The sequence below is a fragment of the Vulpes vulpes genome, chromosome 14 (genome assembly GCF_048418805.1).
Source record: "Vulpes vulpes isolate BD-2025 chromosome 14, VulVul3, whole genome shotgun sequence".
Classification (NCBI taxonomy): Eukaryota; Metazoa; Chordata; class Mammalia; order Carnivora; family Canidae; genus Vulpes; species Vulpes vulpes.
The window spans coordinates 9,403,864-9,548,042 of NC_132793.1; the positions used below are offsets into that span (position 1 = coordinate 9,403,864).

The window sequence follows — 144,179 nt, forward strand, 5'->3', positions numbered from 1 at the left end:
GTTCTCCCAAAACGCACCCAAAAGATTGGAGGTGAGCTGACCCCGCAGGAGACGGCAGGCAGCCAGCACCCAGGGGCTAGTAGGCGGCCCTGGGAACAGACCCCGGTCTCCAGGCTCTGCCAACAGCCACATTTAACAGCTCTAATTGTCTCTCGTGTTTCCCAGGCCCTTAGGAAAATCATGGGGAACGCTGCACCCTATAATTTCTAGTAAGAAATTTTGCAATATGACCATATTACAGTAGAGAGGCGTTTGGGAGCTAAACCTCAACCTGCCAGAGTCCCCAAGGATCTCCGCAAAGCCCACAATATCCACCGTGGTTTTCACCAAACCCATTTACCAAATGCTGTGAAAATATATATATGTGATACATCATTTGTGTAAAAGTTATAAACTAAGTATAGTTACAAAAAAAAAATAGAGATTCAGTTCATCTCTTTATACCATCTGAGATGAAGACAGAGAACACTACCAAAAATGTTAAGCCTAAATTGGGAAGGACTCTCTAAGGATGTATATTTAAGACAACATTTGAAAAATGAAAAGAAGGACACATGCTTTCTATTTTTAGCTGCAGATATTCTGGCAAACAAACAAAATTAGAAGATGGTACAATGCTTATCATGACAGGAAAATCTGCCCCCTTCCCCCAAGAAAACCCACAAAGTTTTCATGAACAGAAAGTTCTGGTATTATGGCCATTAACACCTCCTAGCCACTGGTTTGAAATGTAAAACATAGTGTGGAATTTCCCTAAAACTTACTGACCACCAAGTTACAGATTCTGACAAAAAGGAAACTCCCAAATAATACAATTCAGAAGGAAAAATAAATAAATATCATTCCAGAGATTGAACCTCAGCTCTGACAATATACTTAATATTTTCTGCACACTTCCTCAAAATTAATAATTATATATATTTGAAAGGAAGCAGACAAATTACTATTTTAACATAATTAATTTGACATTTATTCATTGTTGTAAAATTATTATTGTCACATAGTCATACTTTAATGTGCACATGTCAATAAGGCAGGCCAAGGATGAGGATTTTAAATAGTTTCAAGAAGGAAGACAATTAATTTTTATGATTGTTGCATAAACATTGCATTAAGTGTCAAAGTAACACATTGGAGGAATTCAAATGGCTTCATAAAATTGAAAAGAAGGAAAGTCATAATTACACATATCAGAGAATGATTGACTATTCTTTTGAAAGAATTCTTTTGCTGAAGATTAGCAAACACTGATTTTTGCCAGAATGTTCCAAAATATGCACCATAGGCGGGACAGGAGATAAATATGATTCAACTCTAATAGTTTTGTGTTTATTTAAATGTGTCTTAGAAATAAATATTACTAGTGTACCAAGCCTGAGATGCCACAATATTATTGCTCACGATGAACTTTTGTGTTAGAAGAAGTTTATATGGGAGCACCTGGGTGGCTCTGTCGGTTGAGGGTTGGACTCTTGATTTTGGCTCAGGTCTTGATCTCAGGGTCATGAGTTCATGTCCTGCATTGGGCTCCACGCTATACATGCTTACATACATACATAAAGCTGACATGAATGAGACTATAACTAACTCACGGGAGAGGGATTACACGGACTATAGCAGACGACATCAGTGTACCGTCGTACCCTTGGGGATCCCGCTGACCTGACACAGAATCCAAGACACTCTGACGCCCGACAGTCAAGCACTTGGGTTCTTTGTCCACTTGAAGCTTCTGATGCCAGTTTTGTCTGGGATCAAGTAGAGCCAGAAAGGCCATAACCAACCGATGACCTTAACTCATGAGGGCAAGGGTATAAACCAGCTCTGCCCAGTAGAAATGACATGCCACCAATCTGTGTCATTTGAAGTTTTCTAGTAGCTACGTTTTTACCAAAGCAAAAATAAGCACGTGAAATCATTTTGATTATACATATTTACTTAACCTGCTACAGTCAAAAGATACCATCTCGATATGTCATCAATATTAAAAATCACTAATGACGTCTTTCATATTCTTTCTTTTTTTTTTTTTTTTTTTGTACTGAGTTTTCAAAACCTGGTGTATATTTCACACCTGTGGAATATTTCAGTTTGGACTAGCCCCATGTCAAGGGCTCGGTGGCCACATTTGGCTGGGGGCTCCCGTCTTAATCACAGCAGTTCTAGACAGCTGCCATGGACTGAATGTTCTTATCCCCACTCAAAACTTATATGTTGAATTCCTAATTCCAAGACATCCGGGTGGCTCAGTGGTTGAGCATCTGCCTTTGGCTCAGGGCATGATCCCAGGTCCGGGGATTGAGTCCCTCATTGGGGGAGCCTGCTTCTCCCTCTGCCTGTGTCTCTGCCTCTGTGTGTCTCTCATGAATAAATAAATAAAATATTTTTTAAAAGCTGGGGGGATCCCTGAGTGGCTCTCTGATGAGCGAGGAGCCAGGAATCGGGCTGGCTCCGGGTAGGGATGCTGTGGTCAGTGACCGGGTGGGAAGCCGGGAGCTGTGGCCGACTCACTCGGTCACCTTATGGTCCTCACCTTCCCTCTCCTCCACTCATCACCTCCTACCATAGAGACTGGGAAAGCTCATACTTCCCCCACCTGCCGTCCAGCTATGAGGGGCCATGTGACCCAGGCAATAAGATGTAAGGAGGGGTCAGCTGAGAACTGTCCCAGAGAGGGCACCCCACCCGGAATAAGGGCAGAGAGGCTCCATTAGGACATTCCTCTCCTTCCCCTTAGTCACCTCTCTGCTTCTCTCCCATCTGGGGATGCAGGCCTACCAGCAAGTGCAGGGGGGACCTATGGCCCCTGGAAAGAGAGTGACATGACATGATGGGATGAGCACTGGGTGTTATACTCTATGTTGGCAAATTGAATTTAAATAAAATATTAAAAGAAAAAAAGAGTGACATGATTAACCTACAGACAAAAGCCACATGCTGAGTGAGCTGGAGCAGGACAGGTACAGCCTGGTCTCTGGGGACACCTGAAGCAGCAGATCCCTGAAACAGGCTACCTGTACCCAGACTTCTTTGTAATCAGCCTCAGAGAGCTTGGGGCTGCCGCCCACCAGTACTCACGTTCCCTGCTCCCTGTAGCAGGTGTGAGCCAAGGGGATACACGGCTCTGAATCATTTCTGGGGGACTGACTCGTATCCTCCGCGCTCCTCCCTCCCAGCCCTGAGCCTCCCTCTAAATAAATCTTGAAAAAATGTCTACAAACAGTCTATTTGAAGGGACTTTACAGCATAACTGAACCAGAAGTTCCTCTCTAATGTACATGAAAGGCAGAAACAAGCCCATTTACATTCAGGACACTTTCTGCTTCCTAAGCCAGTAGTTCACAAACTTAGAATGTCTCCCATGGCACTCACCTGGGGAGGCTGGTGAAAATACCTGTTCTGGGGTCCCATCCTCATATATTCAGAGTTAATGGTCTCTGCCCAGAAATCTGCCTTTTTTTTTTTTTTTACCAAGTCATGGCCCTGAGATGGCATGAGGCAGGCGTTCTGCAGCCCTGCGGAGGCAGGTGTGTTCTAAGCGTGGCCCGAGGAGAGAAACACAGAAAACCCTAGTCCAGCAACTGCCTAGAGAGGAGAAACATGCCAGGAGGGAGTGCGGGGCTTGGCGATGTTGTTTGAGAAAGATACACTCCACCAAGAGTAGTCAGCAGCTAGAAGTGGTTTATTGGCCGAAAGAATGAGCAAGGTTCATTATAATCAGTGCTTCTGGCTACGTCCCTATAATTGCAACGGACAGAAGATTCCTAAACTATAAACCGGTGGCTCTCAACCACAATCACAGGGGCGATATGGTCCCCAGGCAACATTTGACAGTATCTGCAGATACTTCTGGTTGTCCCGAGTGGGCAGGTCCTATTGGCATCTAGTGGGTGAATGCCAGGGATTCGGCTAAAGCTCCTACAGCACACAGGGCAGCCCCAGTGACAAAGACTTATCCAGGGCCAGATGTCAGTAGTGCGGTGGCCGACGAGCTATGTTCATTTCCTGTGGCTACTGTAACAGAGCCCCACAAACTGGGTGGCTTAAAACAACAAAAATGTATTGCCTCACGCTCCAGTGGCCTGAAGTCCAAAATCAAGGTGGCAGTAGGGCCATGTTCTCTCTGAAGTCTGTAGGGGGGAATCTGTCGCATGTCCTTTTCTTGGCTGCTGGTGCAGCTGGCAGTCCTTGGCTTTCCTTGGCTTGTAGCTCCATCTCTCCAGTCTCTGCCTCTGTCCTCACACGGCATTCTCCTGTGTGTCTGCCTGTCTGTCTGTCTGTGTCTCTTCCCTTCTGATGAGGATGCCAGTCCTGTTGGATGAAGGGCCCACCATCCTCCCGCAGGATCTCACCCTCACTTACCTCCCCCAAGACCCTGTTTCCAAATAAGGCTATATTCACAAATACCAGGGGTGAAGTCGTCAACATATTGGGGAGGAGGGTGTTCAATTCAACCCACAACCAAAGTCAAGGTCTAAATTAAGTTATTCATGTGTCTTTTAAGTAGTTCCCGGGTTGGAGGCCATTAAGAAAACAAAACAAAACAAAACAAGGGATAAATATGTAGGACTTAGGCCCAAAATGAGCCACTGTGAGACCAGCCTGCATCTTCTCAGTCAATTCTGCTCGCTTTTTTCTTCTTCATTCTAGGCCTGGTCAGCCAAGTGCACAGACCAAAGCCAACCTTTTGTTTTGTTTTGTTTTTTGGGGTTGTTTTTTTTTTTTTTTTTTTTTTTTTTTTTGCTTTTTTAGCTTGAGCCAAATATGCTAGGACACAGGACTAAAGAGTAATGACACTTTGAAGTGCTGAGTAAGTTTTTTTGGGGAAAAAAAAAATGTCACATATGTGCCAGCAAAAAAAAAAATGAAGAGAACAGCGAAAGCTCTGGTAAAAATCAAAGAGGAAGTCAGTTGTGATGTTTCAACCATGAAGTCATCTTTGCGATGTGAGCAAAAAGATTAAAGTCACTTACTATCACCGCACACCTTCCTTCTACCTTTGACACCCCCTGGACGTGGCCTTGTTAACACCGACTTTCTGTCCTAGGACGAGACAGGAGGTTTCGGGAACCTTTCATGTCCCGCGGGCAGACATTCCTGCTGACCCAACAGGATCTTCGTTTCTCACACTTTTAGTTCAATTTCTGCTACATGAATCAGTCTGGGGACTTTGCATGCATTTCAAAAACCACATAAGTGATCCTGATACAATAAAAGGCAACGTTAGTGTCGGCTGCAGGCTTCCTTTTGAGTTATTTATGAAGTTAGAGAGGGATTCAGGAGCTTCCCCACACCAACATTTTCGTCTTTGGGGTTCCAAAGGGCCCTCTGTGCACCGCAGCCGAGGGAGGTGGGACAGTGGCCTCTTGCTGCTCTCCCAAATTGCCACTAACCTAGTGGCTAGAAACACTCCAGACTCATTACCTTATAGCCCAGGTGCCCAGAAGTCCAAACTCAAGTCTCACTGGGCTACATTCTAGGTGTTAGCAGGGCTGGCTCCTTTTGGGGTTGTTAGAACCCATTCAAAGGGGAATCCAAAATGCTGATGTAGTCACAGATCAGGAATATTGAAATGACTGTGCAAATCGAATTGTAGTTGTTTCCTACAGTTGCTACAACAAATTACCACGAAGTGAGTGGCTTAAAAAACTAAGCGGCTTCTTATCTTACAGTTCTGGAGGCCCGAAGTCTGAAAACCAAGGTGTTGGCAGGGCTGGTTCCTTCTGGAGGCTCTAGGGGAGAATCCATTTCCTGCCTATTCCAGCTTCTAGAGGTTGCCACCCACATCCCCTGGCTCGTGGCTCCTTCCTCCATCTTCAAAGCCAGCAGCGTGTGTCTCCAAATCTCCTTCTTTGACTTCTTCCCTTGACGCACCTTCTGTGACTCTGGCCCTCCTGCCCCTCTTCGTGAGGACACTTGTCATTGCCTTGGGCTCACCCACACAACCCAGGATCATCTCCCCAGTTCAAGATCCTTCATTTCATCACATCTGCAAAGTGCCTTTTGATGTGTAAGGTCTCTGGACAGGGAGCTTCAGGCACAGGAACTGAACTGAAAACAGAAAGGGCAAGGGGAGGGTTACAAACCAATGCCTGAAACCTCCGACCTTCCTTTCCTGCTGTCCCTGCCACCGCCTCCTGCCACCTTTCAAGACCACAGGCAAGAAGGCTGATCTCCTCCTGGCAGCTGAGTGGCAAGTATTCTCGGGGAAATCTGCCAGGTGTAGGAAAAAGAAACCTGCAGGCCTGGGCAATGGGACAGCCCCACCAGGTCACCCTGCACTGATGCTCTGAGGCTTGACAAGCAGCCCATCCCACCCCCTGCCCTCAGAGCTGCCAATCAGCGCTTCAGTGTCTCCTTCTAGAATGAGATTGGATAGCCAAAGAGCATTAGACCTTCGAGGAAACCCAAAAGACAGAGGCAAAAACAACTAAGCAGCGAAGCATCAGGCCACTTGGAGGAAACCACATGATGCAGGAGGAAGAAAGCCCCTCCCCCAAAATATCCCCCAACATAGAGAAAGAAGAGAAAATACTGCACCCACAAAACAAGAAGCAGGTGCCTTTTTTTTTTAATCAGATAACAAGAAAAAAGTTCTGGGAAATCAAAAACGTGAGAGCAGGAATGGAAAACTGCATAGAAAGCCTGAAAGATACAGTAGAGGAAACATCCCAGAAGGTAGAGCAAAAAGACCAAGTCACAAAACCAGAGAGAAATGATACATAATGACAGGACCAGGGCAGGAGCTCCCGTTCCAAACGCCGGGGGTTCTAGCAAGATGACAGAGAAAAGGGGAAGAAAAAAGAAAAAAAACTCAATGGAGGGTGCCACAACTCATGGCAGAGGATAGTAGTTATTAGATGATGGGGTTCCTCTCTGTACCCCGTGCAGGGGGCAGAAACTGGACCCACCGGTAAACATTGTCACCAAACTCCAGTTACTAAGGGACAAGAAAATGCAGCTAAAAGAGTGAAAAATCAAGTTTTCTTCTAAAAGCATAATGATCTGGGATGCCTGGGTGGCTTAGTTGGCTCAGTTGGTTGAGCATCTGCCTTCGGCTCAGGTCATGGTCCCGGGGTCCTGGGATCAGAGGGGAGCCTGCTTTTCCCTCTTCCTCTGCCCATCCCCTTGCTTGTTCTCTCTCTCTCTCTCTCTCTCTCTCTCTCTCTCTCAAGGAAATATATTAATTAATAAATTAATTAATAAATAAACAGATAAATAAAAGCACAATGATTAGAATGGCATCAGATGTAGGTCATCTGGGAGATGGGAAAGACAGACAGAAACAATGGAACAAACACTTCAAATTTCCCAGGAGCCATTCCAGTTGATCCTCATTATTCCCAGATTCAGTATTTGGAATTTACCTACTGGCTCAAATTTATTTTAACACCGAAATCAATGCTCGAGATGTTTTCCTGGCCATGCAGGGACATGTGCAGAGGGGCAAGGGGGACACCACCTTCCCCGCTAAGGTTCAACCATGGTGACTTCCTGCCTCCTCACGTCAGTTGAGCCAGTGTCTTCTTCCAGTCTATTTGGTGTCACATTTTACACATTTTGTGTGCCTGTGATTTTTGTTTGTGATTTCAAAACTATTTAAAATGGCCCCAAGCAGAGGCACCTGGCAGGCTCAGTGGGTGGAGCATGTGACTCTTGATCTCAGGGTCGTGAGTTCAAGCCCCATGTTGGGTATAGAGAATACTTAATTAAAACAATGGTAATAATAGTAATAAAATGGCCCCAAGCAGTGATGAGGTGCTGGCTCTTACTCCTGTGCACAGGAAGGCTGGGATGTGCTGAGAAAATATTAGTATGTTAGATCAGGTTTGTTCAGGCATAAGTAACAGTGCCATTGGCAGAGTTCAGTGCTAATGAATCGACAATATAATATTAAATAAAGGTGTCATTAAACAGAAACACACATAAGGTTATGCATTGAAGGACTGATGAAAATACCATGACCAGAGGCTCAAAGGGACCCAACCCCGTATTTCACCTAGGAACGCTCTTCCCTGATTCAGTGGTCATGGTAACCATAAAACATGACTACAGCAAATAATAAGAATTAGCTGTAATTTTAACAAAGAATGTGTTTTTTTTTAAGATTTATTTCAGAGAGAGAAAGGGGGGGCTGGGCAGAGGGAGAGGAAGACAAGCAAACTTCCACCGAGTGGGGAGTCCAAAGCAGGGTTCAATCTCAAGACCCCAAGATCATGACCTGAGCCGAAATCTAGGGTCAGATGCTTAACTGACAGAGCTGCCCAGGTGCCCCTAGAATGGGTCTTTTTACACAGTACAATATAATGAGATCTTATTTCCTTACAGTGTATAGTTCTATGAATTTTAACACATGTATAGGTTTGGGTGACCACCACCACAATCAGGATGCAGAACACTTCCAGCACCCTAAAGTATACCCTCATGTTGCCCCCCGTGTTCTCAAACTCTCCCCTCTCCTTTTATCTTTGTTTAAAGATTTTATGTATTGATTCATGAGAGACACACAGAGAGAGTCAGAGACACAGGCAGAGGGAGAAGCAGGCTCCCCACAAGGAGTCAGATGCAAGATTTAATCCCAGGACCCCGGGATCATGCCCTGAGCCATGATGCTCAACCACTGAGCCACCCAGTTGCCCCATCCCCTCTCCTTTTAAACTCTGGCAAGCACTGACCCATTCCCCATCACTATCATTTAGTCTTTTCCAGAATGCCACATAAATGGGATCGCAGCATGTAACATTTTGACACGGGCTTCTCTCACTCAACCCAACATCTTGGGGACCCATGTAAGTTTTTACACCTATCAGCAGTTTATTTCTTTCTTATTGCTGAGTCATATTCTATCCAGCCTGGAATTTCCAATGCAAATCATCAACGAAGTAGGAGGATGTAAGTGTTACATCTTAAAAGGTACCTCCCTTGTACTTTGTCACAGGAACCTAGCACACCAAAAAAGAGGGTAACCCAAGAAGGTGGAGATGAAAGACATAAGCGAACAAGATGGTCTGCCGTGAGGAAGAGGCACAGGAAATCCTGGGAGGATGAGGATGAAGGAGACACCATCTCCAGACAATTGGTGCTCAGCTGCTCCTACCCAGATGGGAGAATTTTCTTCAAAAGATGAAATCCACAGAAATGGCACGTGTGTGAATACTTTGAGAAGAGATTTGCACAATGGGTAGGGATTAATTCAGATGAGTTAATACCCCAAAAAGTAAGCAGACAAACAGAAAAGGACATTTTTTAGGAACCCTAATGAAAACAAAAAGTTGTGCAGAACAGGAAGTAATCAGAATATACTATGGCTCAGCTGCAACTAGTATTTACACAATGTAAACATTGAATATTTGTCTGAACATAATTACACTGCAATTCCTTTGGGGCCTGGGAAATAATGGTGGGGAGATCACTCTTCTTCATAACCAGCCTTGCAGACCGATTTTACTCTTTAAATTGCATGCCTGTAAAACACAGATAAAAATTAAAACTAAATTTTAAAACTTCACATGAAGAAATCTGTTTTTTTCTAAATCAGGGTCAAGAGAAAGAGAAAGACAGCCATTTCTGATCATGTCAGCCTTGAGCGAGAGTCATAAACTCCCTTATTTGTTGAAAGCCAATTCAAATTTGGATTTCTCTCATCTAGCAACCAGAAGGAAACCAACTACCAAAGCTGTGGAGCCTCCACAGCAGAAAGCATCATGAGTTTTCATTTAGGACCTCCCTTGGACAGCCCTGATGGAGCCCAACATGCTGAAGGTGGCGGAGAAGGTTCTCCAGTAGCTGGACCTCCACTGCAGCACTCCAGGACTCGCTGCTGCAGGCAGTGGCCAAGGCACCAGGGAGCTCCTGAAGGACTTTGTGTTCCAGATGCCCTAGGAACATGTTGCCCAAGTTGGTTGGTGGGGTGGAGGGTGGTCTGGCCAGAACAATAGTTGGTCCATTTCCAGGTAGTGGTCTCGATCTCTTATCCTTTTTATAACTTCTTTACTGCTCTGCTCTCCCAGTGGTTCCTATTTGGTGAATTTAGTCTAGCTGCCGGGGATCGCTCAAGCCATGCCTGTGAGGTCTGCAAGTGGGAGCTTCACCACTATTGGGAAACATGACATTTCATCTGTGTGTCTGATTGGTCTGGAAAGCCATTTGCATGATCACAAGAAATGCCAATGTTTATCAATGACAGGAAAGAAGATGTTTGCTATTAGAGGCTTTAAAAAAAATATATTAGGGGGCGCCTGGATGGGTCCGCTGGTTAAGCATCTGCAGACCTTCAGCTCCAGTCATGATCTCGGGGTCCTGGGATCAAGCCCTACATTGGGCTCCCTGCTCAGCAGAGCCTGTTTCTTCCTCTCCCTCTGTGATCTCACTTGCTCTCTTTCAAATGAATAAATAAAATCTCTAAAAATTAAATTAAATTTTAAAAATTTAAATGTATTAGTATTGAAAATTTCTGAAAGGTTGTTTTAAAAAATAGTTTTGGGGCAGCCCTGGTGGCGCAGCGGTTTAGCACCGCCTGCAGCCCGGGGTGTGATCCTGGAGGCCCGGGATCAAGTCCCATGTCGGGTTCCCTGCATGGAGCCTGCTTCTCCCTCTGCCTGTGTCTCTGCCTCTCTCTCTCTCTCTCAGTGTCTCTATGAATAAATAAATAAATATTTTTTTGAAAATAGTTTTGTACTTTTATGTATCCTCTTTGTGCTAACAGAGCTTTTCAGGGATAGTACCTGTCAAATATGTGATGTGACAAGATCATCATTAAAAATATTTGAATAGGGGTTGCATATACCCACTTGAATCATAAAGTCTGACACCCAGGGATGCCTTGATGGCTCAGCGATTGAACGTCTCCCTTCAGCTCAGGGCATGATCCTGGAGTCCTGGGATCGAGTCCCACATCAGGCTCCCTGCAGGGAAGCCTCTCGCTCTGCCTGTGTCTCTGTCTCTGTGTGTCTCTCATGAATAAATAAATAAAATCTTTTTAAAAATTAAAAGGAAAAGTCTGACACACAAAAGTCATGTCTGTAGAAAAAATTCAAGTTTCTCGTATAAAAATCTGACACCTGGGGTGCATAGGTGACTCAGTAAGTTAACCACCTACCTTCAGCTCAGGTCATGATCCTGGGGTCCTGGGATCAAGCCCTGTGTTAGGCTCCCTCTGGGATCAAGCCCCATGTTACGCTCTCTATTCAGTGGGGAGTCTGCTTCTCCTTCTCCCTCTCCCTCCATTCATGCTCTCTCTCAAATAAATTAAATCTTTAAAAACAATACTAAATAAAAATCTGACACTTTACAAGAACTCCTATACAATTATGACATTTATTTACTTCCAAAAACTTACTGTTTTTTACATTTTGAGGAAATAACATAAAGAAATATGATTCATTTTCAGGGGTCCCTGGGTGTCTCAGTTGGTTAAGTGTCTGCCTTTGGCTCAGGTCATGATCCCAGGGTCCTGAGATCGAGTCCCACATTGGGCTCCCCGTAGGGAGTCTGCTTCTCTCTCTGCCTATGTCTCTGCTTCTCTGTGTGTCTCTCATGAATAAATAAACAAAATCTTAAAAAAAAAAAAAAAGAAAAGTTGGAAAGAACTGGGTGAAATCAGGACATTTATTATTATATTTAATGAAAAGTCAGAAGGTAGGCACTATCAAAGTAGCTTCAATGGCTCAGTAAGATCAGCAAGAAGCCAGGTTCCTTTTATTTTTGTTCTTAGCATCCCAGCTTCCACACCCAAGCTCACCAGGTGAGGGCCACAAGGTGGCTACTATAGCTCTGGAAACCAGGTCCACTCCTATACGGTGGGAAACAGAATTTCAAATAGGAAACAGAACAGATTATACAGGAAACAGAAGCTTGGAGGAGCTGCAGATAAGTCGTGTGGTAGGAGATACTGGCTGTGTCTGGGTCACACCTTTGTGTGATGGGTCACACCTTTGTGACCACTGGGATTGGGGGCTGTGATTGATGTTACATGGAGTAGGGGGAAGCTTTGCCAAAAGGAAGACTTGGAAAGAAGTCATCCAGTTACGAGAAGTTAGAAAGAGATACCAGGTCGACTCCAAAACAAAACCACCAAAGTCCACTAGAATTAGCTGAATAATAATAAGCTGAAGTAAAGCCTGGGGTCATAGATCTGCTTGGCGATGTATGATCTGAGCCAAAGGATAGAACCTTCTGTGGCAGACAGCTGTCTGTCCATCAAAATTTGCTGCACCTCCAGCCTAGAGTTGTAGTTTACAAGGGGGTTCCCCATCCGGGGTCTACACTTCCCAGGCTGGCCCCCTTGCAACCACTGGGTGACTAGGCTCTGCTGATGGTACATAAGCAGGAAGTAGACATGCATCTTTTAGACTAAAGGATTTTAGGACATGATTGGACCTTCTCCACATGCAGCTGTGGGGGACGACAGAGTCACAAGGTGGAAGGGGTCCAGGCCCTTGAAGGAGACCTTCCATCTCAGACTTGAGAATGAGCAGCCAGTTTCCAGGACTTCAAACCTTTGTATTTGGGGGATTATTGATTTCAGGAGCAAAGGTGGCCCTAACTGAAATGCTTTCCAGGACATTTTAATAAAAATGCGGATTATCAATACAATTGTGATATGACTACCTTTTGAACTGGCCATGAATGTGGATGGGTTAAGAACATTTAAGAGTAATCCACATTTTAAGATTTTTTGCAACTCAGAAAGAGTACAATGCTATCTTTGGTGGGATCTGGGTAAAGGGCACATGAGAACTCTCTGTACTACTTTTGCAACTTCATGTGGGTCAAACTATATCCAAATAAAAGGGTATAAAAAGATATTCATAAAAGGTTAAAAGAATTTTTTTTCAAACATCCGCCAGTAGCTATGGATTCCCACAAGAAGGGAAGGGTCTCAGCTAAAATGGGAACTAGATTTCAGCTAAAATGAGAACTAGATCAGTAGTATTCAAAGCATAGTGTTACGAAGAGTGTTCCAACAGCTCAGCAAATATCTGATTTGCATTTCATCTTTAATATAGAATTAACACCATTGGAAAATACACACCCCAAAGTGTTACATGCTAACTTTTAACACACTGAAGACTTTCAGATTCCCTCTCTGACATTCAAACTTTGGAACAGAGTGTCTCCTTTACCATCTATGCATTATCCTTGAGCCTCCTCTGAGTCCATGATTCTGTAGATTGTAACCACATCGTTTTGGTTTCTTGGAGATGGGCATTAAAAGTTTGCTTTAGTTTGCCTAAATTTAGGCCTGTGTTACAATTAGAGAAATGCAAATTAAGTCTACAACTTAGCATTTTTTTTACCCATCAGACTGACAAAGATCAGAAATGTGATAATACCGTGGGAGTGAGTGTGAAACCGGTGCTCTAACAAGTTGCCGACGGGGGCTCTAAGGGGCACGACCCTGTTGGAATGCATCAAAACTTTAAATGCCCTTTGACCTAGCAATTCTATTTTAGGAAATTATTCTACAAACATACTCTTTTCTGTCAGATATAAAAAACAGACATAGATATTTGTTGCCGATTGTTCATAGTAACAAAAAACTGGAAACAAACTAAATGTCTGTTAACAGGAATTAGGTACATTTTAGTATATGCTTGTGTACAATGGAAAACAACTCTTCCTGAAGAAAGGAGGCTAGACCACCCTTAGTCAGTATTTTCCAAGATACATCGTTAGGCAAAAAAAAAAAAAAAAAAGGCGGGTATAGAATGTTATATGCATTGTAGTGTAATTTGGACAAAAGAAATGGATGAGTATACATATACTTTTTTTTACATACGTAGGAAACTTCTGAAGAACACCCAAGAAACTGGTAATGGCAGTTGTTTCCTAAAAAGGAAACTGGGGGATCCCAGGGAGGTTGAAGGATACCCACCTTTCCCCCGTAAACCCTTTTATACCGTTGGAGTATTTTCATGTTTGTGCATTAACTATATAAAAGAGTGGGGGAAAAGCAAGGCCTGTATCTGCTTGCTCCTATGAAATTATCTAAGTCAATATAACTACTAAAACACAGGTGTGCCACCCTCGGTTAGGTGCCAGGCAACACTCAAAGCCAACTCTCATCAAAATAATTGGTTGTGTAATCACCACTTACTGCACAACGGGTTGAGTCTTGATCATATCCTATTACAGAGGGGGTTTTGCACTTATTTTAGCTTTCAAGTTTCTCTTTGTTGACTTTTATGTTTACATAAGGATTGCAGGTCGTTGCTGAATATTGTTAGTGAATCAATTTTGGAATACATTTTTCCCTGGGCCCCTTCAAAGATTCTGGATCAGCTTTCCCCGATGGAAGTCAGGAGGGGCTCGCTAGAGTCACCCAAGGTGTCTCCATGCTGCGTGCCGGGACCCCATGCCCTGAGACTGCTCCATCTGGGAGGTACCTGAGCATGTGTGTCCCCAGCAAGTTCCCATGGAGAGGCGGGGGGGGGGGGGGGGGGGCGGTGGCTCTCCAGTTAAGAATCACAGCAGCATCCAAAAAAGTGAGAATTAAATTGTAAGCCCCACAAACCTTATTACAGCTTTGTCAGTTAGCGCCTAATCAGCAAAAGAGAAGCAATTCTGAGGATTTAAGTGTAAACTTAATGCAGGGAATTTGATACACACAGCATAATAGAGCTGAAAAGCCAAATGGGAGTGGTTAGGCAACCAAGAGATTAATAACAGCTGGAAGGCACCACCCCTCCTCCCCAGGGATGAGTCTGGGAACAAAGGGAGAAGGGGGGTCTGCAGAGACAAGGGATTAGTGTCACCTGGCAGAGATGAGACCACAGTGGTCCAGTCTGGCTGGGATCTGGGGCCACAGAGCAGACCCAGTCACAGCCACCAAGACAGAGAGGGGAAGCAACACTCTGGCTTTTCCCTTCCACCCATTAACCAAACCCGGCTGGAAACCAAAAACCCCCCAAAACCTAGAAAACCCAGATGGAGGTCAGCTGCCCTAACAAGGAGAGCTGAGCGAGGAGACAGGGAACGGATCAGAGAACAACAGACTCGGGGTCGGGGGCCCCCTACTTTGGTTAAATGTATAGTGGAAACCTTGCACCACAATTTTCTGTATAATTTTGACAAACTTTGAGTGGAGAAGTGGTTGATAGGAGTGCCTTTGAATTTGCACACCAGTTACGATACAATTTCAGTGGAAGGTATAATTTTTCTAGATTTGGTCATCATATCACACTTTTGTCTGTATGTTTAACTAAAAAGGGAAAAATCCTTTCTTGTAACAGCCAAAGGTTTGCTTTGAGTGATCTTCCAAAGGAGCTTTGATACTATCTATCCATCCATTACTTTTTATATACCAATCTCTAATAACTGCTGGTATACAGTAAAGAAGAAAATAAACAAATGTTCCTGCCCTGAGAACTTACTTTTAAAAAAAATTATTTATTTATTCATGAGAGAGAGGGAGAGAAGCAGGCTCCATGCAGCAAGCCGATGTGGGACTCGATGCCAGGACTCCAGGATCATGCCCTGGGTTGAAGGCCGGGGTTAAATGGCTCAGCCACCTGGGAATCCTGAGAACTTACTTTTAGTGGACTATGCATGATTGCTATAGGAAACTACATTTGTTAAAATGTTTGCTATGGAAGGAGTACCTTGGTGGCTCAGTGGGTTAAGCACCTAACTCCTGATTTTTGGTTCAAGTCTTAATCTCAGGGTCATGACCTTGAGCCCCATGTTGGGTCCCATCCTGGGCATGGAGCCTACTTTAAAAAAAAAAAAAAAAAAAAAAAAAGTTTACTATTGAAAAAAATTGGTTACTTGAAATTAGGAACTATCTTGTGGAGATTAGGGCATTTTGCTCACAAAACTTATGACAATCGAGTGATTATGACCTTATTATCCTTGTTATGATTAATATCATCAGAATTTAAAAATGTGTATTCTCTTAATAATTTAAGGACGTATCTGAAAATCTCCTCCCAGAAATTATTTAAGTAAGAAAATATTTCTGATATATTGATTTTGAAACACTATGCAAATCTCTGTTCTTCTACAGTTTATGCTACCTGCCCTCAAAGATTCTTACCTGAGATCATCCTTCATTGGCCTTCTGACTGGAGGAGGAAATTTATTAAACCTTTCTGAGCATCAGTTTCTACATCTATAAAATAGTGATAATAGTGCCTACCCCTCTTGTTCTGAGGATTAAATGGCAAAGTACACATAGGGTAGCTAGGCAATTCCTTGGCAGATATTTTTAGTCAAAAGAAACATTTAAACTGTAGGAAGGGACAAATCTCCTTTTCTATCAGAAACATACTGGAAATTTTGGATAAGCTCAAATACACGTGGCATAAGGCAATGATCTAGGGAACTGAAACTCAATCTTGATACCAAGAAGCAACAGGGAGGAGTGGGTACTGGGGTCAACTGGAGAGGCTGGTCTTCACCCAAACAAGAAGCTTCTCAGATGCAGGCAAGTGCTACCATACACATACAGATAATCTAGGCCCAGATTTGCCAGATCTTTCCACTTGAGGGGTAAGGGACACTTTAAATCCCAATTTTTATGAGACATTTACCATCTTTTAAGCATTGGCAACAGATTTAAATTTATTCTAGAGTCTAGATTTCCAACATGTAGCCAGATTATATCGATAACCTACAGGAAGTTTGCCTTTGGTAAATTGTATTTTATCTATTAATTGAGAAGTAGTCAAAACCTTTAGAACAGAAGCAACCATGAACATTCTAGTCAGGCAAAGGCTTTCTAAGATATGTAATTCTTACCGAGAAGTCCAGCTGGTGAAAATGATGTGAGCTGGCGAAAATGATGTGAAAAGAAGTGGGGAGGAAAAGCTCTTCCAAATGGTGTTGAAACAAGTTATCCTAGCAGCTCTGTTCAGGATAATGGGTTCGTATAGACCAATAAAAAAGCTACCGAGTATGCTAACTTATGACATCTAAAAAATAATTAGCAACACTCAGTAGCATATCAAATAAATTATGACGCAATCCTATCATAAAATATTACGCAACCATTAAAACTAACAGTGAGAAGGAGAAGCTTGCAAACACCAAGAGCATCACAATCACCCAGGGAGCTTGTCAGCTATACTGCCGTCCAGGCTTCATACCAGTGCACTAAAGCAGAGTCTCCACACATGGAGTTGCAGCATCTGCACATTTCACAACCTCCCAGGGGAGTCTAATGCACCAACTGAACTGGGAAAATTCTTCAGAATCAAAGCCAGTTATGAAACACTGTACATTGTATTGTGTTTGATTTGGATTTGATTCCTCCACATATGAAAGAGACACACACCCCTGGCACATGAACATGCACACAAGTAACAGTAGCTGAAACAAATTTAAAATGCATTTCTCAGGTAAATGAAGCCCAGAAGTAGGCAGTCCAGTTGACAGTTCCACAAAGAAGTTGGGGGCCTGAGCTACTTCCATCCCACCACCCAACCATATGTAGAGTATAACTTCATTCTCATAGTTCAAAATGGCAGCTAAAGCTCCACCCATCACATCTTTGTAAGCAAGGAAGGGAGGGGTAAAAAGAAGGATCAAATGGCTATGTCAACGCGATTTCCCAGAAGTTACATCACAACATGTCATTTACATAATGAGAATGTAGTGGTCTAGCCATGTCTAGCAACAAAGGCAGCTGGAAAAAAAGTCTTCTTCCAGGAGGCCATGCACTCAGTTGCAAATCAGAAATTCTGCTACTAACAGAATTTGAGACAACCAATGTTGGGTACACAAACAGCAATCTCTACTGGAAGTATAATATTAATATGGTGAATCATACTGATTTGAACCACATGAAATTAACATTTTTAAGTTAAAATAGGTAAATAGCAGCAGCTCATATGATTCTATCATATTTTTGTGGAAAAATCTGAAGTGATATATAGTATATATGTGACTACTGTTTATCTCTGGATGGTGGGATCTCAGGTAGCCAGGTATTAATTCTGTTATTTTCAAAAATAATGATCATAATATGTACCCAAAAAGGGAGATTGAAAAAAAAACATGTAAATTAAAATCATTTTTATAAAATATATTAATATAACTGTGTTTATATATATATGTGTTTACATATATATATGTATATATATATACACACAGGCATACACAGACATACATAGACACAAAGAAAAAAGAGTTTTGTTATATTTATCAATCAAAATATTATTTCTGGTGGTGCCTGGCTGGCTCAGTCATTAGAGCATATAATTCTTGATCTTGGAGTTCTAAGTTCAAGTCTCACATTGGGGGTAGAGTTTACTTTTTTTAAAATGTTATTTTTGGGTAGTGGATTATACATGGATCTTATATTCTTCCTTATGTTTTCTGTATTTTTTTTCCAAATTTCTAACAGTGAACTTGCCATGCTTGTACAATAGGAAAAACAAATATAGAAAGAAAGAAAAAACACACTGTAGTGATGGGTACATACAAGAGAAGGTATGGGACATAGTAGCAAATGTTTAAAATTGAGCTGATGGGGCACCTGGGTGGCTCAGTGGTTGAGGGTCTGCCTTTGGCTCAGGTTGTGATCCCAAGGTCCTGGGATCGAGTCCCCACATCGGGCTCCCCACAGGGAGACTGCTTCTCCCTCTGCCTGTATCTCTGCCTCTCTCTGTGTCTCTCATGAATAAATAAATAAAATCTTAAAAAAAAAAAAACGGAGCTGATGGAAACATATATAAATTCATTCAACAATGAAAAAATGTATTGAGGCCCCTGGGTACCAGACCCTGTCCTAGACTTTGGGGATACAGGGTTAATTAAAATAAGCCAGGTCTATGCTCTCCTGGAGCTCACAGTCTGGTGGGGAAATAGATAATAACCAAGTAGAGATTTTTTAAAATATAAGAATAGCAGGGATTTGTTGCCTAGTTATATGAGCTAGGCACTGTTGTAAGCACGTTATACACACTTCCTGGCTTCCTCTGAAAAATAATTTAATGAAGTAGCTACTATCATCTTGACTTACAGAAAACTGAGACAGAGCAGTTGCCTAAATTCACCCAACTAGTCACAGTGTAGCAGCTCCAGGATTTATATGGTGGTAGGACAGGCTGACTCTAGAACCTACAGACTTAACCACCAATTGGTTAAGATCTGGGCTTACATCTCGATAAGAATTACCTGAGGCACTTGGGAACTGGAGTAGACTGACAAAGAATCGTGAGGCTGGAAACGTTTTGCATCTTGATCCAGGGGGGGCTTACCCAGGTGTGCACATATGTGAACATTTATCGAGCATTCAAAAATCAACATTACCCTAAGCTGCTGTGCCTTTCTGGATCATGTTAGCTAGGGAGAGTGCCAAGAGGAGTTAAGATATGGGACAGGAAAAAATTGCCCGAGGAAGGTGACATTCCATTTGGCCTCGGGTGACAGAAAGAATCCAGTCCTGCAGAAGACCAGGAAAAGCAATCCAGGCAGAGGGAGGAGCAGATGAAGAGCCCTGGGGGCAACTTCAAGAAAGCAGGTAACACTGTTGTGAACAAAGCAAGAGGGAAGCATGTGCGATGGGATGGTGGGTAATGGCCAATTCACATTCAGCTCATTCCTGTCTCAGGGCTCTTGCTCCTGCCAACCTTTCAGGCTGGAATTGCATTCCCATCCCTCCACCTCCAAATATTACCTGCTCTCTGATTATTATCTATTCAGAGATAATTCAGAGAAGTCTTCCTTGACCATTCCTGCAGCCATGATCACAACCTTGTTTTAGGTCTTTTAAGACATCATCACTATTAAGAAATCACAGTGTGGGGCACCTGGGTGGCTCAGTCCGTTAGGTGTCTGACTTCGCTTAGGTCATCATCTCAGGGCCCTGAGATCTGGAGCCCTGCTTCAGGCTGCCCGTTCAGCAGGGAGTCTGCATGTTTCTCTCTGCTGCTCTCCCTGCTTGTACACTCCCTTGCTCTCCCTCTCAAATAAATAAATAAAATCGGAAAGGAAAGAAAGAAAGAGAGAGAGAGAGAAGAAAGAAAGAAAGAAAGAAAGAAAGAAAGAAAGAAAGAAAGAAAGAAAGAAAGAAAGAAAAGAAAAGAAATCACACTGTTGATTTGACTATTTAGTGTCGACTGAATCACTAGCCACTAGCCAAGTTCTATTAGAGAAGGTACCAAATCATACGGATCACCCTTGTACCTCCAGGCACCAGCGCAGTGTCTGGCACATTTGGAACTCTTTAATATATAAATAATTGTTGGAGGAACGAACAAACCCTTAAAGGAGGTAGCAGGGAATATACAGTCATGTTTACTGAGAGCCTACTATATGCCCAGGCACTAGGCCAAGTGGCTGGGGATAGATCAGTGAAGCAAAGAGATCAAAAAAAAAAAAAAAAAAGTTTCTTGGGAGCTTTTGAATGTGTAAGGGGGGACAGGTAATACACAAGTAAATTATCTATCTCATAGATAAATACATCTATCACCTGTCTCATATCTATCTCATAGATCAATCGATCCATTGATGGGTAGACAGACATACTCTAGATAAAAAAACGTTCAGTGTATCAAGTTCTAAGAAGAAAGAAAAGGCAGACCAGAGACCGACAGGGAGGGTGGGGGAAGAAGGAGTCTTACTATTAAGAAGGTCTGGCCAAGACGGGCCTCTCCAAGAACAGTGAATTTGAATCGAGCAAGGACTGGAGATCGCCGCAGGGTGGCAGGTGGATTCAGAGGGGACAGCCCCGCAGGAGACTCGAGGCCGGAGGGAGTCTGAGTAAAGGGGAGAGAGTTGCAGGAGGTGAGGTCGGCCGCGTAGACACAGATCAGCGGGGACAGCGTCGACCCACCCACACCTGCAAACTTGGAAAATGCTCGTTCTCGGGCCTCGGAGTCAGACATTCGGCGGGGGGGGGGGGGGGGGGGGGGCGAGCCCTCGGGGTGACGGCGCGCGGCCAGGTGGGTCCCCGCCGCTACTCCCGGGATGCACGTGATCCCTGTCCTCTTTATCTCCCGAGCAGGGCCGGGGACCCGCCCAGCGCTCCGCTGATTTGCCCGCCGCGGATGCTCAGCTGGGGTTTCTCCCGAGCCCGGCGCCCCCGCCTTCCACCCCCACCCACCCCCCCAGCCGCAGCTCGGCGCGGTCCCCCACCCCCACCCCCACCCCCGGGCGGAGCATCCCGGCCACCGGGCAGCGGCGCCTTGGGGACCAGCCTCCCAGGGCGGCAGGTGCAGAGGCGCCCGAGCCGGGGAGGCCAGGCGCGTGGGCCACGGCCGCGGGGTGGGGGTGGGGGTGGGGGTGGGGGTGGGGCCCCGGCTGCCGCGGCCCGGGGTTGGGGCGCATCCCTCGCCGCCCGCGGTCGCCCCGCCCGCCGGGACGTCTGCGCGCGGTCGGGATCCCGGGGGACCCGGCGGTCCGGGGCCTCGGGATTGGCCCGCAGCTTCCCCCCGGGAGCCGCCGCTGCAAAGCCAGGCTGGGGCTGCCGGGCCGGGCCAGCGCCCTCTAGGCAGCGGAAGTGGAGCTTGCTTTACATCCGTCCTCCCCGCCCGGCGGAGTTGGGAGAAGGCAGGCTGGGGGGGTGTGGAAAAATAAAAGGAAAAGTCCCTGCACCATGTAGATCAGCGCCCCGCAGCCTGGCACCCCGGCCGGCCGGGGGCCTCCCAGCCTGCGGCCATGAACGCGAGCAGCGAGGGCGACGGCTTCCCGGGCTCGGTGCAAAGTAAGTGCTTTTCCGGGCGCGGTGCGCGCTCCGGGGCCCAGTGCGCGCTCCGGGGCCCGGGCCCAAGCACGTCTGCGACGCAGCGAGCAGGCCCGGGGCCCCGAAATCGGGGTGACGGCCCCGCGCCGGCGTCCCGGGCACCGCGGAGGGCGCGCGGTGCAGGGGGCGCGCGGGGTGGGCTCGGGATCCGGGCACCCAGCCCCGCGCAAGGCGGGGGGCGCTCTGCAGCCTCCAGGACCCCTTGCAAGGGAGCGGGGCGGGGGGGAGGAGGAGGAGGAGGAGGAGGGCACGCCGTTCAGACAATCGCCACCCCCTCGGGGCATTCCCCGCCTCCCCCCTTCCAGGCGGAGTTTGGGGGGGGTTGGGGGGTAACCGCGATTACGCGGATGGGAAAGCTTCTGCCTCGGTGGCTCGAAATCCTTGAAGTGTGGGGATCCGAGGGTTTCGTGAGGTCTGGCGGGCTGGGCTTGCCCTGGAAAGCCTTTTGCACACTAAAGGTGGAGATCTGAATGGGGAATGGGGCGGTGGTCGCTTTCTTTGAGTTTGGGATTCGTCGTAATTTCCCTGGTGAGGACAGCAGCCTTGTCCAAGTACCTGATTTCGCCCGCCGCATTGTTTCCCCAAAGTGTGGTCCAGAGACTGAGCGCAGACCAGCCACCTGGGAGCGCGAGCGCTTGTTTAAAAAAAAAAAAAGAAAAAGAAAAAGAAAGAAAGAAAAGAAAGGAAAAAGGAAAGAGCTCCCCAGGCCCCACCCATTAGATGGGGGACGTGGGGGGAGGGGATCTGTGGCCAGACCCTGGGCCATTCGGTTGCACACAGTTTGAGAACGCACCCCTGGCACGGGGGTTTGCAGACACCTGGCACATGGTAAGCGCTCAGCTTGTTAGCTGTTTTGGAGACATTGCCTCCCAAACTTAGCTGGGTATTCCTTGCAGAAGTTGTGGAAAGCACAGATTTCTCTAAACACCAGCCCCTTCTGCATCCTACCTCCATCAGGACTCAGTATCCCCAAAGTGGGACTTAGGTGTGGCCTCAGATATGTCCGTGTTTCACGCATACACACACACACACACACACACGCACGCATCCTGATTGTTTATGATGCTGTTACAGGTTTGGAGAACATAGTGAAGATAAAGGAATTCTCTCTTGTTGCTGTTGAGCTCTTACCTGTACCCAGTGTTTTCTGTTTGGTCTGTTAATTCTCACTACAAATGCAGGAGGTTGGGTATATTTTCACCATTCCAAATTTTCAGAGGGGGATGTCACATTCAAATAGGATGTCTCGGGAATAACCCCACCAGGTATCATGCCGGGGCATGGGGCCCCCTGTGCTGGCTTTTTACAAGCGCAGTCTTACTTAATCCTCTTAACTGTCCTATGAAACAGAAACTTATACCCATTTTACAGATGGGAGAGACCAAGTCCAAGTCATGGCTTGTAAATTGTAGTGTCAGGATTCTAAAGAAAGTCTAGGTCGTTACTTGTGCATCTGCCACATGCTGGAGGCATTGGTTATTAAAACCCTTTCATACTGGGTATCAGTCTTGTTAGATCACTAAGGAATCCTCATCAATGCCAGTCGCCTCATCTCCTGGTTCCTTATTTTCCTGTTAGTCCCATGGGCGCCTCAGCTCCAGGGAAGCAGTGTTTCAGGGGAACAGAAAAGCCTTCATTCCTTCCATTCATTGATTTCGATGTACTTAGGGTGCAGGGCGCTCTACAGAACAGCTTATAAAACATTACAACAGGGATCCCTGGGTGGCGCAGCGGTTTGGCGCCTGCCTTTGGCCCAGGGCGCGATCCTGGAGACCCGGGATCGAATCCCACATCAGGCTCCCGGTGCATGGAGCCTGCTTCTCCCTCCGCCTGTGTCTCTGCCTCTCTTTCTCTCTCTGTGACTATCATAAATAAATTAAAATAATAATAATAATAATAATAAAACATTACAACAGAGCCCAGACTAGCTCTCCTTAGCAAGTCAACCAGATTGTGTTCCCACAGCGATTTCTTGTCTTAGCTTGACTTGGGGAAAATTGAACATAATATTTATAAATTTCAGAAAGTTATGCTTCATATATATACCAACTATATATATGCACAAAGGTAGTTCTCATGTGATTTAGACCTGAGGAAAATTAGAAATATAAAGACCCTCTAAGTACTGAGATTATGATGCATAGATAGCATAGAATAGTGTGTTTTAGCTGATTACATATGTTTTTAAGGGTTTATTTGAGAGAGGAAGAGAGAGAGTTGGGGGTGGGGGGGACAAAGAGAAAATCTCAAGCAGACTCCTCACTGAGCGCAGAGCCCACCACAGGGCTCCATCCCACCACCCATGACATCATGACCAGAGCAAAACCCAAGAGTCTGGTACTTACCCTACTGAGCCACTCAGGCGCTTATTATACTTTAAATAATTATACTTGTAAAAATTTTAGTGATCTAGGCACAGTGCTTATGCAATATTATGTGGGGAAAAGACTAATTTTACAGTACATTATGATGTTAAAATTTTTAAGCATAAAGAGAATGAAAGAAAATATTTTGTAATGTTCATGGTACACATTGGTGGAAGGATTGTGAGTGATTTTCCCTCTGCTTCTTCCAGATTCACTGTTATAAGCATGAGTTTCCTTATCATAAGGCAAAGAAACTTTTAAAAATAAAAATTAAGGTAGTCCTATGAGAGACTTATTAATTGATTGAATTTCTTCATTTAACCAACATTTACATAGCACTAATACAGTGCCAGATATTGTGGTGGTTGCTTTGCAAATGTTAACACAGTATTAACTCTCGGCATCATTACTGTTGAGAAACAATGTCCCTAAACGTTAGGAATGAACTTTGACGACAAGTAACAAACTGAACTATATACCAGCCTAATGAGAAGTCTGGAATTAGTTGATTCAGGGGATCGATGAGGTAGGGATCAGCATATGTAGGTATCTTAGCATTTTCCCCATAGTAACAACATGGTTGTAGAACCTCCTGGCATCCCATCTGCATTCCAGGCCAAAAGAAGAGGGAACCAGTGCCAGTCACGTCTGATCCCTTTTTATCATGGAAGCCAAACTTCCCAGAAGTTCCCAAGCATGTAAGGGACCAAGATTATTACTGAGTAGTTTTCATGGGGTTGGGGTGGGGATGGGGGTGAGGGTATAAAAGTGGAGGGATTGGTTTTCATAAGGACTGGGAAGTACAACTACCTTTTGTTGGGATAGGACATGGCTACTGGCCCTTCAAAGTGCAAGCAACGTTGCACATCAAAAAGATTCCTTGCATGAAATGCCACTCGCACCCCACTGGCCATCACTTGGGTCTGAGAGAGAAGTGGGGAGTAGAATGGACATCCGGTGCTGCTAAGAGAGAAGAGGGGAGTAGAATGGACATCCGGCCAGCAACTAGCCATCTCTGCCACGGTGCCCTTTTTTTCTAACATGAGTCTGGTTTGTGTTGTTATGTTGAGCTGTTTGGAATTAATTAATTAATCTGTGACTTCCGCTTTGTCCCATGGAGTTCCAGGTGGTACAACGGTGCTGGTTGAGCTTACTCCCGACATCCACATCTGTGGCCTCTGCAAGCAGCAGTTTAACAACCTGGATGCCTTTGTAGCTCACAAGCAGAGTGGCTGCCAGCTGACCAGCACGTCCGGGGCAGCCCCCAGCACGGTCCAGTTTGTATCTGAAGAAACAGTGCCTGCCACCCAAACTCAGACCACCACCAGAACCATCACCTCAGAGACCCAGACAATCACAGGTACGGCCCGGAGGGGAGGGAGAGATGGTGAGAGTAGGCCTGGTTATGTCCCAAACACCTCCGTGGAGCTTATTAAAAATATAGATTCCCAGGGTCCACCCCGTAGGGTTGCTGATTCATTATTTTTAACAAGCTCCACTGGGAAGCCAGCTGCCCAGCCAGGTTTGGGAATTGCTGGGTGAAAACATGAGCTGTTAGCAGTTATAGATGTTGTCACATGTTAAAACAGACAAAAAACAGAGTTCTCAAACAAAAACCTATATATATATATATATATATATATATATATATACATATATATACACTAAGAAAAAAAATACTTGTGGGAAATACGTTGCATAAAAAAAAGTAATTATTCTGGGTAGTGGAAGTATGGGTATGATCCCCAAATTTGCATTATTTTTATAAAGGGACAAAAAACATGGGGTGTGCTTTTGTTTTTGCTTTTTTTGTTTTTTTTTAATTTACCAACAGGCATGGTGACCCCCTGACCCCCTGTGCTGCCAGCCAGGAAAATAGAAAACTTCATCCTAGATCTTGGTTGTGTTCATTTACTCCACCAAAAATAATTTACAGATGGATCCAAAATTTAAATGTGTGCAGTGAAACCATAAAAGTTCTAGAGTAAATATTAGACGCAGACACACACTTACATGCACACGCTCACACTAACCCATACCTATACCTACACCTGTAGAATCTGTCTCAAGGGACGAGACAGACAACTTTAAAAATATGAAGTCACCCATTTATGAGATAGATGGCGCAGACACTGCTGGATCCTGTGGGAAACAGAATTATCCCTTAGCTAAAGGCTTTCAGATTTTTAAATTAAAATATATGGGGCTCCTGGCTGATTCAGTTGGTGGAACATGTGACTCTAGATCTTGGGGTTGTGAGTTTGAGCCCCACATTGCATGTAGGGATTACTTAAAAATAAAGTCTTTAAGAAATAATTTTCTATGTATATCTCAATACTATGCCTACCAAAGAAGACAGGCCAGGCCCCCTCTAGCAAAAGAAAAAGAATCTTGTATGTGGCTACAAATAGTGTTACAATTTTTCCAAAGTAAAAACAATGTATAAAACTAAAAACCAACAACAGGGGGGAAAAAAACTGCAGCACAGATGTCTAAGGTTTAATGACCTTTATATATAAAGAACTCCTAAAATCAATAAAAGTACAGAAAAAGAACCCAGTGAAAAAGTCCTCAAAGGGCAGCAGATGATACATAAAGGAGGCCACTGAAGAGAAAAGGATGCTCCGTCACCGTAGTAATTAAATTAATGCAGGTCAAAGGAAGGCTTGGGACAGGATACTGCTTTCCTTTTCTGGGGATGTAAATTCCTATCACCTGAGCCATTTTGTGATATCTTTTAAATTTAAGTTGTTAAGTTAAATTTAACACTTAAATTTAAAATCTTTCAAGTTTAAAACTGTACATAGACACATTTACTTAGTAAATCCACTTCTCGCTATTTATCCCGTAAAATTTTATAAACAGATGTATAAGGGTATTCCTTTCCAGTATATGCTATAAAGAAAGTGGAACCTTTGTGTACATCAAGAGAAAATTAGATGAATAAACCTCAGATATTCAGACAATGAAATATGACCTTACCTTTAAAAAGGGACCCCGATCTTTGTACAGATACAGACAGAAAGATCCTCAGGAGAAGTGCAAAAAACCGCACGTATGCATGCACACATAGTATTATATTCAAGACAAGCTTCTAGAACAGGAACAAGGCAGGTAATGTTAATGACAGAAGTAAGCTGTGTGTAAGGTAATGGGGATGGGTGGGGACTTTGGTTAAGTAGAGTAAGCATGCATGACTTGGGACAGCTGCCCTTTGGATACAATCAGCTACTTGGGTTTTTCAGAGAAGCTGAAAACTGTAAAATTTCCCAAATTTTAAAACTCTTTTGGCCAAACGAAATATATCAATAAGCCCGACTGGGCCCACAGGCCTTTCCCAGACTTTTCTCCGACAGTGTTTAGTAGACAGTTAATCTGGAGCCAAAGGGTGAAAAGAACATCGAACGTGGGGGCACGGACTTTTATCTCCTTGATTTTGTGTTGGTGTGGTGTTTGAGTTTTTTGACAATAAGCAAAGTTTCGTGGTTGTCTCCCTAATGCATCCAAACTAATGCTTCTGCTGAGTTTTTTAAATATTGCAATATAATTACCTGATCACCTCCCAAGCCTTAAGAAAGGCACCTCCCACTTTTCTCCTGAGTTTATCTTAAATATCATCCCAGAGGGAGTCACCAAGAAAGCGTGAAAACTAAAAGCCACCTTAGCAGTGGGCCTGGGTACAACTTTCCTATTTTACCTCTGGACAAAGGGAAGCCGCAGGTGGGGAGGAGACACAGCCAGGTTAGGACGGTTGGGGGACTTACCCATTTTGGACTTTACCCTAGTGGTCATCTTCCTGTTCAGGGTCCTCAACATCAGACTCCCAGTAACCCCGCGCACTGGGTGTGAAACCTCTCAAACAATGCCTCAGTGTCAGGAGGCTTCAAGGCCCACACTTTATTTGTGGCCAAAGCACCTTCCTGGGTTCTGAGCCTCTGCTTACACTGTCCTCTCTGCCTGAAATACTTTTCCCGGCTTTCCCTGGCATGAGGGTGGACACACAGAGGGTCTCGTTTCATCTCCGGATACTCCCCTTTGCTCTATATGGCAGCGGCCAAGATGAAGTGCTCTACCTAACAAATGAGCCACGTCGCTTTGCCCCAGAAGCTGTGTATGTGTCATTCCATCTGCCTGGAACTGACTCTTACGTGGACATCAGAGCTGAGCTTAAAGGCGTCTCCTTAGAGACCCCTCCCGTGACCCCACACACACACTGTTCCCCCAGGCCAGCTCAGGTCCCTATAAATAAACCATCACTAGGCTGTAAGCACCCTGAGGTCAGGCCTGCACCCCTCGTGCCCACCCTGGGTCCCTAGTGCAGGTCTTTGTGCAGGGAATGAGCCGCTGGCCCGATCTCCCATCCATCGGTAAAGCTGACCCCACACCCACATACCCGCTCCTGCCTCTGTCCTGGGTCTTTGCTCAGAGACGCTCACCCTCCCCCTGCGATCACTCGCTGTGGGCAAGCCTGGGTTTTGCCGGCCACCCTGTACGCTCAGGCCAGGCCTGGAGACCTCCGTGTGCTCAGCTCACGGTGGCACCCACTACATGGTCAGACTGCTGGGCTTGCATCCCTGTCTGCCACCCACCAGCCCCAGACTGCGGGCAAGTCACCCTCTGCTCCCTAATACTTCTCATCTGTAAAAAAAAAAAAGGGGGGGGATCCCTGGGTGGCGCAGTGATTTGGCGCCTGCCTTTGGCCCAGGGCGCGATCCTGGAGACCCGGGATCGAGTCCCATGTTGGGCTCCCAGTGCATGGAGCCTGCTTCTCCCTCTGCCTGTGTCTCTGCCTCTCTCTCTCTGTGTGTGTGACTATCATAAATAAATAAAGAAAAAAAAAAAAGCTTTAAAAAAAGGGGGGGGGTTGTGGTTAGAGTGGCACCTAATACTATTAGGTAATAGAATTAGATGCCAATTACCTAGTAATCATTGTGTTATTGGAGGACTCTGTGATAATGAACATAAAGGGCCTGGGACGGAATAATTGGGCCCAGGAAACAACGGCTTTTATTAACGTGGAGATTAATGACCAGGTGGCAGATGGATGCTGAGATCTGCTGTATGTTCCGTCTCTGCCTGACCCAGCGGCTCTTCCTCGCCATTCCTATTTCTCTGCCACAAAACAAGCAGAAGCCCGCTTTGCTTCCCTCCTTTCACACTGTTTCACTTGGTTTTCTGGGCCCAACTCTCCCCCCTGCACCTGAGTGGGCTTCTGTGCTCCACTTAGTGCAGCTCCCGGACCGGCCTGGGGCCCAGGATCCCCGGGGAGCTTGTTAAAGATACCGGTGCCCGGGCTCCCCCTCCTGAACTCGAGGCTCCGGGGCTGAGGCTCAGGCATCTGTATTTCTAACGAGCTCCTGGGGGACTCCAGGTCTCAGCCAGTGTGGGGAGTCACTCACCACCCAAGGCCACACAGCCTGACCCCCGACCCTGCACAGATTTCTCCAGATACTACCCCCCCCCCAAGACATTGCCCAAACTTGTCTGTGCCTCTCAGGCCACGATTAATGCCAAACCCTTCCCCACTCAGCTCATCTCTGTCCCTTCTCTGTCCAGTAATAGTTGGACAATAGTTTACAATAAGTAAAACATATTCTCTGCCTGCTGGCTTTGAAAGCTGCCTTCTGTTTGGCATTTGGTTTAAGAACTTTTCTACAGGGGTGGTGACGTTAAGGATCGATGCCGGTGAAAACCATTAGCATCCCACATGCCTTTTCTAAGTCCTGAAAATCTCGGGGGGCCAAGGAGATAGGCCCCTGACTTGGCCTCTTGGCCACTTAGGGACTGAGGAGCCTCGTGACCATGGCGAATTACAAGAGCTCCTGGTGTCTCATTTTTAAAGTAAGGACAAGAATAACTAGAAAGGCCACGGGCTTGGTAAAGAGTCGGGACCAGATTGCCCGAGTTCGATTCCCGCGGCGCCACTTGCTGACCAGGTAACCTTGGGCATGTAACAGGATCTCGGTGTCTGTTCTCCCCACTGTAACATGACCATCCTCACCTCCGAGGGTTCTAGCCAGGGCTCCTAAATGCCAGACACTGAGAGCTGTCAGGGTTAGCTCTCCTTACGTACCAAATCAGGGGGCTGTGAAGCAGCACACGGAAAATGTGGATGCAGTGCCTGGCTCATGATGAGCCCCCCAGCCAATAGTAGTTGAGTTGACCTCTTGACCTAGAATGGTCTTTCTCTCCCCTTCTGGTTAGTTCCTACTCTTTTGGTCCCAGGCGCAAAGTCACCTCCACCTAGAAGCTAGCCACGGTTTCTCCCTCTCCCCACCTCTCTTCCCCTGAGGTTAGGTGTTTCACCGCTTCCCCTCCTAGCACCTATTTATCTCCGTTGCAATTAACTAGTAATTTGGTGACACGCGGCCTTTAGTTTGATAGAGAAATGGATTCAGATGCTGTCAGAGGCCAGGCAGCGGCAGGGAGTACAGCTGCAGGTATGCCACGATGGGGAGTGGGAGGCCCTGTGGACAGCCAGCTGGGAAAGGAAAGCAGTCCGACAGCCAGGAACCATTGCCGGCTACATCTTGGTGGGACTAGGAGCTGGGCTGGCTCTCACAGGTAGGCCATGCCGTCCTCCTGTTGAACATAACAGTTCACAAAACATCAGCATGAGCTGGGTGCTCTGGGACCATGCAGAACAAGACCGAAACAGGACCCCTGCCTCCTCCCATCTAAGGCACAAAATACCCAACATCCCCTCCTCTGCTGCTCTGAGTAACACCTGTTTCTCTAGCTATTCCAGATGAGCCATAACCAAATCCTCTGCTTCTCCCCACCTCTTGACAGGTCCCTTGCAGGCTTCCTCAAGCCTCCCCACACCTCATCTGACCTGAGCCCCCAACCAGGAATAAGTCCTTTGTAGCAGCCCTGTTGCTAAAGTACCCCAGGGCTCCCGTGGTATGAGGTTCCCTTGTCTCACCAAGTAAACAACTTACTCAACCACAGCCACAGCCATGTCCCTGGTGGTCTCTGGCCAGAGGATGTTGACAAAGGGAAGACCCAGCCCACCCAGTTGATTTTAAAAACCTTAAAAGAGAATCTGAAGGCTCTGTTTGGCCTGGGGGCCCCAAGTTAGTAGTTTCATTTCTAGTTTACTGGATTGTAAACCTCCCTGCCAGCAGGGACCTCATCAGTCTTGTTTTCCTGCTTCCCCCCACCACCACCCTCCAGGACCAGGCCTGGCATACCATAGGCACTCAATAAAACAGTTAATGGAGTGAGCGCAGGGGAAGGGCAGTTGTGAGAATTAGGTTAGTGTGAATGTAGCTGGTGGCATGGGGTCTGCCCCCTCGGGAGGGTCTGGCAATGGCAGTGTTGGGACTCTTGTGTGCCAGATGCTAGAGCTGAGACTGTGGGTGTTGCTTGCCCTTGGAGAATTTCAAGCCCGTGAAGGAGGAGAATTCCGTCGTACGACATTCAAGACCAGCCGTCTGTGACAAGCATAGCCTTGTGCAAAGAGTAAATAGAGTAGATTGGTCCCAGTGGGGAAGGCCAGAGGGAAAATTTGAGTGAGATCAAATGTATAATAGCCCTTGAAGGACTCACTGGCCTTTGGGAGGAAGATAGTGGGAAGGGACCATTTCTTAATGGTGGTTTAGAGGTGGGGAAGCTCAAGGCAAGATCTGGTAACAAACAGTGGCTAGAGATGACAAAGAGCCTACGTGGTAGGAATCATGCTCAGCTCTGGCCTTTATTCCGAAGGAGCTGGGGAGCCATTGAAGGTTGTTGAGCAGGTGAGCGATTTAGTAAGACAAACTAATGATTTGCTCAGAGGATCTGACAATAATAATAACAACAGCCAATCCTGATGTAGTGCTTCTTTGCCATCTCTTTCCTAAGCACTCCGTATGAACCATAAATTAGGTACTGAGAATTATTATCCCCATTTTACCAATAACAACTCAGGCACAAAACGTTGAAAGCTTGTCCAAGATGACAGAGCCACTAAGTGGCAAATGCAAGCTACCCGGCTGCAGAATCTGGGCTCTTGCCTGCATACACCCCACCCTTGGAAGAGCCCTCATGACAGTGTTTCTCAAACTTGTTCGAGACCCGGTGGACTCTGCAGATGCCTAGACCCCGTGTTCTGCCCCAGGGTAACATCTCCATGGCTCTGAGCCGGGCCTTGGGAATTTGAACCAGCCAATGGGGGCTCATTTTAAAGAACTGAATCGAATCTATGTTTTAAAGAGCTTCCCCAGATGGATCCCAAGATCCCAAGAAGCTTGTCCGCATGACTGCTCCCAATTTAATGCCTCCTTTTTTTTTTTTTTTTCAGAAGTGCACACCAAATTGCAGCATATTAGTTCCAATTTTCACCTTCAAGGGCAAGCGGGTCTGATTGGCTCGGCTTTTGTCAGGTATCTGCTGCTGGACCAATCAGCTGTGGCAGAGAGAGGGGGGTGGACTCAGGGAAGGGAACCCGGTGGAGGGTCAGCCCCGGGGTGTCTTGCCTGGTGGGGTCCATGTGCACCACTGGCATGAAAACCTCTTTCTCTCAGGAGAGGAATTTGGAGTTTGCAGTTGAATCCAGAACCCTAAATGTGAATCATAGGCCCGGAGACCATTGGTTAAGAAACAGGAAGAAAAGAACAATAGATTTGAATATATGAGAATGTAGTAATATCCTTCATCTGTAAAGCTCATGTACAAGTCAATGAGGGAAAAAAATGAAATTCAATAGAAAAAGAAAGAGCTAATAGCATAAACAGGGAATTCACTATAGAGAGTATAGGGATGGATAAAAAGTGTTGAAAGGGGTCCATCCTCACCAATTATGAAAGAAATGCACATGAAACTAAATTGATCTCATTTTGTCCTGTCACATAACCATCGAGCTAGCAGAAATAAAGGAGAGAATGTAAATGGATTTAGATTTTTGGAAAGGATCTTATAATTATGTATCAGCAAGCAATTCAATGGCCATACCATTCTGACCAATTCTTCAACTTTTAGAGGAACGTATCCAGAGAATCTGGACCTCAGTTAAAAATTGGGCATAGGTGTTATTTATAAAAATAATACCTAGAAGCCAACTCATTGTCAAAGACAAGGGAATAAATAATTTAGCCATGCCACAACCAAAATGAAGGGGTAGTAGGTAGCCATTTGAAATTGTGTTTTGGATGAATGATAGCATGGCAAACAGCTTCAAATGGCAAAAAAAAAAAAAAAAAAAAAGAGATTACAAATGATTTAAGCCACATTGCCAGTTTTATACTTTTAAAATCTGTATACAAAGAATATCTTCTCCATTAGGTTGATCATTGATTTGCAAATGTCTCTTAAGCCACTGCCCTTTGCCAAATTCTGTGTTAGGTGCTGGGAGACAGTGAGGGAGAGGACAGGTGTGTCCTCTCCAGAGGAGAGGATAGTCATTAAATAACTTCCCAACTAATTATGTAATCACAGTAGAGATAAGTGCTTTAGAGAAAAAGTATACTATATAATGAGCATATAATGAAGGGGTATATATTGTCATATGATGTATTATCATGGGCAGCTTTTATTTTCTTCTCTACCCTTTTTCTGTACTCCTTAGATTTTCTACAATTAGTGTTTACTTTTATTAAAAAAAAAGAAGCAGCAGCAGCAATACAGGGGTGCCTGGCTGACTCAGTCAGTAGATGCTTGATCTCAGGGTTATAAGTTCGAGCCCCATATTGGATGTAGAGATGACTTAAAAATAAGATCTTTAAAAAAAATAATAAAATAAGATCTTTAAGAAAAACACAGTTTTTAATTTAAAAAGAGAATAAAAAGTGGACTTTTTTAAATTGAAGAAGAGAAGGGAGAAGCAAAATGGGTTGGAAGATTTGAAAACTGTCTTCAGATATCCAAAGGGCAGCTTCGTGGGAAAGGAGCTAGACTAGTGGTCCATGTGAGCCCAGCAGGTTCAGACACGGATGCGTATGACCTCAGAGAGAAAGATTCTGGTTCCCTCTGGCATTCATATAACAGTCTTACATTTTAAGCAGCATCGTAACTGAGTCATCAAACACCCGAGGTGCTACCGCTACAGACCAGGGCTGACTACAACAAACAGGCTCTCAGGTGGACACCTGGACACACGGGGCAGCAAGAGAAATTCCAGGGGGACAAGAAACAAAGCAAAAGCCCTCAGGAGGGGTGTGAGGCTGTGAGCTACTGGGGGTAGGGGGGGCTGATCTCACTAAACGTAGGACTGGTTTTAGTAGCCAAGCCAGAGGAGATGAGGCCCTGAGTGCTTGCAAAGAGTTGGTCTCGGGTCAGTGGGACTATACACACCTGGGGATTAGTGGTGAGTCCAACATCAAATCACACAAACACTTCACCAGGCCTGAGGCAACCTCCCAAGGACCAAGGCCACTCGAAGCCTTTCCCCAGGGGATCTATAGGTTCTGCTGTTCCCAGGGCAGCCTGGAAAGAAGCCAGGTGTGGGGGATAGATGGGACGGGATGACCCTCTATAAAGCCAGCCAAGAGGCTCCAGCAAGACTTAGTAAGAGATGCCCCCAGGCCCCTTTGCTGGCTGTCGAATTTCAGCCACCTGCGACAGAAAGTATTAATAAGTATGTGCTTCCGTATTCTGATATGTCACCTTTCATGGATGACCCTACATAAAATTGCATTCCCCCCCTTGCATTCCCTGTGCCCCTTTTCTGCTTTATTTCTCTGCATAGCCTTTAGCTCTGTATTAGCTGTATAGCATATGTTTAATTAGTTATTGCCTGCACCACTCCCAATCAGTGTCAGCTCCATGAAGGCAGGTGTGTTGTCCTTTTTGTTCACTGATGTGTCTCTAGTGCCTAGAAGAGTGCCTGGCACAGGTAGGTGCTTCATAAATATTTGCTGGATAAGGTCGTGAATAATGACAACGGCACTAACAGTTTTACATGCCTGATTTTTAATCTGCACCACAGCCCTAGGAGATAGGGATAGAAATTATCCCCATCCCCCAGGTGAGGAAAATGAGCCCCAGAGAGGTTACATAGGAGCGACCAACACTTGGTTTCTGCTCAGGACATGGTCTCCGGGTTGTGAGGTTGAGCCCCACGTTGGGCTCCACACAGTGTGGGATCTGCTTTGGATTCTCACTCTCTCTCTTCCTCTGCCCATCCCCCTACTCATTCGCATGCTCTCTCTCTGAAATAAATAAATAAATATTTAAAAAAACAAAACAAAAGGTTATGTATCTGGCCTACACACACACATACACAGTAAGTGGCGAGACTTGGCCTCATATTAATTCGAAGATAGATTTTAACATATCCGATATAGAGGAGCATGTCAGAATCAATGAGATTGCGGTCAACCAACAGGCAGTCACCAAAAAAAAAAAGTCTTTTGTGAGCCTATGAACAAACTTGAACATGGCTGAACACGTTTTTGTCACTTTGGCAGAGTGGCATGCATTTTTTTTTTTTTTTTTTTGGAACTCTGTGTATTGAGCTTCATTGTTGAAACATCTTCCAAGATACTGTGTGATGATTCCAGTTAAAGATGAAAAGTAACTGTGTACCCAGAAATACTTGCAAACAGTAGCGGGGGTCCACTTGATATTCATGAAGCAAAGGGTGGTTGTTGGAGGAACAACTGCAGTTCTTGCAAAGCAACAAACAGGAAAGATGGATTCCCAGAATCAAAGTTGGGTTAAGTTTTACCGCTGAGGTTCATGGAAAAGAACCATGTATGCCAGTGGTTCTCAAACTTGAGCATGTATCAGAACACTCAGGGTGGCTTGTTAGAACACAGGCTTTCTGGGTCTACCCCAGAGCTTCTGATTCAGGGGGCTGGGGCGGGGCCTGAGGATCTGTCTTTGTAGCAAGTCCCCCCCATTAAGTGCAGTGCTGCTGGCTGGGGACCCCTCCGCTTTGAGAACTGAGCAGAGCAAGGGAAGCGGGAGCAAAAGCCAAAACCCACAGGGTAGTTGAAACATTTCAACAAGAGGCAGGTGTGGTTGATCCAGGCCTCCAAGGCACTTGGGTGAAGACAGACATCAGTTTGTCAGAATCTTGTGGCCAACTTGAAATAAAAGCCACTTAACTTCACCCTGCATATTGCAGTTGAAACCATGAAACCATTTACTGGAGTAGCAAATGCTGGTAGAAACTGGGTGTTCTTGGACATGCATCAATGATGCTGTCATTGCCAAAGGTGCTCAAGAGGTGGAGATAAGGAACCTGGGTTTCCTGTCAAATGTCCAAAGAAACCGAAAATAATTCATTCAATAAATGTACAATTTCTAGGGAATATCAATAAATGTAAAACAAGGAATGTGAAAGCATTGCATCGTAATAGTTGGCAGCTTTAATTTATTGTACAAAAAAATAATGGTGCCTCTTAGACTCTACAAGATCTTAGATTCAAAGAAAGATGATGTTTGTTTAAAGAGAAAATATAACTCGTACCATAAACCCGTGGCATGGACATTACTGCTCTAGACAAAGCCAAAATAAGTAGTGATATTAGGGCGGGGCTGATTTTAATAAGGAGATTCTATAAATACAACGGCAGAAATGCTGAAGGTGATGCCTCAGTGACTGAAGTTGGGGAAACAGAATGTGACAGTGGCTTTCAGAGTCGTCGTTAGGGCCTCTCAGCCTGACAGACTCACCCAACGAAAAGAAACCACCACTGGTCATATGGACTCCTCATGTGAAACCAGATCTCCATGTGACAAATTATGTAAAATAAAGGAAGAAAAGATTTCCAAACCCAAAACCATAAATTTAGTTAACAGAGTAGTCACGAAAATTTGTATAAGCAGAGAAAGAAATTTGAGAGTGCTTATTTTATCTTTTATAATGACAAAAATAAAGATGATAAAGGTGTTGGATCTCTCTTTTTTTTCCCTCTGAAGACTTCAGTAAGAAAACAAGGCTTTCTTTAAGGAGGACTTGTGTTTTTAGAGAGTATTTATAGTTTGGGCCAGAATTCCCTTGATCAGTTTCTTTCCAGCTGTTTGCTAGGATTTTGTGATAGAGCTTATGAAAGTACCAAAAGCGTTTGGCTGGAGATAATAGAAAGCTTGCCTGGTATAAATGACAGGGACAATTCTTGTTTATTTAATAAGTCTAGATTTGAAGCGTTTCAGAGCTCTGGCTCAACACCAGATTTTCCTGCTCTCCCCTTATGGTTACAGAACGGCTGCCACAGATCCAGGCATCACCTCCTCTCCCCAGCAGACCTAGGATATGGGCAACCAGGACAGCACAAATGAGCTTTCCTCAAATGCTTTTTTTTTTTTTTTTTTAATCAGGGAGAAAATCTTGTCCAGAAGCCCCAGAACAACAAATGTTCTCTAGTGTCTCAGTGATTAGAATGGGGTCACAGGATTACTCTTAAGTGGCAGAGAAGACTGGGAAAACAGTTTAGCCTGTGCATTCTCTATAAAGGAAGGTAGGCAAAGGGAATAGCTGTTGGGTATTCATACTATGAAAACTAATAATCATCTTTTAGTTTCAGCTCCAGAATTTGTGTTTGAACATGGCTATCAGACATATCTGCCCACGGAAAGCAATGAAAACCAGACAGCCACTGTCATCTCTCTGCCTGCCAAGTCACGTGCCAAAAAGCCCACAGCCCCACCTGCTCAGAAGAGGCTTAACTGTTGCTATCCAGGTAGAGGCAGCATTGTGTCCGGCTTGCGTAGAGAATGTGACATTTAGCAGATTCTAGGGCTCTCGCTCGTGAGTCCTGACAACTGGGTATAGATGTGCTCCAAACTGCCGGGCTTAAAAGCCAGAGCCCACCAGTATTTACATCATCACATACGATCTATCTCTCACTGTCCCTGGTCACCGTGCATGTGGACGATTTTTACAGCCGTGGACCTTTGAAACGGGACTCATGAGTATCCAGGTTACTGTGTATTTCTTTCTGTGCTAAGCTTAGGGAGACATCCAGAAAGATTGCTCTTTCCTTTAAAAAACAAAAATCTTTATTTGGAAATAATTTCAGACTCACAGAAAAGTTGCAAAAATAGGACAAAAATTTCTGTATGCCTTTAATCTGGGTTCCCCAAATGTTAACCTATTGTATTTGCTTCATCATTCTTTCTATAAATACATATTTTCCCCCAAAACCACTTTAGAGTAAATTGCATACATGATGTCCTTTTACCCCTAAATACCTCAATGTATATTTCCTAGAACCAAGAAGTTCTTTTATAAACTACAGCACAATCATCAAAATCAGGAATTTCATAGTTAGGGGGGTACCTGGCTGGCTCATGTGACTCGATCTCAGAGTCATGGTTTGAGTCCCATGTAGGGCAGAGAGTTTACTTAAAAAAAAAAAAAGAAAAGAAAAGAAAAGGAAATTAACATTTATATACACTATTATCAAACCATTGACCTTGTTAATATTTTACTAGCTTCTTATTCATGTCCTCTATCACAAAAGAAAAACATTTTCTCCTGGTTTAGGATCCAATTCATGATCACATGTTGCTTTGAGTTTTCCTATCTCTTTAGTTTCCTTGAATCCTAAACTTGTGTCTTTCATGACCTAGACATTTTTGCAAAGTACAGGCCAGTTATTTTGTAAAATGTTCCTCAGTTTGGGTTTATTGGATATTTCCTCATGATTAGATTTAGGCTCTGCGCTTTGGCTGGGAAGCACAGAAGTGATGCGTATCCTTCGTGCGTCGTATCAGACGGCACATGATACCTGTTTGTCCTGTTTATTGCAGGGTTTACCCTTGTCACTTGGTTAAGGAAGTTTCTGCCAGCTTTCTCCACCTTTAAATTACTATGTTTTCCCTTGTAATTAATCTTTTGCTGCCTTTTTAAGGTTGCCAGTTCAAGACTGCCTATGGCATGAAGGACATGGAGCGTCATTTAAAAATTCACACTGGTAAGTGACATTTCTTTGGCACATCTGCCGGGAACGTGTGCTCAGTGCTAGGAGCCGGGGATCCAGACGAGCCAGACGTATGATAAGACACAGAACCTCGCTGGTTGTCACAGGAAAACAAACAGAAATTCAATAAAAATAAGATGGTGTTTCCACACATGATTTTGGCAGAAAATGCTTAAAGCAATAAAATCCAGTGCTGGAACAGATAGGAGCAAACTTAGCTGGTGGAGGTGTGAATGGCTCCAACTGTTTTGACAATATGCCAGAATTAATTAAAATTTAAATGTACATATTCGGGCAGCCCGGGTGGCTCAGAGGTTTAGCACTGCCTTCGGCCCAGGGCCTCATCCTGAAGACACGGGATCGAGTCCCACGTCGGGCTCCCTGCATGGAGCTTGCTTCTCCCTCTGCCTGCGTCTCTGTCTCTCTCTGTGTCTCTCATGAATAAATAAATAAAATCTTTAAAAAATAAATAAATAAACGTGCATATTCTTCTCATTTAAGGAGGTGATCCTATAAATGTGTATGTGTAATTTTTGATACAGGAATAAGGGAGAAAAATAGTAAATTTTTTTATGTATCTTTACATTGTATCACTGGACACACAGCATATGTGTGTTATTTTTGTCATTTTGAAGGTGAAATTTAATAAGTGGATTTTTTTGGTTTTGTTTTTATTTTTATTTATTTTTTTTTAATTTTTTTATTTATTTATGATAGTCACACAGAGAGAGAGAGAGGCAGAGACACAGGCGGAGGGAGAAGCAGGCTCCATGCACCGGGAGCCTGATGTGGAATTCGATCCCGGGTCTCCAGGATCGCGCCCTGGGCCAAAGGCAGGCGCCAAACCGCTGCGCCACCCAGGGATCCCTCTGGTTTTGTTTTTAAAGGAGAGGGAAAGATTGATGGAGAGCCTGGCTGGCTCAGTCGGTGGAGGCTGTGACTCTTGATCTTGAGATCATGGGTTTAAGCCCCACCTGAAGTGTAGAGATTACTTTAAAAAAATAAAATAAAATAAAATAAAATAAAATAAAATAAAATAAAATGAGAAGAAAAGGTTGATGCATGGAAAAGAAAAATGTGCTTATTTCTGGTGATTTTAATTTTCTTTAATATATTATTTTTATGTCCCCCAGATTTTCTGAATGGAGAAGGAACTGCATTTAAACTATTTTTTTTAAAGGTTTTATTTACATATTCATGAGAGACACAGAGAAAAGTCAGAAACATAGGTAGAGGGAAAAGCAGGCTCCTCGCAGGGAGCCTGATGTGGAACTTGATCCTGGAATTCTGGGATCATGCACTGAGCCACCCAGGAGTTCCAGCCACTCAGGAGTCCCTAGACTATTTTTAACCAAGTATTAGATACTCTTAATTCAAATGAGAGAATATGAATACAGAGAATGTGTGTATAAGGTAGGGGTGTGCTGAAATTTGGCTGGGGTGTCACTAATTGCCCAAAGATTGCTATTTAGCCTCAAACCTTTGGAAGATAAAGTACCCAGCAATGATTTCTGAAATTTGTTGGCCATGGCCAGCGATTGCCTTTTTATACTGGGGTCACCATCCAATCCTAGCCAACTTCATGGTGTCACGTCATTTGGATTTACTCTAATTATCAGAATAGTAAGTTTCAAGTGTTGATAAGCATTCTCGATGTAATAAAAAATGAATATCTCCTTGCGGGTTTAATGAGTTCCGTCAGTCAAGTGAAGCATAGCATACTCATCGTTGCCAGAGTAGAGTGCTGTCATTATTCATGAGGATTAAGGAAACACTGTAAATACATAAGCGAAGCTGCAACCTTAAGTCAGGTTCTGCACACCTTCAGGAAGCACCTTATACACGCACTTGGCCCAGCGTGGGATTGTAGGATAGTTTCTCCATGACAGCAGCATCTCCAATAACATCTTTAGGCCGGAGAGGTGACAAGGTGTCCTCACCTTACTTCCAGAGAGGATGGCATGGCCAGGAGCAGCACTGGCAAGCTCTTCACCAGCAGAACTAGCTGGAAACCATCCTTCACCAGCATCTGGCAGCTGCTCAGTGTGGCACATACACAGCCTGGAGACCACGGCAGCTAATCAGCTGCTGACAATCTTGAGAAATTATTGCTTGTGGATTTCTAAATTTGATTACTAACATTTCTTATTAATAGAATGATAATCTTTTAGACACTTTTAGGTATACTCTTAAATCCCAGATGTTTGCTCTGTGACAGTAGTGATCAGCTTTGGCTGACAATTGACTTTAACACTTAGCTATATAAGATTTGGTCAAAAGACATATTTAATATATAAAGTAAAAAGGGGAAATCCTGATTCACAACCTGCTTCCCTATCCAATATAAGCCCAGAGTCACCAGTTTTAATAATCTACTGTGTCTCGTTCTTAAATTTTGGCATACCTATGCTGAGCCAAAAACACACAGAATCTACTTTTTCCATCTCTTATTAAGTTAATATTATATATCCTATCACTGCAAATTGCTGTTTTCCACTTAATATTGGTCATCTTTCCACATCAGTAGTACATATCTGCTTCATTCTTTTCAGTGGCCTGATAGGGAACTGGTTCAATAATTGATGGTACATTCACCAGTAAAATACTTTTAAAAGTATTTAAAAGCTTTAAAAGTCATGTCCTAGTTATTTCATGATGTGAACATGATCAGAATTATTTTAAGTACAAGAAAGTCAACAGAGAGGCACTGTTGTATTTGGCTCAGAGAGCAAAAGAGTTGTGGGTTTAATCCCAGTTCTTGAGAGAATCAAGGAAAACCATTATTGAGAGGCACAGTGCCTTTCAGAAAGTATTTAAGCTGATTTTAGCCAGAAAGGTTTTTGGTACCAAAAATACATACAGAAACACAAATAACTGGAAAGATATCCATCCAGAAATCAGCAGTTGTTCACAGGGAGTAAGTTGACATGTACATTAGTGAGTATAAGTCAACGAAGCTGCTATGACAAAGAAACCCAAACACCAGCTCCCACGCGATAGGGGTTTATGTGTCTTTCAACTAAGTGTCCGGAGGTAAGCAGGTGTGTAGGGCAGGCAGGTGGCTCTGTCCTACCGGATAATCCAGGGACTTAAGTTCCTTCTGCGTCATTATAATGCATCATGTCAGAGATCTGCCTTCTGCAGGCAAGCTGCCCTCCCCTGCCAGTTCACCCCACATCTTGGAAACAGTTGGCAGAAAGAGTGGAAAAAGAAAAATAAAAGACAAACCATGTCCTTTACAAAAGGGACACATTTACCTTCTCTGCCATTTCATGGGCGAGGACGTTGTAGCAGAATGACACCTGGCTGCAGGCGAGGCTTAGCCTTGAGCTGCCTTCCCAGGAGCTCTCCGAAAACTTAGAGCCTCTGAGTTGTAGCGTGTGTCTGTGAAGACGAGAGGAGGGAACGGGATGAGACAATCAACAGTTCCTTAATTTACTTGGCTCTACTTTAGACGTTTGCATGGCCTTCTATTTTTAATTGATAAGGAATTGATTAGGAAATGAATAGGGGCCAATTAGGAACAATCTTGAATGTAGGAAAAATTAGAAAATCACAATAGGCAAAATGGAAAAAAAAACTCCCCCTTTCCCGGGATGTTAGGTCTTGGCATATTTTCTTCTCTGGCATTTGGGGTTTCCTAAATTTTCTCTGGTGACCATGTAGTCCTCTTACCCATAAGGTAGTGGGGAAAGAAGCCTCTTTCTTGGTTAGTGTTGTTTCCTGATGCCATCTGTGTGTGTGTTTGAAGGAGACAAGCCCCACAAGTGTGAGGTCTGTGGCAAGTGCTTCAGCCGGAAGGACAAGCTGAAGACCCACATGCGCTGCCACACGGGTGTGAAGCCCTACAAGTGTAAGACGTGCGACTACGCCGCAGCTGACAGCAGCAGCCTCAACAAACACCTGCGCATACACTCGGATGAGCGGCCCTTCAAGTGCCAGATCTGCCCCTATGCCAGCCGCAACTCCAGCCAGCTCACCGTGCACCTGCGGTCCCACACAGGTAGGTCCCTCGTACTGCTCTCGCGCTGTGCTCCTCACTTCCAGCTGCATAAAAGCACCTTAAAGCGCTGAGTCACGATCTAAGTCCACGAATGGGGACGTCCGTCCGTGGCACTGTTTGTGGGTTCACTTTGCATCCAGCTGGAAGTGCCTTTCTCAGTCGATTAGGGAAAAACCTCGAGTTTATAACCTCCTGCGTATCCTCCTGTAACTTTATAACTTATTCACTAGTAAAGTATTTAATGAGGAGGTGAGCCGAATGACGAAGAGCTATAAATATAAACAACGCCTTCTTAATACGTTTCTGCATAGTTTCTGCATCTCAATCATTTTTGAAGCAAACTCAGGTCAGCCTGGGACAGCTTCGTGGAAAAACGCAGCAGAGTAGGTCACCTAACAAATCATTCATGTTTCAAGTAGACCAGTTAGCTATTGATACAATGATGCTGTGTAACAACCACAACGAAACCTCAGTGGCAGATTATAATAAGTGGTTATTGCTCACACACTGCAGGTCTAGCCAGCTGGCTGGACACTATTGATCTTAACTGGGCTCAATCACATGTAGCAGGAAAGGCTGGGTGTCCACTGACCGTGGCTGGGGATCTGCGGCCTGTGGATTAGCTGGCTGTACACTTGGCTTAGCTGGGGCAGTCTGGCTCTGCTCCACGTGCCTCTCATCCTCTTTTTGGACCTGTGGGCTACCCCAGGCTTATCCTTCTCATGACAGTGGCAGGGGTACAAGCAAGGATGTGCCGGTGGATAAGCCCATCTCAAGCTTCTGCTTGCATCCCGTTGACTGAAGCAGGCTATGTGGTGGGGCTGGACTCACCCACCGTGGGAGGTCACCACGAGGTTACAGGGCAAAGGCCAGAGATAGGAGGAAGGATAAAGAATTGGGACCATTTTGCAAACAACCACAGTCCACTCCACCATCACTCACAATTCGGGACATGCAGGTGTAGTCATGCCTTCCCAAGAGCCATGTAAGTCACATTCGATCACGGGATCAGGTTCAGACACCGGGATCCTGTCTGATCTCCATCAGGTCTGAATATGGCTTCTCTTGACCCAGAGACCTTTGAAGTAAACGACAAGTCATCTGTTCCTACATTCCCGATGCACCGTGGTGAAACAGAGCCAGGGTAATTCCAGTAATCCTGTTTGCAAGGGGAAGAACGGGCGGCACTTGGCAATCACTGCTCCACAGGTTACCAGAATCCCTCTGGGCAAATGTCCCCACGTCCCCACACTCTGGGGACAGGAAATGTTTCCTGGTTGGGGCTCGGCTCTGCTCCCTGGCTCCTGACTCTGCCCACTGCAGCATCCTTTCCTTCACCTGCCTGAGCCACTTCCAAAAAGTAGTGGAAAATGTACTTTTGTGAAACTTTCTCAGCCTGCTTCCTGCCTACTAAAAGTAGGGCTCTTTTTAGTTGAGGGTGGTGACGGGTTTGCCAGTAGAGCCATGTGCAAAATTTCGTGAATTTCCTGTGCATCTGCGTGCCGAAAGCCACCCCACGATTCTTCCAGAGACTCTCCTCTCCTCTGAACCCTGTTGTAGGCACTTTTGGCATATGACCTTCTGTGGCTGAATCCCTTGATGTTCCTAGGAATCCTTGTCCAGCTGAAGAACCTACTTGGCGCCAACTTAATTCTTTTGGAGGTTTTTACGAAGAGCCTTATATTCATAACCATCATTTCTCATTCAGTCTTCCCCCTGAGATCACGTCCCTGGGGATGATCTTTGTCCCTAGGCTTCTGTCTTACTTTGAAGACTTTTTGCTAGTTGGAGGTGAGGAATTTTATCTAACCCAGCACATCTTTGGTTTGGTCTATTCTCTCTAAATTCCATTTAGAAAATGGCCATTTCTTTTTTTGAGTTTTTCGTTTCCTTATAGGACCTCATCATGTGCAGCTCGTGAGACACTTCCACTGTTCTGCTCAGAATTAATCTCTTTTGCTCAAGTCCCAAATTGAACAAGTGTATTATATTCTCTATAAGTTACTGCAGGTGACAGTTTGACCAAATGTTTGCCATTCAGTAGTGTGCACGCCACTTCTCCAGTCTTTTCTTACCATCCATCCCAATGCCCACACTACATATTTTCATTTCCTGTTAGGGCAGCACTCTGCTCCTACATACCAATCTCTGTATTAGCTACCTGTTGTCACACAAATGCAGCAGAACAAATATTCCCACAAAATCTCAGTGGATGTGGTGACATGTCTTTTCCATTGACATGCTGGGGATCACCTCGGCAGTTCTGATCTTGGCTGGACTCCATTACATGTCTGAGAATCTGCTGGCCGTGAGCTGTCTGTCCACTGGTCTTGGCTGCTGCAATCCAGCTCTGCTCCACATTTCTGTCACCCTCCTCCTGGGACCAGCATGCTAAGCCAGCCTCACTCTTCTCATGGTGATAGCTGATGGAGGTACAAGCAAGCAAACCCCAGTGCACAAGCCCATTTCAAGCCGTTCCTCATATCAAGTCTACTTAAGATACCATCAGCCAAATCCAATGACACAATTGTTGAGGGTCATGGCAGGTCATCCTGTTCCTATCAGGAGACAACGCACAACTACACACATGGCAGAGGTCGTGGCTACAGGGAGGGAGGCGAGGTGGTGAGCTTTGGGAACATTTTTGTCATCTACTAAAGCCAGTTAAGACATGGGCATAACCAATGGCCAACTGATGTATTTCAGAAATCTCCCCAGCCTATGTTAGATGAGCTAAAGGACTCATTTATGAAAGTGGTTCAGAATCATTTTTGACTTCTTAGGATAAACTTGCCATTTATAGTAGCATCTTCAAATTGGTCTAGAAAAGGTGCATTTTCTAAAACTTTAAATTTACGCAGTGTTTCCACGGAATGTTCATTTCCCTTTTAAAAATCTGTGGCATTTAGAAAATTTTACAGATTGTAAAATTAATAGGATTTGGTTTTCATCCTTTGATCGTTTGGGTTGACTCATCATCAATGGTTTTAGCAGCAACCTAAACTCAAAAAAGATCTGTCGGCTTAAATATATCAGTTGCTTATTCATTCAACAACATTCATTAAGTCCCCACTAGGTACTAGACACTGTGAGGATCACATACTGGGCAGGAATAAATGTAATCATTAGTTTTGGAGAGCTTTTGATCCCATGGAACAATTACTGACCAGTATGCCTCAATTAAGAAATCTGTGGTAAAAAAAAAGAAAGAAAAGAAAAGAAAAGAAAAGAAAAGAAAGAAAGAAAGAAAGAAAGAAAGAAAGAAAGAAAGAAAGAAAGAAAGAAAGAAAAAGATGACAAAGGGATTTAAAACCTTTGCTTTCATATCAAAGAGTATTGTTAACTCTGCATCTCTGCTGTGAGATTTGGTTATCTGGTGTTGCTGGGTTTCACCTCTGCTGATTATTAAAAAAAAAAAAGGCAAAAAGACTGTCACTTATTTGGGCAGGGATGTAACAGGAAAACCTATTAGAATATTCTAAAGCAGGGATTCTTACTCTGGGTATACAGATACCTCCACTCAGGGATCCATGAATAGAATTTAGATGGTCCATGAACTTACATCGAAAAAAAGTTAGATCCTCATTTTCACTAACCTGTATTGAAATTGGGTGTGTCCTTCAATTATGAAAATTGGCAACTGATCCAAGAATAGTGCCTGTGAAGTTGTCTTCAGCAGAGATCACAGATCTTTTCATAACAGTTGTTGTAGATAGATCAATATATCATTTATGCTCTTCTCTATTTAGAAATTATTGTAGTTATAGATCTGCTACTAGAGCTTCTTATTTAATGCATAAATAAAGCACACATGGGGCGCCTGGCTGGCTCAGTTGGTGGAGCATGGGACTCTTGATCTTGGGGTTATAAGTTCGAGCCCCATATTGGGTGTAGAGATTACTTAAAAGATTTTATTAAAGCACACACATTGCTATATCATGAATTTTTTCTTTTAATTTTTTATATAACTATTTCAATATACTTGGCTTCTTTTGCATTCCTACAGATTTTTATTTCAGTTTACTTTGTGTATTTAAACATTATTCTAAGAAAAGATCTGTGCATTTCACTAAACTGCCAAAAAGGAGTTGATGGCATAAAAGAAGTTAAGAATAAGATTCCAAGGCAGGAGTCCGCCAACTTTCTATAAAATGCCAAATAGTAAATGTTTTAGGCTTTGCAGGCCATACTGTCTCTGTCACTACTGCTCACCCCTGCCTTTGTAGTGTAAAACAACCATAAGCAACACATGAACAAATGGGCGTGGTCTAGATTCCAATAAAATTTTATTTATAAAAACAGGCTGAGGGCCAGATTTGGCCCACAGGCTATAGCTTACCATTCCTTGTTCTGGAGCTTAGTGTGGATGATCTTGGTGGTATGTAGTCATACACAGCATTGTTTAGGTTTGAGCTTCTCAGTTTTCTAGGAGCTTGTTAAATTTGCTCCATGTCATCGTTACTTACTTGCATTTATTAAGCAGCTTACGGTGATGTTTTAGGCCTTATTACCAAAAAGCCGGAATACGATCCCATCTTTGAGCTTATGGCCTAAGAAAGCGAACATCAGGCATATGCACAGATAATTACCCAGCATCTAAGAATACCAGCTTTGGAACCAGCCTGGGTTGGAATCCAAGCCCTGCTACGTACTACAGGGGGACGGTGAACAAGTTACGTAGTCTCTCTGGGCCTCATTTGTACAGTAGTGTTAAGAATAATATTGATAATAGTACCCACCTCGTGGGAATGTTGAGAGCATCAAATGAGACCATTCTTGTGGAGTGCTCATCAGAGTGCCTGCCATCCTGGAAGCAACCGAAGAATGTTAGCTGCTACTTTGCTTTAACAATACTGAAATGGGCGGGGTCACCAATTTGCTTGAATTATCAGTGCCTTAGATAATTCGGACTTGCCATTCATTGAGGAAATAAATTTGGAGTATCATGTGCATTCAGATGGTTGCAATTTCACTTTTCACTGCTCATCTTTCAGCGAACATGAATAAAAAAAAATAATAAAATAAAATCAAGCAGCTGGATTTCGTAACTTCACAAGTAAAGAACGCAGCTGGCAATGTGGGATAAATAAATTTGGCGCAATAAACACGTCTTTATTAATAAAAATCTGCATGAAGTGTAAGCTGGGCGTTTCAGTCGCTTTATACAGACGATTCTGATGAGTGAGCATGGAGCTGACGGATTCCAAAATGTGTCCTCGAATCTGTTACAACATGTAACTCAATCAAAGTGAACGGATGATGCAAAATGTACACAACTGTGAACCGTTAACTAGCAGAGTGGGTCCTTTAGCAAAATGAACGGTAGCTTGATCGTTTTAAAGAACATGAGTATGCTCACAAGTACTATTTTATGTGGGACAATGGAATAGCGCTTTTCCATCTCCCGTTTTTCCTGTGGGTTTTTATAACGGTGCTGGTGGTTTAGGTTTGGGGAAAGAAAAGAAGCCCCCCCACCCCACCCCCAGCCCCCCCTTTTTTTTTTCCTCCCAGGGGCTGCTAGCAGCTGCAGTTAGAAGGTCTCCACCCGCCCGCCTTTGGTATAAGCGGTTTTCTGGTGTGTGCTTCGGGGGGAATCCGCTGTGGTTGTTGCCTGCCTGTTCTTATCGAAACTCACCTTGTGTTGACAGGGGACGCCCCCTTCCAGTGCTGGCTCTGTAGCGCCAAGTTCAAAATCAGCTCGGACTTGAAAAGGCACATGCGCGTGCACTCGGGGGAGAAGCCTTTCAAGTGCGAGTTCTGCAATGTCCGCTGCACCATGAAGGGCAACCTCAAGTCGCACATCCGCATCAAGCACAGCGGAAATAACTTCAAGTGCCCGCATTGCGACTTCCTGGGTGACAGCAAAGCCACCCTCCGGAAGCACAGCCGGGTGCACCAGTCGGAGCATCCCGAGAAGTGCTCGGACTGCAGCTACTCCTGCTCGAGCAAGGCGGCGCTGCGCATCCACGAGCGCATCCACTGCACCGACCGCCCCTTCAAGTGTCACTACTGCAGCTTCGACACCAAGCAGCCCAGCAACCTGAGCAAGCACATGAAGAAGTTCCACGGGGACATGGTGAAGACCGAGGTGTCGGAGAGGAAAGACGCGGGCCGCCAGAGCAGCCGGCAGGTGGCCAAGCTGGACGCCAAGAAGACTTTCCACTGTGACATATGCGACGCCTCGTTCATGCGCGAGGACTCGCTCCGCAGCCACAAGAGGCAGCACAGTGAGTACAACGAGAATAAGAACTCGGATGTGACCGTCCTGCAGTTCCAGATAGACCCCAGCAAGCAGCCGGCCGCCCCCCTCACCGTGGGCCACCTGCAGGTGCCCCTCCAGCCCAGCCAAGTGCCCCAGTTCAGCGAGGGGCGAGTCAAGATCATCGTCGGGCATCAGGTGCCCCAGGCCAACACCATCATCCAGGCCGCGGCCGCCGCCGTGAACATCGTACCGCCCGCCTTGGTGGCCCAGAACCCGGAGGAACTCCCCGGGAACAGCCGGCTGCAGATCCTGCGCCAGGTCAATCTGATCGCCCCCCCTCAGCCCTCGGGGTGCCCGAGCGAGGCGGGCGCGATGAGCCAGCCCGCTGTCCTGCTGACCACTCACGACCAGGCCGATGGGGCCACCCTGCACCAGACGCTCATCCCCACCACCCCAGGCAGCCCCCAGGAAGGCTCCGGCAACCAGACTTTCATCACCAGTTCGGGTATTACATGCACTGACTTTGAAGGCCTTAATGCTTTGATTCAGGAGGGGACAGCTGAAGTGACAGTGGTGAGTGATGGAGACCAAAACATCGCCGTGGCCACCACGGCCCCACCTATATTCTCCTCCTCCTCCCAACAAGAATTGCCTAAGCAGACTTACTCCATCATTCAAGGGGGAGCCCACCCAGCCTTGCTCTGTCCAGCAGATTCCATACCAGATTAATACTTAAAAACCAAAAGAAAGGGGGGGAAGGTGTGACCAAAAAAAAAGGAAGGCGTAAATAGAATTCTGTAAGAGGTTTGCTCTTAAGGTTTTTAAGGCTTGCTGTGAAACCCCTCCCCTTGTAATAAATTGTAATTTTATACTGCTTACTATAATTTTTTAAAATGCTGTAATAATGTTGAGACCACCTCTGAATCGCCGTGTTATAACTGTTGTAGAACGTTGCCAAGATGATTCCAGTTAGGGGTTGGAATTAAATGCATTGAGTAGTGAATACATTTGTTTTGTCCAGCTTGATTTCCCAGTTCTGAGAAGGGTTTTTTCCAATCTAGTGAAATTTATGTGGGAGATGGGACTTCCCAACGTCTCTTAAGTCACCATCCTGAAATATTACCCCCGCCCCCCAAAATCTGGGCTTATTAGTGTTTTAGTACATGGATACAAATCTGTTGGCATGAGGACCATTTTCTACATGATGTTACGTGGATACTTGACACCCCCCCGAAAAAAGATGTTTAGTGCTAATGAGAAAAAAAGGAATGGTTTCCTAATAAATTGATACGTGAGTAAAATATACCGAATGTTAATGATTCTTTAGAGTCACAGTATGACTGGGACCTGATGGGGTGTGAATTATCCAATAAGAGGATTTGAAGAAACAAAGCATTTTGAGTCCTCCGGTAAATGTTACACAAGCGTCTTACTGCATTCACAGTTGACTTAAATGTGCCTGGTGCCTAAAGTGACCCAACCTGAAACTTGAGATTGACAAACCTGACATTTCTCTTTAGGGATGCAAAGATGATGTGAGTTCCTACTAACCCTTAGGATGGTTTTCTAGGATGCCATTGTCTTAAATATCAATATATGTGCAATCCCAGGGGCCAGGCAGTGGGATTGGAAAAGCATCTAGGTTTTTCCAAAGCAATTAGGCTCTACTGAGGAAAGAGAAATTCAAAGGTTATGGTTTGGGAGTTGAAATGCTGTTCGATCAGTAGGTGGCGCCAGAGAGCAAGCTAGAATTAACCTCCAAAAAAGCCATAACTAGGTGGGGTAGTTACCTACAATTTCCAGCTTCTAGGATGATCTTCCAATTCATCGTGGGCTCTTAAACATACGGAATGATTGAAACATGCTCTCACAGAGCGTCAGCAAGGTCGGGTGCAGAGAGGCTTCCCTTGTGAGAGAAGCATATTTAAAATGTAACGAGAACTCTTACATATATTTTTACCAGATCCCTCACCGCTTTGACTTTTCTAGCACACGAACTTACTAACAGTCTCGTGGCGATCATCTCACTTGTACACAAAGATATTACCCTCCCTCCTACCCCCTTATTTCTTTGGTAATAACAAACTAAGGAAATACACAAAATGGTGATGCGGAAACCTTCAGGCCTTGCCCACTGGAAATAGGAAAAGTCGGCCTCCCTTAGGAAATAGCTATAAAGTTTGTGTTGTCTCTTTTCTTTCCTTGATCCTTAATATTTGAACACAATTCTGAGAGTTCAGAGGGAGGGGGGTGTTGCCACAATTTATTGTCATATTAGCAACGGTAATAATGAGTCATTAACTGGATTGGCAAGAAAATGAGAAAGCTTGCAGCACGCTATGTTCATATTTTAATAATTTCACTGCTTTAGAATTATTGTTTATAGCTCTTTTTCTTTTTAATTGAGGAGGGAAGCTCCGGGGTAGGGGGGAGAGGGGCAGAGGGAGAGGGAGACAGAGAATCTTAAGCAGTCTCCACCCCCCAGTGGGGAGCCTGACACAAGGCTCAATAGTAGGACCCTGAAAACAGGACCTGAGCCAAAACCAAGAATCAGATGATTAATGAACTGGGCCACCCAGGTGTCCTGCTTACAGCTCTTAGGAAACTATTTAGCTATTCAGTTTTAGCCAAGAAACTTCTATTGTCATGAACCTGTTTTCTATATCTTTCTTTCCCAGAGTACCCCTTTCTTCGACTTTTAAAGGAATGGTTCCCTGGTTAGAAATGTAATGTGCATTCAAAGTAGAAAAGATGTAAAACACATTATATTATTTTAAAAAGCTCAAGTTGGGGCACTTGGGTGGCTTAGCCAGTGACTCTTGATTTCAGCTCAGGTCACAATCTCTAGGTCATGGAATCAAGCCCCATGTCAGGCTCTGCACTCAGCACCAAATCAGCTTGAGATTCTCCTCTCTCTCTCTCTCTCTCTCTCTCCTTTTGTCTTCCTCCACCCATGCATGATGTAAATAAATAAATATCAATCTTAAAAAAAAATACAACTTTTAAAAATTTTTTAAAAAACATTTAATATTAAAGTTACTAGTAATCTTACTACGCAGACAAAAAATTGTGACCATTTTGATGGACTTTTTTTTTCTGATGAACTTCTTTTATTTCTATGTTTATGTATATATATGGTTTCCACTCCAGTTACAGAGTTGGGTTTGAATGGAGCACACTATTTTCTGTTGCTATATTTCCCTTTATATAATTTATCTCTAGCTAGCTGCTACCCTCCAATATGCACCTATACAGGCATTTCTATATACACACACATGCATAAGTGGATTTTTTTTAAACCACAACAGCAAAACTTGTTCCTTATAATAAACTATATACACAATTGTACAAACACTGAGCCAATCATCTCCAGCTCCCTCCTTATTCTCCTCTTACCCCCAGTTAGGAATGTTAAGTTTTCTCTATATTCATACTAACATACGCAGACGCAATAATGTAGAAAAGATTTTTTCCTATTTTTCTAGTAACTGTATCACATGTATATTTATGTGCAAGTTGCTCTTACTCTTCCATGTATTAACAGTACTGGGGGTGAATACAGCTATCTCTAACTTTTTTTTTTTAAGCAAAAGGCAGTAATGTGAACATACCGTGCATTATTCCACTGTCTCTGTACTCGGGGATATTCAGGTGGTTTTGTTTTCATTTGCCATCACAACTGCAGCAGGAAACCTCCTGCAAGATTGCTCGCATTCAGTTGTGCTTCTGGAGTTACGGTGAGCATCCATAGTTTGTACTTGCATAGATTCAGATTACTTTTTTTTTTTTTTTTTAAGATTTCATTTATTTATTTGAGAAAGAGAGAGTGAGCAAGTCAATGGGAGGAGGGGGCAGAGGGAGAGAGAGAATCTCAAGCAGACTCCCCACTGAGCAGGGAGCCCTATACAGGGCTCGATCCCAGGACCTTGGGATTGTGATGACTTGAGTCAAAGGCAGAGGCTTAACCGACTGAGCCACCCAGGCGCCTTTTAGATAACTTTTTTCGAAGCGGTAACCTCATCTGCGGTGTGGGCCCCAATTATCACCAGTCCTGGGTGTTAGCCATCTCTCGAAGTTTTGTCGGTCTGATGAGTGAAAGGAGCCATCTGAGCTCGGTGCATCTCCCCAGCAGCTGCTTTTGTTTGTTTGTTTTGTTTTTTGTTTTTTGTTTTTTTAAAGATTTAGTTATTTATTCATGAGAGACACAGACTGAGAGACAGAGACATAGGCAGAGGGAGAAGCAGGCTCCATGCAGGGAGCCCAATACGGGACTCGATCCTGGATCCCGGGATCACGACCTGTGCGAAAGGCAGGTGCCCAACCGCTGAGCCACCCAGGCGTCCCCCAGTTGCTGCTTTGATTTGCATTTTTGTGACATCTCTCTATACACTTGTTGATCATTTGCAGTTTTCTTGTCTGTGAACCTAAAACACTTCTCCCTCATGTTTTTCCTTGGGTCGTTGGGCACTGGGGACCCGAGCCCCATGTCTGTCATAAATCGCAGATCTTTCTGTTCTCCTGTCCTTTGTCTTCTGATTGCTCTTGTGGTGCTGTCACCTCACAGAAAACTCTCTTTTCTTATAGTCCAGTCTTCTATTGCTTCATTCGTGGCTCCTTTTTTTTCTGGAACAGTCCTCTCTTCCCTCAGCTGAAAAAAAGGTGTTTTTCTTTCTTTAATATATTTGCTGTTTTTTTTAGTTGGCAACGTACGACAGCAAAAATCCCAATCTACGCACGTATGACATGGGAATTTGGCGGCCCACATATGCCAGGACCCTTTGTTAAATAAAATATTATTTTCCTCGGTCCTAAAATCCTAATTTCACTTATTGACAGAAGTTCTCAAATACGCTTGAATCTGTTTCAGGAATCTCTGCTTTGTGTCACTGATCTTTACATCTTCTCTGGTTTGTCTGCAGCACACGTCTATTGTATTAGTATTAAGGAAAGTTCACTATCTTTTAGGATCATAAAGCCACCCTCTAGCTATTCTTTTCCAAAATTTTTGTAGCAATTTCTAGATACTCATTCTTCCAAATGCACTGTCACTCTGTCCAGTACTTCTCAAGCCCTCTCCCCTGCCCCAAAAAAAGCCTTTTGAGAATTTTTATTAGAAATGGATCAATGTGGGGATCCCTGGGTGGTGCAGCGGTTTGGCCCAGGGCACGATCCTGGAGACCCGGGATCGAATCCCACGTCAGGCTCCCGGTGCGTGGAGCCTGCTTCTCCCTCCGCCTGTGTCTCTGCCTCTCTCTCTCTCTCTGTGACTATCATAAAGAAAGAAAGAAAGAAAGAAAGAAAGAAAGAAAGAAAGAAAGAAAGAAAGAAAAGAAAGAAAGAAAAGAAATGGATCAATGTGATATAGAACTTATAAAAAGAATAACTTTTGGGGCGTCTGGGTGGCTCAGCGGTTCACCATCTGCCTTCGGCTCAGGTTGTGATCCCGGGTCCTGGGATCGAGTCCCGCATCAGGCTCCCTGCAGAGAGCCTGCTTCTCCCTCTGCCTGTGTCTCTGCCTCTCTCTGTGTCTCTCTTGAATAAATAAATATTTAAAAAATAATAACTTTCTAAAATATGTTAAATCTTATGCCCAAAAACCTTTATTCAAATCCCGGGAGTAACCATTATTCATATAGTTGTCTTCATATGCAATCTATTCTTATGATATGAGTCCTGTATTTCCTTATTGGTATATAATTTTATTATAATTATAAATAAGATTTTTTTTCTATGTTAAAATAAATGTCACGAACATATAAAGAATAGCTATATTTGGTATATTTGTCTATATTGAACAAAAAGTTCTTATTAATTGGGGCACCTGTCTAGCTCAGTTGGTAGAGTGTGAGACTCTTGATCTTGGGGTTGTAAGTTCAAGCCCCATGTTGGATGAAGAGATGACTTAAAAACAAAATCTTTTTTAAAAAGTTCTTATTAACTGACAGTAAATATTTATTTATTTATTTATTTATTGACAGTAAATATTTATTAGAAACTCTTGGTCTCTGATAAATATAATTTATGACGGTTATGATACAGTCCTCTCCTTTCCCCGGTGTTTTATCTTGTCATTTATCCTACTTCGTTTGTTTCCTTGTCCAATTGCAATTAGCCACAGCCTCCAAACAAAGCTGGTACAGCTGATGTCTTTTTATGTTTCCATTTTTAATGTGAATGGCTTCAGAATTTCCTGGGTTAATATAATATATATACTGTTCCTTTGGTGGTTTTTCTAGTACTTAGATCACTTCTACTGCAATTTTCACTTATAGTTTGTATCAGGGTCAGTTGCTGAATTTTAGCAAATATCCTTTCAGGATCTTTTGACATAATCCTTGATTTTACACTTAAGTATGCTGATGTCATGAATTGGAAGAGCCTGGTACACAATCACCTTGCGTTCCTGGAGCAAGCCCTCATGGGCACGTTGGCTTCTTCTAACACACTGCTGGGTTGCATTTACTATCATTCACTTGAAAGTTTTCCAACTCTATCCATAAGTGCAGTTGAACTCTGGGATTCTTTTTTGTGCTCTGATTTTTGTTTGTTGTAGGTGATGTGACTCTGAAAATAAATTGGGGCTCATTCCTTCTTTTTCAGCAACTCAGCAATAGTTTTACTGTCTTGGGAATGATCTGTTTATTGTGTAGGCTGCTGCCCTTTCTCATTACATATCCTCAACAAAACTTCCCTGCCTTTTCCACAATGACCAGCCTGTGTAAGTTTTATAACCCATATGGCTCCGTTTGGATCATTTATATTTTACAAAATAAAAAAACCATTCCCTTTGCTCTGGCTTTACATTGCTAGCTCTATAATTCCATTATACATGCTCTTAAAATTATTTTTAAATCTTTGGCATTTTGGCGGGTGAGTCTATCAGCTTTATTGCTGATGGTTTCAGAGGAGAGGAAGGTTTCTGGGTTTTTTGTTGTTTTTTTTTTTTTTTTTTTTTTTTTTTGTATTTTCAGTTCTCCTTAGTTTGTCAAAGGGTTTATCTATTTTTCTTTTTTTTTTTAAGATTTTATTTATTTATTCATGAGAGACACAGAGAGAGAGAGAGAGAAAGGCAGAGACACAATCAGAGGGAGGAGCAGGCTCCATGCAGGGAACCCAATGCGGGACTCGATTCCGGGACTCCAGGATCACGCCCTGGGCCGAAGGCAGGTGCCAAACCACTAAGCCACCCACGCGTCCCTATTTTTCATTTATATTAAAGTAAACGTAAAAATAGTAGTATGAAAGCTTTTGCTTATAGTTACTTTCTTTGCCCTCCTCCATTTTATCCATTTCGGCTTTTCTCTTTTTACTAATTCTTTTTCCTGCTTTTCTTTCAGTTTATCTTGTTATTCTAATTTCCTGTAAGTTCACTTATTTGTAGCCTTTCATAATGAACACATTTAAAGCTACATATTTTCCATCGTGACCTCACTTATGTTAAAGGATCATGTTTTTAAATGTTAAAATCATGACTGTCACACAAATATAAAATATTAGTAGATGAACTATAATGAAAATATTAATGAGGGCATTGGCTTCAACAGGTTACAATAGGCTCAAAGGAGATTTCCGTGCATGTATAGTTACGTAGGCCATGAGAAATGCTACAGTGAACTCGCAGACACATGCAGAAGGGCTCAGTGTCTTCACGACAACATCCGCTGCCTTCCACCAGACTAATGCCTTTGTGTTCCTGGGGATGAGCTGTTTGCATTATTACATGTTTCTGAGTCTCACAAAGTTGTAAAATATCTCAAAAACAATGAAAGGCACGAACATCTAGAGAATTCGATAACCCAGAGCAGATAACAGGACACCCAGTCATCTTTTTTGCCTGTTTTGGAGTCTTTCCAAAATGTTCCCAATATATCCTTGTAGATGTTTAATGAGGTATCCTTCTTTCATAAGTTTCTAGATGCTTTGTTATTTCAGTTTTAGGGTGGGTTGCTTGGTTTAGTGGATTGTCAGGCGGAATGCAAGGGCCATAGAAAGGTATGTTTCTTATTTTTCAAGTGGTTACAATTTGGGAAACTATTTGGGTTATAGTTTCTGATAGTCATGGGCCTGAGGATGTGATCTGTGAAAATACGTGCTTTTTGTAATTTATTAGTTTGTTTGGTTTTTTTTATGGCCATGGACATGACTAGTTTTTGCTATGATCAGCAGGTATTTATGTAATAAGCACATTTTAAAAATAAATATTACAATAAATATTTATAAATTTATATTTTTTATGAATTTAAAAATTTATAATATATAAATATTATAATAAATATTTATAAATAAATATTATAAATAATATCTTTAAAAGGGGGGATGGGGTGCTTGGGTGATTCAGTTGGTTAAGCTCCTGCCTTGGGCTGGGGTCATGATCTCAGGGTCCTGGGATGGAGCCCCACATCAGGCTCCCTACTTAGCAGGGCATCTGCTTCTCCTCTCTCTCTGCCAGCACCTCCCCTGCTTGTGTGCAAGTATGCATTCTCTCTTTCAAATAGATAAAATCTTTTTTAAAAATAAACACATTAAAAAATAAATAAAAATAAACACATTAACTTAATTACTCAGTTCTTCCAAGCCTCTCTCAGTTTTTGTCTATTTGATAAACTTTGCAGGAAGTATTTGTAAACTTCTCACCATGGTTACTTATTTTTTAACCAGTCTTTTCTTATAACTACTAAGGTGTTTTGTTTTATTTTGCCTTGCCCTATGTTGTTTGAGGTGTACAAGTTTGTAGTTGTTATATGTTCTTTGTCAATTTTCCCTTTTTCCCTTTATTCTATACTTATCCTTTCCATTCAATAGCTTTTGACCTTAAATTATACTTGATCTCATAATAATATTTTAAGTCCCACTTGATATTTATTTACATGTGCCCGGCTTTACCTTTGCTACTCTGTTATTTAATATCTTTCTTTTATCAGCCTCCCTTTGTCCCTGGTAGGAGAATTCACACTGTTGGCATTTATCATAGTCACATAGACTTCGTAATTCACTTTTTAAAAAATTTATCTATTCATTTGATAGAGAGAGAACACAATCCGGGGGAGTGGTAGAGGGAGAAGGAGAAGCAGACTCCCCGCTGAGCAGGGAGCTAGATGCTTGGATTGATCCCAGGGCCCTGAGATCATGACCTGAGCTAAAGGCAGACACTCCACCGACTGAGCCACCCAGGTGCCTCCATTCACTTCTGTCCTATTGAATATTTACTGTTTATTGAACGTTGTGATTTTTTTTCTCCCTTTTCCTTTCTAGCTTTTCTCTGTTCTCTTGAAAGTTCCTGCCTAGGTCTTCATTTCTGCTAACAGTTACTTTCCAAGCTTCACTAATGATTTTTAAATTTATATTTCTCTATTGCTCTCTCAAATATAAATATTAACCATACCCCAACCTCCCACTAAAAAGTCTCCTCCCGCATGACAGGAGGCCTGTGGACCTTATCTCTTCCTCCACTCCCTTTCCCCAAGTTCCAAGTTTTGCTGAGACAATTCCTGAGCTTATTTCCAAGCTTTTGCTAAGTTTTGTCCTGTGGTTTGTCCCATAATTCCCATGTTACCATTACCCACTTAGATTTGGCCAAAGATGAGAATGGACGTTGTTTGCCATCGTTTCTTCTCTATTCTTCCTCTTCCCTATTTCACATCTTTATTCTGATCTTATCTTTATTCCATTAGAGTGTGTTCTTGAGTATATTCCTTAGAACGGGCCCCTCAGTTGGCATTTCTTTCTTCCTGGCAGATGAATGATACCTGTGGACATAGGATTCTTTTCTCTTCAGTAATCTTCAAATTCTGTTCTGGTGGAGATGAAAGGTTTAAGATCAATCTCATCCAATTCTCAGATGCCTTAGATCCAGTGACCAGTCACGTTGAGACAAAGTGTCGGTGTTGCTAGGAAAAAAAGTGGGGACTTCCCTCACTCAACTTAGCCAATCACATTGACTGAACCAAACTCTGAAGCTTCCAGAATAGAGAGGAGATCTTGAACATGGGGCTTGAACATTATAATCTAGAAAATTTTTTGTTGCTCATCTCCTGCTTCTCAGCAACAAAATTATGGTTTTGTATTTTGAAAAAATTCAAAAATGTTTTATTCCTTATAACCATACAGCTCTAAGCTTCTTTTTTCTAGTTGAAGTACAATTGACATAGAATGTTATAGTAGTTTCAGGTGTACAACATAGTGATGTATATTATAATACAATTATGGATGTGTATTATAATATGATTACCACCATATGTCTAATTACCATCTGTCACTATACAAAGTTTTGACAATATTATTGACTATATTCTCTTGCTGTACGTTAGATCCCCATGTCTTATTTATTTTATAGCCAGAGGGGTGTACCTATTAATCCCCTCCACCTCCCCTGCTCCCATCTGGCAACCATCAGTTTGTTCTCTGTATTTATAAGTCTATTTTGTTTGTTCATTTGTTTCGCTTTTCAGATTTCATATATGAGATCATATGACATTTGTCCTCTCTGACTCATTTCATTTAGCAAAATACCCTCTAGGTCCATCCGTGTCACAAAAAGCAAGATCTCATTCTTTTTATGGCTGAGTAATATTCTTATATACATTATATATGTATTATACAAAATCTTTACCCGTTCATCTATTGATGGACATTTAAGGTTGCTCCATATCATGGCTGTTGTGAATAATGCTGCAATGAACACAGGGATGCCAATGTCTTTTTGAACTACTGTTTTCATTTTCTTTGGTAAATACTCAGAAGTGGAATTGCTAAATCATATGGTAGTTCTAGTTTCAGTTTGTTTTTTTTTTTTTTAAGGAAATTCTGCAGTTTTCCATAGTGGCTACAAGAATTTATATAGAGCTCCAAGCTTTCAACATTTTTTCTATACCAAATCAATAGAAACAATTTTCGGCGGTACCTGGCTGGCTTAGAGGAGCATGTGACTCTTGATCTTGGGGTCAAGAGTTTGAGCCCACATTGGGTATAGAGATTACTTAAATAAATAAACTTTTTTTAAAAAAGAAACAATTTTTTGTTAGTATGCTATAAATAACAGATATATTACACATTTTGATAATTATTAAATATAAGGAAAATTTTACTGGTAATATGTGTCTTGATGCGATAGACCTACTCTTTTTTCAGCTTATATATCCTTGATGTATATTACTTTTCTAAAAAAAAATTTTTTTACCAACTATTAGAATAAGATAATTTTCAGTTGTTTTCTTTTTTTATTGATGTAAATTCTGAGAAGTCTCTTTCATACAAATAAGGATATGGAAACAGAAATTTTATTGTTATAGTGTTGAGTGTCAATTATTTTAATTCCTTCTGAATTAAATACTAGAAAAATCACATAATGGTTGATCATAACTAAGTGGGTCAATTTTCTTAAAAGCAAAGAACTGCAAACCACCTGGGATTTCTCTCCCAGGCATGGAACGATTTCTCAGCATTGACACCATGATTTCCAACATGTTGTCTTTTTTTTTTTTTTTTGGTATCCCAGATATTTTATAGCTCCATGCATTGATTCAGCATAGATGATTCAAGGGGACCTGTGTGTGTGTTGGGGGTAGGGGGTGTTCATAAATGATCAATTTTAAGAAAAAGTACAGACAAAAATTGAGATTCTGAGAATTGATTTCTGTAATCATGCCTTTGAAAAATCTTTGTATATTGCCAAAATACAAGAACCTTAGTTGAAAACCCTTGCCCTAGAGCAGTGGTTCAGCACTCCATGTTAAGAACCAGGTAGTAAATACTTTCAGCTCTGTGGGCCACAGTCTTTGTTGCAATTCTGCAACTCAGCTATGGAGCGTGGAGGCCATCAACAGTACAAAAGAGGGGTGTGGCTGTGTTCCAATAAAATTTTATTTATAGGCATCAAGATCTGAATCTCATAAATTTTTTCTTTTTTTTTTTTTTTGAATCTCATAAAATTTTCACATGTCAGGAAATAATATTTTTTTTCAACCATTCAAAAAAATGTGAAAACCATTCATGGCTCACAGATCATACAAAAAGCAGGTGCTGGGCCATAGTTTGCTAACCCTTGATCTACTAGACCCTGCACATAGTAGGTGCATAATAAATATTTATTAAATAAATGGCACTCATGATTTTCAGTGATAAAAGCTGATATTTATTGACTCGCCAACACAGTGCTGAATGCTGTACACAATAATCTCATTTAATGCACCCAACATCCCACGAGGGAAGTAATCTTAGAACTCACATTATGCTGAAAAGGATGTGTTTCCCAACTTGCCTGGTATAAGAATCACCTGGAAAACGTGTTATCATGCCCACAGCCACAGTCCAGCTCTGGAAATTCCAATACAGTGCATCTGGGCAGGGGCCTGATCATCTATATTAGAAATCTAGAACCTCTGGAGATTTTTCTGATCCAGGCAGTTAAGAAATATTCAGGTATAGAACCAGAAGCTCAGAGAATTTAAGAGACCTGCCCAAAGTCACATAGCTCTTAGCCTTAAGAGTTTAAACCTAGAGCCAGAACTCAAATCACCTGCCCTTGTTCTAACCAGCATATTTTCGCGAATCATGACGTTCAGCCAACTTGCTAAAAGGCTTGTTTGCAGGAATGCACTTCCCTTCTACCCATGGATCTTTGTGGGATACTAAGTGGGACTGGGTAGGCTTTCCTGGTTGGTTGTCGAGAGCCCACTCCCATATGTGAATGACAGATCTAATGTTGTTGCACCTTAGTTTACAATATAATTTTGGGAACTCAAAGTCAGTATCTCCGCGGTGAGCCTGTGCACACCGAAATGCTTCTGTTTTGTGTTCAGTATTATTCTGCTCTGCTCCACCCAGCAGAGCTGGTGTAGACGAGCCGGCTAGCATTTACTTTTACATGGGCTCTCTTGAGGAGATTAAGAACCCCAGGGTTGTGTCCTGACACATGGTCACAGCATCAGTTCTAGCTACTTATGCTTTTTCTTCTTTTAATTCATCCTTTTTTGTTTTGGCTTCAGAAGGATTCTCCTCTGAGCCATAACGAAATGCTTGCAGTTGAAATTTCTCTTTGATTCCTTGGTCAGCATTGGATCTTCTGGAAAGATTTCAGACAAAAATAAAAACTGGAATATAAGACTACAATCGTTTTCTCCTCCACCATTCCTGGTTCCTTCGCGGCTGTACTAATGTCCTTTCTCTAGGTCAGAGGTTATCTGAGGTGGTCTGAGGAACCAGATGCAGCCCCATGGGGCTTTCCACCCTGGGACTTCCTAAGCTTACACATGTAATGCAGGTTTGAGGAGTGCAGGCTGCAGGGGTTGAACTCATTTAAACCGACCCTTCATTCTTTAAAATGCTCTTTTACTACCTATTTCTGTGCTTTCAGTAGATGGGGAGATAGAGGTCCCGTGATCTATGCAAGGTCACTCTGCAGGAGACTGGCCTGATGGCACTTGAGCTCAGCCAGCACCGTACCTTGTTACCACCTGCCCTGGCATTGAGTATCTGGCTAGTGGGTAACACACAGAGGCAAGAGTACCTTTGTCACTCTGTTTGGTTTAGCTTTCTAATTTTGCTTGGTGCCTCTGACTTCATCCTGATATGAGAGCAAAACAGGGCCCGCCATAAGTCCCCAAACCAGAGAACCCAAGCTTCAAGGAAGGTTACTGTTTAATATTGAATTATTAGGAGCCAGCAGGGTCACATCGCTTTTGTCTTGGGCTGTGGGGACTTTTTCCTACGTAAGCCCCCTTCCTGCAAACACACACACACACACACACACACACACACTTAAAATTATATTTTACAACTGTATGGTACAGAGATGGGTAATCCAGGCTGGCTTATATCCCATTTTTTTTTCTTTTGATTTCAAAAGAAATGAAAGCACTTTCATGGATTCTGAGCATGACGCCCACTGACCCTAATGGAAAATGGGGCTGGGACATTGTAATCAACATGAGGAATACAAGAGAAGGTTCATTCAGCAGGGAGAAGAGATAGGTGGGACAGACAGATATTTACTTATCTTTGTTTTGCTCCATTTTATTACATAAACTTCCCTTTTTATTTTTTTATTCTTTTTTTTTTAAAGAAAGATTTTATTCATTTATTCATTAGAGACACACACAGAGAGAGGCAGAGACACAGGCAGAGGGAGAAGCAGGCTCCATGCAGGAAGCCCGATGCGGGACTCGATCCCCAGACCCCAGGATCAGGCCCTGAGCCAAAGATAGACACTCAACTACTGAGCCACCCAGGCGTCCCTATTTTTTTATTCTTTATTTAAATTCAATTTAGTTAACATATACTGTATTATACTCATTTCAGAGATAGAATTCAGTGATTCATCAGTTGCATACAATACCCAGTGCTCCATAAAGTCTAGGGAAAACAGGATAATTTCATCGGTATTTTATATAATGCCCCCAGATAAAGATTTGATTTCCATAATTATATAGTGAGGAGATGAATACTTATTAGCAGTCAGTGTATTTTGACCAAGATATATTTGGTGTTAAAATGAGCACATGTGTACGTGCACGCATGCATGTGCACACAAATAATATTTAAATTATCTGAGGCTTGACTGTAGTGTCATTTGATAAAAGCACACACATTTCAAATTAGTATATATTGGTTATATATGTGAAGCCCCACTAAAATCTTTTCTTAGAGTCCATAATGGAGGGCACTATTAACAAATTAGAATACTGTCTTTAATTCTTTTCAGTGGAGTTCTACTTCCATGGCAACCCACCCTCTACACCATCTAAAGATAACAGCTTTCTTTCCTCCTTTTCTAGCCCCAATTAACCATGGGTTTAATTTGAAATTTTTTGTATAATTGATTTTTTTTACTATTTTCACTTTTTTTTTTATATCTACAACTAGATTATGAACTCAACGCCATGAACATTCTTTGCATCTTCCATAGTTCCTAGCAGAATATCCTTCATATAAAAAGTGCTTACTGAACATGTACTGACTGAATAATTGGGATTCTAGACATACTTGCTTTGTACTAGACCCTCCTCTGTATTCTACAGCGTTATCAACAAGTATTAATACTTGTCAGTTTGTGTATATTCATAAAATTAAATCTTACACATGTTAATTTGGGGGGGACAACACCCAATGCTTATGACATCACATGCCCTCCTTAATGCCCATCACCCAGTTACCCCATCCTCCCACCCACCTCTCCTCCAGCAACCCTCAGTTTGTTCCCTAGAGTTCAGTGTCTCTTATGGTTTACCTCCCTCTCTGTTTTTATCTTATTTTTCCTTTCCTTCCCCTATGTTCATCTGATTTGTTTCTTAAATTTCACATATGAAGGACACCTGGATGGCTCAGCGGTTGAGCATCTGCCTTTACCTCAGGTCGTCGTGATCCTGGGATGTGAGATCAAGTCCCACATCGGGCTCCTTGCAGGGAGCCTGCTTCTCTCTCTGCCTGTGTCTCTGCCTCTCTCTGTGTGTGTGTCTCCCATGAATAAATAAAATCTTTTAAAAAAAATTCCACATATGAGTGAAATCATATAGTATTTGTCTTTCTCTGACTAGACTTATTTCACTTAGCACAATAACCTCTAGTTCCATCCACATCATTGCAAATGGCAACATTTCAATTTTTTTGATAGCTGAGTAGTATTCCATTGTGTATACTATACACATCTTCTTTATCCATTCGTCGGTCAGTGGACATCTGGGCACTTTCCATAGTTTGGCTGTTATGGACATTGCTGCACATAAACATTGGGGTGCAGGTGCCCCTTTGAATAAGTGCCTAGTAGGGCAATTACTGGGGTCATAGGGTAGCTCTATTGTTAGCTTTTTGAGGAACCTCCATACTGTTTTCCAGAGTGGCTGCACCAGCTTGCATTCCCACCAAAAGTATAGGAGGGTTCCCCTTTCTCTGCATCCTCACCAACATCAGTCGTTTCCTAAGTTGTTAATTTTAGCCATTCTGACCAGTATGAGGTGTTACCTCATTGTGGTTTTGATCTATATTTCCCTAATGCCAAATGATGTGGAGCGTTTTTTCGTGTCTGTTGGCCATTTGTATATCTTCTTTGGAGAAATGTCTGTTCATGTCTTTTGCCCATTTCTTGACTGGATTTTTTGGTTTTGGGGTGTTGAGTTTGATAAGTTCTTTATAGATTTTGGATACCAGCCCTTTATCCAATAAGACATTTGCAAGTATCTTCTCCCTTTCTGTCAGTTGTCTTCTGGTTTTTGTCAACTGTTTCCTTTGCTGTGCAAAAGCTTTTTATCTTGATGAAGTCCCAATAATTCATTTTTGCATGCATGTATTTATTTATTTATTTATTTATTTATTTATTTATTTATTTATTTATTGCCTTTGGAGATAAGTCTTGCAAGAAGTTGCTGTGGCCAAGGTCAAAGAGATTGCTGCCTGTGTTCTCTAGGTTTTTAATGGATTCCCATCTCACATTTAGGTCTTTCATCCATTCTGAGTCTATTTTTCTGTATGGTGTAAGAAAGTGGTCCAATTTCATTCTTCCGCATGTGGCTGTCCAATTTCCCCAACACCATTTGTTGAAAAGACTGTCATTTTCCCACTGGATATTCTTTCCTGCTTTGTTGAAGCTTAGTTGACCACAGAGTTGAGGGTCCATTTCTAGGTTCTCTATTCTGTTCCCTTGACCTATGTGTCTGTTTTTGTGCCAGTACCACACTGTCTTGATGATTACAGCTTTGTAATATAGCCTGAAGTCTGGCATTGTGATGCCTACGGCTTTGGCTTTCTTTTTCAACATTCCTTTGACTATTCAAGGTCTTTTCTGGTTCCATACAAATTTTAGGATTCTTTTTTCCAGCTCTGTGAAAAATGTTGATGGTATTTTGATAAGGATTGCATTGAATGTCTAGATGCTCTATGAGCATGGAATGTTCTTCTATTTCTTTGTGTCTTCCTCAATCTCTTTCATAAGCATTATGTAGTTTTCAGAGTACAGATCCTTTGCCTCTTTAGTTAGATTTATACCTAGGTATCTTATGGTTTTTGGTGCAATTGTAAATGGGATTTATTCTTGATTTCACTTTGTTCTGCCTCATTGTGAGTGCACAGGAATGCAACATACTTTTATGCATTGATTTTATATCCTGCGACCTTGCTGAATTCCTATGTCTGTTCTAGTAATTTTTTGGTGGAGTCTTTTGGGTTTTTTACATAGAGTATCATGTTGTCTGCAAAGAGCAAGAGAAGAGTTTCTTCTTTGCCAATTTGGATGCCTTTTATTTCTTTTTGTTGTCTGATTGCTGAGGCTAGGACTTCCAGTTACTATGTTGAACAATGGTGGTGAGAATGGACATTCCTGTCATGTTCCTGACCTTAGAGGAAAAGCTCTCAGTTTTTCTCCATTGAGAATGATATTCACTGCTGGTCTTTCATATACGGCTTTTATGATATTGAGATATGTTCCTTCTATCCCTACACAGCAGAGTTTTTATCAAGAAAGGATGCTATATTTTGTCAAATGATTTTTCTGCATCTATTGAGAAAATCATATGGTTCTTGTCTTTTCTTTTATTAATGTGGTGTATCTCATTGATTGATTTATGAATGTTAAACCATACTTGCAGCCCAGGAATAAATCCCATGTGGTCGTGATGAATAATCTTCTTAATGTACTGTTGGATCCTATTGGCTAGTATATTGGTGAGAATTTTTGTATCCATGTTCATCAGGGATATTGGTCTGTAATTCTCCTTTTTGGTGGGGTCTTTGTCTGGTTTTGGAATCAAGGTAATGCTGGCCTCATAGAATGAATCTGGAAGTTTTCCTTCCATTTCTATTTTTTGAAACAGTTTCAGAAGAATAGGCATTATTTATTCTTTAAATGTTTGGTAGAATTCCACTGGGAAGCCATCCAGCCCTGGACTCTTGTTTGTTGGGAGATTTTTAATTAGTGGTTTGATTTCTTTGCTGGCTGTGGGTCTGTTCACATTTCCGTTTCTTGCTGTTTCAGTTTTGGTAGTTTATATGTTTCTAGGAATGCATCCATTTCTTCCAGATTTTCTAATTTGCTGGCATATAATGACTCATAATATTCTCTTATATAAAAAAAATTCTCTTATATTTGTTTGTATTCTTTGGTGTTGATTTCCATCTCTCCTCTTTCATTCATGATTTTATTTATTTGGATCCTTTTGCTTTTCTCTTTGATAAGTTTGACTAGTGGTTTATCAATCTTATTAATTTTTTCAAAGAACCAGATCCTAGTTTCATTGATCTAGTCTACTGGGTTTTTTTATTTCTTTTTTTTTTTTTTAATTTTTTATTTATTTATGATAGTCACAGAGAGAGAGAGAGAGAGGCAGAGACACAGGCGGAGGGAGAAGCAGGCTCCATGCACCGGGAGCCTGATGTGGGATTCGATCCCGGGTCTCCAGGATCGCGCCCTGGGCCAAAGGCAGGTGCCAAACCACTGCGCCACCCAGGGATCCCTATTTCTTTTTTTTTTTTTAAGATTTTATTTATTTATTCATGAGAGACACAGAGAGAGGCAGAGACACAGGCAGAGGGAGAAGCAGGCTCCATGCAGGGAGCCCAACATGGGACTCGATCATGGGTCTCCAGGATCACACCCTGGGCTGAAGGCAGTGCTAAACCACTGAGCCACCCGGGCTGCCCTTTTTTAATTTCTATATCATTGATTTCTGCTCTAATCTTTATTATTTCTCTTCTCCTGCTGGATTTAGGCTTTATTTGCTGTTCTTTCTCCAGCTCCTTTAGGTGTAAAGTTAGATTGTGTATTTGAGACTTTTCTTGCTTCTTGAGGGAGAACCTGTATTGCTATATACTTCCCTCTTAGGACCATCTTTGCTGCATCCCAAAGATTCTGAACTGTTGTGCTTTCATTTTCATTTGCTTCCATATATTTTTTTAATTTGTCTTTAATTTCCAAGTTGGCCCATTCATTCTTTAGTAGGATACTATTTAGCCTCCTTGTGTTTGTGGTCCTTCCAAATTTTTTCTTGTAGTTGACTTCAAGTTTTAAAGGATTATGGTCTGAAAATATGCAGAGTATAATCTCAATCTTTTTGTACCAAATGAGATCTGATTTATGACCCAGCATGTGATGTTTTCTGGAGAATGTTCCATATGCCCTCAAGAAGAATGTGGATTCTACTGATTTAGGATGAAATATTTGTTAATTCCATCTGGTCCAGTGTGTCATCCAAAGCCCTAGTTTCCTTGTTGATCTTCTGCTTAGATGATCTGTTTACAAAAGTTTTCTTAAGATATTACTCATACACCATAAAAATTCACCCTTTAAATTATATAATTTAATAATTTTAGTACATTCACTAAGTTGTGCAACCATTACCAGCATCTAATTGCAGAACATTGTTGACACCCCAGAAAGAAACTCTGTCCCCATGGGCAATCACTCCCCATTCCTCTCCCCAGCCTCTGGCAACCACAGATCTGCTTTATGTCACCGATTTTGCCTATTCTGAGCATTTCACATATTTGGAATCATACCACATGGGATCTTTTGTGAGTGATTTCTCTTACTCAACATCGTGTTTTCAAAGTTCATCCATGTTGGAATGCACATCAGTGTTCATTCTTTTTCACATCCATTTAGTATTTCACTGTATAGACAGACCACATTTTTTTTGTCTGTTCAGCAGTTGATGGAAATTTGGGTGGTTTCACTGTTTGCCTTAGTTTTAAAAATATTAATATAATATAGTGCAATTTTTAGAATTATTTGGGAATTTTCATGAAAATACCTGCTACATATTGAGCAGTTACTCTGCATGAATCACACTAACTCAATGAACGTCCCCAGCAGTGCCCCCTAACAGAGTTATTATTACCACCACCATTTTAGGGCTGATGAGACCAGGCAGTGGAATGGGTTAGCAGGTCACACAGCTAGTTGATTTGATATGATTTGAATCATACAATGATTAAGATCTTATTCTGGAGCCGAATCCCATGTTGGAAATCCAGTAAAGAGCAGATCACATCAGTCCATCTCTGCATGAACACAAAGACGAAGCAATGGATTCTAGCCCAGTGGCCAACATGAAAATTGTAGGTCATGGCAGGGGAATTGACACATTTCTCCCTCAGGTAAAGAGGAAAGGTAGAGGTGGCTGGCCAAGAGCTACTCAGTTCTCTTACTAAGCTAACATCCTTTGAGCACTTACCACGGGCTGGGTCCTTGCTAAGCATTTAACTACTGCCTCCTACAACCAACTCCCCAAAACATCAAGAATGAACCAGAGGAAAGTCCTGACATTTCTACCAGCACAACAACACTGGCATTACTTAGCCCCCTGGAAAAGTATCTGTGGTCCTTCCAAATTTTTTCTTGTAGTTGACTTAGCCCATAAGGGCTACCCATATCATATTTTTTTTTTAACAAAGATATATTTATTGGTATTTTTAAAATATAGTTTCTTAGGAGAGTGAAGACTTTTTGGACAGAAAAATTAGAAGTAAAATGGCACTTTTCATCTTCTTTAAATCAATCTCTTTTTTCAAAAGTTAGCTATAGCATTTTAGAAGAATTAATTTTGGAAGTAGTTTTTTTTTGTTTTTGTCTTTTAAGGATTTGTTTATTTTAGAGAGAGAAAGGGAGAGGGGGAAGGAGGCAGACTCTACTCTGATCACAGAGCCCAGTGTGAGGCTCAATCTTGTGACTCTGAGATCTTGACCTGAGCCGAAACCAAGAATCGGACACTCAACTGACTGCGCCACCCAGGCACCCCAGTAGTTAAGTTTTTAATGCTGATTTTGTGGTTCTTGAGCAATGGTGATGGTCATTACCCTTGGGCTCTATTTTTTCAGTACTATCCTTCCCCTGAGAGTTACCTCACTGATTTCTGAAGGTGGAACTGAGCGTTATTGAATTATTAGACCAAGGGAGACTATAGAGTAAATGTTCTAGACACTATCAACTGTTATGATACTGGCAGTCCATTGGTAGAATCATTCCGGGTACATGTATGGAACTAGTAACAGGCCCAAGGGGCTATGAGGACACCAGATCGTATGACTGAGCCCTTGCTTTGGAGCAGTGTATTGTTCAGTGTACCATTGTTTCCTCCACCAAAATTGTAGATCTTGAGGGCTGAGACTAATTCTGACTACTCTAAACCCCCAGAAGAAAGTGCTCAGTAAATGTTTATTGAACTCATTCATTCACTCATTCAGTGTTTTTGAGCACCTACTACGTGTCGGGTGCAGTTCTGGAAAGTTGGAGGTTATCACTGAGCACAGAGTGATCCTTGCCTGTGTGGAGTCCACCTTCTGTGGTGGAGAAACAGACAATACACAGTAAACAGAATATATAAGTGTGTCAAGCATTGTCAGGAGGTGATGAGTGCTGCAGGGAGTGGGGGGAATAGTTTCATATGGAGAGAGGGCTTGAGATTTTAAATAGGGTGGTCAGAGAAGACCTCCCTGAGAAGTTAAGATTAGAACAAAGACTGAAATGAGGGAGGGAGCAAGGAAGGGAGCCATGTGGATATCAAGAGGAAGAGAATCCCAGAGGGAAAAGCCAGTGGAAACACCCTAAAAGAGAAATGTGCCTGTGGTGTCTGAGGTTGATGTAGCTGGAGAAGACAGAGCATGAAAAGAGAAGCAGGTAGACCGTGAGGTTGACAAGAGAATTATTCTGTGTTTTGTGCATATCTGACATATATTACAATATTCATTAAAACAGCAATAGCAATTGCATTCATTCAGCAAACACCAATTGCCAAAGGAGTGAACATAGGATATTGGTGTCGCCAGGCAGGCAGGATCCTTGCCCTCTGGGAGCTCACGGTCTAATAGGGCAAATAGGCAAATACGCATTTGCCACAGCACATAAGTGCTCTGGTGGGGGACACAGAAGCATGATGAGGAAGCTGTATGACCCAGATTTGGACTGCCCAAGGGAGGCTGTCTGTGGAAAGTCAAAGTGATGAATAGGAGTCACAGTTGAAAAGGAGGAACTGAGAAATGGGGGATGAACATTCTAAGGTGGAGGATAACATATGAAGGTCTGGAGGGAGAGAGGTCATTTGTAATTGGAGCATTTTTCCAGAAGGGTAAAGGGGGGAAAAAGAGAAAAAAGATTGGTGCACCTTGTGCACCTGAGAATGTTATTTCAGGATTTAAAAAATGCCACATTTATACCATATATATAAGACGATCATATAGTTCCTCATCCAAACTGGGAGTGTGGAAGCATTATTGATAAAAATGCTGGGAGAGGAGGTGTGAATCAGCTTCAGACCTGCCGTTATTACTGATGGATGGAAGCCAGAAGCTGTAAAATAATAATGACTCATGCTTCACCCTAGCGGTGGAAGGCAGCATCACAACAAGAGACAAAGAGGACGGTGTCACCTCCCACTGGTTAGTTTTTTCAAGAAAAAGAAGTCCTTTGCCACAAAGCTTATTGAAGTTTGGGTTTTCAGGCTAATGCTTTATTTTTTTTAAGATTTTATTTATTTATTCACGAGAGACACACAGAGAGAGGCAGAGACACAGGCAGAGGGAGAAGCAGGCTTCCCACTGAGCAAAGAGCCTGATGCAGGACTTGATCCCAGGACCCTGGGATCACAACCTGAGCCAAATGCAGATGCTCCACCACTGAGCCACCCAGGCACCCTTGGCCTAATACTTTAGACATAAATTTATTAGTAGTATAAATCTGTCAGTCTTTATCAACACATTTATACTTTACTTTGTGACTATATTCCTATTTTCTTTTTTGTTTCATTTTGGGTTTTGTTTTTTTTTTATTGAAGTTCGATTTGCCAACATATAGTATAACACCCAGTGCTCATCCCATATTCCTATTTTCAATGTTAACCCCTGTGGTAGATTGTTGTTTCCAACTCGACCATCCCTCCCTGGTCTGGAATTTATGTATCCACCCTTGCCCATTGGCCTTGGAGGGGTAGAATGTGCTTCCCCACCACACTGATTCTGGGCAAAGCCCTGTGATTTGCTCTGGCTAGTGGAATACTAGTAGACCTGGTGAGATGAGGGGCTTTCAATGTGCCTGTATGGTATGGCTTCTCCTCTTGTTCTCAAATGACCAGTCATAAGAAGAACATGCCCCATGTGGCTGATGGCCCAAGGAGAAATCAGCGGACCAATGGAACTGACCTCAACCCAAACCTCACGCTTGAGCCATATCCAGCAGAGCCACAATGAACTCACAGACCTATAAAAAAGAAAATAAATACTCATTGTGGAACGCCACTGAGATATTGAGTTTGCCTATTACACACCAAAGGTGACTAGTGCAGGAGACTATGAGTGAAACCTTCAGCTTACGACTGCCTGTGGAATTGCCTTATCCAGGATTCAGTATTTATTTGAATGAATGAAGTGATATTTCCCCTACAGTACTACTTAAAAATCACTTTCAACACAAGTAATGAGAAGGTACAATTTGTATCCAAATACAGTGGGTCTCTCCTCGCATCTTGTCTTCCTCTTTTTCCTTGGTTCCTTTTTATTTATTTATTTTTTAAATTTCTGGTCAATTTCTTTCCATGGGAAAGGACAACCTGCCCATATGACTCCCTACCCAATCTACATAGGACCTGTTGGTCTTCATCATGACATCTTTTGTTAGAGGCAGCATTTTCCCAGGTGGCTGTGAGACTTGATGCCTCCCAGAAGATACATGAAAGGGATGAGTGCTGGAATGGCCTCCACTTTTATGAGACGTTAGACCTTCCCACAGAGCATTCTGCTCATTTTGAGCTAACTCGCAGTTACCAGTGTCCTCAGAAAGAGTTCAGATTAATTTAAAGATGAGTATGTTGAAGGCTCAATGAGAATTTCATTTTTTTATTATTAAATTTCTTGCAAGTTAGCAAACTGGCAGTCATCTTTATAGAGTATATTTCAACCTAATCCAGTGCAGACAGCATAGACACACCCAAATTACCCATGAGCAGATGAGAAGTCATTCAAAGACCTCTCTTGCCTGGTTTGCCTAGCAGGCCGGGAGGACTGGAACAGTTGGCAGTAGAGGGTACTGGTTAAGAACAAGGGCCATGGAATCAAAAAGAATTGGGTTCTTGGGCTGTCTGGGTGGCTCAGTCAGTTGAGCAGCTGCCTTTGCCTCAGGTCATGATCCCAGGGTCCTGGGATTGAGCCCCATATTGGGCTCTGTACTCAGTGGGGAGGCTGCTTCTCCCTCTCCCTCCTCCAACTTGTGCTCTCTCTCTCTCTCTCTCTCAAATAAATAAATAAAATATTTTTTAAAAAGAAAGAAAAAAATTAAAAAGAAAGAAAGAATTGGGTTCAAATCCCAGTTCCACATCTTCTCAGAGATATGACCCAGCAAGTGACCTCACCTCTGTGAACCTCAATTTCTTTTTCCGTATAGTGAGACTAATAACTATACCTATCTCAGCCTTATAAAGCAGGATTAAATAAAATAATACATGTGAAGTACCTGGCACATAGTAGGCAGTCAATTGATGGAGCCATATACAATGGCAGCACTAATGATCCGCTTTCTCAGTGCTTGTATATCCTTGGTGGAGCTGGCAAGAGCTCGTGCTCATCATCCCTAGGGCTGCTCAGGAGCCAACTCCTTCCTGTGCAGAGGGCTTGTCATTGTGCTCACCTGGGTGGAAGGCAGTGTCCTACCTGCCATTGTACAAGCTGGTGAACATCAGCTACTCCCACCACTTCCTTGCAGCTGGAGGACAAGCACGGGACCTAGACTTGGCCAGTCAGATGCTTCTGCCCAAGACGCAGCAAGCAGCACAAATCACAGGGAAACACCAGAGTTCATTCACAGTGACTGCACTCTAGCAGAGAGAGGCCAAAACAGCATGTGATGGATGGTGGCACAGGGTGCAGCTTAGGGGTTTCCCACATCAGTATCAGAGATGTCTCCCTGCAGCATCCAAAGCAGATAGTATGTCATTCATGGTTACACCTGTCTGGCCAGCTTTCCTCTCTGCCCATCACCTGGGCCGGGCTCTCCATGCCCCTGCAGGCACTCAGCTGCTTCACATGCTGCCAAGGAGTTCCTGTTCTGGTTCAAGTGGCCAACAGTTTCTGTTGCATATCATCAGCAAACCCCAACTGATACATTCCCAAAGAGAAACACTTTGATTGGGTCCCTTGGTGCCAACCAAAACTGAGGGCTTCAATGGACAGAATTTGAGGCCACACCAACATAGAAGTCTTTGCTGTGGACTCAGCCCTCTATCAGTGTAAACCTTGGCATTTTTACGCAGAAAAATGCCCCCCACCACTGCCATGGGAACTCCCCTCCCTTCTGAGAGCTGCATGGATACCAGCTTCGGGGCTGGCCTTTGATTTCATCAGAGGGGGAACTTTTTACTTTTTTTTATTTTTTATTTTTTTGAGGGGGAACTTTTTAAAGTAAACATGTCTTAATAATTTTTTTTAAAGTTTCAAACATACAGCGAAGTTGAAAGAATTTTCTAGTGAACACCCATATCCTTTGCATGAAGATTCAATCACCGTGATACTATATTTGCTTTATCAAAGATCTTTCCATTACCATAAATTTTTCATTGAAAAAGTAATAAATGCACAAAGTGGAAAAATTCAAACATTTCAATGTGGTATCTAATGGAAAATTTTTCTCCTTCCCACACCAGATTCTCGACTCCCTTCCCCGAAAGCAATTATGTGCTTACACATGCTTATATGTATAGATTTTCCTTCTTTTCTTTCTCGATTCTTTTTAATGGGGTCTTATTCTATAGACAAGAGGTCTTGTATGCAGTGGTCTTATAGCTGGTCTTCTCTTTCCCTTTTTCTTCCATTTAACAATATATCTTTCAGGATTTTTTCCATAAAGTTTATTAAACACCTACTATGTGCCTGGTACTTTTTCCACACAGTGGGTACCCTGACAGGGTGGAATAGTTTCAAGCCACCATCTGGGGCTAAAGATTTAGAAATCATTCTATATCAGCTGATGTGAAACTACTTCATTCTTCTTTTTTTTAACATTTTGTTTTTAAGTAATCTCTAACCGAGTGGGGTTGGAACCCACAACCCAGAGATCAGGAGTCACACGCTCTACCAACTGAGTCAGCCAGTACCTCTAAACTAGTTTTGTTTTTGTTTTTTTTAAGATTTTATTTATTTTAGAGAGAGATGGTGCATGAGTGGGGGGAGGTGCAGCGGGAGAGGGAGAGAGAGAATCTCAAGCAGACTCTACGTGGGGCCCAACGTGGGGCTCAATCCTAGGATCCCAAGATCATGACCTAAGCCAAAAGCAAAAGTCAGAGGCTTAACCAACTGAACCAGCCAGCCAGGCACCTCTAAACTAGTTCATTCTTTTTTTTTTTTTTTTTTTTTTTAAGATTTATTTCTTTATTTGAGAGGGAGAACATGATCAGGGGCAGGGGTAGAAGGAGAGGGAGAAACAGACTCCCCGTTGAGCAGGGAACCCAATTGGGGCTCAATCCCAGGACCTGAGATCACGACCTGACCCAAAGGCATCCATTTAACTGACTGGTCCACCCAGGCATCCCAAAATTAGCTCATTCTTAGAGGGACTTGTAATCCAAGGCTTAAATGGTTGTAAGACCCAGGTGATGACAGTGAAAGCTTGGCCACCAGACACCAGGAGATCAGAAGCCAGAACTACAGTTTATTTTATTTTTTTTTTTAAGATTTTATTTATTTACTCATGAGAGACACACAGAGAGAGAGGGAGAGGCAGAGACACAGGCAGAGGGAGAATCAGGCTCCATTCAGGGAGCCCCACGTGGGACTGGATCCTGAGTCTCCAGGATCATGCCCTGGGCCAAAGGCAGACGCTCCACCGCTGAGCCACGGAGGCATCCCCAGAACTACAGTTTATCAGTTCTGGGAATTCTTAGGTATTTTCTCTGCCGTAGATGAGACTCAGATATTCCACATTTATCTGTTTTTTTTTTTTTTTTTTTTTTGACTCTGCACCTTGTCCTCTATTCTATTCTATTTTGCATACCACATGGCTTCTACTTAGGTTTTTAGCTTTTTCCTGATTTCAGTTGAGGGGAGCCCCTCTCTGGTCTTTTTCTACAGCTCAATATTTTCAACACTCTTTTGGTTACAAGTAACAGGAAACACACAAAAACTAGCAGAAGTAAGAACATTTCCTGGACAGACACTAGGTAGTTTCCAGAATCTGAGAAAGAAACATGGGTCATAGCTGCTCTGGGGACCTTGGGACCTAACCCAGGGAGATGGTCTTGCATGGCTTCTTTTTCTGCGATCATGCCCATCATGGCAGGCCTTTGCTTGGCCTTATTCTTTCCTCCTGCAGATGGTTTTCTGTACATGACAGAAGGATATGGGCACAGACAACTCCAGCTTAATGTCATCCCAATTCAGCAAACCCAGAGGACAGCCCTTTTCTCTCTATGCTTTGACATATACATAGTCCAGGAATAGTTCACTGAGGCACATGCCCAGTGCTAGAGCAGCTCTGGTCTGGGGATACTGTGAGCTAGGACGAGCCCATCCTGCCCACCGGCCATCAGTAGCTTTCTAAAACTAGCTGTCAATCCTAGACTTCTTGGGGAGCTTCCTGGGAAATCTGAAACTGGCTCCATACTAGAAGGAAGAGTCAAGTCACTCCAGATTGGTACATGGTAGGTTTAATAAGTAAGGGAACTTGCACACAATACTTGTCTTGGGTAGCTGCAAGAGAAATAATCTCCGCACCCTCCTGCCAAATCTTAAAGCTTAATTTTTAAATTTTTTTAAAAATTTATTTATTTAAGGCACCTGGGTGGCTCAGTAGGTTAAGCCTCACCCTTGGGTCATAATCTCAGGGTCCTGGGATTGAGCCCTACATTGGGTTCCCTGCTCAGTGAGGAGTCTGCTTCTTCTTCCTCTCCCTCTGCCCCAACCCTGCTTGTGCTCTCCCTCTCTCAAATAAGTAAATAAAATCTTTTAAAAATATTTTTTATTTATTTATTGGGGGGAGGAGGAAGGAGAGAGGGAGAGACGGTCTTAAGCCAATTCTGCAATTAGCATGGAGCCCACCCCAGGGCTCAATCTCCCGACCCTGAGACCATCACCTGAGACAAAACCAAAAGTTGGACACTTAACCAACTGCACCCCACAAGCATCCCTTAAAAGTCTACATAGAGACCTTAACGGGTTCAGTCATGGACCATCCAGATGGTCACAAGCACCACATCACTATCTCAAGGCTATGTCCTTGGGGCAGTTCCTGGGAGCCAAAAAGGCAAGTAGAACCCATATTTCAAGGACTGAGGAGGGAGCGAGGAGCCTCCAGTTGCTGGGCCCAGCTCACAGGTCAACCAGTGGTCACATCCTCTAGATGACCTCACTCAACACTGCCATTCCTACAACTAGCTCCCAAAGGAAGGAGGGTAGTGTGGTTATACAAAACCATAAGTGTTCACTGCTGAGGCCTTGAGCCTCTGCTCCCTCTGCTAACTATCTCCTACCCTGAGCTGAGCATTTCCTAGATGATCTTTGGGGATCCATTCCACCGCCACCCCTTCAGCCCATATGCTCCAAATGGGGCTGACACACCCCCTCCATAAGGGGAAGGCATGGTCCCATGCTTGGTCAATGAAAGCATCCCGTGACCTTGGGTCAAAGATACTGGTCTAAGGCAAGGGTCAGCAAATTCTTTCTAAAGCAACAGAAATAGTTACTGACTTCAACAGAAATCTTTGATAGTAAATATTTCAGAGGTAGGGGGCCTCCAGTCTCTGTTGCAGCTACTCAACTCTGCACTCTTAACACAAAAACAGCCCTAGACAATAAACATCAACGAATAAGCTTGTGTTCCCACAAAACCTATTTGTAGAAACAGGCAGTGGCCCAATTTGGCCCACAGACCATAGTTTGCCATCTTTTGGTCTAAAGGATGGGCCTTTGGCCCATGATAAGCCAATCAAGCCTAAGAAGGGCTAAATCCTGGGACTTTTGTTTGAATGATCACGAAAAGAGCACTTTCTCTACCTTTCTTTTCTTTGGAGCTATGAGGATATAGGGCTGGCACTGCCCCCAACCTCCAACTAAAGATGCATTATTAATCTATTGCTATGTAACAAATTACCCCAAAACTTAGTGACTTAACACAAAGAATATTTATTACTTCAGAGTTTCTGTAGGTCAGAAGTTCAAACATAGCTTAACTGGAGCTTCTGTCTTAAGGTCTCTCCCAAGGCTATAATCAAACTGTTGGCCAGGATTGGGGTCTCATCTGAAGTCCCAGCTGGGGGGTGTGGATCTGTTTGGGGGTTTTGGCAGGATTCAGTTACCTGGGGGCCACTGGGTTGAAGGCCTCATTTCCTCACTGGCTGTTAGCCAGAGGCAATCATCAGTATCTTGCCACATGGGCCTCTATCTGTAGGGCAGCTCACAGCATGGCAGCTGGCTTGCCTCAAAACAGGCAAGCAAGAGAGAACAAGATATGGTGAGTAAGAAGGAAGACAGTCTTTTTGTAATGTAATCTCAGAAGTGCATTTCATCACTTTGTCCAAATTCTGTTTGTTAGAAGTGAGTCTCTAGGTTCAGCCAAGAGGAAGGGATTAGCCAAGAGCAAGCCCATGGGGAAGTGGGGCTCTTTAGGAGCTGTGTCAGAAGCTGCCTGCCCCCATGAGAGAAGTACCTGAGAGTAAACCAACACACAGCAAAGCTGTGCTGAGAGGAGCAGAGGAAGACAAAGCCAGCATGATATTTGAGCCCCTGGATAAAGCTAGAGCTGAAATAAAAATGTACTCCCAACTTTCAATTCTTTGGCACAAATTATTGTTTCTTCCTAAGGAACAAAAGGAAGGGTGTTTTATTATTGCAAACATACAATCCTGAATGGTAGACCCTCCACTACAGAAGTTGAGTCAAAGGAAGCCTTGAGTAGCTCTAGTAATTCATAGAAAAAAATCATTTTTCATAAACTGTTCCCTCTGTGCCAAGTAATGCCCTGAGCACGTTACAACTACTATCTCACCAACCCTTATGGCAGCCCTACACTGTAGACAATGCAATAATGCTCTTTTTACTGATGAGAAAATTAAAGTCCAGAAATATTAAATCATTTGGGAGCACCTGGATGGCTCAGTCAGTTAAGTATCTGACTTTGGCTCAGGTTGTGATCTCAGGGTCCTGGGATCAAGCGCCCTGTGGGGATCCCCCACTTAGTGAGGAGTCTGCTTCTCCCTCTCCCTCTACCCCAACCCCTACTCATGTGTGTGCTCTCTCTCTCTCATATAAATAAAATCTAAATATAGATAGATATTTACATATAGATATATGTAAAACCATTTACTCCATGCTACAGAGCTGTGACTTGACCAGTTCTAATATAAAAGTTTATATTTTTTAATATTCTTTAGGCTACATTATTCCTTAGTGAGTGTCTCTGGTGAAAAAATCATATATTTTAGTTCTTTGTAGACTATAAGCCCAGCACCTCAAGTTAAATACAAGTTAATACATTTACCCTATTGATTGATTGATGGATGGAGCCATAAGCTCCAGAATTTTCCTTATAACTTTGAGAGGAAAGCAGCATGGGTATTTATTGTATCCACTTGTTAGGTGGTAACACTGAAGCCCAGAAGTCATGGATTCAACACCAGCCCATACTGCCAGACAGGCAATGCCAAGATTCACCATCACACTCAACTTCCCCATTCCATTTGCAACCTAGGACTCATGCCCCTAACAGAAAAGGGAGAGAGGAATTGGTGGGACTCACACCTTTGCAATATGGCAAGTTGTTTGGCATCAACCAGAAATGAGCATAGCAAGAATAGGGCTCTGTCCAAAACTGTTAACCGTACCCCAACAACCAATGTGTTCTTTTTAGGACTAGAATCACTAATGTTTTGTGAGCTCTTTTGTGAATAATTCATACATTCGCAATGTTCAAATAGCAAAACAAAACAATATAGGGTGTTATACATTGAGATGTCTCTTTCCCATCCTGTGTCCCTTCCTGATCCATATGGATAACTTCTTTTCTTTCCTTTTCTTTTCTTTTTTCTTTGTGGTCTTATTGGATCTTCCCCAGTAGCAGACCCTGAGACAAGGATCAGAGAACAAGTAGCTTATTTGAGAGGTGATCCCAGGAAACACCCATATAGTGGGATAGGTGGGGAAGTGACACAAAGGAGTGAAAGAGCTGATACAGACTGTTATCGGCATAGTTGCCACTGCAGGCATCTGGCACTTACTCCTGCTGGGGACCCCCTGGGAGGCAGGAAGGAACTGAACTGATGCCTCCGAGTTATCCATTGGTGGGGCAAGGGAGCTGAGGTATTTATCCACCAACTCCCAGCATTTGCTGACTGAGGTGGTAAGAAGACAATAATAGCCCATGTCTTTCAGGCTGCTGCACAGTTGGGCAAAGTGGATGCTGGCAAATAGAGAAAACCCTCAGGGTGAAAAAATGCTAAGCACTGAGAGCTGAAAGTTAGTCCAGCATGCACCAGGGTGACCAGGGCGAGGGGATAGGTATGGGGTGCCAACAGCAATTGCTGCACTCCATAGCCTTCCCATGTCTCTCTATACAAACATAAGCAAATATGAATATACTCTTCCATTTTCCACTTCCCTTTTGTAAAAAAAAAAAAAAAGTAGCATACTATATACACAGTTCTATCCCTTGCTGTTTTCATTTAATATATTCAGAAAATCTTAACCATATTAGTACATATAGAGATTCATCATTCTTTCTTTGTACAGCTGCAAAGTATGCCACTGTGTGGCTTTACCCCAGTTTATTTGGCAAGTGACCTGTAAACAAATACTTGGGTTGCATCCTGGCTTCTGCAATGTCAGAGAGTGCAGCAATGAATAATCTTGTAGAGGAGGCATTTTATGGGTGTTCCTGTATATCAGTAGGATGAATTCCCAGAAGTCCTCCAAGGTTTAGCTGGGCACACAGCCGCCGTATTAGAGCCACATTCCCTGACTCCCTTGCAGCTACTTGTGACATGTGACTCTAAATTCTGACCAATGGGACACAACCAAAAAGTCTCTCTCTCTCTCTCACACACACACACACACACACACACACACTCTAGGTCACTCTATAAAGGGCAGCCTCTTGCCTTCCTCTTCCTCTTTGCCTCTTTGCCCCTTCCCATGGACTAGATCATAGGTGTGGATGTTTTTCTTGAGAGAAACACTCCAGGGGACAGTATAGCAATAAGCTAGGAGATGGGTCCCTAGATAATCTCTTGGAGCATCATCCATTGGAAATAACCTTCTGTTTTGTCACTTCTATTTGGTGACACAGCCCCTTCTGTCTTTTTCACAGATGTATCCCCACCATGCCTAGTGCAATATAGATATTACGGTCAATCACATTTACAATCATTGTTATTATATTTTAGAGTAGTTTTCAAAGTTAGTATAGTGTTGGGGAATAGGTGGATGACTGCCAATAATAATTATAAGTAATATTCTTCATTATTTATTGTTTACTGATCTCTTTACATACATTATTATTTTATTTTATTTTATTTTATTTTATTTTATTTTATTTTATTTTAAGAGAGAGAGAGAGCATGTAAGCAGGGGGTGGAGGAGCAGAGGAGAAATCTTCCTGGCTCCATGTTCAGCGCAGAGGCCTCGATCTCCCAATCCTGAGATCATGACCTGAGCTGAAACCAAGTTAACCAGCTGAGCCATCCAGGTGCCCACATTGCCTTTTAATACTTGGGAAAACCATTCGAGGTTGGTAGAATTATTATCCTCATTTTACAGCTGAGTCTGAGGCTCAAGAGTTAAGGGACTTGCTCAAAGCACACATCTGTGGAGAGCTGGACTCGGGTGAGATACTCTCTGTAGAATGTTCTAACGCAGCCACCAGCACGCAGTGAGCGTCTGTGAGCGTTCACCGTTTTCACTGTCAGAGTCATTCCACTGCCAGTGTTGCTGCTTCTCGGGTAAGGAAAGGTGAAGTAACCTTCACTTTGTCACACCAAGCCTGGGATCTGCCTCTGGATGTGTCCACGTTGAACAGGAAGAGAGGAGAAAGGAGAAGCAGAAAAGGGTTGAGTGTGTCCTGCTGGCCTTACACGGCGGTTGCACCTCCTTCCCCCACCGCCTCCTCTGCCTCACTGCCAGCATTCCGCCCACCTCCAGCCAGACTGAGTTTCTCCAAAAGGACCATCTCTTTACCTCCTGGTCTTTGCACAAACTGTCCCTTCTGCCTGAAAGCCTCTTCACCTCACTTCTCCACCTGCCCAAGACCTACTCGTCCTATACATCCAGGCTCCTGAATCCACCGGTTACAGGAAGCTTTCTCTGACCACTGGGCCAACCTTTACCTTTACACAGTCTTGCACCTGCCTGTTTGCTCATTGTCCCTCCTCGTTGCTCCGTGACTTCCTTAAAGACTTGCTGTTGCGTTCCTGGATGTGAGCATGGTGTCTCACAACCAGACAGAACCCAGTTAATGTTTATTAAACAAAGGAACGGCTCTGGAGCAAACCCTAGTGGACAGTGTCAGAGCCAGGGTGACTGTGTGGCCTAAGACATATAGAAACACTCAGAGAATCTGCAGGTGACACTTGGTCTGGGTGATCCCAGTGTTGCCAGAAAGGGATCGGAAATTCACATTTCCCAGGACTAAGGAAGACAACTGGCAACCCCGGTTTTGCCACACCCTGCCCCAGGTCTAGCAGTTTACAGTTCCTAATTCTTGGACCACATTCCTTTATATAGTTCAGGAACCAAACCTGTAGGAGCCAGCAGGTGAAGTGGAGGCTGTTCTCTCTAGAAATAAAGGACCTGATCCACTGTGTCACCCACACAGTATCCTCCTCCAGTAATTCATTTCATCATTTCAGATTCTAAGCCCTGAAGGGGAGGAGCTGGGGTGTGGGAGCAGAAAGGAGAAGTGAAGATCTGTGTAGTGGTTATTAACATTTTCAACCAAGACTGTGCCCTAGTGACTTTTTTTAACTAGTTCCCCCCCTTTTTTTCTTTCATTTTCATTTTCAAAGTTACATATGTTGAGGGCCGCTTGGGTGGCTCAGGAGGTTAAGCATCTGCCCTCGGCTCAGGATCTCAGGATCCTGGGATCAAACCTCGCATGGGGCTCCCTGCTCAGCGGGGGGCTTGCTTCTCCCTCTCCCTCTGCCCCTCCCCGCCCACTTGTGCTCTCTCCCTCCCCCTCTCTCTCTCTCAAATAAATAAATAAATTCTTAAAAAACTAAAAGTTACATATGCTGATAGGAACATAAATTGATACAGTCACATGGGAAAATCGTTTGGCAGTTCCTAGGAAAGTTGAAGGTGAGCAGATGCTGGGATCCAACTATTCCTCCCCACACTGCACGCCTCAGACTTAGCGCACTCAAGAGTCACGGGGGGATCTTGCTAAAATGCAGATTCTGGGCACAGAGCAACTTACACACAAGAACCAGGAAAGCTGTGTAAGAATTTTCACAGCTATGTTTGCTCATAATTACCAAAGTGGAAACCACCCGTTGGCAGTGAAGGTGTAAAACGTGTTTAAATTCGTGTAGAGCTTATGCAAGAGTAAAAATCAGCTGCACTGCCTGCACACCATGGTGAATCTCACAAACTTAAAGAAGCAATGGAAGGAGGTGCCGGAGTGGCTCAGTGGGTTAATCGTCTGCCTTCAGCTCAAGTCATGATCTTGGGGTCCTGAGATCAAGCCCTGCATCCTCTCCCTGCTCAATGGGGAGCCTGCTTCTCCCTTCCCCTCTGCCCCTGCTTGTACTCCCAGTCTCTCTCTCTCTCTCTATCAAAATAAAGTCTTTTTTAAAAAAGAAAGAAGCAATGGAAGGAATATTAGCCATGCAGCAAAACTAAGCAACACTATTTAGGTGACAAATCTATTGGTTTTTTAATTGAAGTATAGTTGACATACAGCAATAAAACTATTTTTAAATAATAATTGCACAAAATTAGAGCTAGTGGAAGAAGGTGGCAGAAGGCAGAAAAAGCTAATGGATGGGAACATGTAAAGAGTTTCTAGAACTAAGAACGTTCTAGATCTCAAGTTGTTGGTGATTATAAGGGTGTTTGCTTTATTCCATAAATCGCACCTATGTGTTTTTTACACTCTTGTGGGTGTGCCAAATTTTCTGATTTAAAATGTTTTAACTTAAGAGATTGCCGAGAAGTATATACCTTATATGTCAGTCATTCAGACAACTGCTGTCCAGTCCCCAGGAATAATTCATGTTACCAGTTCCCTGGTCTCCTCTGCATTCATGTGTGTCTGTGTGTATCTGCGTGTGTTCAATTTAATAGAGAAATGCTGTTATATATGTATGTTTTCACTATGCTATTGTGTGTGCATGTATGTAAAAACATACATACATATATCCGTACATTGTATATGCACAATTTATGTGTGTAAAAACATACATACACACACAATAGCATAATTTGTGTGCTGTTCTGTCCTTTGAACATTTCACTTAACATATCTTGAAGAACATTGCATATCAGTGCACAAAGAAATAACATTATTCTCGTCATGGTCATTTGGAATGTTTTCCATTGTATGACAGAACCATAATTTAGTTATTTTAATTATTGCTTTTTCACTATGTAACTATCAAGCAATATGGGAATACTTCCCCCCCTTTTTTAAAAAAAAACAAATAATACGGGATGCCTGGGTGGCTCAGTGGTTGTTGAGCATCTGCTTTCAGCTCAGGGCATAATCCTGGAGTCACAGGATCGAATCCCACATCGGGCTCCCTGCAAGGAACCTGCTTCTCACTCTGCCTATGTCTCTGCCTCTCTCTCTCTGTGTCTCTCATGAATAAATTTAAAAATATTTTTTTAGGGATCCCTGGGTGGTGCAGCGGTTTAGCGCCTGCCTTTGGCCCAGGGCGCGATCCTGGAGACCCGGGATCGAATCCCACGTCGGGCTCCTGGTGCATGGAGCCTGCTTCTCCCTCTGCCTATGTCTCTGCCTCTCTCTCTCTGTGTGTGTGACTATCATAAATAAATAAAATTTTTTTTAAAAAGTTTTAAAAAATATTTTTTTAAAAAAGATAATACTAAGGATCACATCTTCTTATCCAGACACAGAACACTGATGCTCTCCAATCCTTCCTCCCTCAAGCTGCTACCCCTGCCATCATCTTAACACATAGCCAGTGCGTATCCTTCTAGTACTTTTTATTTTCTGGATTTTTATATTTCACCATTGAAAGCACATATGGATTTGAATAGGTGTTTGACTCTATCTGTGTGGGACTTGCTTTGTCTTCAGCGCACTATATTTGGAGCTCTAGCCATGCTGGTGTACATAAATCTGGATGATTATTTTATTTGCTGCCTGGTAGTCCATGGTATGGCTAAACCCTAATTTAACCTAACCGGTCCCCTGTTGTTGGGTAGTTAGGTTATTTCTCAGTGGTTTGTGTGTGTGTGTGTGTGTGTGTGTGTGTTTTGTTTTGCTTTTTTTTTTACTACGACAGTGGTGTTGCCACAAACATCCTTGGATATGCTCCTTTGTGCGCATGGGCAGACCTTTCTCTGGAGAATGCACGGAGAGCAGAATTAATAGATCACTGGCAGGGCACATTTAAAAAGGTATTGCCAAATTGCCCTCTGAAGTGGCTATAAACATTCACACTCCCACCAGCAATGCATTAGAAGACCCAACTCCCTGTGTTCTTGCTAACGGTAGATGTTACCAGCATTTTTAATTTTTATTGATCTAATAGGGGGAGAAAAGAGAGGAATTTATGGTTATTTAATATTCATTCCCTCATAATTAGTGAGGCTGAATACCTCTTTATAGGTTGGTTGCCCAGAATCTGCTTTTAACAAAATCACCAGGTCAGTCTTCTGCATGTGGATGTCTGAGAAGCCCTGAAATCGCAACCCGCTCCTTAACAAGGTCCCCAGGTGATCTGTATTCATGTTAAATTTTGAGACTCACTGGAGTCAGAATCTGCATTTAACAAGGTCCCCAGGTGATTCTCATGAAGTGCGAGAAGTGCAGTGTGGGGGAGGAATAGCTGGATCGTGGCAGATGTGCACCTTTGCGAATATGTGTTTAATCTTTCCTGTTCAGACAAGATAAAAATGGAATTTCAATTTATTTTAACTTGCATGTCTTTCATCATAAGTGAGCTTGGACTTTTTTTTTTTCTTTTTCCCAACTCTACGAGCCATATTTTTTTTCTGGGAACCAACTGGTCACCAATGCTTTTTACTTTGCTTCAAACACGCCAAAGCTGATCTTCGTAGAGCCTTTGTTTGTTATCTCCACCAGAAATGCTCTCTCTGGTTCTTGCCATGGTTGCCTATTATTATCAGGTTTTAGCTCAAAGGTCACTTCTAGCCAAACTCAGCAACCCTCCCCAATACCACCCAGTCACTCTAGGTTCCTACCACCCCATGTTATCTTGATTGTGGGCACCCATCTTTATCTGACATGACCTCATGCACTCATTCATTCATTCTCTGGCTGCCCTGCTGGGTCTTCTTGATCTTGCATATTACTCTATACCCCATACCCAGAACAGAGCCAGGTAGTAGTATGAGCTCAAAAAATTATCAATTGAACAAATAAATTCCTGGCAGAGAAAAGAGTCAGATTTGCTCCTGCCTTTACACGCATTTGGAGAATCATTTGTACCTGGATAAACATTTATTCATTCATTCCTGTATCCATAGTGGAGAAAGGGAGCAGAAAAGAGGAAGTCAGGTGAGCAATGACTTTATCTCTTAAAAAAGAGAGCAATTAGTTGAGCAATATTAAATGAATGAAGTTCTCATTTAATATACATGTAACGGGGCTCCTGGGTGGCTCAGTTAAGCATCCAACTCTTGACTTCCACTCGGGTCATGATCTCAGGGTTGTGACTTCAGCCCCATGTCAGGCTCTGTGCTGGGCAGGGAGCCTGCTTAAAATTCTTTCTCTCCCTCTCCCTCTGCCCCTCCCACTGCCTTCCCTACCCAATCCCCCACCCCTGACTCATGCTGTCTCACCCTATTTCTCAAAAAATAATAATATACATATATTGAAACTGGTATGAAAAGAATGGAAAATCTGCAACTAAGAAGGGTTGAGTGAAGACACAGGCTTGTTTGCTTCCAATTTAGTTCCCATGGACAACAATATCTGTGCCTACTTAATTGGAACCACCAATTGTAGATGACTGTGAGCTATTGTTATACATAATAAGTTATTAGTAAACTAATACATTCACTCTATTATTATAAATAGACACAGTTAACACTTAGGGAGTACTGCCTCGGCACTAGACATTGTCCTGTGTCCTTTGCGTATAGAAATTCATTCGCCCTCGCTGTGTTAACATTGCCATTTTATTGATGAGAAAACTGGAGCACACAGCAGCTTTCCCGAGGCCATACAGTCACAAAGCCAGTTTTCTAACTCATGCTGGCTCTAGTCTATGTGTTATTTACATTTTACTGCCTCTCAGGCTTTATAATGCTTTGAAAAGAGATATAGAGAGATGAGAATCTTTCATATAATTCGTAAGTGCACCATTTATCTCTTGGCAAAAGACTTAAGTTATAAAAATTATAGAGATTTTCCACTTTTCCTTTAAAAAGTGACAAGCATTGAAAATTTGACTTTCTCTTGAAGGGGACTACCTAACAAGCATTTTTTTTTTTTAAGATTTTATTTACTTATTCATGAGAGACACGGAGAGGCAGAGACATAGGCAGAGGGAGAAGCAGGCTCCCAGCAGGGAGCCCGACGTGGGACTCCATCCCAGGACCCTGACCACTGAGCCAGGCATCCCACAAGCATTAAAAAAAAAAAAAAAAAAAAAAAAAATTCAGGATCAAGATGATATATAAAGAATGAAAAAGTAACTCATTGCCTAGAGAAACATCCTGTGGTGAAAGTATTTTGAAATGCATGTTTGGCCATAGTTTCCTTGTTCTGTAATTTTGTTGCTGAAGGACAATGAAAAGGTATCACCTGGAAAAACCTCATTCTGCGTGTTTAAACTTAAGCAACAGAATTTTCATATGGGTTTAAACATTGTCCAGTGGGTTTGAAATTCATCTGTTAAAGATATAGTGATGCGCCCTCTTCAGTTTAATTGGCAAAAGCCCCAGTTTGAGTATCAGGGAAGATGAAAATTTACAAGCTGCATTTCAAAAAAAAACAAATAGTCAACTTGTATAATTGATGAATGGGATTGGAGGAAAATCGTGACTTATCATAGCCAATGAATGATACCCAGCTTTTACTTAGATATCTACTGTATGAGTTATATATATATATATTTGGAAGCTCTATGCCCAGCGTGGGGCTTGAACTCACAGCCCCTAGGTCCAGAGGCACATACTCTACTGACTGAGCCAGCCAGGTACACCTGTATTTTTTTTTTTTTTTCAGATTTTCAGTTATGACCCTTGAAGTCAAGCCATTAAAAGCAATCATGGTAGTGAATTCAATTTACAGCCATAACTTTGAACAGATGTATTAAAAAGTATTACAAAAAAAAAAGTATTACAACAATACCTTCAAAAAATGAAAGAAACTTGATCAGTTGCTGTCCTTTTGTGAAAAACAATTTTTGCTTTGTTTTTTGTTGAAACCGTACATGCAGGGAAAATGCAAATCCAGACCGTAGTGAAATATCATTGAATATTAATTTGACATCCGTACGTTAATTAAGACATCTGAAAATACCGAGTATAGTAAAGGACGTGGCTCCCCAGTATTTCTTATTTGGCTGGTGGAAATGTAAACTGGCGCCACCACTTTGGCATAATCTCTTAAAAGTCACCTACCATCCAAAAATGTGTGTACAGTCACTTAACCTTAACCTCTGACACTTCAGAAGGATCCCAGATCATAGCCACACGATTCACAAAGACTGGGATACAACCCAAGCGTCCATCAACAGGAAGGCAGATGAATAAACTGTGCTATTTTCACACCATAGAATATTACCCAGCAGTCAGACGAAGGACAGTGACAGCAATCTGGATGGTTTTAGCAATATAATAAATGAGGGAGGGATTCGTAGAAAATTACATGCCCTTAAGTTCTTTAAAAATTAAAATGGTGTTTTAAGATTACATGTAGGTGCAAAAGAGCTTGCTGAAAAGATAAAGCAAAGGAATGAAGTACGTGGGGTTTAGGTTATGCTCCCAGTTTTGGGTGATGGGTTCCCTGGTATTTATCATATCCTAATAAGCCCTGGGACAAACAAGCAGCCGCACAAACATAAGCCAGCAACGGATCAGTAATGACCAGGTGTCATGTACCAAGGATTAATCCAACTGAGTGCACCTGACCTGACAAGATGCTATATAAATATTTTTGATGCTATATAAATATTAAATATAAACCCATATACTCACTTCAGGCAGGTATGGATACCTCCCCTCCTTCTGGCTGGGTAGCTTCCCCTAGAGGCAGCCCCTGTCCCTGCGGGAATCCAGTATTCTGCTGAGACGTCCCACAAGGCACGATAACCCTAAGCACAGACCTAAGTTCTCAAATGGCTTTATACATGTGTGTAGGTAGGCAGATGCACATCCCAAAGAAAAATTTTAAAGTTGCTTTAAAAAAAAATTTATTTGGCTCTAAAATTTAACCTTGGGGCACTTGGCTGGCTCAGTGGGTAGATAGATCCCGGGACTCTTGATCTCTGGGTGGTGAGTTCAAGCCCCCACGTGGAGGGTAGAGATTGCTTTTCTGAAAAGTCCTAAGGAAACGGGTAAATAAGTACATTTAACCTTGAGTGACATCACCTGGCATTACACAACCCTCCCTAAAATCCATTCAGCCACGTGAAAATCGGCCGGAAGTTGGAGGAAACCAGCTCAGTTTTTGAGAAACGTAAAAAACCATCATCTCACAGGCCCTGCCCTAGGAGTTGCCACCGGCAACCCCACAGAAGGGCGGGCGACAGGCGGCTGCTGAGACCCCACGGCGCCGGGCAGGCCACCGCGTAGACTGTCGGCAGGGGCGCTGTGAGATAACCCGGATTCAGGCCGAACCCGGCTCTTTTCTCGCAAGGGCCCCCACGTGACTCGCAGGTTTGGGCAAGCTTAGGGCACTGCCCCGCCTCCAGCAACTTCCCCAATTTGTAGAAAGTAAACACACGAGGGACGTAGGTGGCTTCCTTTGCTCCCTGTTGGATGTCGCTCACCTGCTGCAAGGAGGGGTCCCCCTCGGGTCTCATCAAGGTCCCAGCCAGTCTGAGCATGAACGCCAATTAGCGCACCCCGCCCCCCAGGACCCACGCCCCCGTCACCTGCTGGGCGGGCCGCGCCCCTGCCTGCCCCAGGCTTCCTGCGCGGGTGGTCCTAGGCCTGGGGCGCCCGAGTCACCGCGCCAGGGATGGGGGGGATGGGGGGGTGAGGGGGTGGGGGGCGCCATCTAGAAACGCAGACTACTGGGCTCGGCCGCCCGCCGGAAGCCAAAACTTTCAGAATCTGCATTTTTAATGGACTCCTCCATAAAGTGGTTCCTCTGCAGTTGGAGACTCTCTAGCCTCATTTAAATTTTAAATGCAGAGATGCTGGAGGTCAGGCCTCTCAGCCTTGGCTGCACATCAGAATAACCTGGGGAGCTTAAAAAATAAAATAAAATAAAATAAAACCAATGCCCAGGTTTCCGCCCAGACTAATTAAGTCAGAATCCCAAAAACACGGCCGGTGCAGCAGCAGCAGCAGCAGCAGCAGCGGCCGTGGCATCACCTGGGAGCTCGTTAGAAATACCGAAGCTCAGGCCCCCACCCCAGACCCACTGAGTCAGAATCTGCATTTTAACGAGATCCCCAGTGATTCGCGCGCACATGAAAGTTGGAGGAGAGCTGTGCTTCTGAAATTTTAATGGGCAAGCGAATCACCTGGGGATCTCGTTAAAATGCAGACGCGGTTTCCCAGACCTTAATGTGCCTGCGAATCACCTGGGGAGCTTGTTAAAATGCAGATTCTGATTCGGCGGGTCTGGGGCGGGGCCCGAGAGTCTGCATTTCTAACGAGCTCTCAGGTGGTGAGGCTGCAGGGGCGCGGAGCGCGCGGCCCGGGGACCCCCGAGGTCCTGGCTCCGGGCCAATCAGCCGTCAGGGTTCTTGATAAATCGCCCGGGCTCGGCCGAGGAGCAGAATTGCCGGGACATGCGCGCTCCGGCCGGGGGAGCGGGGGGGTGACTGCCCAACTCCGGGAAGCGGCTGCGGGAGGCAGGCCCCTCTCGCCATGTCGCGGCGCAAGCAGGCCCGGCCTCAGCACCTCGGGCCCCGGCGGCCGCAGCCCGCGCGCAGGGAGTCCGCCGAGGCCGCGCCCGCGCTGGCCGGGGTGCCCGGTGAGTAGCGCCGCGCGCGCCCCGGGACCCGCGCCCCCCGCCCCGCGCCCCAGCCCCGCGCCGTTGGAAGTTGCACCTCCTTGCAGATGCCCCGTCTTCCGGCAAACTCTGCGGCTCCGTCCCCGCGCTGGGAAGCCGCGGGTCCCCGGGAGGATGCGCCGGCCCGGGTCGCCGGGTCCCCGACCTCCTGGTGCTGGCCTGGGGCGGCGCGGCCGGGGGAGGGGGGGTGGCCGGGTGCTGGAGGGGGGAGCAACGGCGAGGACCAAGCAGACGGAGTTCTGGTCCCCTCGGCTTGCCGGGGGTCAGGTGCGTGAGCGCGGAGGCGCAGAGGAGGGGGCCCTGCAAATGCGCTGCCCAGGGAGCGCCTCGCGGAGGTGGGCGTCGAGTAAAAATCCGACGAGGGGCTTGGAGATGCGGGGGGGGGGGGGGGGGGCGCAGAGGGCACGGCAGGCGCAGCGCAGAGACCGGGGACGTCAGCAAGGCTACAGCCGGGGGTGGGGGGCACCTGAGGTCCGACAGGTGATGGGAGGGACTTTCCCTTTTATTCGTTTTTTTTTTTTTAAGATTTTATTTACGTGTATCAGAGAAAGAGAGGCAGAGGGAGAAGCAGGCTCCATGCAGGGAGCCCGATGCGGGACTTGATCCCGGGACTCCAGGATCACGCCCTGGGCCAAAGGCAGGTGCTAAACCGCTGAGCCACCCGAGGATCCCCTCCTGTTTACTTTAAATGAAGCTCTGGAGGGAGGGGTGCGTTGAGCAGAACAGTGCACGGTCGGGCTCTGCGGGCTGAGCCGGCCGCCAGGTGGCTGGAGAGGAGGGATGAGGGGAGGGGGGGACCCCGGGGCCAGCCTAAACCCTCAAGGCGGCATTTCTCACCCAGTGGCCGGTGGAGCCTCCGCTTCTGAAGAAGCTGCAGGTGGGCAGCTTTGCTAACCCGCTAAATGCCACGGTCCACCCTTAGCTCGCACACCCCCCCCCCGTTGGAATCTCGGGGGTGAGGTGGGGTTGCGGAGTCTGCATTTCTAAGGCGCTTCCTTTCTGATTATCTTGCCCTCAGATTAAGATAACGTAACTTCCACTCGATCTCCTCTCCACCCCCCCACCCCACCTTCGCGATTAGCTGATAACCTCTTAGTTCCAAGTGAACTTCTTTCTCCGTCTCCCCCTGGGTTTTTTCGGCCTAGAAAGGGAGCAAGGGGCGGGAGGGAGGGGGTCTCCGCGAATAAGGCTCCCACCTCCGACGGTGCAGGTAGGTCCCGTGGGCTTGGAGGACCACAGGCCGAGGAGGTAGTGGAGGGGAGAAGTTCAACGAAGCTACTTTGAAACGACAGTCCCTAAAACTAAAATCTGGCTGGCTGGAGCCACCACTAACCAAAACACCATTAACTGCCTTTGTGCCCCAGGATTGTAATGGACACGCGTTGCCTCGGGAGGGTCTTCCTGGGGAGGGGGGTCGGGGAGGGGGAGGGGCCCCCTGCTGATCCTCTGTAAAAGAGGAACTGGAGAATGTTGTTGGGGGTGTTGAATCTTGGGGCGAAGCAATCCTAAAAGACAATAACCTGAATGACCCCTGGCTGTTGCTCAGTTAGTGCCATGGGCTCCTTTTTGTTCTTGCACACACTGCTGGGGAGATGCCTCCAGGAGACGCCCTCTGTTTCCAAGGCTGAGGGTGCTCTGCATTGTGAGGAACTTGGGATGCCCCCTGTGGGAGCAGGACACAATCAGAATTAAGCACCAGCCACCACTGTAGAGAGAAAGCAACCTTCCAACTGATGTGGTTTTTTTCCTCCTGCATTTTAGGTGCGTCAAAATGAACAAAATTCCACCTCTTTGAGGTTTGTTTAGGCTCCTTCCCCCCCCCCACCCCAAATTTAGCAGGAGTGGGCCACTGTTAATTTGCAAATGCCTTTGTGACTCAAATAGGTTTTTGGAAGAAATAAAATGGAGCAGGTCAACAGGTAGACTTCAGTCACGACCAGTAATAAAAAAAAAAAAAAATCGACTTAAAAAAAGGGTAACCTTAAAAGGAACAGTGGATTTTCATAGGGCTAAAATGTTGACTGTGCTAAACTGGGTTCTATTATGTGGTCCACCCCCACTTTCATGCTAGAAGGGTCTCTGGCCCAGCTCATCAGAAGAGAGTGGGTTTCCAGCCTGGCTTGGCTTCTGGGAGGTTTAAAAGTAAGGACGTCTCCTTGGGAGGCCCTTTGTGCATTGGATGGCTGCTTTATCGCCTTAACCCCATCTCTTCTGCCTGTTTCCAAGTCTCCTGGCCCAGTGCATTTTGCTCCCTTGCAGAATCTGGTGGCTCGTGTGTACACATCATTAGACAAAATCGATGTTTATGTAGCATTGACTTCCGTACCAGGTCCCTTTACATATATTAAAGGACTTAATCTTCACCGAAACCTAGGAGGTGAGGGCCACGATCCCCATTTTAGATGTGGTAATTGAGGAACAGGGAAGGTGGAGTAACTTCTCCAAGGTCACACAGCTAATAAATGATAGAACTGAAATTTGAAACTTAGCTGGCTTTCCAGTTCCTGAAACAGTGCCTTAACCTCTCCCTTCGATTTCACTTTTCAATCTCTTTTGGTTTCTCTGGGATTAAAAATCCTTACCCGTCTAATGGTTTTCTTTAATATGAATTGCTAAGGTTTTGGGTTTCCTCTTAAGGTTTCCCTTAAGGGGCCTAGTGATGGGCTTCCTTCAGATCTGGCAAGTGTGGGTTTTGATCAGCTGAAAACTTCTAGCCCTGCACCCTTTATTCAGCATCTCTGAGCCAGTTTACTTTCTCACTGAGCAGTTTTGAAAAGGATAGTTGCCAGATCAGCATCAGCGGGAACTTGTTAGAATGAAAAATTACCAGCTGTACCCTAGATCTACTGAATCAGGAACTCTAAAGGTGGAGCCCTAGCCACCTGAGCCTTAACAAGCCCTCCAGGTACTCTTGATGGGCAAGTTTGAGAAGCCTTGCCTTGGCGTTGGGCTCCTCCTATTGTGCATAGGAATCACCTGGGGATCTTGTTAACGTGCAGATGGAATCTGTTGGCTGGGACCTGAGGTTCTGCATTTCTAACAAGCTTCCAAGTTATGCTGATGTTGGAGTTCTGGGGACCACCCTTTGAGAAGCAAGGACTGAGAGTCTGACAATCACCCGGGCAGCACTTCAAAAGTGCAGGTTCCTGGGACCTATCCTTAACCACCCTCACCCCTGGTAATCTGGGGTGAGCCCTGGGAAGCTACATTTAAAGCCCACAATTCAGATGACTGACACAGGTATGGGGGCTCTCCTGTATATTGTAGGTTATTTAGCAACATCCCTGGCCTCTACCAGTGAGGGGCCAGTGTTCCTTATATGTGTGCATATTACCATCAAAAATGTCCCCAAGCAGGGGCACCTGGTGGGGGCAGGGCTCAGTGGTTGAGCGGCTTCCTTCAGCTCAGGGCCTGATACCCAGGTCCTGGATCTAGTCTGTGTCAGACCCCCTGCAGGGAGCCTGCTTCACCCTCTGCTTGTGTCTCTGCCTCTGCTGTGTGTCTCATGAATAAATGAATAAAATCTTAAAAAAAAAAAAATCTCTAAGCATTCCCAAAGGTCACCTGGGAGCAAAATGACCCTCAGTTGAGACCCATAGGACTAGGTCACTTTGTTCAGAGCCCGTTATAGGACTTTGAGCACTACCATCATTAAGCTGTGACCCCTGAGGTCCTCCATCCCTGAATAGTACTTACAAGGCACAGGCTGGGTGATGTGCTGAGAATTTGCATTGTTAACTCTACAGCAGGTCAGTGATCCCTTTTTCAGAGCAGTAAACAGAGGCTCAGGTTAAGTTTTTTTGTTAGCAAATAGCTAAGCAAGCCCCGTGCCCAGAGCTGAAGCCTTCACCGTATTCACTAGCTTCTCAAGGGAAACAAACCTTGACAAACCTCTCACTGAGCATAAAATCCACCTTCTGTATCTGGAGCAAAAAGTCCCAATTTTTGGCCTCTAACTTCTATGTACTAGTAAATTTTAAGATTTCAGACTAACAGCACAGCGCCTCTTGTTCCTTGGGTTTAAATCTATTTGGAAAGCACTCCCTTTCTAATCTTTTAGGAATGCTTGGGTTTTGTTACAGAAATTTTTAAACCTCCACATTAGGTTGAACCCCATGAAACTATCTGACCATTGTGGCCCCCCAAAAAATGTCAGTTTTACATAGTTCTACACAGGAAATGATCCCATGTACCTGGTGCTGGGCTTCAATATCCATTATACGCAGCCAGTCTGGTTTCTTCTGTCCAGCTATTTCCCCTGCCCTGGATTGTTTTGAAGCAAATCAGATATCTAGACACCTTGTAAATAACCATCCCTGAACTAGGAGAATGTTCTCTAAAAACTCTAATTTCATTTTCACACCCCCCAAAAAAAAAAAAAAAAAAGTGTTCAGGCTTTGTCATGGTCTTACATGGCTCTTATGTTTAAAATTAGAGATCCCTGGGTGGCTCAGCGGTTTAGCGTCTGCCTTCAGCCCAGGGCATGATCCTGGGGACCCAGGATCGAGTCCCACCCACATCAGGCTCCCTGCATGGAGCCTGCTTCTCCCTCTCCCTGTGTCTCTGCCTCTGTTTCTCTCTGTGTCTCTCACGAATGAATAAATCTTTAATAAAATAAAATAAAATCAGGACCCAAGTAACCTCCTGATCATGCAAGCCCTCCTCTCCAGGCTTTGAGTCCAGTTTTTCTCCTCCTCCCTAAATGATTTGTTGAAGCAGTGGCATTTTGTCCAGGAGATCAGTGGTGCTTGAAGTGTGGTCTGTGACCTACTGAGTGGAGACAAAACCAATTCAAATTGAGTAAGCTTTCAAGAATAGCTTGACGTTGCTGGACCAGCCTTGTATCATCTCTAATATTTGGCCGTTGTTGTGTATCACTTGTAATTCGTGTTATCGTTATAATAAAATCAGCTTGTGATCCAAAAATCTACAAATTAAGTCTTCACTGGGTCATTTGAGAAGCCACCATTGCAAAGTTTGGCAGCTTGAACCTTGCCAGTTGTCTGTCCTGTTACTATGTCCCTTGTCTCCTGTATTTCCTGGAAGTTGGTAGTTCAAGAAAGGAATTCTGTAAGGCCAGAGTTTCTGTGGCTTTCAATTTTGAAGGCTTTTATCTATCTGAGAGCAAGAAAGCACAAGTGGGGAGGGTGGCAGAGGGAGGGAGAAGTAGACTCCCCACTGAGCAGGGAGCCCAACAACGCAGGGCTCAATCCCAGGACCCTGGGATCATGGCCTGAGCCAAAGGCAGTTGCCTAACCAACTGAGCCACACAGGTCCCCTATGGCTTTCCATTTTAATGGTTCTTTTTTTTTGGAGAGGTGATGGAGGTAAAATAAGCCTGCTTATATTGTAAGACTTCCCATGGTGGTTATATTTGAGAAATTAATACTTTTTTGTCTCCATTTCAGCTTCAGAACTAGATAATGATGTTCCCAAACCAACTTGTCCCTCCACGGACAGCAGTGATGCCCAGAAAGCCCCTGCCTCGGCCCCCCCCTCAGAGTCCAAGGAACAAACCGTGACCCTCGGAGAAAGGACATTCAATTGTTGCTACCCAGGTGAAGCATCAACTTGAATGTACGGAGCCCCTTCGGGGGGAGGCGGGGGGTCACTGGTGGGCGAGCTGGGCCTGACTGATCCTCGGAGTCCTTGTCACACTCCGTGTAATCCCCACACAGGAGCATTCTGTGCCTTCCAAGCATCCTGTGGCATCAGAGCTCGGTGTGACTTTCCCCGAGAACTTCAGGTTTATAGTAACTTATTTTTGAGGCTGTATTTTGAGAAAAGCTGATTTTTTTTTTTTTTTCCTCCTCCAGGTTGCCACTTCAAAACTGTTCATGGCATGAAAGATTTGGACCGACATCTGAGAATCCACACGGGTAGGTATCCATTCATTTGTTTGAAACTTTAATGTCGAAAAAAAAGGAAATGGATATGAATTTAAGTGCTGACATATTGCAGTGAGCAGGACAGAAATGGACTCTGCCCCATGAAATGGTCTTGCGGGGTGGGCTGTGACCTAAAAAGAGGCTTAGGGGACCATCCTGGGAGAATCTATCCTAGGAGATCAGATCTAGGCTGTTCCTGAAAGGCTTTCTGAAGATGTTTGCCTTAAACTATAAAAAGTAGCTATGTAACCAGGTGAGGAACATTCCAGCAGAGGGAATAGCAAGTGCAAAGGCTTGGAAGGTGTGAGCTCATTGGAGAGGTTGGTGAGGCAGGGCTAAGAGGCGTTGTGGCCCTATTAAATCTCACGTAAGAGTAATAAGGTTGTTGGGCCCCTGGCTGGCTCAGTGGGTTAAGGGACCTGCCTTGGCTTAAGTCATACTCCCCAAAGTCCTGGGAATCGGGTCCCACGTTGCACTCCCTGCTCAGTGGGGAGTCTCCCTCTCCCTTTCCCTTCTCTCCCCTACTTGTGTGCACACATTCTCTCTCAAATCTTTAAAAATAATAATAAAGTTGCTTCTTAACAGTTCCTCCTTTAAGAGCAGGCAGCTACTGAGAACACAGAGAAATAAGATGTGCTGGAGCAAAGGAATTTCTATGATCTATAATAAGGGTCTGTACACTATGGCCTGTGGGCCAAATGCAGCTTGTGAAGCTCATTTGTCATCTGTGGCTGCTTTGACCCTACAGTGGCATTATTAAGTCTTTGCCAGAAAGACTGCACAATACATCAAGCTGAAGGCGTTTACTGTCTGGCTCCTCACAGAAACTTTGCCCACCTTTTGATTTCTGGTGTAGACCTTGTATGAGCCTGTGAAAGTTAAGATCTGGTGGTCTCTGGGGCACCCAGCTGGCTTAGTCGGTTGGGAGAGCAAGGATCTTAATCTTGGGTTTGGAAGTTCAGGTCCTACATTGAGCATAAAGAGGACTACAAAAGGGGGGGGGGGGGCACCTGAGTGGCTCAGTCGGTTAAGCATCTGCCTTCTGCTCAGCTCATGATCTCTGGTCTGAGGTGGAGCCCTGGGGTCAGGAGGGAGTCTGCTTCTCCCTGCCCCTCTCTTTCTGTCCTTCCCCCCACTCTTGCCTGTTCCTTCTCTTAAATTCTTTAAAAAAAAAGATACTGATCTCTTGGCTCTTACAGAAACCGAACCAAGTGGCTTATAATCCACTTTCTTTTAAGCACAACTTGGTACTCCACAGCTGGTAGAATGACTGTCCTCCTCAACCTATAGTTTCATCTCCAGGTACAAGGCAACTGCTCTGTGAACTAGTGGAAAGCGTTAGCAGGGAAGGGACTCCCAGCGTCCCTCCCATGGGCTATGCCCTGCCTTGCATCCTCCCCAAGCAGCATCCTTGGTGGTTAGCGGGATATGAGCCACCTCAGGCATCAAGGAGAGCTGGGAGGTTTTTTCCAGAAGAGCAGCCTCATGCACAGCTAAACCCGAGAGCTCCAATAGGAGGACCACTTTCTCGGCATCTAGTGAAATGGGCATTGTCCTGTGCAAATAAGACAAAGGGTCCTTTTTCCCAGGAAAAAGTAGGTACCATAGTGAAGGGGAAGTTTGGTCCTCAACTTGAAAAAACAGGGCTGCCAGGATGAGGTCAGCAGGAGCACGCAGACTGCAGAAGCTACGTGAACCAAGAGGAAACCTCCCCTATGTAGCTGGTTAAGGCAACTTCGAAGTAGGTGGGTCACCCAGTCCGAAAGTAACTGGAGCCTCCACCTCAGCTGGGGAGGTGCTACTGCCACCTAGTGGGTGGGCCAGAGGTGCCACCGAACTCCAGTGATGCTCAGGTTGAGCCCTATGACAAAGAATTCCCAGACCCCAAATGTCAGCAGTGCCCGGGCCTCGGAAGATAGGAAGGGGTAGGATTAATGTCTTGTTGGAATAATACAGAGCATGGTGGGGATACAGAAAGAAGGCAAGGCCCTGTCACGGGTGGGGCTTCAGACTCAGTGATACAGAGGGGGGCAGACAGATGGCTTCTCTAGCAGATACTAAAGCTATTTCTCTGTCTCCAGGGCAAATGCTCTAGTCCTCTGAATATTTTAACTAGGGAAAAACAGGAGAGGGGTCTGGGGGCCTTACAGCATCTCTCCCTCAGGGTGTGACCCAGAAGTAGCATCCCTTGTGATCGTGAGACCTAATCGTGGCTTAAAACCAAGATATTTGGGATCCCTGGGTGGCGCAGCGGTTTGGCGCCTGCCTTTGGCCCAGGGCACGATCCTGGAGACCTGGGATCGAATCCCACGTCGGGCTCCCGGTGCATGGAGCCTGCTTCTCCCTCTGCCTGTGTCTCTGCCTCTCTCTCTCTCTCTCTCTCTGTGACTATCATAAATAAATAAAAAATTATTAAAAAAGAAAAAACAGGAGCAAATTTGGGGGAAAAAAAACATATTTCTGTCTTGGGACAGTCTGAGTTAAGTATGGTAGACAGTCCTGTGGTTTTGGGAACTCAGGCTCTTATGCTGTTGCTTCGGCATCCTGAGGACGTAGCCCACGTTGGCATGGTCCGAGCTGGCTTACTGCCCACAAGTTTCATGTCACTGGGGTTCATGTCTGTAGGGCCAGAACATAGTCACATGGCCATTCCCAGCTGTGGAAATGAAGGCTGGGAGAAAGAAGTCTTGACTCTGGCCACGTGCCTGGCTCATAGAGCAAAGGTTCTACTTACAAGATCAAGAACTGGTGTGTGGGCTGAAGGGCATCCCTGACTGAGGCTGGCGATGTGTGCAGGTCATCTCTTCAGGCTTCAGCTGGACCTTTCCCAAACTGATTCAGTGGTGGTGCTCAAAGCACTGTGTTGTGATCCTTTTACATCCAAAGATTGAAGATCTTCCCCACCCCCATCCCAAATTTGTGGCTTGTCTATATCTACTGCGCTAGAAATTAAAAACCAAACTTTAAAATACTTATCCACTTAAAAATAGCAGCCAGAGCCGCCCAGCTGGCTTGGGTGGTAGAGAATGCAACTCTTAATCTCAAGGTTGTGAGTTTGAGCCCCACGCTGGGTGGAGAGAGGACTTAAAAAATCTTAAAAACACAAAACAAACAACCCGTAAGCTCCTTATAACTATCTTTTATGAGAAGTAACTAATTGCCCCCCCCCAAAAAAGTGAGCAGTGGCATTATCTAGATCTTTGCAAATTTCCTCAAGTCAGCTGGATTCTCACCCCTGCATGCAGTTCATTGCCGAATATTTTGAAATATCTGAAGGAAATCTGATGCCTCACATGTGGTTGGAAATGGAATATTTTGTTGAAAGCCTTTCCAGAGAAATTCTAACGTTCTACCAAAACACAACTGAGGGTAGCTTTTCTTTTGACTATTTGAGGGGCACCTGGATGGCTTAATTGGTTAAGCATCTGCCTTTGCTCAGGTTGTGGTGTGGGGGTTTTGGGATTGAGCCTCATGTTGGGCTCCCTGCTGAGTGTGGAGTCTGCTTCTCTCCCTCTCTCCACCCTTCCCCTGGACTCATTCTCTCCCTCACTCTCAAGTCTTTAAAAATAAATTAGAAAAAATGTGGGTGGGGGAGGGACAGAGGGAGATAGTCTTCAAGGAGACTCCCCACTTAGCGCAGAGCTGGACACGTGGCTCCATCCCATGACCCATGAAGAAATGACCTGAAACCAAGAATCCGTTGCTTACTGGACTGAGCCCCACCCCAAGGTGCCCTGAGGGTAGTTTGAGGATCAGTTGCTATATAGACTCTGAAACCATATCCATAAGCTTTTCGAATCGATAAAATCCATGTTTTTTAGTTTTTTAGAGGTAACACATTTCATCTTTTAAATCCAGCTAACATATTAGTTTCAGAATGTATTTACGTGAGTACACTTGAATGGCTCTTACTCATGCCTGATTTTTTTTTTTTTTTTTTTTTTTTTTTTGACATGGCCTACGTTGGTCACTTAGAAAATCCTGGTTTACCAACTTACATAATTCTTCCAGACATTGACCCATTTTATAATAGAAAAAAAAAGTCCCTTGTTAATATTCCCAATCTCAGTAAAAGCTAAGCACCAGGAAGGAAAGCTGCAGACCAGGGATAAGGGATAGATGTTCCATATCCTACTTTGGGTTTAAAACTGGAATGTTACTGCCACAGCATTGTTAGTAATTCTCCTGGAGATGACAGGCTGACTTCATTCATTCTTCAAGTATTCGCCAAATACCAGATTTGAAAAAGCCACAGCGGGTCTGTTCTTTTTTCACCTCATTTGCAATGCAGCCACCCCGCCAGGGCTTCTCCTCAAAACTACCAGCGTACTTTGGTTTGCCTACTTCCCATTTCATGACAGTGTTAAGCTTCAGGGTGAGAGATTTTAATGTAAGGAATAGGGTTTGCTGCTGGAAGGGCTGTTCCTGAGTGAAACTGGCCCTGGGTTTACTGGGAGGGTGTGGCCCTGATGCATCTCCATCCTGCTAGTGGGGGGTCTGCAGGGGCTGGTGATCCGGGCTCAGGCACCTGCAAGGGCTGCCCAGGTGCTCCCACAGGAGAGAGAATGTTGACCATGAAGTCGTCCCCTCTTAGTAGTATGAAGATGCTTTTGACTGCAGACCACACCACCTGAAGAGATTCCAGGACCCCCCCCCCCAAGGCACTCCCTGCACTTTGAGAACCAAAGGGGTGCAGTTTGACAGGCAAATGGCAGGGGGAGAGGGGGAGGGCAGTGCAGCAGACACAGGAGCGGCTCCGAACAGGACCTCTGTGTACCCAGAGTAGGGACTTGCTGTGGGCTTATTTGGGGGAGAGTAAGTTAGAAAGCTGGATGTGCTTGCATTCAAGACCTGGGAAACAAGGCCTTGATCTTGGGGTTTTTATTACCTTTATTCTAAAAGTTGTTTCTTTTCTATACCTCAAATGCCAGTTTATCCTGGATGAAAATTTTTAATCGAAAATTAGAGTTGAATTTTAAATGTTCAAGATGCTCGTGTACCTTTTTTTTTTTTTTTTTTTTTTTTTTTTTAAGATTTTATTTGAAAGCACACACAAGCAGAGGGAAAAGCACTGAGCAGGGAGCCCGATGTGGGGCTCAATCCCCATACCCTGGGATAATGACCTGAGCTGAAGGCAGATACTTAACCCGCTGAGCCATCAGGCACCCTTCATGTAGCATTTATTTAGCTTAGTAAAGGAGATTGACTTAGTGTTTCTATTTTTTTTATCCTATTTTACTTCCTCATTTGGCATTGGAATCAGGGTTAATTGGTCATGAAAAGAGTGGAGGCATTTTTTTTTTTCTTTCCCTGTGCCGTAGACTGTTAATTGAATGTTATACGTTTTTCCTGGAAAGCCTGATAGAACATGCCTGCAATGCTCTCTGCTTATGACCCTTTCAGCGGATGGAGTGTAGATTAGGCTGTTAGGACAGTGTCCATCTCAGGGACAAGTGAAGATGGCTCCGTCCCTCCCTGGGTCTCCCAGAGCCCGTCACCACTCTGCACCTTGTGGTCTTCTGTCCAGGACCTGGCCAGTGGAATAGCCTGTCTGGAACATGCCAGATGAAGGCAGTCTTGACCTTTTTTCTGCTGTGGGCTCCTGGCAATTTTATGAAGCTTCTGCATCCTTTCCAGAACGTTTTTAAATGAAGTCGCATTCAGCTATATTTCAGTACAAGTTCTAGCTGTGTTTTTTAAATTAAAAAATAAAAACTCTGACCTGGAATGTTACAGGTCATCTGGGCAAGGGAAACATGGTGAACCACACATCGGGTCTTAAAAGCATTTGCCTGAGAGGGATCCCTCCATTTCAGTCCTATTTTATCCCTTCATTTCAGATAGAACAATTCACATGCCAAGCCTGTGGTCACTGGGAAAAGGAGGCAGAATTTTCTCCTGGAAAGGAGACAGTGAATACTCAGACAGTTCACCTTAGGGTTCATCTCTGACCTAGCAACTTTAATGGTCCTTGATTGCTTTTATCCTGGTTCAGGCTTTATAATTTACATCCCCAGAACTTTATCCATTTTATCAAGTCTTCATATATTGGGGTAAAGTTCTATTTAAGCTGTGATGGACTTGATCTGTGGTCCCTTTTTCCTTTTCCAATGTTGGTTGGAATGGTTCTCAACCAGATAGTCTCGTCCCCCCAGCCCTGGGTACATTTGATAGTAATCTGAAGACCTTTTTGACTCTTAAAACTAGGGATGGAGGTGTTGCTGGCACCTACTGGGAAGCGGTCAGAGATGCTGCTAAAAGACCGCCTACAGCAAAGGATTACTTGGCCAAAAAGGCAGTAATGCTGAGCTCGAAGGCCCTGCTGTATTGGTATCTTGAGCAAACCTCCCTTTTTAACCATTTTTTGTTTATCTGATTTACCTATGTTTCTTGATTTCTAGTATATTGAATTACAGTTCGCTTCCAGCCTTTTGTTAAAAATGAACTTAAGTCTACAAACTTTCTGAAAACGGGGCTAGGCTCTGGGTTTTGACACATGGAGCTTTCCCTGCCCATCGCTAGGGAGTTGGTAATCTGATTTTGATTCTTCTTAAATGAAAATGGTTTTAAAATACACCCTAACTTCTGAAAGACCTTTTGTGAAAGCATACCAGAATCATAAGTTTGAGTCACATCTATTTGGTTTTATCTTTTCAGTATGAATTTTTTAGTAGCTTTCACCAGGATTTCTGTCTTGCCCAGTATTTGACACTCCTATCTTAAAGCATTTTCCTAAGATATTTATGTACCTTAAGAGCATTAAGCTGATTTTTTTAAAACGTTTTAAAACTTTTAGCAGGGAAACTTAATCTGTTTTTACTTATACATAGTTTGACTTTTACTTGTGTCCTGTTGCCTTTTTTTATGGTTCTCTTGTGGTTTGGAAGCAATGCTTTCCATTTTATTATATTCCACATCTTATCCACTTCCTTTTTTCTGATGTACACAGTTCGTGTGATGCTCTGAGTCATCAACTGGCTTTATTTTCTCTTCCCGCTGAATGCTAGTTCAAGTACAGGAGTCTATTTAAATAATTCCTATAGAACTTTGCAGACACTGCTCCCATTGTCTGAAGAGTTACATGCTAATCTGAGCATTTCAGAAAACTGTAAGAGCTCATTCTTGGGCCTCTGAAATTGTACCACCCTGCCTCCTAATAAACCATCTTAAGACTTGTGACTGTCATTACTGTTGAGAAATAACTATTTGCTCTGTTCTGGACCATCTAGAACTGGCTTTCATGTCTTCTATTTTCCCTGTTGTCCTTTTGGGCAGCCTTCTGAGAGATTCTTGAGCTCCAACTTCAAAGTCCTTTTTTTGACCTCCTTTCTGCTCTTTGACTCAATGTCTTGAGAGTCTTAATAGGAATTATTATGGAAGTGAAAATGGTTTGCTTTTAGAGCCTCACTTTTTGAGTTGAGCATGTCTCTCTGGTTCTGGTTTTCCCCCAAGCATGTAGTTATTGGATAGATGTCTTATTTGCATATGATCAGTCTGGAGTGGTTGTAGGGGAGGGATGGAACACTAGAGGAAATGCTCTGGCCATGGGTTTTGTTCTTTGAGTATCTCTAACTACTTGAGGTCTTTGCACTATTTTTGTGGCTTAGGCATCCTCATTTTCTAACAGCCTGGGGTAGACACCATTGTATGGTTTGGCACAAGTAAGGGAGGAGTCAACTTGACCATTCTATGTTTCATCAACTGTTGAGCCATGAAAGCTGTTCCAAGATCCCTACACCTGATCTTGAATGCTTCTATATCCACACCCTTCTCCTCTCCCCCCCCCCCCCCCCCCCCCACCAAATGGGGTTTGGCCAATGATTTTTCTCCTTCAATCTGATCTGATCTATTCCTTAGGATTCTTTAAAATTTGTGAGCCATTAGCATTTTTCCATTGATTGACTCCAAATCCCATTCCTTCTTTCTTCTCTCTCACTTTGTCTTCTTTCTTTCCTTCTATTTTTATTTCTTTCCACATCTTTTACTTTCTTTTCTTCTTTCTTTCCTCTGTCTCTTCGTATAATTTCTTCCTGGATTGGTGATTTGCAGAATACCTTTGATAAATATTCTTCCTCTTTTAGATAATTGCAAAGCAGCTGTTGCTTTCAGCAAGAATAAATGACCCTATATAAACAAACAAAAAAAAAATTTGTGAGCCATAATGGATAGCACACCTTCTCAGTTCCCAACATTCTGAACTATATTTCAGTATCTTCCTTTCTGGGCATTTGGACAAAAGCGGCAGACCCATATGTCCAGACCACCATCCTGGTCAGATCTCTTTCAGTCATCTTAATCGAGAAACCCTTAAAACCTTGAATCTTCCTTATGTGTTTGAAGGAGACAAACCACACAAATGTGAGTTCTGTGACAAGTGCTTCAGCCGGAAAGACAACCTGACCATGCACATGCGTTGCCACACCAGTGTGAAGCCCCACAAGTGTCACCTGTGTGATTACGCCGCTGTGGACAGCAGCAGTCTCAAGAAGCACCTGAGGATACACTCTGATGAGCGGCCATACAAATGCCAGCTCTGCCCCTACGCCAGCCGCAACTCCAGCCAGCTCACTGTCCACCTGCGGTCCCACACAGGTAAGTCCTTGGCCTGGAAACCTGTGCCTCACTTGTTCTCCAGTTTCTTAACCCTCATCTCACTAAAACACAACTAAAATGACTTGTAGTAGGTAAAGGAATTGGAATTTCTGTGGTTTTTCACCAAGATGACAACTTTCAGTAAAACATGACAGTCTGACAGCTGGGTTTTCTAACTTGACTACATAGGCCACAGCTGGGGATGAGTACCCAATACAGCCGTTAAGCAAAGGATGTATCTCAAAAGTCTGATATGAGCTAGGTGTTTCAGACATTTCACATAAACTGATCACATGGTTGAATTCAGAAATGTAGCAAAATTAGTTGACTAGAACTGCAAATCAGACTTCTAGTTCTAAAAATTAGACTTGTGCCAAAGAGCTTTATCTTCCCTTTGTGAGACCCTGTTGAATAACAATAGATAGAATCAACCAATTCATCATGGCACAGAAAATTGGGGACTAGGGGGTTCATAAGAGGGCTCAGAAAAATGAGACTTTTCAATGAAGATGGCAAGCCGATGGAATGTGCTGACATCTGAAACTAAGTTTAAAAACAAAAAACCTCTTCCAACAGATAAATGGCTCCCAACTCTATGGCTGCCTCCCAATCTTTCTAGCCAGTGTCTTAATTCCCTGAGAGCTCTGGACTTGGAACTGGGATGTAGACTGCCAAGGCCACAAAGCTCAGGAAAAGCTAAAGCCTATTGGGCAATTTGGCCCATGCTTCCCAGTAGTAGGTAAAACCCATGGCCACCTATATCTAATCCTTAAATCAGTCTGTTCTTCCTAAATCTAAATGTCAACTATGGATTATGAATCATTGGCAGGAAATGAGTCATCTAAAATGCACCAAATCTAACAAACGCTGGAGTTAACAGAGTACTTGAATGATGGACAAGAATCTTTCAGTTCTAATTGGTATCTACCCACTAGCAAAAATGTAGCATCCAAGAAGAGTTCTATGAAAAAATAGTACAAAGTATGAGTTAAAACTGGAGTTGCTGGCTACAAACGTAAAGAAATTTCCCAGAGATTAGAAGAAAGAAAAAAACTGATTTGGATCAGCCACTAAAAAAACCAAACTTATAGTTTTGTTACTGACTAGGTCTAGGGGAAAAAATAAAAGGAAAATAGAAGTGAGAAAATTGGGAAAAAATTTCCCAGTTCCAAGGAGCCATGGGAGTGGAAAGGATTCATGAAATGCCAAGCAGGACAGAATGGATGGGCAGAGTCAAACCTAGAAAAACTTCTCAGTAATAATTGGCTTCTAGGGGGGATAGTGGAATAGTGCTTTCAAAGTTAGGAAATGATTTTGAATTAAGAATTCTATACCCAGCTAAACTACTTGAAGTATACAAATAGAGATAAGACAAAAAATATGCAAAAAATCAAACTTCCAGCTATCATGCTGGTGGAAATTACTGGATAGTAAACTCCAGGGAGAAAACAAAATTTCTCATTTGTATATTTGAAGATAGCTAATAAAAGTTTCAGTAAAGGGAAATATCAGGATGATTTCTATGTTGAAGGTTAAAAAAAACTCAAAATCCACAAGAAACGATCTAAAATGATACATAATCAAAAGACGGGGTGACTTTTGAGATTATTGCAAGATTCTTTTTTTCCTCCATGCACAATCCAATCAAGAATCAAGCTAAATTGTGAACCGTCTAAGGAGGTAGGTGGAATTCTGGTAAAGTATTTGGCTCTGGTGAATGACCATGAACTAGAGTATGATTCTAACACTAGTTAAAACATAGGAATTCACTGGTCAGAATGCAAATGTTCTTGAACTCAAATGTGAAAATCCTGACAAGTAGGGAGAGGTTTTATAGTGAGGACAAGGGAATCCTCTAGAAACCTTGCAAGCTGGTGGACTAAAAGGAGGCTATTACCCAACGTAGAAGACAATGCCAGAGGAGTAAAACACACCCAACAGTGGAGGGAGGAGGTGGTGGTGGTGACAGTGGCTGGGGGGAGGGGTGGAAGTGGTATAGGGTAAATGAGATCCTCATCTTTGCTTATGTTCAACTGATAAGGATTTTATGGTAGCAACCTCCAAAAGAATTAAAAATCCTTAGTAGTGCCTTCAGAGGACAGAGGAGGTGATGGATTTTCAGTATTTGTTCCCTGAGCCTTATTTCTGTATCTTATAAATAAAATTCCGTCTAGTTATGTAACCATGAAACTTTAGTAATGCAAGCCAATCAATGGATGCCGTAGAGCTTAAAACACTAAGCAATAAGTCCTAGTTTGATTTGGAACAGTTATAAATTGCATGTCTTCCGTGTCCAGTTTTGGAGTGTTACATGAAGTGCGAGAGATTTGGAAGTAAAGTGTCCTCGTGAGGAGTATGGACTTGAATGCCATGGTGCCTGAGTTCAAAATCGGGCTATTTGACCTGTAAGCCTCTGTTACATGGGGTTAATAGTACCTGCTCATAAGATTGAGGATAAAAGAAGTTAATGTCCGTGGTGAGTGGCTGCCTTAGGGAGTTTAAGACCTCACCATCTCTGTGGCCAAGCATCTGACGCATGTTTGGGGGCAAGGGGGGGAACCAGGGAGGGAGTTCTTTTGCCTGCCTGCTCTAATGGAAACACACCTTCCATTGTCAGGGGACACCCCCTTCCAGTGCTGGCTCTGTAGCGCCAAGTTCAAAATCAGCTCGGACTTGAAAAGGCACATGATCGTGCACTCGGGGGAGAAGCCTTTCAAGTGCGAGTTCTGCGACGTGCGCTGCACCATGAAGGCGAACCTCAAGTCGCACATCCGCATCAAGCACACGTTCAAGTGCCTGCACTGCTCGTTCCAGGGCCGGGACCGGGCGGACCTCCTGGAGCACAGCCGGCTGCATCAGGCCGACCACCCCGAGAAGTGTCCCGAGTGCAGCTACTCCTGCTCCAGCGCCGCGGCGCTGCGTGTCCACAGCAGGGTGCACTGCACCGACCGCCCCTTCAAGTGTGACTTCTGCAGCTTCGACACGAAGCGGCCCAGCAGCCTGGCCAAGCACATTGACAAGGTGCACAGGGACGAGACCAAAACGGAGAACCAGGCCCCGCAGGGCCAGGAAGGACCCCGTGGGGGCAGCTCCCAGCACGTGGCCAAAATAGTGACCCAGCGGGCCTTCCGCTGCGAGACCTGCGGTGCCTCCTTCGTCAGGGATGACTCCCTGAGATGCCATAAGAAGCAGCACAATGACCAGAGCGAGACCAAGAACTCGGACTTGGTCACCTTCCCACCCGAAAGCAGTGCCTCGGGGCAGCTGGGCACCCTGGTCTCCACGGGGCAGCTGGAGACGTCGCTGGAGCCCAGCCAGTGCCTCTAGATCAGCCAAAGAGGGCCATCAGCTGTCCGAATCCCAGACAGATGCTGCGGGCCAGCCCCCCACTACCCACCCCCCCCATCAAGCCAGACTCAAGTCGCCAGTTCCAGTGGGGTTGGCTGCCCCAACTTGACAGGCCCTGGAGGCCACGGCTGCAGCCCCTGGCATGAGAGGCAGGCCGGAGCAACACCACGGAGACCCCCCTTGCACCTGCTCTCCTCCCCGGTGCACCTTCTCCACTGGCTGTGACCCGGTGGTTCCAAGGTGGGGGTTCCCTTGCGCACTGCTCTATCCCAGTAGGGATAGTTTCGTGCTGGATTCTGATCCTAAAGCTCCACCCGCCTCCGATGGCATTATGAAACTCTCCAGACCACGCAGGAAACTAAACTGATGTGTGTCGTTCAGCAGAAGGGGAAGAGGACGGCGGGGACACGTGGAGGGCCTGGGGACAGCCGGAAAGGTTCTATTTCTTAACCCGGGTGATGGTTAGGAGTGTTCGCCTTATGCCTTCGTGTGGTTCCTTTTATCATTGTCTTCTAATAAAAAGGCAGGCTCCTCTGTAGGATGATGTAAGAGGAACGCTCCACTTCTCCTTACGTTCTTCCATTTAGGCTGATTACGGTGTGTGGGGCTCTCCATCCCCACCCAGTTCAGTAATGCATTCTGGATGGTTCGGTAACGCATTCTAGATGCACAGATGCGCGCGGGACTTCTCCAGGTCTCCCTGCTGCAGCGAAGGGGAAACCCAGTGTGACCTGTAGGTGGCGGCGGAGATCAAGCTAACGCTCGCAGAGCCATCCTGAACCTGCATTTAACATCCTTCACCTAGAAAGGATGAGGGGTGCCCTGGGCCCGGGCTTTTGGTTCTGGGACTTGTGATGCATGAATCAGCCTGAGCTTAGTGTCTTTCATCCCGATAAGCTCTTGGTGTTTGCTGAACCGACAAATGAAAATCCAAACGTCTTGTTGATGGACATTTGACTTCGGCCAAAACCTTAGAGGAGGCTCTGGAATGCCAGTGGATATATGATTTATCCAGAGTGGTTTCCCGGTTTGGCATCTTCAAGTACAATCTTTGTTTAATACAAATTCTTATGTGCTGTCATTCAAGTTAAACATCTGTGCTTTTAAAACAGACTAAATGGATACGTTGTTTTTTGGTAAACGAGGGGGGGAAAGACGTGAAAACTTTTATAGATTGTATACAAGGGAATAAATAGTTCACTTATGAAGGATACGCAGCTTATTTTGTTATGCATCCTGTGTGAATGTACCTGACTTAAGTCTGGCAGCAGATGAATGATCATACGCTATCGGATCTCTTTGTTATAAGGAGAAAAAGATGAAAATGATGTCCGAGACCCGTGATAGAATTAATCTTTGCTTTGGAACGGTTTTTTGATTGTCCAGGGGAGTGTCTGGTGACTGCATGCCGGTGCATTGTACAGATCCTTTTGTCACCTTTGTCGCGAGTCTTATCTTTGTTTCTCTTTCAGTAGCAGGAGGGCTGTTGACCTTTCAAGTGGGAACCCATAGATTGAAATCATGTAAACGTGCCTCGAACTTCTCATATCACAGCTCTTTAGGTAAACTCCGAAACCACCTTTTTAGAAAGTTGGGTCCCGTCCCCCACCCCCGCCACCCTGCCAGTCGTATGGACTTCAGGGCTCTGAAATTCTCCCTGGGTATCACCCAGCAACTTGGGATTCCCCATAGAGCAGAGGTCTGTCCGCAAAGAGTTCCAGATCAGATAGTATTGGAGGCATTGTGGGGCCATAAGGTTTCATGTGACGAAACTCCAGTTTTAGCACAAAAGCAGCCATGGGCTAGAAGAAAAAGAATGAACTTGTCTGTATTCCGATAAAACTCTGTAAAACAATTCAGGAAGTGGGAGAGTAAACTGGCTACTAACCCTTCTAGGATGAGACCTCAAATATGCAGATAATGACAACTGTGGGGGAACAGCCTTGAAGGCCTAAGGGGCTGCTGACCTGGTACAGACCAGAAAGACCAAGTTTCTGCGCCTCTGTTTTCAAGGTCAGGATGGGACTGAAGGGAAATCGAGTATGTTTGCAGTTTGTCTTCCCCCGGACCAGAGGTTGGTGGACTTTTTCAGTCAAGGGCCAGCTGGTAAATATTTTGAGTTTTGCTGGCCTTTGTCTGATAAAACTGTTCAATTCTGTTCACCTCTGCTGTTGTAGCACACTCCCTGGACTCTGCCATTGTAACTAACGAAGCTGGGAATAGGTAAGCAAATGGGCATAACTGTGTGCCGATAAAACCGTATTTACAAAAAAGGCTGTGATTTGGAAGGTTGTAGCTTGCTGACCCCTGAGCCCCCAAACTATTGAGTGAAAGCAATGGGGTAAATGATCATGTGTTTAAAATGTGGGAAAGAGGTACCGAGAATGCTAAATGTCCTGGGGGGGGGGGGTCCCTTCAAGGCAGGGGCTACTTCATACAACAGACAAGTTCAAGGTTAGGCCTGGGGGAAAAAATGGGTCTTTCTGATCCATATTTAGATTGGCTATAAAATCTCCAGAGAAGAGTCCAGAAATCTTCCCAGATTTTTTTTTTTTAATCCCTGCATCTAGTTTCTTAAAGATGAAACTCCCATTTCTGTTGCCATGACAACATGAGTCCCTACTCTGAGCCAGACACTATGCTGAACTTAACCTGCCATCACTGGTTTCTCCCAGTGCCATCTAGAGCTGGGACTACGGTGAGGGAAGGGAGGTACTTGCCTGGGACACCAAAAGCTCTGTAACCAAGAAATAATTGACAAACTCTGGCTCACAGGTCAGTCACTGTATTTTCGAGAATTAGTGTTAGAAATTGGCCCGGGAATTAGGGCCAGCTCTGCAGGGGTAGATTGGATCCTATCACATAAAATTGTATTAAAGCGTTGACCTTGGTCAGTGAGATTTTTGGCACCTCTCTATATTGGCACTTGAGGGGACTGCCTCATCTACCTCACCCTGATACCTGCCTCTTGTCCAAAGGCAAAAAAACAAAATAATAAAGGCAAAGAACCTTCCAGAACGGACTTGAGTTTCAGCCCCTGGTAGGGTAACTCCAGAGTCCATGATAACAAAATGCTAGGCTGGGTCTCAGAAAAATTCTGTTCAAGTAATAATTGATCTGAGCAGGGTGATGTGGACAATCCCAAAGAAGCCTTATTGATGTAAGTTAATGGGGTTGAGGAGGAAGGATGTGCGGAAGGCCTGCCTCTGGGCATACTCTCTGGCTGACATCCAACAAGACTCAGATTCTCCGTTTGCTCCTCTAAATGCTCCGCTTCAGGCATTTGGCTTAATGATAAAAATCAACTGGTGTAAAACAAAACCTGTGTGTCCTTTTCTTGTTTTGTGTGGAGGGAGGCAGACTGGAAAATAACTGAGAACCAGTACTGTGACCTTCTGAGGTTGGGGAATGTGGCTCCTGTCGTCTTACCCATTCTAGATCTTCCACACATGGTCCAAGATGGCAGCACCTTCAGCTCCAAGCGGGTGGGAAGGGCCATACCCCTTCCCAGGACCTTCCCTGGTTACCTGGCTGGTCATATGCCATTGCTGATGTGAAGGGTGCGGGGAGGTGGTGGCTCTGGAGTAGCTGTGCCAAGTTAAAACCTGGAAAGAGACACTAGGTCATGAGTGTTCTCTGCCCTGGAGCAGTAATGCAACCTCCTAAAAGTTGGAGATGACTTTTCTAGAAACACGTGGCTCAGATCCTGAACGCCTGAATATACAAACACTTCTCTTTGGTCAAGGCTTTACTGGGGCTGCCTTTGCCTGCTCTTTATTGATGTTGGTCCATGGCGGTTGTCCAAGGCTTTCTGTCACTCTAGTCCAGTGGGTTTTAACAGTTACCTGGGAAGCACTTAGGTATATGGAATCTTACCTAGGGGGAAGGAGGAGTGGTAGTTCCTGGAGTTCTGCAGGTGATTCTAATGTACAGTGGTGGGGAGCAGGGTGGTGGAGGTGCTGTCTTCATGGACGTGACACCTGTGCTACACCTGTGTGCTCTGCTCTTGGCGTCCTGAAGTTCTGAAGTTTTAAGCAAAGGAGTCCTGCCTTTTCATTTGGCATCAGACCCTGCGAATTACATCGCTGATCCTATGAAGGAAGGAAAAAGAACCTAAGAAGGAGACCTGTCTGCATTGCTGGTACAGAAACGGTCATGGCCACTGGTTGGCCACCCAGGGCTTTGCAAAGGAGCAACAAGCACTGAGAACCATGATGTTCAAGCATTTCTCTGCACAATTCCATTCAGACTTCACTATGAATGGTATTTGCATTTGTCCTAATAAGGGAACATACCTACACAAAAAATACAGCTACTACAGGTAGTAAAACCCAGGTGTGCCAGACATACCTGCATGATACATGCAGTCCAGTCCAGTTCTCCACTGAGTATAGGGTGTCTTCCCCTGGCAGAGGTTGGGGGGCGGGGGATCAGAAATGGGACCATAGGAGTTCTGAGTGTTAAGGCAGAAAAAGGATAAGATCTTTCTGCAAGAATGTTGTCTGTGGTGGGATTGGGGGGAAAAAAAGTCAACTATGGGTATCGTTGGATGATTGTAGAAATGCCCCTAGGCTGTCTGACCACATGCTGGGGCAAGTATTGCAGGCATGACCAACTTTACATTCTTCCAATGCAGGCAGGTTACATAATTGTAGTGTCTGACTAAAGTCAGGGGTGTTGGGATTTGAACCCACATCTGAGGCCTGCAGGTGGAAGTCCTTCTAATGTCCAATACTACCTTAAGGCTGGATTTCTTTTTTTTTTTTTTTTTTTTTTTTTTTGAGTCCTGGACCTCTTTCAGTCCAATGAAGTCTATGAAAACCTTCTGAGTGATGCTTAATAGAAAACAATTATCAGGGCACTTGGGAGGCTCAGTGGTTGGCATGTCTGCCTTTGGCTCAGGGCATGGTCCTGGGATGGAGTCCAGCATCAGGCTCCCCATGGGGAGCCTGCTTCTCCCTCTATGTCTCTGCCTCTCTGTCTCTCATGAATAAACAAAGTCCTTAAAAATTTGAAATAGTTATCAAAATATTTTTTAATTATGTACACTTAGTGCATTAAATAAGTTCTAGCAGCAGATCTAGTATCTATTTTGAAGTAGCAATGGTGTTTCAAGATAACTAGAACCTGAAAAATTATATATTTCATACGTTATATGAAAATACCTGACTTTGACTTGCTAATGGTATCATGGTGTGGTACGTATATCCAGAATTGACAGAAATGCTTGATTTCAGTTAGAGGCTAGTGCAATCAATTCTTTCCTGTCCAGGTCCCCTGGACCCTGTAAATTCCATCCATGGTCCCCTTACCCCTGTGTGAAGACCTTTCATGCTAATGCGGTTTCCAGGATCTGGTGTCTGTGGTCAAATTTGAATTTACAGTTGCTTCCATCATAACTAGATCTAGTAGCACCAGCATTTGAAAAATTACTCCCCGGGGCATCTAGGTGGCACAGTTGGCTAGGCTTCTGACTCTTGGTTTCAGTTCAGGTCATGGTCTGGGTCCTGGGATAAAACCCCACATTGGAGAGCAATGTGTCTGCTTGAGCAATGAGTCTGCTTGAGATTCTCTCTCTCCTTCTGTAACATAAATCTTAAAACAACAACAAAAAAGGGACACCAGGTGGCTCGGCGGTTGAGCATGCATTTGGCTGCATTTGGCTCCTTGTGGTCTCAGGTTCCTGGGATTGAGTCCCACATCTGGCTCCCTGCATGAAGCCTACTTCTCCCTCTGCCTGTCTCTCTCTCTCTCTCTCTCTTTCTCTTTAATGAATAAATAAAATTAAAAAAAAAAAAAACTTAGCCCCACCAGCCCTGCCCAAAATACTTTGCATTAGGAGGGCTTCACCAAATGGGCTCTTTGTGGTACAGTGCACAGTCTTTTCCTAATAAGCAGCTCTTTAAGATGACTCAATCCTCACTCGTTAGTTCTAGGGACTTTGATCCATTGAAAAAAACACATTGTACGTTTGTCAAACAATTCTGAAGTTCTCAAGCCACTGTACCCACTCACCTTGTACCATACGTTTCTTAAAAGGTTGCAAAAGACTGGCTTCAGCCTAACACAGAGTGTAGCTTTTGGCCAAAGCCACACGGGTAACATGAATGACACAGTTAATTCTAGTATTCAGGGTACAGTCCTCTGCCCTTGTTAGTGTTAAGTGTCCCAGGAGGGGAATAGTGTTTCACTTGTATTGGTGGTTACCTATGGATTTGAAACAACCTACCTTCATTTCTTTTCATTTTGGTAAAAGATCCCTTTATGAGTAAGAGAAACTGATCCCCCCTGTAGGGTTCTTTTAAAACAGACATCTCTGGATTTTGAGAAAAACTAGATGCATTTGCCTCTTCCATCCTTCCATCCCCAGGCGCAGAAAGACATCTCTAATATCAGTATCTGAGGGCATCCATGGTTGCAAATGTCCTTTAGAAATGTGCAGCCTTTGAAAGAAAAAAATCTTTATTCCAGATACTCATTTCTTCCCTGACCCTCACCCGGTCTCTAACCCAGGGGTCGGCAAACTTTTTTGTAAACCAGGTAGTAAATATCTTAGGCTTTGTGGCCATGCCGTCTCTGTTGCAACAATTCAACTCTGACCTCGTAGTATAAAGGCAGCCGTGGACAATACGTAAAGGAATGCATAGTTGTGCTCGAGGTAATCTTTATGGACAGTGAAATGAGCTTCATGTAATTTTCCACGTCACAAAATACTTTCTTTGATTTGTTTTCTCAAGCATTTAAAAATCTAAAAACCGCTCTCAGCTCCGGGATTGTGCAAAAACAGGTGGTGGATTGCCCCGGGAAAGCCTGAGCAGAGGGTACAAGGGATCTCTCTGTTACTTTGTACAACTGCATTATGGACCTACAGGTCTCAGTAGAAAGGTTTTGTGTTGTGTGGGGTTTTTTCTTTTTTTTTTTCTTTTGTTTTTTAATAGGCTGGGTTTGGTCCCTAAGCTATAGTTTGCAACCCCTGCCAGTCAGAACAGCTTATGAAAATACGGTATTTGATTTTAAACTGCTTGCGTTTCTTAGCTTGTTTTCGACATGAACAGAATGCTTGAACATGATTTCTTCTGATGTGTGCTGTTCCTAAATATTGCCTTTGTGTTGTAGTTCAAATAGAAGAAAAGCCTTTGCCATGTAGGAGTCCGTGTGATTAAAGACTCTAGTGTTTCTCAAGCATCTAACTGATAGATGAAGTGAGTTTACGTTTGTCAGGTGTTCGCTTATTGAGGAAAGATGATGTGTCGAGCTTTCTAATTATGAAAGTCGTTTATAAAAAAAAGTCTTGCATTCTAAGTGTCTTGTTTGTATTTTAAAATCGTAATGCATACACATGGAATAGGGAAAGAAAAAAGGATGTGTCGTGAGAAGTCTCTCTAGGTTCCTCTTTGTCCCTTCCAAGAGGCGCTCCTCATTAGCAATGTCTTTGTATCCATAAAAGCTTTAATTTCAAATTTGTCATCGTGGCTGTTTTTGTATTGGGTTAGCTGCCAAAGGCAATTATAGTAGCTCCCAGTGGCAGGTGGGAGCCTCCAAAACCTCTACTCCATACAGCAACTTTCCAACATAGGCGATGCTGGCCCCACTTTATAGATGGAGCTCCTGAAAAAGTCATCAGTCACTAGCAGGTAGTGGTCCTAGACATTTCCTTGTCATTCTCCCCATTGTCGGCACAGGAAGCACCAGGGCATGGGGCCAAAGGCCCTCTGTCTAGGCTCACACACCAAGCAGTAGTGATCCTTGCCTCCCACCTTGTGAACGACCTCTCTCCATTCTCTTTTCCTTTTCTACTCCTCCCATCTACATGGGGGCCTCCTCTGCAACAGGCTCCTGCAAAGGGCCATCGTGGTCACCTTGGAGATACATTCCCTGCAAGTCATGGCACATTACCTGTGACCATTCCAATAAGGATTCCACGGATCCAAAAATCAGCTTCCTTTTTTTTTTTTTTTAAACAAGTATTGAGGTTTTAAAAATTGTTCTTGAATAGGCAAAGACTAACAGGACACATATCCTCTGACAGCTCTTGCATTTTTATATCCGGTGGGCATGGTCAACCGTTAAAATAAGCCCACATTTGTTTAGTCCGACTAAGCTACAAATCCATAGTCCTTCCTCTGGAAAACAGAGACTACAGTGAAGCAGACCAAACCTACCCCCTGACAAAGGCCTCTCAGACCAGAAAGCAGTGCCCTAGTGCTTGGCTCAGGGCGTTAGATAGTGTGTTAATCAACCATTGCTGAAATAATATTGCCTAACAACACCCCCCCACCAAAAAAAAAAACCCACAGGGGCGTTCAGCAGATAGTTATTTTTCTCACTTAGGGTTAGGTTTAGGTTTTAGGTTAACTGGACCAGGCTCCAGGTTTCACGTTGGGTTCCAGACTACTTTGTGAATCTCCTCATTCTCTTCTAGTCAGTGATGGTCATGATCTCATGGCCACTCACAGAAGCACACACAGCAAAGCAAAACTGGATAAAGCCTCTGCTCACATCCTGTGGGCCAATATTCCATTGGCTACAGCAAGCCCAGTATCAGAGGTGGGAGATACATTTCCTGTGCGGTGGGAAGGCTGTGGAGTTCTCCAGCCAAGGCTGTGGGTGTACAATTCTAGTAGAGAAGAGTAGGGACCTAGAAGCTAATCCAGAGACCAGCACTCTACAGCCCATGGGCTAAATCTGGCCTGCCACCTGTTTTTGTAAAAGAGTGGTATTGGAATCTCAACGTACGAGTGAGATCATTACAGATTCACATGCGATCGTGAGAAATCATACAGAGCAAGCCCTTGTGCAGCACCTAATTTCCTCCACCTATTTTTTGTACAACCCTTGAGCTAAGCATAGTTTTCAGATTTTTGTAAATGGTTGAAAGGGAAAAAAAAAACTGTTTTGTGACACAGGAAAGCTACATGCAATTCATATGCGTGTCCGTAAGGAACACTGCACTGGGACACAGCACATCGATGCATTTACCTTGTCTGCGGCTGCTTTGTGCAGCAGTGGCCCAGGAGAGGCAGAGAGACCACGTGTCCTGCAAAGCCTAAACTAGCTAAGACTGTGCGTGGTCTTTTCAGAAGGGGCTTGCCCGCCCTGCCCTAACCCGGAACAGTTGGCACTCACTGTACTGGCAAGAGCTTGCCTTGGTTTTGTGATTCCTGTGTGCCAGCTGTTGTCATAGTGCTTTACCTACCTTCAGTCATGGAATCATCACAAGAACTGGGATGGAGAAAAAAAAAAAAAGAACTGTGATGGGGGGCAAGAAAGGCCCTTTTATCCCCATTCTACACATGGATCAACCGGAGCTGCGGAACTTCTCCGAGGACACATAGGTTCTGAGTGGTGGAGTCGGTGGCACTGAAGCCCCAACGACCAACCTGAGGTCCCACAGCGTTAACGACCAGGCTGGCTGTTCCTAGTCTTTCCACTCAATCCCAATGGCAGTGGGGACAGTGGGTGTTAGGTGCTCTACACTGCTGAGCAAATGAATGAAAACAAAAAAGCATCAGAGGAGAGTACCAACAACCCCTGCACTTAGCAGGGTCTTCACGTTCTCTGTTGGAATTCTTTCCATCCTTTGAGGCCTATTTCAAATGCCACCTCCTAATCCTGCCCAACTGGAGGACTTTCTCTTCCTTTTTCCTACCCAAAGCAGACAATAGCTGTTGTCGGATTCCACTTTCAGGGTTCGTGTGGTGTTCGTTTGCCCACGTCATACCCCTCCACCAGGGATACAGACACCAGGGTGCCTCAAGTCAACAGTAAATTCCGTGGGTGGGCAGTATCTTCCAGATTTGTATGCGAAGTATGTGAAACACTGACATGACATGTTATAATTAGGAATTTTGAAACTTTGCCTCTGGTGTCTACGAGGTTTTTGTGGTTTGGTGTAATGATGCCGAGTGGCCGTTGGTAGGGAGGGTGGTTGAGCCGCTTTGTGGTATTGAGAGTGTCCCGTCCTCAAGAACTGTCTGTATTTTTAAGCAACTTTGTTTTCTTCCGAGAAAAGCAATATGTGGTCATCAGAGAAAATGTTGAAAAGCAAAATAATAATTAAAACCTGGTAATGCCACCATTGCTATGTCTTGATATTGGAGCACCTGCAACCCAAGGGCAGGTAAGGAATGTGCCCTGTAGTGAATCCTATGACGAAAAGCTTTGCGGAGAGCTGTAAAGTGCATCCTTGTTTCTTGAATATGAACCTCGGATATAGCGTGGTGGTGGGAAGAGCCCAGAGGCTGCAGTCATCATGCCTGGGTTGATTTCTGGCTCGGTCATTTTATTAGCTGCATGACCTTGGTTATATTGCATGAGACCTCCATGCCTCCTTTTTTTAATGTAGAGAATCAATGGTGTCCACCTCACAGAATTGTCTCAAAAATTAAATAAATTAATCTATATACTAAATAAATAAAATAAAATAAAATAATCTATATACAGAGCTGGAATAGTAGGTGGCATAAAATAAGCCCCAGATCAAGAGCTAGCTAATTATAATTTGTATCTGTAAATGTGTAGTTAATAACTGCAGATAACTCTCTATCCATGCCTGCTAGGCTGTGCAAGAGTTTCCTTGATCAAATCATTTATGTGTGACTTTGGAATTAATTCCGTAATGTTTGTATTGGATTTATTTTGTTGGTAGTAATTTCCAGTGCTCACACTTGAACAAACCTACAAACATCTTGCCCTTTATCATCTTCTCTTTGGCCAAATTAAAAAATGCCTGTACCTTGCAAATACGTGGACACAATAGAATAGAAATCCTCTGTGTATTACAAGCAAAACTTAATTCCATAGCCAAAGATGGGGGAAAGAGATTCATGTGCTTTCTGAGGGGACCACTCATCGGAAGAGGAATTTAGCCATATTTACCAAAGTACAAAATGCAATTATGCTTGAGCCAGCGATGCTCCTTGTAGGAGTTTCTCCCATGGAATGAATTTGATTACGTATGCAAGTGAATACATACAAAGGTGTGCAGAGAGCAGCATTGTCCATGGGACCAGTTAGCAGGATACAGCCAAAATTTCCATGAGCACAGGCAAAATTATAACACAGCCACCCAAACTTTGTAGGGTTTTTTTCCTTTTTAAAAGGTGTGATCGACCCATATGTGTTGATGTGGATAATGGCTGAAGGTCAATTATTCAGTAAACAAAAAGCAAGTTGCCGAGCTCTCTGCAGTATAGTCCCCACTGGCATTCAAAAAAGAAGTTATGTGTGTGGATATTGTCTCAAAAGATACGAAATATCTTTAAGGGTGATTGGGGTAAGCGAAGCAGGTGTGAGAGAGGGGAGCTTTTATTACTTTAATAGCCTTCTGTTAGGCTTTTTACAACAAGCAAGTACTACATAAATAATAAAAATAGCTTTTAAGTTTATCTCCCACATTCTCACTTATTCACTTTGATGTCCATGTTGTAAATATATACGATACATTAATTTAAACACATAAGGTCCTTTGGAATTTAAAAGTTCTATGAACAACATCTCCCTTCTCGTATTTTTGCTTCTATGCTCTGCCTCTGCACCTGTGTTCCCCACCCGTCACCACCCACTTCTGGACATTTTTAACTTCCTTTCCTGCCAGTCTCTAGAAAAATCTTGGACCACAAACTTAAAAAATTCTTTATGAGGCAGTTTGTGAATTGCACAGAATCTCATCTTTCCAAATGTGAGCCCGGAAGACTTGATCACCTTCGTGGGTTTGTTACTCTCTGAGATTCTAACTTCAGGATAAAATAGGAATTTACTCAGTTAGTACAGTGGTCATTTCAGTAGCTGGCCTTGATTCCTTCCAAAAAGAAAAAAAGAAAAGAAAAGAAAGATTCTCAGTCATACAGTGAGTCTGTTCACTGATTCTATCTTTAGCTTACCTCCCACTCCGGTGCTTTCCTCTGATAAAATATTTCTCAAGAATGTTACCCGTCTCTTAAGAATAGAGAATACTGTACTAGAGGACAACATGATTTATTATTATATTTCATACCAGAAGAAAATGTTACATTTTAAATATTTAAATGTTGATTTTTAAATATTCAAATTTTAAAATGTTAACTTTTAATCTATTATAATACGATCATTTTGGTTAAGTCAAATTCATGATCGTCGAAAATTCAGAAAATGCAGAATAATACAGAAAAGTAACATAACTCCAGCCCTACATTCACAGGCAACAGGTCCTAACATTTTTGCTTTATTTTCATAGTCTGTTGCTGTGCTTGGTATGTTTTTACATCATAGTCTAACATACTACCCATATGCACAATTTGCAATGATTATTTTCCCTTCTTTAAAACGTAGTAAGACATTTCCCGATGTCGTCATATACCGCTTATAAATATAAGTTATTTTTCATTACTTCCTTAGTGAACGTTCAGGCTTCTTCCAATTTTTTTTCTATTTTTTATAATTGAAAATAATGCTGTATTTATCATCTTAATGCATAAAGCTCTTTCCAATATAGGATTATTTTCTTCAGATAGATTCCCAGAAATCGAATTACTGGGTCAAAGGTTATTAACATTTTAAGGCTCTTGCTAAATGCTTCCAAATTGCTTTCTACAAAGGTTGGACCAGTTTACACCCATCCACAATTCTAAGAGGCCGAGATTACTTTCCCCTGCTCCAAAATTGGGTATTATTTTGCTAAGTACCATACTAATTAGATAAACTAGTTATCATGATTGCATTAGTAACTTATAATGGCATTAGTAGAGGAGTTTTTTAAAATCAATACATGGTCATATTTTTACATAATTTAGTAAATAAAAGAATGACATTTACTATACTATTTACATAGTATAGTAAATAAAAGAATAGCAAAAAAAAAATTCAAGTATTATGAGTATCCTAATGACCAGGTATCAATACACAAATAGAAAATTTATCAATCCCTTAATCTAACAGCAGAATAAGCACTGTACAGACATAAAGTCATCTGCAATTTCACCACTCTATTTAGCACATAATGATTGTAGTAACCAGCAAAAAGGGAAATTATTAAAAATCTAGACTTTTTGCCGCCATGTTGGGAATTTATCCCATGTGTCTTGATTTGCTTAATCAATATTAAATATTGCCTGTATATAAGTCATAGGACTGTAACTTCTAATTGGGCAGTGATGTTCATGATGACCAAAAGCTGGCAGCACAATTGGTTTTTGGTGATGACTCTGCTTGAAAATTGTCCAGCAGGGAGCCATTTCCAATTGATTATCTCTCATTGCTAATAGCCTCAAAAACCGTTTCTACTTCTATATTTAAATGTAACTCTTGATAGCTGAACAAAGCACTGATCAAGAAAGGGATATGGGGGTAGGGGCCACAATAAAATAAATGTACAGCTTTGCTGGATTTTCAGTAACTGAGGGGAACTTTAAAATCAGAAATGTGCAGCAGTTGACAAAGATCCTTATGTCAGAAAATGAATGGGAGCCTTGGGTGAGGGGGAGGGACTCTATCCCCAACGAGTCCTTAAAGTCAACACATTTAAAAAGAAGGAGGAAAAAGACTTATCTAGTAGCTTTAGGGGCTACTCATGCAGTCATTTCTATAACTTCATTTAATTATTTGGGAAAAGATTCTAGATTGCTGCAAAGTAGCTTAGTTTAAGAATAGCTAAAAATGTGTGATATGAATAATCCATCAATGAGAAAGGACCTGAGAGGGCATGAAGATTATATAGTTTGTTGGTGTCATTTTTAAAATAGAGACTCCTGGCACCCAACATTACTTGTTTTATGTCTGTAGAATGGGATTCTGTATAATTTCACTAAAAAAATAGTACTAAGAGAACAAAACCTCCAAGATTCTGATCCTACCCCAAAATGCCCACAATGAGGCCATAGCTAATGAAGATTGAATCGCTCATAACCGTGTTAAGTAGAAAACAAAAGTTGATGCCTTCAGTTCAGCAATATTTATTAAGCACCTATTGTGTGCCTGGCACTTTGCAAGACAACACACAAGGGAAAGAGAGACCTCAATATGTGATTTTATTACTTTCCTTTTAGGTAATTTTATTTTATTATAAAATTGGTATATAAAAAAAAAATAAATAAAAAAATAAAATAAAATTGGCATATAATTTGTAGAAGATTTAAATCATACATATCACATCAAAAGAGAGAGATGGGAGGACAATTCAATAAACATGGCTGGGAAATTGACTCCTGAGTGGGGGGAAAAAAGTAAAGTTGGATTCCCTACATTAGTTGCAAAAATAAATCCCCACTAATTCAATAACAAAGCCTAGGGCCACCTGACTGTCTCAAGTCATTTCAGCTCAGGCCGTGATCTCAGGGGCTGAGATCGAGCCCCTCGTGGGGCTCCACACTGAGCATGGAGCCTGCTTAAGACTCTCACTCTCCCTCCCTCTGCCCTTCCCCCCTCCTAAAAAATTAAATAACAAAGCCTGAAAACTGTATTTTATATTTAAAAGAAACAAAAGCCATCAAAGAAAGAGGTAGGGTATCTCCAGATTTGAAATATCAAGTAATAGTAATAACAAGGCTCATGGCAAAATTAAACAACAAGCAGGATACTGAGTGAAATATTTCCCACCTGTATTAAACAAATAACAGGCCCAGGAGCCCCAAAGAACTCTTTAAAATCAGTGAGAAAAAAGACAACCCAACAGGGGGAAATGTGGTAAAGGCTGTGGACAGATGACCAACAGGAACAGACATGTGGTCAGTACCGTACGCGAGAGGCTGGACCGAGCCTGACTGGGGGAAATAGAATGGTGAGATGGTTTCCAACCCTAAGACTGGCAAACCTTTTACAGCTGGTGATACCCCATGTTGACAGGGGCCACATTACCTGAGATTTGGGGATCCAGTCCCCATAATCTACAAACTTGCTACAGTGCAGTCTCAAGGCTGTGTCCATAGGGTTTGTCCTCTCAAGTCACATTTTTTCCCCTTTGTCCTTAATAAATACCTTGTGGGGAGATTATTTGATGCCATGCAAATATCCCGTTTCTCTTCATTTCCTCCTCACCCCCCTGCCCTGCACTTTAGCATCCACCGATGCTCTGTGGCCACAGCGATTATTCCTGTGTTGTCTGCCAAATGACAATTTTTTTTTAATTCTGTCATTCTCTTCGTATTTATTACATGGAATTTCTGTAAGGAAGCACTGTCCTTTCTCCCCCATCTACTCATTCAGTTGTTGACTTGAATCATTTATTACTTTCGTTACTTACTTGGTTGACCCTTCGGTCTCGATTTGGTCACTGAAGGGTCTTCACATTGGCTCCCGTGTCCTTTCAAAACGCCCCCATCCAGGCACCTGGGTGGCTCCGAAGTCAGTTAAGTGCCTGCTCTCAGCTCAGGTTGTGATCCCAGAGTCTGGGATGGAGCTGGGCTCCCCGCTCAGCGGTGAGTCTGCTTCTCCCTCTCCCTCTGCCTGCCGCTCTGCTTGCTGGTTCTCTCTCTCTCTCTCATTCTCTGCCAAATAAAGAAGTAAAACATTAAAAAAAAAAAAGCTCTTGGGACACCTGGGGGGCTCAGTGGTTGAGCTTCTGCCTTCGGCTCAGGGCATGATCCTGGGGTCCTGGGATCAAGTCCCACATCGGGCTCCCTGCAGGGAGCCTGCTTCTCCCTCTGCCTGTGTCTCTGCCTCTCTCTCATGAATAAATAAATGAATCTTAAAAAAAAAAAAAAGGGGGAAGAAAAAAAAAGCCTTCATCATTTTTTAATCACTTCCTGATATCACAAGATGTTCCAAGTTCATTTTGCACATTTCCTGGCCCCAGCCATGGAATCAACCATTTCTCAAAGAAACACAGGTTTCTTTTATTGGAGAACAGTGTTTGAAATCTGTCTGGGCACTAGGTTTGCTACTGGGTGTCTCCAAACTGTATCCTGCATCTTCCCTCCATCCCCCTGCCACCCCCACCGCCACCTCCCTGGTAAGCTGTCACATTTCATCTGGATAGTCCCCTCTTTCTGGGCCCTCTACTTCCAGCCTTGCCTTCCTCCCGTTCACCCTCCAGGTGGTGACAAGAATAATCTTAGGACATTATTTGGACCATATCATTCTCTTGCATGAAGCCTTAATGGGTGTCAAGTTTGGGTTGAGGGAACAGAAATCACTACATATTTGAGGGTCGCCTGGGTGGCTCAGTCGGTTAAGCATCTGCCTTCGGCTCAGGTCATGATCTCAGGGTCCTAGAATGGAGCCCTGAGAGCCCCACATCAGGCTCCCTGCTCATGGGGACATGGGGAGTCTGCTCCCTCTCCCTCTGCGCCCTCCCCCCCCCCCCCCCGCCCCGGCTCATGCTCTCACTCTTAAATAGTCTTAAAAAAAAAGAAAAGAAATCACTACATATTTGAGCATGGGAAACTGAAACCTTGCTCAAAGCCAGCCATCAAGAATACTGGCCTGCCACATCTTGGTGCAAGGTTGACAAGCTTTATTTCGTTAAAGACCAGAAAGTCAATATTTTGTGGACCACCCTATCTTGCTGTTGTAGCGCAAAAGCAGACATGAACACTAGGCAAAGAAATGAATTGGCTGCATTCCAATAAAACTTTATTTACACAATGGGCAGTGAGCTGGATTTGGCCTCCCTTAGCAGATAGTTTCAAAACTTTGTCCAAAAGTACTAAGAACTCTTAGAAAGCTCTCAGTAGGTAAGTAGGTAGCACCACAGTTAATACAAAGTTCTCCAGGAAGCTGCCTCAACCTCCCCACTCCACCCTCACCCCAACCCCATGCCTGCAGCTACCTCCAGCTAGCCCTTCTCTTCCTCTGCAGGCCAAGTTGCTTACAGTGCGTCCCATTGGCAGTCTCTAACCTGGAACCCACAGGGAAGAGGATTCTGAGATATGTCCAAAGGGCAACAGACAATTTAGCCCAGTGGCTTTCAATTTCCTGTGGGCTAACATTCCCTCCAGAGCATGGCTGCCTTCTCCTCCCCTTGCTTATCCACACTCTACTATGTTCATTCCTCTCAGTTCTTCAAATCTACCAACCTGTTTTCTACCTCAGGACCTTTGCACATACTTCCCCAAATGCTTGGAATGCCTTTTCCTTCTTTTGTCCATGTTTAGCTCTTTCTATCTATTAGACCTCAGATTAAAGGGTGCTTTCTTGGAGAGGCCTTCCCTGACACCCTTTATTTAAAATCCCCTCCCAAGGGACGCCTGGGTGGCTCAGCAATGGCTGAGCATCTGCCTTTGGCTCAGGGCATGATCCCAGTTCAGGGATCGAGTCCCACATTGGGTTCCCTGCGAGGAGCCTGCTTTTCCCTCTGTCTATGTCTCTACCTCTCTCTCTGTGTCTCTCATGTATAAATAAATAAAATCTTTTTAAAATATAAAATAGTTTTTTATATTTTAAAATATAAAGTCTTTTTTTTTTAATATAAAGTCTTTTTAAAAAATAAAAAATAAAATAAAATCCCCTCCCTAATAAAACTTAAAATCTGTCTTCTCAAAACGACAGGACTGTTTTGTTCCCTGTCACATCTGCAGGATTTAGAATAGTGTCTATCACACAAAGGTGCTCAAATACTTCCTAAAAGAATGTCACACTTACCACAACTGGCCAACTTTTCACTTGCCTATTGACTGTTGATTGATTATCGATCTGCTTCCCATATCCATATACGTGCTTTTAGGGAAAGGGTTAGGGACCCTGTCATTTATTGCTTATACCTAACCCCTAAAATAGTGCCCAGGACCTAGTAAGTATTCGGTGAACATTTGTTAAACAAAAAGATGGATGAACCCCACATATTTAAAAAGCCTTATGATGGATAATCAGCACCAGATAATAATCATGGGGATTAGGTAACGTTGCATAGCAAATTTTTTTCTTTACAAAATATATTCAAATATCCATTTAATGTCTGGACTCCTCATATTTCCACGTGGCAAGCCATCCAAGGAGGGGGTCTCTGGATTTGGAGGGTCCCCTCTGAGTTTAGGACCAGCACACCCCGTCAGTTCTTTGCCTCACCTTAAGATGTCACTAAGTGACTTGGCTCACGGCATCTGCAGGGCTGGGGCCCAAAGTGCGGGGAGGTCAGACCGGGAAGGGAGGAAATGACCTGGTGTTAGGAACAAATCTCCCACTTCCGCCAACGCCTGGCAGACAAGGTGACAAGGTGCTGATGTGCTCTCCCGGCTTTACAGGACGTTCATTAGCACACCTGATATTCCGGAGCCCTGGAAACTTCTGTTTTCTTCTACAGCCAGAACCTTAATAAATCAGTCCAAACCCGATAAATCATGTCACGTCGTGACTGGCTCCGTGTTGTGAGTCCAGCACTGTCCCTGGGGCCCTGGGATGGACTTAAACGCTCAGCAACCTTTCTGCTCTCAAGAAGTGGGGGGGGGGGGGGGGGGCTGAGACCCAGAGAAAGAAACAGCTACGAGGAATAGAAAATCCTCCAGGCGACGTGGTATTCTAGATCTCAAAACAGAAAAGGGAGATATTAGGAGGAAAACTGGTAAAATACAAATAAAATCTCTAGGTAGCAGTGTCGCAGCAATGTCGATTTCTTGGTTGGTTAATTAGGAGAAGCTCCGTGACCCATACATATGACTCTCTGTACTGTCTTTGCAATTTCCCGTAAATCTAAAGGTAATTTTAAAAGTGTGTAAGACGATTAAACTGTACAAACCTCCAGTTATAAGACACAGGGATGCAATGTACAGCATAGGGAATATAGTGGTTAATGTTGTAGAGGTGCCCGAGTGGCTCAGTCGGTTAAGCATCTGCCTTTGGTTCTGGGTTATGATCCTGGGGTTCTGGGATTGAGCTCCACAGGGCTCCCTGCTCAGTGGGGAGTCGGATTCTCCCTTTTCCTCTGGCCCTGCCCCCAAGCTGCTGGTGATCTCTCTCTCTCTCTCAAATAAATAAAAATCTTGGGCAGCCTGGGTGGCTCAGTGGTTTAGTGTCGCCTTCAGCCCAGGGTGTGATCCTGGAGACCCGGGATCGAGTCCCACGTCGGGCTCCCTGCATGCAGCCTGCCTCTCCCTCTGCCTGTCTCTCTGCCTCTCTCTCTCTGTGTCTCTCATGAATAAATAAATGAAATCTTTAAAATAAAATAAAATAAAAATCTTTAAAAAATAAAAAAAGATGAATAATATTGTAATAACTTTGTATGGCAACACATGGCAGCTGGATTTATCATGGAGATCACCTTCTAATGTAGATAAACACTAAATCACCATATTGCACACCTGAAACTAATACAATATTGTATGCCAACTACACTTCAAGAGATAAAAAGCGTATAAGACATTGTTGGCTTGGGTGGCATGGGTATATATTGTAGGACTCCAGAGGCAGTGGAGAAATTCCTGAAATCAAACAGACCTGAGACAAATCTCTTTCTCCCTCCAACCCACCAGTTTACTAGCTATGTGACCTTGTCAAGTGACTTAAACTCTCAGAGCCTTAGTTTTTTTATATTTATTTTATTTACATTGATTGATTGATTGATTGATTGATTGAGAGACAGAGAGCCCATGCAGGGGCAGGAGGGAGAGGGAGAGAAAGAATCCTAAGCAGACTCCCCATTGAGTGCAGAGCCTGGCACAGGACTCTGTCTCACGACCCAGACCATGATCTGAGCTGAAATCAGGAGTCAGAGGCTTAACCCACCGAGCCACCCAGGAGCCCCAGTTTTATTATTTAAACAGTGTCCACCTCGTGGGGTTGTTGTGAGGGCTCCATGATGTATCTCATGTAACACATCTTCTAGCATGGTACCCGCACATCATAAATTCTCAATAAGTGCTCTCTTTCTCTGTCATTTCGGAAAAAGGAACAATCAGCTGTGCTTGTATATTTAGTAAATAAGTGGGACACCTGGGTGGCTCAGCGGTTGGGCATCTGCCTTCGGCACAGGGCATGATCCTGGAGTCCTGGGATCAAGTCCCACATCGGGCTCCCTGCATGGGATCTGCTTCTCCTTCTGCCTATGTCTCTGTCTCTCTATCTCTCAGGAATAAATAAATAAAATCTTTAAAAAATATATTTAGCAAATAAGTAATGAGAAGTGAGATTTGCATTAATTAGGTCATTGAGGTTGACCCACTTGCATTAGAAAAGCAGAGAGGGGACAACCATCTCACCTGAAAGCCAAGAGTCACTTTTAATCTGCTTTTAAATCTATGAGGCGTATTTTACAGGCTATCGAAAGGAGCCATTTTCTTATTAAGATGGGTCTTAAAAACTTGTGTTTTTTTCTTTTAAGATAAACTCAGAGATGAGCAGGACAATATTTTCTGGAGGTTATTCATGGTAGCACGGACTGTAAAGGCAAAAGATTGGAGACCATTTAAATGCTCCACGTAGGGAGCCTGGCTAAATAACTTATGGTTCATCCATGCCATGGAATTCTCTGAAGACATTTTAAAAAAGCAAGAATATGTGTGTGAGTGTGTGTGTGTGTGTGTGTGTGTGTGTGTGTATACATATATATTGATATGACATGGTCATATGCAAAAATAAATATTCAAAAAACGGGGTGTGAAATGTGCATACACTATGCTACTATTTACATATCAAATATACATGAGCATTTATTCATGTGCTCATCCACTATCACTGCAAAGATACACAAGAACCTGGTAATAGTGGTTGCTACTTAATTGGCACCAAAGAGACCATTCAAGTGGTAGCCATCCTATTAAAACATTAATGCCAATAAAATTTAAGAATTTATGGCACACTTATTCTCCCACACGTTTTTGAACATTTTATTATGAAAAATCTCAAACATATACAAAGGAGTGAAGATCATCATGTTCCCCTCTGTATCCATGACCCAGCTTCAACAATTAGCAGTCTTCTGGCATTCTGATTTTATAATGCCATCACCTTGTTTTCATCAGTTGCACCAATTACATTAAAATAATCATTGTAATAGTAACTCAGATCTGATCAAAGGAAGTTAAAAAGGTTTTTAAGCTTTCCATATAAATGTTCTTGCTAAGAAGTTTGACAGGGTGATCAATACAAGACTTCTAAGCTAAAAAATAATTATTGCGTGACTATAAAATCCCATGTGGAAATGGAATTGCAATACGAGTTTTAGGAGAAAAATTCCTTGAATAATGTCGTAAAAATCTCAACTTTTAAAGAACAGCTTATCCATATATTATTTAAATGGATGGACCATGGAGATCCAGGATACACAGTACTCAGACTACTTTTTTTTTTCAGACTACTTTAAATATATTTAAATAAGTCATATGATGAATAATTACAACACCTCAGAATCCTTGTAAGCTATTTAAACATGTGAAAACATTTTATTTTTTTATTTTTTAAAATATTTTATTTATTTATTCACGAGAGACACAGAGAGAGAGAGAGGCAGAGACATAAGCAGAGGGAGAAGCAGGCTCCACACAGGGAGCCCAATGTGGGACTCGATCCCGGGTCTCCAGGATCACACCCTGGGCTGAAGGCGGCGCTAAACCACTGAGCTACCTGGGCTGCCCATGAAAAAATTTTAGATATCAACTTTACAACATTTACAGGAGTACAAACTTTTTAAAAATTAAAATATTTAAAAATTATTTTTAAAATTTCAAAATTATTTAAAAACAGTTTGAAGATCACTGCTCCAGGAGACCAAGTATTTATTTTCAAGTCATAGGGAGCTATTGGACTGTTCACCTGGAAGGTCATGTTGGGCTGAAATCTGGAGGGATGAAAGGTAGCGTGGAACCTGAGAGTGAGGTCTGATTAATATGTCTCTTTGCCACTATCCCTTATGACTGAGCTGGATCATTCCAGGAATGCAAGGCTGGTTTAATACATGAAAATCATCCAATTAAATTGACCCATGACAACCCAGAGCCACGGATGTTCTAGTCCCCTTGGCCATTATACATATAAAGGAAAGAGAAACACTGTCAGCCACCAACTCTTTCTTTACTCACCAAGCAACCTATTTTTCCTTGGAGACTGCCCTTTGTTCAATGCATGAGTAGAGGAGGGTGAGATCCAGGTATGCCCTAACTAACATTCTTGAAAGGATGATGGCCACTCTGCTCCCCTCCCTGGCTGCATGCTCAATCTTCATACAGTGTCCTTCCAGGTGTGGCTGGGTGCCCAGAATGGAATCCCTATAGATTCCTGGGCCCCAGCCCAGAACTATGGAGCCAGGGTTTCTGGAAATCTGCATTAAAAACCTCTCCCCCTTCCAGGTGATTCTTAGATAACCTAAAGTTTATGAAGCTTCTAACCAAGTACTCGCACTTAGCATTGATCTGAAATAAGTCTCTAAGTTTATTTTCACACAGGGGAATGCCCTTAACCCTGTCTTGGCCTTTGTTCTGCCCGACTGTTCCTTCTCTGACCCTTCTGAGGGCTCTGCTTCCTTCCTCTACTCTCCCCAAATACACTCCCCAAATACATATGCCCTCTCCCTTCCAAGGTGTCCTCTTCGGATGTCAACCATCCACCTTTCTGCAGCCAACTCCCAAATTCTCATCACTAACCCTGACCATTCTCCTCCTAACAGCAGTCAGCATGTATTTAGTACTTACTGTGGAGTGTGTGCTAGACCTTGACTTTGATTCGCTCATTTATTGCCCAGAACAGCCCTTTGAGGTAGGTCATCATTATCACCCTCTTACCAACAATGAAACAGAAGCTCAAAGGGAAAAGCAACTTTTCCATCTTGTGAGTACTAAAGCCAGGGTTTGAACTTGGGACCATCTGACCCCTTAATCACCGCCCTCGGCATCTCACTTGTGCTCCACGAGGCCTGAAACATAATTTGCTACCTTCCCCTTTCTCCATCCCCAGCTCCCATGCCGGATGCCTTCTGTTTGCCCTTCCAGAGCCACAGGATGTAACCCCATGTCCTGAATCTTCACACCTCTTGAAAATACTCTTCTCAGATCTCTGACCTCATTCTTCCACACTCCAGGCTCACATTTGGCACCACTCTCCTATTACTGAAAATAAGTTGAAGTACAATGAAGCTCTCTTTAAAAAAATTTCTCTGAACCTAGGGGCAGAACCAGAAACAGATTAACTGTTTGAGTTGCGGCAGCTTCTCTACTTATAAGCAGGGTATCGCTGGGTCCATGTCCTGCTGAGTCTAAGTGACAGAAATACATGTGACCCCATGTGCCCATCCCTTTCTTTCCTACCCTCATCCTGTACCTCCTCTTCCTCCACACTTTTGACTCTGTCATTGCTTTAATATTTATCCAAAATGAGGAATTAATGACCCCAAATGCTTCGAAAATAAACACAAGCCACGGCAAAGTACAATAGACTAGAAGGTTGATCACAGTGGCTTTGGTAGCAAATCTAGCCAAAGATGTGAACCTCCCCCCATGCTTTTTTGTTTTTTATTTTGGATTACTTTTATCAACATCAATTCTTTCACATAAATACCCCACATTTGGCCTTGAGAAATTGGACAGTCCAGCCACCCCAGGTCCACTCTCCTACAGGTCAGTAATTGCTAAGGGAAGAATATTGGCAGCCCTCTCAAGACAGGGCATGGGCTCCCCAGATGACCACAGTCTACTTCCTGTCTGCTCTTGGATTCCACCACCAAGTATCCTCAACCCCATGTCTTCACACTTGAGGTGTTTGTAGAATCCAGCCTTTGGTCTCCCATTAGACTTGAGCCAGAGGGACCCTGGACTCCTGACTGCCCTGAATTCCTCACTATGATAGCTCTAACTAAAAAATACACACGCAAAATATTTATTACACATCATGGGCAAATCTGCCCTTCAGTGTTGGTACTCGGGTGGCACCATGCCATCTGTGGCATCACACACCTGCTCTTGTGGCTGACACCCTCTAGACCTCAGGGAAGCACTTCTCTGTATCTCTGGTCCCTGTCTGCAAAACAAAAGGCACTTCCTTCTAGATGCTTGAAGATGTGTCCTTGCGCTGCTGCCAACATGAGACAGACCCTGTGTAGTGAGGACCTGAGCACTAGAAGAAAGAAAAAAGAAACAGAACTATGGCAGCTCCTCCTGTAGCACAAACACTGTAGATACAGGTGCTGCGGGTCTCCCCAGAAATTCTGATTTCTCATTGCCTCAATAGTCATGCCACATGCTTTCCCAGGGCACATGGCGGCTGAGGAGCATTCCACACTATCGAGCAATTCCTATCACTCTTAAATTTGCTTAGATATTGGTCTTGATGAACACGCTTAGATTCTTAACATTCGCATCTAGATGAAAACTGAATGCTCGACTTGAAAATAGTTTTATTTTTATAACCTAAATATGAATGGGGATTTCGCTAAAACATTCATATATAAAAAAATAAAAGAAAACATTCATATATATATATATATCAGTTTTGTTTAGATAATTCTGACATGAAGCTTGATACCAATTATTTCTATTTTACCTTTTATCTTTAATAATTTTGAATATTGTAGGAGAAATCTATTTTTAAATATTTGTGAAGTACTGGGTGCCTTGGTGGCTCAGTTGGCTAAGTGTCTGCCTTTAGCTCAGATCATGATCTTAGGGTCCTGGAATCGAGTCCCACATTGGGCTCCCTGCTCAGCAGAGAGCCTGCTTCTCCTTCTCCCTCTGCTATACCCTCTGCTTGTACTCTCTCTCTCTGTCTCTGTGTCAAATAAATAAATAAAAATCTTTTTTTTAAATGAAGTATTTATGGTTTTTAACATTTAATGTTTTAATGAACATATGCTCAAATCTTTTATCCTTTAAATAGACTTGTGTTTGATTTTTTTTTCGTCTTTTAGATGGTTATTGTCAATAGCAGGAGTCAACAAATGACAGGATTTTATTTCTAAAGGCCTAATGGCTCTATTTATATTTAGTCCTTAGCAGCTAAAAACTATGTTAAAGATTTGTAAAACAGGGCAGCCCGGGTCGCTCAGTGGTTTAGCACCACCTTCAGCCTGGGGTGGGATCCTGGAGACCGGGGATCGAGTCTCACATCGGGCTCCCTGCATGGAGCCTGCTTCTCCCTCTGTCTGTGTCTCTGCCTCTCTCTCTCTCTATGTCTTTCATGAATAAATAAATAAAATCTTAAAAAAAAAAAAAGATTTGTAAAACAAAAAAGAATGTATAATATCATTTACAGTGACGTGGATGGAGCTAGAGGGTATTTCGGTAAGCAAAATAAGTCAGAGAAAGACAATTATATTATTTCACGCATGTGGAATTTAAGAAACAAAAAGAAAGGATCATAGGGGAAAGGAAGGCAAAATAAGATGAAATCAGAGAGGGTGACAAACCTTTAGAGACTCTTAACTCTAGGAAATAGAAACTGAGTGTTGCTGGACTGGGGATGAGTGAGGGAATGGGGTAACTGGGTAATGGACATTAAGGAGGGTGATGTGATGAGCACTGGGTGTTATATGTAACTGATGAATCACTGAACTCTCCCTCTGAAACTAATAATACTCCATATGTTAATTAATTGAATTTAAATAAAATAAAAAATTTAAATATCTACATATATGAGAGAGACTTTATATAGACCACAAAGCCTAAAACACTGCCTCTTTACAGACCTATTTTGCCAACCTTTGGTCGATAGAATATAAATTATATAAAACCTTGACTATAGGAGCTCCTGGCTAACTCAGTCAGAAGAGCATGTGACTCCTGCTCTCAGGGTTGTAAGTTTGAGCCCCATGTTGGGTGGAGAGATGACTTAAAAATGTTTTAAAGGGGGGGTCCCTGGATGGCTCAGTCAGTTAAACGTCCAATTCTTGGTTTTAGTTCAGGTGGTGATCTCAGGGTCCTGAGATCAAGCCTCACGGTGGGTTCTGCACTCAGCAGGGAGTCTGCTTGAGATTCTCTCTCCTCTCTGTCCCCCACCCCCGCTCGTGCTCTCTCTCTAAAATCAATAAATAAATCTTTTTAAAATTTAAAAAAAAAACGCTTGGTTGTAATTTTATTGAAATGGAAGCAATACAACAAAATGGGATATATAACACTTATCAGATAAGAATATAGCCTAGTATAAATAATTATGACTTCTGTCTGGTACTCGTTTGAATGGGATTGCAGGCCCAACCACAGAACCCCCAGACACGTGCAGTCGTAAGGGAATTCTCTCATCGGTGATAGTTTTCTGACTTTGAGTAGCTTTACACAGACTTTGGCTTTGTCATTGGGAATATATTTGTCAACATAGGAGGACTCGATGATCTATTTAAAATCGGGTTAGGTTGTTTTATGACTGTGGGCCGAGGCTGAGATCTGCTAGTGTTTGGTTCTAATCCTTGAGCGCATCTGAGGATCAGAGGTGCCTTCGCCTGAAAATAGAGACAGAGCCTGTGTGTACCGCCCTCTGTTGGTGTCGGGTAGAGTTGTCACACTTCTGCTTGTGCTCTGGACTTGTTCAAATCAAGAAAAGGTCTGAACTGAACCTTCATACCTGGAGGGTTTCTGTGCTGTATATTAATACTCTGGTTAGATAACAATTTAAAGGTCCGTAAAGCATCCAAGGTGCTTTAGGAGGGAACATTTTTTATTCCCACGCACCCACCCACCCCCAAAATGTCATCTGACCTTTGCCAAAGATGCCAAAGAAATGGCATCTTTCTTTTTGCGGGTCACATATTGTGTTGCCAAGGTTTGGGGCCAGTGTTTCCATTCAGCCCTCTCGATCTTTTTAATGATAATTGTGATAACATTTCGACACTAGGAACTGGACGGGACACAGCTTCCAGTGACTTGGTGGGGGATAGAACACAAAAGCAAAGGGTGGGAAGCCATCGAGAATTCCCAGAGAAGAAAGGCTCGATCCTCTGTGCAACTGGAAACAAAATGAGGGAGGAGAGGGAGCAGGGGTGGGGAGAGGAGGAGAGGGTAGATGAGAAAGCAGGAGGAAAGGAGGACGGGGAGGAAGGAATGCCTCTGGGGCTCCCACCCCCACTGAGCTCTGATCAGCCTCTCCCACCTTAACTGTCCCCCCACCGACCCCAACCCCCTTCCCTAACGCCCTCTCCCCTCTCCATCAGCTTTCACCTGTGACGCTAGTCACCTCCTCCTGCTGAAGCACAGCTGACGGGCCCCAGTGTTCGGGGACCACACTGGTCACGGCCCCCTCCAGGGGGCAAACGGACCACACGCTTCCCCAGAGACTCACCTGGAAACATTGGCATCCGCTTGTGCTCACTCCAATTGCGGCTCTAAGAAGTTCTGGAAGCGGCAGCAGCTCTAACCAAGTACAGGTGGAGAAGAAGTTGCCAGGCATGTGCAGGACACTGCCTGGAAGCCTAGTCCTTTAGGGAGTCTGTGCTGGATGCTTTCTGGAATGTGCATTTTCCTAGGCACAGCCTTGCCTGCGTCTTTCAGTTCCCTGCCTTTGGAGAATCTGGACTGTCCTGGGAACGAATTTATGTAGTGCCAGCCTGTTGGACTTCTGCGTGGTCTTTCGGGGGTTCAGTCTACAAAAGCCAGAAGGTGGGGAAAAAGAAAGAAAAGAAAAAAGAAAAGAAAAGAAAAGAAAAGAAAAGAAAAGAAAAGAGAAGAGAAAGAAAGAGGAAGAAAGAAAGAAAGAAGAGAAAGGAAAAAGAAAGAAAAGAAAAGAAAAAAGAGAAAGAAAAGAAGAAAGAAAAAAAAAACCGGCCGTATAAATTGTGAAAGATTTCCATTTTTGTTAGGAAATAAGCTTAATTCTTCATATCACTTCTATACAACACACATTCAAGAAGGATCCAAGCACCCTGGCTACGTGCTGAACAATCCTCCTGTTGTCCGCAGCACTTTTTAAAACACTGATCACACTTTTCGATGATTCTCATCTTATGACTTTGGGTTGGGGTAAAAAGGTTTCAAGAGCTTCTCTGTTTTGTTTTTTGAAAATACCCATTGCAAAAGGCAGGTCGGGGGGCCTCTTCCCCCCACCTCCCCATACACACACGGGATTTTATTTTATTTTTATTTTTATTTTTTTATTTTTTTATAAATTTACTTTTTATTGGTGTTCCACTTTGCCAACATATAGAATAACACCCAGTGCTCATCCCATCAAGTGCCCCCCTCAGTGCCCGTCACCCAGTGACCCCCACCCCCCCGCCAGGGATTTTATTTTTAAATTCACAGATCCATTCTCCTGACATGCCCACTAAGTCTTTTCCAGAAGCCTATGACTTTATTTCCCCTAGTTCCCTGGATGATGTATCCTGATGGCTATAAACCTGCGAGAAGGAAGCCTCCCACGTAACCAAACCAACCGAACCGCAGTCAGGACAGAGAGGAGTGGCGGAGGCTCGGGGACACTGAGGCTTCTTCACAAGCTCCTTAAAGAGAGACCGGCCATTGACAACTTCAATCTTCAGTGCTTTATCTCTTTGTTTGAGTCTTGGAATGCCATTGATACCTTCTTTGTATTTATAATTGTTTTAATTAGCCACCCAGCAGGAGCCCCTCTTCCAGCTGGATTATAGGCAGCACAGCAGGACCCAACAACCCAGTTAAAATAAAGCACAGACTTTATGGCTCCTTTAATTTCTTTTATCTGTATCAATTTTTTTTTCTTTCTTCTCTTTCATTTTCACTCTTTTTTTTCCCTTCTCACCTCCCCCTCCCCACCACACACACACAAACACACACACACACACACCCGCCCCTGTCTCTGTGCAAGGCAGGGGCAAAAAGCTTTGACTCCTCGGATGGTTTTGCTTTTGAAAAATCAAAAAAATTATTGGGGGGGGGGGCGCGGGAAATGCGACCGTGGATATTTATCAGCAGCTCACATCTCGGAGAGGAAAAATCGCACAGATGTGCCTGTCCACTGCTCCTCGTAACATTTCGTAAACCTCAAGGCGATTGTATCTCGAGCGATTATGCCGAAGCTGATGTCAGTTGCTAAACTCTTGTGGGCGGAGGCAGGGGAAAGTTTGCAAAAAGGCTTCTCTGTTGCCCCTGGTGTTGTTTGTTCTTATTGACCACATCCTTCTTCTGCGGATGGAAATCTGGAGGATCAATTATGATGCAGATCTGACACCATTTCCATTTGTGGGAGCGCCCGTGGCCCGGGATGTTTGGACTTTTGGAAATTCTCGCATTGTCAAGATTGTTTTTCCCCTACTTTGAACTGGATGCTGCTGGTGGTGTGATCGCAAAACCAACTGCCTGGCCCAGAGCATATCACAAGAACCCAGCAGAAAGGCAGAGCTGGTCTGTGGCTCCAGAGAATAGGGTCTCTTATTTGTGAATATATAAAACTACTTGTCTAGAATTTTGGTCCCTGCAAAAACATTCATCATTTATTATTTTGTTTTTAGATTCATCATTTCTAAAAGTAATCCCGCCCAGCACCCCAAGTAATCTAGTTTAATTTTTCCCCCCTAATACTCAGAAGACCTCGTTTGCATTTAAAAAGAAATGATAGCTCCAGTTATCAGATATGGAAAAGACTCTGAGCTGGCTTCCCGCATTTCCGTGCATTTTAAGGTCCTAAATGTTGTTGTTGAGCTTTTTATTTTTAGGAGTGTCCAGCAGGCAACACTGAGTCCATCCTAAACCAAGCAACCCGACAAACTGCGGGGGTGGCGGTGGGAGCTTAGCTTGTGTACAAATATTAGGTATTTGGTGTTTTTAAAGCCAAATATGGTTATAATTAAATTTTCCTCTTGTCAGCCTGGATTATTTTGGGTTCTGTAGCCAATGTGAGACCCAGGCATTCCATTGCTTTGTAAAACAGCCACACACCACAAATACCCATAGCAATTTGTTGGATGCAGTTGTAAGGCTTTGAAATTCAATGAGAAGATTGAGAAGTGCCAGGAATCCCTGTGTGAGCTAGAGTCCTAAGGGCTGGGAGATTCTTGCAGGAGCCTAGTGTCCTTGAGGGACACTAAATCATTAAGGGATATAATAATGAAGTCTCTCATGCACAAAGTTATCACATGCAGTATGTATGCATGTATAAATTCATGAAAATAGGATACCTGGGTGTTGCATTTCATCATAAATGCACTAAGAGTCTCTTAATGGTACACTTCAAAATGGTCAATTTTATATTATGTGAATTTTACTTCAAAAAAAAGTTAAGTGAAACAATCTCTAAAAAATAGTAAGATCATATAATATAAACACCAGTAAGATAATAAGATAATTGTATATTTTAAAAAAGGGCAGCCCCGGTGGCGCAGCAGTTTGGCGCCGCCTGCAGCCTGGGGTGTGATCCTGGAGACCCGGGATCGAGTCTCACATCGGGCTCCCTGCATGGAGCCTGCTTCTCCCTCTGCCCGTGTCTCTGCCTCTCTCTCTCTCTCTCTGTGTCTATGAATAAATAAATAAAATCTTTTAAAAAAATAAATAAAATAAAATGTACAGGGGCACCTGGCTGTCTCAACCGGTGGAGCATGCAACTGTTGATCTTGGGGTTCTGTGTTCGAGCCCCGGGTTGGTTATAGAAATTACTTAAAAATAAAATTTTTTAAATTAATTAATTAAATTCATAGTCCTTTTTTTTTTTTTAACATAGACTATATGGCTTAATCCTCATAAGATAGGACTCCTTCGGGGCCCATATTTTGCATATTCATTTCATTTGTAGTGCAAAGAGGGGACCTGACTCACCTGTCACCCTCTAGTGAAGACGCAGGACTAGAGACTTAGAAATCCTGATCTTGGCCACTTTTCTGTAGTGATGCTTGCCTCATCAAATAAATACAGCAGCTGATAAATGACATCTAGCTTTCTACAGGTCGATTTACAGCTTTTGTGGATGCTTTTCTTTGCTTAAATGGTATTACAGTGGGAAATGCTGTACTTGGGAGCCAAGCAGATCTGTAAGGGGAGCTCCTAAGTACTTGCTCTGAGCCTGTTGGGCAGGGTGGGGGGGGGACACCACCCTTCTCCACCCCCAGGGATGCTATGTGATTTCACCAGCCAGCCTAAGGAACATACTTTGAAGGTTATCTGTCAGCCAGACCTCAGTAATGGAACATTTTTGTTTCTGTGATTATTGTCATTGGTGTCATTTTTACTTACATAAATGTGACAACATTTGACCCATGATCAAAGGCAGAAAATTCTTTTAAATATAGAATATGGTTCAAAATCTCAGCAATTTTAAAGACAATTCTATGTAAAGATTAAACAAATATTTTTTAAAAGAAATATTTTTAAATCACTTAAGATTCTTATTCCCCTCACAGATGTTATTGAAAATATCTATGTACCTGTAGAAATATATGCACATATGCACAAGAAATCCCCATTGTTGTAAAATATGTTAGCGTGAGCATGGAAAGAAGTTGGAGAAACTCATCCTCTCTAGAGTGGGCGGGCCCTATAGTCTCTCCTTTCTGTGGAATATATTCTGTAACACTTGATTTTTTGGTTCATTTTGCCATTTTGCTCCTTTATCATCAGTCCAAGAGGCAATACCAGGCACGAAGTAGACTCTCCCTAAATATCTGTTGAATTATTGCACATATAGTAAATGTGTAATCAGAAAAGCAATAAAGGGAATTGCATAAAGGAAGTTTTACTAAATCACTGACCTTACTGGCATAAGGAAGCGACCCTGGGACAGTATACTGGTTAAATTTCCAACAAAAGACAGATTTCCAACTTTATTATTTATTTCCTTTGTCTTAATCACGAAGTGAAACAAAAGGTGTGTATTCTCCAGATTTTAGTAGAGGCCACTGAGCTCCTGGAGGGATGGACGGTACCGTTCCTGAGCTGTTGGCTGAATTACATTAGTGGAGGTCTGCGGCGGGTTCACGTTGCCTTGCCAGCTTCAGATGATTTTCGACCACAGCTCACGAGGGCCCTCTTGGTGACATCACTCACATCTGTGGCGACTTAAACCTCCTGTTTCTTTGAAAACGGAATCTGAGAATATGAAGGGTTTATACTCTCTAAACTAATTAGCAGTGACCAGTAACTTGAGGAGGCCAGCATGCCCTCCAGGACACTCCGTTTACCTGGGAGTCTTGCCAAGTCAATCTAGCCGCTTCTAGAACTTTACCCACCCCAATAAAGGAGGGATGGAGCCATGCGCTTTTTAAAAATAGAGAACTAATTAAATATAGTTCTCTAGAGATTTGTGTGTGTGTGTGTGTGTGTGTATGATATGACGTGGCAAACAAATGTAGCATCCTGTATTAGAGAAATGGATTTTAAAGGGAAGGATTATGGGGACGCCTGAGTGGCTCAGTGGTTGAGGTCTGCCTATGGCTCAGGGCGCGATCCCAGGGTCCTGGGATCGAGTCTCATATCAAGCTCCTTGTGGGGCGCCTGTTTCTCCCACTGCCTGTGTCTCTGCCTCTCTCTGTGTCTCTCTCATGAATAAATGAATAAAATCTTTTAAAAATGAATAAATAAAGGAAAGGATTATGCTTTGCAAAAGGAAGTTTAATTATATAAAGTAGGACACCTGGATGGCTCAGTTGGTATAGTGGATGACTCTTAATCTCAGGGTTGTAGGTTTGAGCCCCATATTGGGTATAGAGATTACTTAAAAGTAAAATATTTAAAAAAAGATTTTTAGAAACTTATAAAGAGAAGACAGGGCACTTGGGCAGCTCAGTGGGTTTAGCATATGACCCTGGTTTTGGCTCAGGTCATGATCTTGGGATTGTGAGATCAAGCCCAAGCATGGAGCCTACTTAAGATCCTCTCTCTCCTCTCCTGTATGGTCTCTCTCTCTCTCTCAATAAATGAATAAATCTAAATAAATAAGTAAATAAAGACAATAAGTGAATTTTCTTGCCTAATTGTAATATATGAAATATATATAAAATAAATATGTAATTTTTTTTTCCATTCTGATTTGGAACTATCTCAAAGATATAATAAATGAAAAAGCAAGATACGGAATGGTATATATAGTGTAGCAGAAAGTATGCATGTAGGTGGTAGATCTATATATATTTGCTTGCATTTGCATAAATCTCTGGAAGAAACAAGAAACTTACAACAACCAACATGGGTCACAGTGCCCTTCTGAGTCATATTAGAGCTTGAGGCCAAAGGAAAAATCAGTAACACCGACCTTGTTTTTTTTTTTTAAGATTTTATTTATTTATTCATGAGAGACACACAGAGAGAAGCAGAGACACAGGCAGAGGGAGAAGCAGGCTCCATGCAGGGAGCCTGATGCGAGACTTGATTCCGGGACTTCAGAGTCACACCCTGGGCCGAAGGCAGGTGCTAAACCACTGGGCCACCCAGGGATACCCCCCCTGACCTTGTTTTTATTCAGAATTTTCACATTTTGTTCATCATGGATTTTTTTTCATTTCCATTAATTTCAATTTTTTTAATTGCATTAAAATAGTATTTATCTTCATTACTGAGGTTTGGGGCACCCTCTTTAAACTTTGTGCCCAAGGTGACTGATGGGCCTCCTCACCCTAGCTTCAGTCTGGCTACCCTTTTGTACTGTTTAGTTTTATTTTCCCCACACACAAGTATGGTTTATACTCAAAAATAGGCAGGGAAAGCCCAAAGTGGTATTTGTGATTGTGGTTCTTAATCTGTTGGGGGTTATAGATCCCACCAAGAATATGACGAAAGCTACAGCCCCTCTGCACATACCAACTATATTCTGCGTTTAATTTCAAGGGGGTCTGTGTGAAGTCCCATCTTTTAAAGAACTCTACTCCAATTAGAGGGGATAACTATGCAGCCAGAGTTCCTCTTTCAGCTAGTGCTGACTTTCCCTACACCCTCTCTACCAAAGGAGAGAGCCGAATGTCTTATTCTTATTTTCCATCCCTTTCTAGTTGTTTCTTATTTCTTCCCACATTGTTTATTGTGAGGACAAATGCTAAATCCCTTGCTTCCCAGATGATACTCACTGTTTTTGTGGTTACTGACAAGGCCTCCCAGGATCTGAACAATTCCCCCAAACAAAATGATGTGTCACGGGCTACACACCATCCTAAAAAAGGAATAATCACGCTAACCCTATTTTACACTGGATTGCGAGAGGAGAGCCCCTCCGGTACATCACTTAGCTCTGGACCAGGGTGTCTGAACCTCAGCACTCCTGGCAGTTTGGACTGGATAATTCATTGTCGTAGGGGTTGTTCTGTGCATTGATGGATATTCAGCAACCTCCCGCGCCCCTGAGATGCCAGTAGCACCCTCAGTTGTAAGAACCAAAAATGTCTCCAGATGGTGCCAGATGTCCCTACTGGGACAACAGCCCCCCCCCACCCCATCTCTTACACACGAACTGCTGGGCTAGAGTATGCACGTCACCTGAAGATTCAGAAACCACTTTCTAGTTTTTCCTTCCAACATTTGGAGACATGTAGTAACAGTGCACTGGGTAAGCCACCTGCGACGAGTTACTTACCAATTCATAGGAAGGTAAATTCTGAAGGTCTGACCTTTGGATAATAAATACTGTTGTTATTTATGAATCCTGAACCCTGGAAAAATGAATGAAGTCTTTCCCTGCCCTCAAGTGGACCCTCCTCCACTGTCCCCTTCTGCTTCTTGGGTCTTCCCTCCAGGAAGTTAAAACACAACCAACCCTTTACTGGCTACAAATGCCCAGCTAAAGTAATCCCCCAGTCTTTATGACCCCCAACTTTACTTCCGAAGCATATTTTTACCAAGCCCCAGAAAGTATTACTTTCTGCTCAAGTGTAATCAGAGTCCTAGCTGTCCCTTCAGGAATGCTCTTGCCAGTAAGATATTAATTGTCTCTTGGAGCTTGAAAGTATTCCTCCTAACAGGGCTTAATGGAGCGTACAAGTCCAAGAGACATTCATAATCATTGTCCCCTCCGGAAATATGACACTGTGGAGATAGATCATTCACTTTCACTGTTTCGGGATTTAATGGAGGGTAAAGTTTTTAATCTACTTGTTGGGAGCTTAATATTTCTAAGAGAGAAAAAGATACCTTCTCAACAGCTAGAAGGAAGACTGTCTCAAAGACTTTTTGTGTGTTTCCGTATGGGGCTCTAGTTATCATCACATTAATGCTAAATCAGGTTCTTTTTTCTAACCCATAATTACCAA

At 43.6% G+C, this 144,179-nt stretch overlaps 1 protein-coding gene across 7 annotated transcripts; it reads left to right on the forward strand.

The window, feature by feature from the left end:
• Nucleotides 1-21,234: 21,234 nt before the first annotated feature.
• Nucleotides 21,235-110,436, forward strand: ZFP64 (ZFP64 zinc finger protein). 7 transcript variants are annotated; one of them, XM_072735558.1, is made up of 10 exons: nt 21,496-21,649; nt 24,670-24,752; nt 25,181-25,414; nt 37,500-37,661; nt 38,835-38,897; nt 42,655-42,906; nt 96,806-96,955; nt 97,214-97,276; nt 105,626-105,877; nt 108,495-110,436. In XM_072735558.1, the coding sequence occupies exons 2-10, from the start codon at nt 24,719-24,721 to the stop codon at nt 109,202-109,204; spliced, it is 1,920 nt and encodes a 639-aa protein (XP_072591659.1). In that variant the 5' UTR covers nt 21,496-21,649; nt 24,670-24,718; the 3' UTR covers nt 109,205-110,436. The 7 variants fall into 7 exon arrangements, with proteins under 7 accessions (XP_025870426.1, XP_025870421.1, XP_025870424.1 ...); XM_026014641.2 differs by lacking the exon at nt 24,670-24,752 and having other exon boundaries at nt 21,235-21,649; nt 25,175-25,414; XM_072735557.1 differs by lacking the exon at nt 24,670-24,752 and having other exon boundaries at nt 21,317-21,649.
• The last annotated feature ends 33,743 nt before the right edge of the window (nt 110,437-144,179 follow it).

Bases quoted from the DNA above. Each gene is read 5' to 3' on its own strand.
- ZFP64 (XM_026014636.2), top strand. From the start codon at position 21,604: ATGAACGCGAGCAGCGAGGGCGACGGCTTCCCGGGCTCGGTGCAAA. The intron at 21,650-25,174 runs GTAAGTGCTTTT...TGTCCCATGGAG, and splicing joins CTTCCCGGGCTCGGTGCAAA to TTCCAGGTGGTACAACGGTG. The intron at 42,907-48,554 runs GTAGGTCCCTCG...TTGTGTTGACAG, and splicing joins GCACCTGCGGTCCCACACAG to GGGACGCCCCCTTCCAGTGC.